Raw genomic sequence first — 138,934 nt, 5'->3', positions numbered from 1 at the left:
ATATATATTTTTTTTTTTTTAATAATTTCTAGGGGAGAGAGAGAGAGCGTGAGCAGGGGAGGGTCAGAGAGAGGAGTCACAGACTCTGAAACAGGCTCCAGGCTCTGAGCTGGCAGTCAGCACAGAGCCCGATGCGGGGCTCGAACCCACGAACCGAGAGATCATGACCTAAGCGAAAGTCGGACACTTAACCGACTAAGCCACCCAGGCGCTCCTAGTCTGCTATATTTTTAAATGTATGTTTTTTTACAAAAATTAATATTTTACATATTATTTTACAGGCTGTCTTTTAAACGTCAATGTTTTGAGCATCTTTCCATGTCAGTAAAAATGAGAATCGGTGTTTTATAATGGCTGCATAATTGTGTGGAATTAATTTTACTAGTCTCATATTTTGGACCTATAATTTCTCATTTTTTCTTATTATAAACAATGCTATACTGAATATCCATATATAACTCTTTGTATTTAAATCTACTTATTTTCTGTGGATAAATTTGTAGAATTGGAAATGCTGAATCAAAAATATTTGCTCATTTTTAAATAGGTTTTGGTACATTTGTTGTCAAATTGTCCACTAGAAAATTATACCAACTTAAACTCCCGATCATACTCAGTATGAGTGATCACTTCTCTATCACTACTAACAGAAAGCATTAGCAGTCTCTTGGCAATCTTACATTGAAATCTCATTGTTTTACTTAATTAATTAATGCTTATTTATTTTTGAAAGAGAGAGAACATGAGCAGGGGTGGGGTGAAGAGAGAGGGAGACAGAGGATTGGAAGCGGGCTACCCCGTGACAGCAGTGAGCCTGATGCAGGGCTCGAACTCATGAACAGTGAGATCATGACGGGAGCCAAAGTTGGACACTTAACCATCTGAGCCACCTGAGTGCCCCTTATTGTTTTAATTTAAATTCAATTGATTACTAATAAAATTGAAATCTTCTAATAATTTTTGATCATTTGTATTTCTTCCTTTTCAAAATTGCCTTTCCATAGACATTGCCCACTTTACTAGTGGGGTACTTATTTTTCCTTCTTAATTTTAAGAGCCCTTAATAAAGTAAAATCTTTAAATCCTTCTCCATCGTAAAGGTTCTAAATTTCCTCCATTTGTCTTTAACTTGGCCGTGCAGAAGTTTTACATTCTTCTGTAGTCATGACTGTCAATATTTTAAAAATAATTTTGAGCTCCTCTCTAAAAGTCTACTTAGCTGGACTATGAAGAGTATGTTTACAAATTCGTGTAAATATCCCAAACTTGATAACCAAACTGATTACAAAAGCTATCTAATCACAGAAATTTTCCAAGCAGCAAGTCAATGAAACAGATTCCCTTTCTTATTTAAGCAGGGAAATGGTCTGTTATATTGCAAAACTCTAATCCATTTGAATGTGACATTTTAAAACCTAGTTGTTTGTTTTAACAACTTTACTGTGTAAAACTGTGCATTGCACAGATTGAAAGCAGATAACCCAATCTCAGGTTTCGTCTGATGATTGACTCTCTCCAGGAGTATGTAGCAATCAACAGACTGACAACCAGTGTGGACTGCTCACTTCCTGTCCAGATAGTATATTTGTGAGATTGCTCTTCTAATTAACTGGAAGAAACAAAGAGCCCTCTTTCTACAATATATGGTGAAAAGGCTAAGTATTCTCTTTTCCAACCTCCCTTGCAGCAAGTGTCTGGTCATGTAATGAATGTAGAGCCACCCAATCAGACACATAACGCTGCCGCACTCCAAATTTTGTATTGAGATCAAAAAAACAAATGCTGCCAAGAATCTTTCATGGCAGCAGCAGACAGTGTCGCATTGGCACCAATACCAGTGGTACCATCTGGTGACGGGGTGGGCAGTGTAAGCTGGGCTCAGTGGTGGGAGGTATTCACCAGACCAGGTGTCTGGTGTCATTTTCACTGAGGTATTTGAGGCCTGGTTCTTAAAACCTGTCAAGTCTGTGATTTCCCAGTATCCTTTTAATAAATTTTGGTTTTTGCGTTTACTTCTTTTCCATGTACTTAAGAACCCTAACTGATATAGGATCTGAGTTAAAGAATAATTGTTCCTCTTTCAATTTAGAATTATACATACATTCTTGACTCCTCCATACACATACTTAATTTGTTTCTGGACTTTGTTTTCACCTTTAAGTACTTATGATATTCTGCTTTTTCAAGTTTATTGGCATTTACTCTTTTATTTTACCAGAAGCGGAACTCGTGTTCACCCGAAGCAGGGCTCAAGCTCACCCGAAGTGGGGCTCGAACTCATGAACTATGAAATCATGACCTGAGTCAAAGTCAGATGCTTACCACAACTAAGCCACCCAGGCACCCGGTATTTGCTTTTCTAAATGAAATTTAGAAACATTTCAGGATGTTCCTAAAAGAAAATCCCTTTTGATTGCAATTAGGAGTATATTAAATGTAGAGATTCCACTGGAAGAAAATAACACCATCAATGCTGTCTTCTTACTCAATCAAATGGTCTGGCTCTTGTATTAGTTAAGTCCCATCAAAGAAGCAGAACTACCTTGCNTAGAGATTCCACTGGAAGAAAATAACACCATCAATGCTGTCTTCTTACTCAATCAAATGGTCTGGCTTTTGTATTAGTTAAGTCCCATCAAAGCAGAACTACCTTGTCTGCTGAACAATGTGGAATTGATTTATTACAGGGGTTAGAGCTGTAGCTGTGGGGGCTGGGAGAGTGTTCTGGGCAGACTCTTGCCTCTGAGCCTATTGTTGAGCCCAAAGCTGCTGCAGATCAGCTAGACAGTCAAGAAGGAAACTGGATGTGGAGGAGAGCCAGGACAGAACGCACTCTGCACTGGCTTCCAACCAACTCCAGCCTTCATGCTGTGGGCGGACTGCAGAAAAGGGTAGCACTCTTGACCTTGATACATTTTGATGTACACATGAAACTATGAACCATGAAACTATCACCACAGTCAAGATAATGAGCTTAACTGTTCCTCCAAAGTTTCCACATGGTCCTTTTTAATCCTTCCAGTCCCTCCTTTCCCTAGGCAACCGCTCATCTGTTTTCTGTCACTTAAATTGATTTGTATTTTCTAGAATTTTATGTAAATGGAATCATTTATTCTTTTAAAAAATTCTAGGGGCACCTGGGCGGCTCGGTTAAGCGTCCGACTTTCGCTTAGGTCATGATCTCACGGTTCGTGGGTTCGAGACCCGCGTCGGGCTCTGTGCTAACTGCCAGCTCAGAGCCTGGAGCCTGCTTCAGATTCTGTGTCTCCCTCTCTCTCTGACCCTCCCCTGTTCAGGCTGTCTCTCTCTAAGAAATAAATTTTTTTTTAAATTCTAAATGAAAATTTCAAATATATAGAAAAGTAGAGAATAGAATAATGAACTACAGGTATCCATTACTGGTATTAAACAGTTATAACATTTCCCATACTTGCTTCATTTACTTAATTTTTAAAAATTAAGACTTTATTTTTTATAGCAGTTTTAGGTTTACAGAAAAATTGACAGGTAGTACAGAGTGTTCCATATGTTACCTCTCCCTCCACACACATTTCTCCCTATTAACATTTTGTGTTTGTGTGGTACACTTGTTAAAACTAATAAGCCAACATTGGTACATTGATTGAAGTCCATAGTTTACATTAGGGTTCGTTGTTTGTGTTGTATAGTTCCATGGGTTTTGACTATTACTCCATTTTCCTTCTCTTTTTGTTTGGTTTATTTCACTAAGTATTTCACTTAGTATTCACTAAGTTCATCAGTTTTCCATGTGTTACATTTTTGTTTCCTTTTCCATGTTTTGTTTATCCAGTTGGATTGTTTCCAGTTTGGAGCTAATGTAGATAAAGCTGCTCTGAACATTCATACAAGTCTGTGTGGATACATGCTTGCATCTCTCTCAGGTAAATATGTAGGAGCAGAATGACTGAATGTGTGATAGAAGTATGTTTAACTTTTGAGAAACTGAAAAGTGGTTTACCATTTTACATCTCCAGCAGCAGTGTGTGAGAGTTCTCGTTGCTCCTCAGCTTTTCAACATTGGGGATGGTAAGTCCTTAATTGTAGCCATTCTAATAAGTTTATCTGGTATCTCATTGTGGCTTTGATTTGCATTTCCCTAATAATTAATGACGTTGAGTATATTTCATGTGCTTATTGATCACCTCTATATCACCTTTGTAAAGTACCTTTTCAAATCTTTTGCCCATTTTTGTATTAGTCCAATTTTGTGTTATTGTGTTTTGAGAATTCTTTGCTCTGGATAGAAATCCTTTATCAAATACGAGATATGCAAATATTTTATCCCAAGTCTGTGGCTTGTGGTTTCATTCTCTTAACGTCTTTCAAAGACCAGAGCTTAATTTTGACAGAGTTTTAATTTATCAATTTTTAAAAACCAGACTGACTTTTTGATGTTGCTTCTAAGAATTCTTTTTATAACCCAAGGACACAAAAATATTGTATGTTTTCTTCCAGAAGCTGTACAGTTTTATATTTTACTTTTAGGTCTGTAATCCATTTTGACTTAATTTTTGTATGTGGAGTAAGGTATTTTTACGTATGGATATCCAGTTGTTCCACACCATCTGGTGAAAGGACCGTCTTTTCTCCATTTACTTGCTTTTGCATCTTTGTTAAAAATCAATTGACCGTGTACGGGTGGATCTATTTCTGATCCCACTTTCTATTCTGTTTCATCAATCTATTTGTCTATCTTTATATCAATACCACACTGTCTTAATTACTGTGGTTTTATAAAACTTGAAGTCAGATGGTGTGAGTCCTTCAACTTAGTTCATCTTTTTCCAAGTTGTTTTCCAATTCAAGGAATGTTTTCTTATAAATTCTAGAGTATGTATAATTAGCCATGTATAGTTTTTATGACAGAATGGAAGTTGAATCATTCTTAATACATCATTTAGTTATTCTTTAGTCTTAGAATTAAAACAAAACAATATAAAACAAAAACTTCAGGTATCACATAACATTGATAACTTTAACTGGATAAATGATTTCAGTATTCTATGCCAGGTAAGCACTCAGTACAGAATTATGATTGCCTTTTTATATCAATTAAAGTTCTTTGGTTAGAGGCAACAGAAAGGAAAAAGGGATTTATTGGAAGAATGCTAGGGTATCTCCTAGAAGTAAATGGTAAGCTGCAGGAACGAGATCAGCTCTGAGAAACTTAAAGACTGGACCTGAGGATTTGATGTCCCTATGATTCTTTGTTTTTAGGTGCTCCACGTAGTAAAGCCCATGGTCTGTGAGAAGAAGAGGCACTTTCCCCTACCAGCTCCACTTTGGAAAATTCTAGAAGGGAGAATTGGATTGGCCCAGCCTGGGTCACCTTAATCACTAGAGTATTCACCACTAGTCTACTCACTACTAGAAAATGATGGCTAATTAATCATTACTAATTAATTACTGCTACTAAGAGAGACGGGAATTCTAATCGGTCGGCTCCAGAGTGGGTCTCGTGATGAGCAGTTTTCCTACAGAAAGGGGAGATGCTGTTTTCAGAAGTCTGGAAAATAGATGCTGGGTACACAGACACGGATGCCCACTACCATGTAGCACACGTTGCTGAGAGATAGAACCAATGGATGACCTCAAAGTAATGGATTACAGTTGGTGGACATTCTTAAATTCACCTTGATATATACTAACATGTAAACTGTTGTTTCTGTTCTCTTTGGGCTTCCTGGCATATCGTATATAACATGTAAGAATTACAATTTTGTTACACTTGCAAGTTACTGAGAGTAATCTTAAATGTTCTCACCACACTCACCAAAAGGTAACTATGTGAAGTAATGAAGATGTTAAGTAACCACACTGTGGTAACCATTTCACGACGTATGTGGGTATGAAATCATCACATTACACACCTTAAACTTACACAGTGTTATATATCAGTTATATCTCAACAAAGCTGGGAAAAACAAAATGAAATTACTGACAACAGTTGAAAAAAGAAATACCAGGGGTGCCTGGGTGGCTCAGTCAGGTAAGCGTCTGACTTCAGCTCATATCATGATCTCACAGTTCATGGGTTCGAGCCCCACATTGGGCTCCGTGCTGACAGCTCAGAGCCTGGAGCCTGCCTCAGATTCTTTGTCTCCCTCTCTCTCTCTGCCCCTCCCCTGCTTGCATTCTGTCTCTTAAAAATAAATAACATTTTTAAAAAATTTTTTTAAATTACCAGTTTCCACAACTTGATTTTGTATTTCTGAAATTCTTGCTGATTATGTTTTGTTTAATGCTATATGGCATTAATATTTTTCTTTGCTTTCTACTTTAGGGTGACTGGGAATGTAAACAAGAATAAGCTGTTCGTGTCCTGATGGCTTTTGGTGTATGCTGACGTATTGTTTGTGATGGCCTCAGAGGCTGAGAAGACCCATGCTTTACTCCAGTCTTGTAGCACCGAGTCTCTTTTTTCCAGCCTCGGTCTGGGAGTATTTTGCCTAGTAGCCGACAGACTTCTTCAGTTTTCAGTAATTCAGCAAAGTGACTGGCTTCGAGCCCTCTCAGATAATGCAGTACATTGTGTGATTGGCATGTGGTTGTGGGCAATTGTCATTGGAGTCAAGAAGACAACTGACTTTGGGGAAATCATTTTAGCCGGATTTTTAGCCTCTGTTATTGATGTAGACCACTTTTTTCTAGCTGGATCTTTATCTTTGAAGGTAAGAAGCACGTATGTTTAATTTTTCTGATCTTTAGCACCATTATATTGATCTTCACAGCATCATTTTGGAGCTAGAGATTAGCTTTATTTTAAAATTAGAAAACTCATTCATCCACCTTTTTTGGGCACTTAGTACTTCCCTGAAGGTGAACACAGACCTGTTGCTAATCAAGTTATTTGGCATCACAAAGGGCCAAGGATGCATACAGAGCAAGGACTCACTACGTGTACCTGTGGAGTTCTGTGCCGGCTTTACAGAGGCCGGTGCTTAGCCAGGTCTTGAAGGAAATGTTAGCCAAGTGGTTTAAAGTAATAGGGGTCATTCCCAGGGCTAACCTGGTTCTTTTCTCCGTGTTCTTTCTTCAGGGCCACACTTAGGATTTTCGCCCTTACTCTTCATGTTGTACAGTTAGTATACAGCTCCTACATGCTCCATAACAGTTAAGTAGCTTTAAGATGACTCCTAGTCCTGGGGTATGGCTTCAGGAAATTCATTCCCCAGTCCCTCTGGGGGCCAAAGGTGTGCATTTCAATGGATTCCTTAGGACACAGTCCCTGGTGGAGAAATTTGAGGAACTTCATTGAGGCTTCAGGTGTTTAGCTATACAGTGACCTGTTAGCTTTGCAAATGAACTATGTTCAGACAGTATTTTCTTTTTTCTTTTTTCTTTCTTTTTAGAGAGAGAGTACACACAAGTGGGGAAGAGGGGCAGAGGGGAGAGAGAGAGAGAGAATGAGAGTCTCAGGCAGGTTCCACGCTCAGCATGGAGCCCAGACAGGATCCCATGACCCTGGGATCATGACCTAAGTCAAAATCAAGAGCCACCCAGGTGTCCCTGTTCAGATAATATTTTCTAAGTGTCAACAGATTTGCCTACCTTTTACATGTTTATGACCTGTAAACATTTCAGGAAAGAAATACAGACCCACAGAGCAAGGACTTTGCTTGTTCACCGCAGGCCTGGAATGGAGCCTGGAACACCTTAGTGGGCGTTTGGTAGATATTTGTTGAATAAACAGGAAATGATCACTTCTTCCTTTATATGTCACATACCAGTTATTTTTCAGAGGTTGTCTTACTTATGAAAACAATCAGTTAGGAATCACTAATTCCTGATGAAAGACAAATCGTAACTTTTGGCTATAAGTGGAGGCAGAATAACACTGTGTTTGAGACTGGCATCAGAGACCCAAGTTTGAATCCTGGTATGTGGTGTTAGGAGGGCACCTTCTTCTTTAAGACTCCATGTCCTTGTCTAGAAAATGTGGATTCTGTCTTTACTGATCTCTTTGGGTTGTCTTGCGTGTTAAGTGTGAGCAAGTTTACAGGATGTACTGTGGCAAATAGCTCACAATAAACGTTAGTTGAGATTTGGATAAGCTATGAAGCATCACAGAAAGTGTGGTTCATAAGTGCATTCACCTAGAATTTAATGATTGTCGTTTTTTTAAAACATTTAAGCAAATACTACGTTTATTCTTTGATTCACTTAGAAGCAGCAGCGTTAAGAATATGAGCCAAGGAGTCAGACAGACTCAGTGTCTGTACAACATGAGGCAGCTACTTGGTCCCTGTAAGCCTCAGCTCCCCGCTCTGTAAAATGGTCTCTAGCTCATGCAGCTGTTACAAGGATTAAAGGACATAGTGCACATAAAGTAAAGCATAGTGCTGGCAATGGTCCTTTTTTTAAAATGAAATCTGAACATTTTAAAAAATATATTTTTGTTTATTTTTGAGAGAGAGAGAGTGGGCGGGGGAGGGGCAGAGAGAGAGAGAGGGAGACACAGAATCTGAAGCAGGCTCCCGGCTCCAGGCTTCAGGCTGTCAGCACAGAGCCCGACGCGGGGCTCGAACTCACAGCCATGAGATCATGACCTGAGCCGAAATCAAGACTTGGACGCTTAACTGACTGAGCCACCCAGGCGCCCCCAAGGTAGTTTTTTTAATGGATGTTTTGTACTTTAATGTACTGGGAAGGTTATGCCTCATAATTTTTTTTATAGGTACCTAAGTTGTTTTTTTCACTCCTCCTTTTCCTCTTTACCATCCCCAAAGGGTTCCTCTCCTCTTTTTATCATCTTCTCCCCCAGAACCACTGCCTTTTAATGCCTTGAATCATGCACACTTTTAAGTCTTTGCTTTGTAGTCAGTGTTCTGATTTACCAGGACCCTTTCCAGTGTTTCTCTTTCTAGTGGTTATTTTACATCAATCTTAGGTGTCCTCTTCTTTCTTGGCTTTTGGTGGGAGTGTGCGAGAGAGCGCACCAGGGTGGTGTTTGTCTTAATACTTTAGAGTATTTGAAGTTGGGGGCACTAACTTCTGTCTAATGCTGAGTGGGGTTTGATATAGTTTTATTTGTCCTTGTCTGTAATGTTTTTGAGGATGTGTCGGGAGATTCAGAATCAGGCAATTTTCAATGCCCTCAGCCTCCTTTTTATTAGAAATTATCTAATTGAGGGGAGCCTGGGTCGCTCAGGCAGTTAAGCATCTAACTCTTGATTTCAGCTCAGGTCATGATCTTTCTAGCTTGCCCATGCACTCAGTCTGTCTCTCTCTCTCTCTCTCTCTCTCTCTCTCTCTTTCAAAATAAATAAACCAAACTAAAATCATATAGTCTTTCTAAATGTTATTATGAGGGCATTCTGAAAATATTCAAGGCTAATATAAAGCGGACACAACAAAAATATTGTTTTCATGCCTTTATTGATAGAAGAATATTTTATTTGGTTGTGATTTTTTTTTCAATGCTATTAGAGGCCCCAGATAATTCTCTAAAACTCCAAATCTACACAAACCGTACATTTGGGATATAAATTACGTTCATACTGTGACTTTTCTAAGCAAATGATAGAAAACTTTAAAAAATTAATGACCAGGTTCTTGAGATCTTGATTTCATTTTTAATGCAAAGAATATCCTACTCACATTTATATCTTCTTTGCTTCTACATGCCAGATTTAATACGTGTAGTCACAGGTGACATAGGAAATGTTTCCACTGCATTTCTGACAGACTCCTGGAAAATATCTTAGAATAATAGTAGGAAGCATCTACAAAATTTTGTTTGCCAAGAAGGAAATGATACCAGCTACTTCTTTCTCTGCAGGCTGCTTTGACTCTTCCCCGAAGACCTTTCCTTCACTGTTCTACTGTGATACCTGTCGCAGCTCTGACCTTGAAGTTTACTATGCACCTTTTCAAACTCAAAGACTCATGGTGCTTTCTTCCCTGGATGTTATTTATATCCTGGACCTCACATCATATCCGAGATGGAATTCGTCATGGCTTGTGGATATGTCCATTTGGAAAAACTTCTCCTTTGCCATTCTGGCTCTATGTCATAATCACATCGTCTTTACCTCATATCTGTTCATTCGTTATGTATTTAACAGGGACCAGACAAATGATGTCTGCAAAACATGGAATTCAGATTGACGTCTGAAGTAACTGTATGCCCCACTGAGAGAAGGAAATGGTTCAGACAATGATAATTAAGGGTAGCTGACATTATAAATTAAAAAATACATATTTGTTGTAATTCCTGAATCCTCTTGCTCAGGAGGCATGTACCCTTTTTTTTTTTAAATATATATTTGTTGTAATTTTATTTCTCTCTTCTATAATACTCTCGTATGATATTAGAGTTTCATTTATCCCATGATACATTTTTATTGTTTCTTCTGTTCATCTCGCTTTACCAGTAGCTCTAGTAGATTAACATCCAGTTACGTCTTCTGGAGGTATACGTTTACGGCAGTCCACTTCAGGATGAAAAACAGACCAAATTGTAGGGGGCCTAATTTGTCAGCATTCGTGTCCACATTTCCCTGAGATGTTGAAACAGTGAAAGAGCCAGAATAAACGAGATCCTGAATAAGACGTCTGGTGACCACTAAGATTTCTTTCTTTCCTATCTGTTGATCCTGACTGAAGTTTGATTTGCCAGGAACTTTAGTTGAGTTGTGATTACTGGCAGAATTGGCACCAGTGTACTTGTAAGAAATCGTCATAATATTCATAAAAGATGGCAACTAATATCACATCTAGATTATTGTTTCAGGAATCTTTAGGAAATAACTATTGTAATATGCTACCTGTAATAACATTACTCAAGTATTATTTTTTTAAGTGTATTTATTTATTTTGAGAGAGAGAGGGTACTCATGAGTGGGGGAGGGGTGGAGAGAGATGGAGAGAGAGAGAATCCCCAGCAGGCTCTGCTCTGTCAGCAAAGAGCCTGATGTGGGGCTTGAACTCACAAATCAGGAGATCATGACCTGAGCCAAAATCAAGACTGAGCCACTGACTGAACTACCCAGGCGCCCAGTATTATTTTAGTATCTTTGCCCCCAAATCTCATGTGTTAAGGTTTTAATGGTTCTGAAAAACATAATTAAATTAACAAACTATTAATACGTGGCTTATAACTATGGAATTTGAATTCACACAAAAAAGGACTTACCAGTAATGTTATTTCAGAAGGAAACTCCTGAGGTGCCAATAAAATTGTTTTAGTTCCTATCGATTTGTTTATACACTATTTTAAAATACTATACCAATTCATTTATTTTTAAAACATATACCTGATACAGAGAGACAAAACATGTGTTTCAAAATGAAGTCTTTTTAGGAAGTTTGCTTTGTCCTTTGTTCTTTCAGGTTAACCTGTCCAAAATGATTAACCCTTATTAGAGATGGAAAATTTAGTTGCGATAAAATTTTACATTTTCACAATTTAATGTCACTTTGATATAGAAGTCAGTGCCCTAAAGGCACTTGCTTTGCTTTTTTGTCTCATATGTGCCATCTGCTATCTTTAGCTTTTCTCACACATCGTGATTTGTAGTGCTAGTGATTGTGTGCCTTATTCTCTGAGAAATGCTGAAGCAATGCCTTATCCAAAGCATGTTTTTCTTATTAATTAAGTTAAACAGAGCTCTGTAAATTGTTACAAATGTTCACCTTAATTTAGTTTTTCTTTTAACAAATTGGTTGCAATCTATTGGATTTTAGAATCTATTAGATTTTACAATCTGTTATCTTTCAAAAGCAACGATTGTGTCGGTTTGGTTGGTATAATAAATATCACATAGTGGGGGGAAATTTGAATAAGGTAGAGATTTTTTTAAAGTATATGAATTCAGAAATCCATGGAAATAAAGCATATATATTATATCACTTTCTGACTAATTTATAAAACTACTTTTTCTTTCTCCATATAAAACAAAGGAATGCTATTAAAATATAGGGCCTTGTTTAAGAATGCCACATTGGCATTTTTGGGGTTGTCCTAACTTTTTGTATTAGAATAGGAATTCACTTTGACCGTGACTCCTTGCTTAACCGATAACTGCACATTTCAAATGAGGGTTTGTCTTCTTGCCTGCGTCTACCATCAGAAATGATCCTTGTCCTCTAAATGGTCTATGACAGCTGTGATTGTAACCTCTATAAATACAGCAGCCAACTTCCCATGCCACCATTTTGTTTTTTACCTTATTGAAAGAGTTTGTGTCGCTACATTATACTGAAAATTGGATTATTATCTTGTTGGCATGTATGTTTTCTCCATCCACTAAATGTCCTCCACTCACTTAGTGGAGGCTGGTCCACTGATCTAACCTTCCAGTCTACTGTTTTCTAGAGGAATGTTTAGTTATGTTGCCACTCAGAAGAACTTCCACCATTGAACTGTTCTCTACTCCTCCTCAAGCCTAGTTTCCTTTAAGTGGTAGGCTAAGTCAAAACTCCCCTGTATCCTCACTTCCTTTCTTCAGTTAAGACAATCACCATCACTCTATCCAGTCAGGCAGACACACCCTGGCTCCATTTTGTTTTCACTAGGGGAATAATTATTTAGTTTTTCCCATTTTCCCAACTGCAGAGGAGAGGAAATAGTGGATATTCTGGTCCTTGCTCGCTATTGTCATGGCTAAACCTTTTATCCACCGTAGTTCCCAGTTTCTTTCATTTGATATCTCACTATATTCCTCATTCTTAATTCTCCTCATCCTCACATGCTACTCTCTGAGACTCACTTTCACCTTCTTTGATAATATGAGCACCTGGATTTCTTTTTTTCCTTTTATTCCAATGCTTGATTTTACCCTCAGTCATCAGATGAGCCTCCTGAATATTCCCTTTTTCTTCTATACCAATGACTCATCACTACATCACACTGGCCATGCACCAGTACAACAGGCCTCTGTACCTGCTTTTTAGATGACATTGCTCATTGCTGGGATCTCCAACTTTGTTTAACTTTCTAGACCAGTGGTTCTCAAATTCTAGCATACATCAGAATCACCTGTAAGAATTGTTAGACCAGGGATTGCTTGAGACCCACCTCCAGAGTTTTGATTTGGTAGATCCCAAGAATTTTCATTTCCAACAAGTTTCCGGTTGATATTGTGAAAGGTGAAATGAAATGCGCTCACTTATGTCAAGCAGTTTTAAAATGGAGCTGGGAGGCCATTAAGGAGATGGGCCTTAGGCATGTCCTCACTAGTGGAACCATCAAATTTTGAACTGAGCCAAACCTCAACTATTACAAGCACTCAGCCTGAACACCTGCAACTTGCTACACTAAAAGACTTTGCTTAGCAACAGCCTTAGCAACCAATTTATACTCCCTCAAAAGTAACTTTTTGCCCTGAACACCAATAAAAAATTCTTTTGAACAACTATACAGACTTTCCTTTTTTGCTTTAAAAACCTCTGAGTTCGCTCCCTAGCAGACGCTATTTGAGTTACAACCCAAATCTGTGTACCCCGAATTGCAATTCTTTGATCCCAAATAAACATCCTTTCTTAATTACTGCTTCCTGGAGATTTTAGGTTGATGATATTGATGCTGCTATTCAAGAACCACACTTTAAGAACCATAACTCTAGGGATACCTGGGTGGCTCAGTGGGTTAAGCATTTGACTTCAGCTCATCTCATGATCTCATGGTTTGTGGGTTCAAGCCCTGTGTCAGGCTCTATGCTGACAGCCAGCTCAGAACCTGTATCCTGTTTTGGATTCTGTGTCTCCCTCTCACTCTGACCCTCCCATGCTCATTCTGTCTCTTCCTCTCTCAGAAATAAATAATAAAACTTAAAAAAAACTTTTTTTACAGCAGAACCACGACTCTAGACTCATCCTGTTTCTTTGACTTCATTCCCTTCCCTCCTCTTCCTTAAGCCAACTCTTTTCCTTGTCGATATCTTTAATTTTTCTCAACCTTCCTTTGTCACTAGGTCCATCAGTCCTCTGCTAGGCACATTTGACTCTGCCCTTCTCCTACCAAGGCAGTGTTCTAGGTTCCTGTTTACTATTTCAACACTCAGTGCCTAGACGCCCTCATGTACTCTCCAATCAGCCGATCCAGAGTCACACGCATGGTTGCCTTTTCCCCAGTTCTTCTCCAGAACACACATCTTTAAAGTTGTTAGGAAACCCTGTTGACTTGGCCTGCCATCTAACTTCAGCAGGGTATCTTAATAACACTTTGCTCACTACTAAACATTTTTTTTCCCAGATACTGTACCAGAAAAGCCAAGCCTCAGAATTTCTGTCCATATTAGATCCAAGCCAAGAGGCTCACAGCATTCCACTGATCTGAGAAATTTATATTAATATTCGATCTCCACAGGTACTTTGCGCTTTGCATAAACCCAAGGCATTGCCGTGTGTGTCCCCTTGGCCTTTCTTTACTTTGCAGGAATAAAGATATTAATTAAAGCGTTTCTGCAGCATTTTACCCTTTGCCTGACCGACAAGGAGTTATTTGGCTTACGTACCCAGCAGCAGTCAGTAACGTTTTGATGTCCAGCAACCGGGAGGGGAATGTCCGCTTCAAGCTCTAACACTCATCCTGAGCCTCCTCAGTACTCTGTGAGCTTTCAAACAAAGCACCCATCCGAATTCACACACCCTTTCTCATTCAGTATTCATTTGACTTAATTCAAGCAATGCCTGGGTTCCCAGGTCAGCATCCGTGGTGCCATGCACATGAACTGCAAGGCAGAGAGAAAATTCCCCTAGATATCTGGGTGATGCTCAATAAAGTATAAAACGGGCTGGTGGTTACGGAACAGACTGCATGCAGGCATAACATAGCTCAGTGACAGCGGTCAGACCTCATTACCCACAGCTATTTCACGAGTCACAGAGAAATGACTGGAGCTTTTTAAAGTCTTCATGAAAGACTCTGCTATAAGGACCTCATTGTGTGCTGTAGAGCCTTGCTTTTCTTGGAGAGCTGTGTGTAAACATACCCTTCCTCTTCCTGGACTGCCACGGCTGTTTGCCCAGAGTCTGTAACAATAGTCTCTCAGTGTTAGGCCTGCTCTCCTGGCCCGTAGGGACTCCAGTGTTTCTTTAGATTCTACACAGGTTGACCCAGGACTGGCTTCATGAAGGGTGGCATGGACCCCAGGCCATGCCTTCTGCAAAGGGCTCTTCCTTCCTCAGATGTGAGACCCAGAGCCAGTCACTAGGCAAGCTCTCTGCTCCCATAGCCACATAGCGATCCAAGTGAGATGGGCATAAATTAAACCTCAGGGGATCTTTGAAGGGGTGAAAGTACTGAAGAAGAGTGAGAAGAAGGGCTCCTGGGTGGCTCCATCAGTTAAGCATCCAACTCTTGATTTCAGCTCAGGTCATGATCTCTCGCTTGTGGGGACTTCGTGCTGAGCATGGAGACTGCTTGGGATTCTCTGTCTCCCTCTCTCTCTGCCCCTCCCCTGCTCCCTCACTTGCTCGCTCTCCCTCAAAATAAAGAAATAAACTTAAAAAAAAAAAAAAGAGTGAGAAGAAAGAATGGAAGAGAGACGGGAAGGCTGCCCACGTGGCTGCTGAGAGGTTGGAGGGGGTGTGCCTGCGTGAGTCCGGTATTACTCTTCTTTTGCTGCTCTAACAAATTACCATACGTTTGTTGGTTAAAACAAGATAAATGCATTATCGTCCAGTTCCATATGTCAGAAATCCAAAACAGGTCTCACTGGGTTAAAGTCAAGGCATCAGCAGGGACGTGGCCCATGTGAGTTTCTAGGGAAGGATCTGTTTCCTTGCCTCCTGCAGCTTCTAGATGCCACCTGCATCCCTTGGCTTGTGGTCCCCTGTGTTCTTCAAAGCCAGCAATGGGAGGTCGGATTCCTTCTTCACATGCATCTTTCTGATCTTCTTTCTTTCTTCTTCTTCTTTTTTTTAATGTTTATTTACTCGAGCAGAGGCTGGGGGGGAAGGGACAGAGAGAGAGAGAGACACACAGAATTTGAAGTAGGCTCCAGGCTCTGAGCTGTCAGCACAGAGCCTGACCTGGGGCTCGAACTCACGGACCGCAAGATCATGACCTGAGCGAAGTCAGATGCTTAACTGACTGAGCCACCCAGGCGCCCCTCTGATCCTCTTTTGATAGTCACGTCTCCCTCAGGCCACAGCTGGGAAGATTCTCTGATTTAAGGACCTTTGTGATTATATTAGACCCAGCTGCATAATCCAGGCCAAGTTCGTCAGCTCCAGGTTCTTTATCACTTTGCAAAGCCTCTTCTGCCATGTAGGGTAACATATTCCCAAATTCCAGGGATTAAGATACGGGGGCCATACTTCTGCTTACCCTGAGATATTTTTCATTGTTGTTTTGTTCCTGGTGGTCTTATTTGATATGAGCTGGTGAGATGCTTCCCGTATAACTAAGACTGCTCTCTTGAATCCTGTGCCCTGGACCAGAATTTAGCCCCGGTGTCTTTGCACAAGTCACATGTCCTTTTTAAGCCAATGAGAAATAGGCCCAAATGCTTTCAATGACTCTCTTCTGGCTCTAGCTTTCCATAATCCCACAGGATGGGGGGGGGGNGGCAGGTCCTGAAATTCTGGGGGAGATAACCTCTGACTTGTCTTGCCAGAGTTAAGTTTGTTTTGGGGAAAATAATGACCTTTTTCCCTTTGCTATTGACAGTACAGTTCTATTTGTTCTCTATTTTCTCTGTGTAGAACTATTGAATCTTAATACAAACTCTTTTTTTTTTTAATGTTTTATTTATTTCTAGGAGAGAGAGAGACAGCGTGAGCAGGGGAGGGTCAGAGAGAGAGGGAGTCACAGACTGAAACAGGCTCCAGGCTCCGAGCTGGCAGTCAGCACAGAGCCCGACGTGGGGCTCGAACCCACGAACCGCGAGATCATGACCTAAGCGAAAGTCGGACACTTAACCGACTAAGCCACCCAGGCGCCCCTACAAACTCTTTCTCCATTCTCAATGAAAAGAAAAAATAAGATTTAAATTCATAAAAGCCTTGGCCAATGAAACATCCACAGTTACTTGAGTGAAAATGTATCCAGTACTTGCCCCCACACAACACCGGTTCACTTGGTGTTTAATGTGTTCCTACTGTGTAGCAGGCCTCGTGTTAAAAGCTAATGTTCTGGGGACGTCTGGCTGGCTCAGTTGGTGGAGCATGCGGTTCAATCTCAGGGTTGTGAGTTCAAGCTCCACATTGGACATGGAGCCTACTTAAAAAAAAAATGTTCTAATGGTGAAAAACACATAGTCTCCGTCGTAAAAGAGCCTGTAGGCTGATGGCAGAGACATACAGAAGATATAGCCTGATCAGTGGGGGCAATACGAGCAAACCCAGGCCCTGTGAAGTCCCATTAGGAAAGGAGGGGAGTTCCCTGAAAACTAAAGGAAAAGCAGGGGGCTCCAGTGAAGGTGCGAGGGAGGCGATGGGAAGGGTGGGGAGACCCCCAAGGCAGAGGGAACAGCAATTGCAAAGCCCCGAAGCCCCGAGTGACAGCATAGGTGGGATGACAGGTAATTCAATTTTGCTGATTAGGCGTCTGGAGTGGGAGAGGTGAAGGCTGAAGGCAGTCAGCTGACCAGCCTGGGGCCAGACTGCCTCCTCTGCGTGTTGAGGAGTTGGGAATTTACCCTGAGGGCCATGTGGAAGCACCAAGATGGGTAAGTGATAGTAGCAGGTTTGCCTTTCTCCCCAGTGACTGTAACCCAAGAGCCCCTGTGTTTGAACTGATGTCAGGCAGTCATGTGTCGTCTTCCCAACAAGAAGGTTGAAGACTAGAGGCAGCAGCAGTAAGAGGCCTGTGAGCCCAGTGCCGATTACTTCTGAATTTAGGCTACTTACAACCTAAGAAGAAAATACTAGAAATAATATCTAAGCAAACCAGGGATGTGGTCCCTCTCCCCTTGCGTGTAGCCTTTTCAGATCAGGTTCCGCCTCCACCCCAAGCTCTGACCAATCAGGAGTACCCAGAATGGAAAGTGCTCGCCTTTGGCTTTGGGTACGTGCTATTCTCTCTGGCTGGAAGGCTTTTCCTTCCCCACTTAGGTGTCTGTGTAGCTCTTACTGCTTCAAGATCACCTCAGGTGCATCCTATCTGTAAATCACTTTATTTATTTTGAATGTTTGTATTTATTTTTGAGAGAAAGAGAGAGAAAGAGTGGGAGAGGAGCACAGAATGAGGGGGACAGAAGATCTGAAGCAGGTTCAGCGCTAACAGCTTGCACTATGAACCGTGTGATCATGACCTGAGCTGAGGTCAGCCAGCTTAACAGAATGAGTCACCCCTGTCTAGAAATCATTTTAAACCTCTCAGTCCAGCTTCCAGGGTAGAGCTAGGGTTCCGCTTTGGTCTAGTCCTCTGCATCCTTCTGTTGTGTGGTGTGGTGGCAAAGGACCAAATGCTTTCCCTGTCCCTTCTTATTCAGCTTCCTCACCTCCGCGCCACCACAAGGGCCAGAGGAGAAGCCTTGAGCTAGGACTCATTTGCGTATTTACCACTGATGATCTCCAAAATGGAATGTCAGTTGAGGCAACAGCTGTCCCGGGATTGTGGCCCCAGGATATCAGTTAATATCCCGAGCAAGAGAACTGTGCAAACATATGTTAATGACAGGGATAGGACTTTCTCATCTCACCAGGAGTTCAAATGGAAGTGAATCTTGGGGTGCTGAACCAGCTATGGCCACCAATTTACCTTTTTCTGAGTAGCAATAACTGGGCAGAGGAGGAAAGGACAGGAATACAAAATCTGCAAGTCACCAGTGAGGACTGAGGCTTGATTATCTCCATGGGGACATGCAGAGCAGAGCAGCGGGGGGAAGGAATGCTGAACAGGTGAACGCTAAGGGGAGAAGGCCACAGAAAGGGAGGCAGAAGCAGGAAGAGACTGGAAATGATGCCCATCTGAAGACCCCTCTGAAGGCCCAGGGAGAAGTCCCACCGGGTGAATCAGGCAATAAGGCCTTGTCCCAGATGAAGAGTGGCTCAAACAGTGTGTGTTCACTTGGAAGAAAAATGTGAGGAAGGAAGTATTAAGAAAATTGATAGATGAGGGACTCTAATGGTTACCAAACTTTCTTGGCTTATGTATGGTGTTCTTAATGTCAGTCATTTTTTCGCCATACCACTAGGCCAAAAGAAATATCAGGTAGCTCCTGTTATTTAGTTAGATCCAAATGACTTAATAGTAGTAGTGGGGTCCCTATCATTTCCCTCAATAATTTAAACTTTCTTTTAAGTTTATTTATTTCTTTTGAGAGAGAGAGAGAGAGAAAAGTGGGGGAAAGGCAGAGAGAGAGAGGGAGAGAATCCCAAGCAGGCTCCATGCCCAGCACAAAGCCCTACTTGGGGCTCAATCCCATGGCCGTGAGATCATGACGAGTCAAAATCAAGAGTCAGATGCTTAAACGACTGAGCCATGCAGTAATTTAGAATATCCCTCAGTAATTTAGAATATCCCATGGCACCCCTGAGAGTTCATCTAGGTACCCTGGGACGCCTGGGCACACAGTTTAGGCACTGCCTTTCTAATTTTAGTGCAACAGCAGCCTTCTTTCTGAGGACTTGGGTGCTAGGAAGCATCCATCCCAGACAAGACAAAGACCCAGCTGAAGACCTGTCAGGGTGGTTACCTTGATTTTTCACACTTAAGAGAGTAACAAAGGCATCACCCTGAGCAACAGGAAAGAATGGACCCTATCACAGGAATTAATACAGAAATTGTTGCTTGTCTTTCTCTTTTCCTCTACCAGCATGGGTTTCTCAAGGGCAGAGTCACAGTCTTCATCTCTTACTCTTTCCCTAGGGCTGTGCTCAGTGCAAGATGGAAGCTCATATATTTTGAATAAATGAATAACTGAATGAACCTATTTCCTTCATCCTTCCCTATTTTCTTAGAAGATAAGAACTGGCATGTTCTAGACAGTCCTACCTCAGGAATCTTCCCTGAAATGTCAGCCAAAAGAAAGAAAACATAATTACTCAGGTTCAAAGCCAATAGCAAAGACCTGATAGAAGCTTAAAATTTCATTTGTCCTCCACCGGAAGATAAATATAAGAGGAAAAGGTGATCTAGGAGTATAAAAATAAGAAAAAGAAAGACAATGTTTTATTATCTAAGATTGTGGGAACTTTTTCTTGAAGAAAAGAATAGCTAAGTTATTGGGATGGTTTCAGTACAGGCTAGCTCTGAGCTAGAGAAATAAATTAATCAATCTTTTGTGCAAGATTGACAGCAATATTTCAGGTCCTCATGCTTTTCTAGAACTTTGCCACTCTCCAATGAGAGGTGGTCTTTTTCCCCTCCTCTTCACCCTTGGTAGGACTTTTTGACTATCCTGATTAATCAGATGCCGTAGAAATGAAACTGTAAATTCCAAAACAGTTCATAAAGGGCAATATAGCTTCTTGAGTCACACAAAATTTTTGTTTGTTGGTTGGTTTGTTTATAAGTATGCTTCACTCCCAGCATGGAGCCCAACACAGGGCTTGAATTCACGACCCTGAGATCAAGACCTGAGCTGAGATCAAGAGTCAGATGCTTACCTAGCTGAGCCACCCAGGTGCCCCAAGGTCAATACAGCTTCTTCCTGGCTCGCTCTCTCACTCATGGGATACTTGCCCTTGATACTCAATCACCACGCTGTGAGAGAAGGCAAGTTAGTCACATGGAGAAGCTCGCATAAAGAACAACTGAGGTCCCCGGCCAACAGCCAGCCTCAACTGCAGTATGGGAGTGGGTGAGCCCCCCAGATAATCCAGCTTCCAGCCTCCAACCACTCCAGGAGATGCTGAGTGGAGCAGACGTGAGTGGAGCCTAAAAAGCAGACTCATGAGCAAAACAGCAAATGCTGTGGTGGTTGAAGCTACAAGCATTGGCATACTTGTTACACAGCCTCAATTACTGGAATATTAAATTCTTTTTTTTACCACTGTACATATTTGCAAAATGCATACATAGTGTAGCAAGAAAGACAGAACATCGACTGCCTGGGTTCCAGTGCTAGCTCCAACACTTATAAGCTCTATGACCTTGAGCACACTAAACTTGTGCCTCTGTTTCCTTATCTGTAAAAAGGAAGAAGAGTTCATACTTTATAGGATTGTCCTGACCAATAAGTAACTTAGTATATGCAAAATGTTTGAAACAGCACCTACTATGAAATGAACTCTACTTTAGAATTAGATATTCTCTGGTAGAGACGGTGGTTTTATAGTTGGTAATATTGACGTGGCACGCACGATTCCAAGAGCCTGGTGATTTGTGCTTCCGGGTATCCACGCTATTGTACAATCGCCTTGTCTTGAGTGCAGGTGGAAACTGTGATTTGCTTCTAACCAATAGAATGCGGAAACCATGAAGAAATTTTGCGGATGTAATTAAAGTTGACTTTAAGTGAATCAAAGATGCTGTTATCCTGGGTGGGCCTGACCTAATCAGGTGAGCTCTTTAAAAGAGCATCTGGAGATCAGAGGCTCTCCCGCTGACCTTGAAAAAGCCACCATGAGTTCAAAAATTGTGAGGAAATGAATGTGGATTACCACATGACTCTTAATTCAAAGGATACCTTCATTTTAAATTGCCAGGTATTGCCAGATTAATGTCCTAAGACTTTGTACCAATTTACACTCCTATTACCTACATATGAGTAAATACTTACTAATACCCTGTAATATGAAATACTTTGCTCTTTGCCAGCCTGGCCGGTAAAAAGTGTGTCTCATTTTGCTGTTTTTATTGGTGTCTAAGTAATTTTGAAGAATGCCAAACATTAAAAGGGTGTTATAAGCCTTTTTATTTCTGTGAACTATGTGTTCCTATCCGTAGCCCATTTTTCATGGAGTCATTGGCCTCTTCCTTACTGATATACAAGCAGCCCTTTGTTGTCTATTGTCTTACAAATGTCTTCTTTTCCACACATGATTTTTTAAAAGTTTTTATTTATTTATTCATTTACGTAATCTCTACACCCAACGTGAGGCCCAAAGTCTCTACGCCGAGATCAAGAGTTAAGTGCTCTTCCAATTGAGTCAGCCAGGTGGCCCTCCCACATGCAACTTTTTGCCATTTGTCTTTAATTGAGTTTCATTTCTCCACGATGGGATTTCACTTTTTTGTATGGTCAAAATTTTCATTCTTTTCTTCTTGGCTCCTGAGTCATGTTTTATGCTTACAAAATCCTTCCCCAGGGCAGAGCCTGCTTGGGAATTCTCTCTCTCCCTCTCTCTCTGTCCTTCCCCCATTCGTTCTCTCTCTCTCTCAAACAAATAAATAAACAATAAAAAAAAATTTATATATATATATATAAAGATCTCCACAATGACAAAACTTTTTAAAAACCTTCCATATTTCCTTTGTACACTTCCATATTTTAATTCTTTACATTAGATATTTAATACATCTGAAATTTAAATCTTCAACTTTATCTTTTTTCACATGGTTAGCCAGTTGTTTCAAAACCATTGAATAATCCACAGTTTTCCCTGATGTAAAATGCTAACTTTCTTACATATGAAATTCTCATGAGCATTATATCTTTTGGATTTATCCACTGGTGTCTAGAATCTACTATTTTAGTTACAGTAGATTTACAATGTATTTTAAGACCCAAAAAGGCTACTTGTCCACCATTGCTTTCCTTTTTAAGACTTCCCTGGGGGGCATTCTGTTTGTTTTTGTTAGATTGTTATACTATTCTGCTCTATAATTCCCAATTTACTGACTCATCTAGTCAAGTCACATAACTTCCGTGCCTCAGCATACTCAGTATAAAACTGATAATGATGAAACTGGGATGAATTTGGATTGTTTCCATATCCGGAAAGCATGAATCCTAAAAAAAGAAAACAGTTATACGGTTAAGTCTGAAAAGGAAACTAAAATGTTAACCAGGAATAAGAAATTCAGTTCCAGGGAAATTCCCTACTTTGGCTCTAGGTTCAAACTCTGTTCCCACTGATTAGTCCTGCATTTTTTTCTTCCCTGTTTACCTTAGCATATCTGATGCCCTACCCCATCACACATTTAATTAACTACAGAGTGTAAATCATGAAACCACAGCCTGGCCTGGCTCTCTTAGAAGCCATCTCAACTGGAAAATGTTCTATCTTATTTCTAAAGACTACAGATTTCTGAAGTATTACACACACACAGACACACACACACACACACACACACACACAGCTCTTGGTCCTAATTTCAAGCCTATAAATCCCCTGGTAAAATATATTTTTATAACTAATCATCCTCCATGCCTTAAGAAAACTCCATGTATAATTTTTTGTTTTCTATATAGTATAGAAAACAAGTCCTTCTATGAAATGAACATTTAAATATCATTACCAGGGCGCTGGTTGGCTCAGTTGGTTGGGAATCCGACTCAATTTTGATCAGGTCATGATCCCAGGGTCATGGGATTGAGCCCCACATTGGGCTCCATGATAAGTATGGAGCCTGCTTAAGAGTCTTTCTCTTTCCATCTGCACCTCTCCCCTACTAGTACTCTCTGTCTCTCTCTCTGAAATAAAAAAAATAAAGTTAAGCAATAAGGTAGAAATCTTCTTCATCCTCCTAATCCAAATTGGTCATTTTACCTAGAGCACGGATGGTATCAAGTATTTTTATGAATGTCTGAGATTTATGCTTAATTCTCTTTAAGGTGAAAATGATTTGCTTTTTCCTGGCAAAATAAAAAACTTTTTAAAAATATTTATTTATTTATTTTAAGGGGGTTAGAGTGTGTACATGCTCAAACCAGGGGGGAGGGGAGAAGGGGGGCAGAGAGAGAGGGAGAGAATCCCAAGCAGGCTCNCAGGCGCCCACCCCCTCCCCACCCCCCTGAAAAAAAATTTTTTTTAAGTTTGCCTCCTGGTATTCTTAGCCAGGGACATTTCACAATGGGGAACACAAAACCGAACATACTTTTAGGCTGTCCTCAAACTGTTTGATTCTATGGCTTTGCCCTCCAACTGTTCCCTAGGTCCTTAGGGCACACATTTCCCAGGCTCCTCCTCATTCGGCTTTGGAGAAGCTCCAGGCCCAGATATCTGAATAATCAAAGTTGTTCTTATCTCAGTCTTTCGAGGCTCCTTCACAGTTAATTCTGGTCCGCTTCTGCCTGGGGAACACCCCGTCACACGCAGACACACATACCCCATGACTGTAGCTTGCACCATGTCCTCCCCATGCAGAAATTTCGTCGTTCAGTTTGCCCTCACACCAGTCAAACCAACCTGCCCAGCACTGCTCTCATGCTCACTCCATACAACATGGCGTAGGGATTTCCAGGGGCTGCTGGCTCCTGCTCGTGGGTTCAGGTTTGCCTTTAAACACCAGGCTGACATAGCGCCTTGTCCCAGGGCTGTCATTCTAATGGTGGTAATTTCATGAGTCCCATATGTCACACCGATTGTCCTCTAGGAGCCACTACCCAACCCACCATCTCCTTGCAGTGGCCCTGGGACCAAGTGGGAAAGAGAGAGAAAATGCTAACAAGCTGAGACCACTCAAGGAAGAGCGCCTGTGTTTTCTAAGCATTTGGATTCTGCCCCTTTACCTTCTTCCTGGCAGGCCCCTGGTGACACTCCCTAGCAAAATAGCACATGGTGAAAGGGAAGCTGTCCCATTAAATAGAGAAGCAAATAAAAGCACAAGAGTAAGAACACGGGCTCTGTCTAATGCCCGTCTCATCAAAATCGAGCCCAACCTTCCTGTTGGATTAAAAATCTCTCTGGGTTCTCTAGCAGTCACCCTTCATTTCATCTGAACAGAGGCTTTATTCTACTGCAGAGAAGCAGATCACCTCCGCAGCTTCTTTGTGTTCTATAACCAAGACCTGTGGCAGGGTCCCCTTGCTTGGTGGCAGCGACCAGAATGGCTTCTCTGCATGATTGGGTCTTCGTTCAGGCCACCATCTTTGCCTACACCCATGTACTCCATAGCTCCAATTTCTTAGTTTATTATCAACCCTGGTCCTTTTTAACTTGCTTCCCTTTTAAAATTTTTAAAATTTATGTTTTAACTTGGAGTATAATTAACCTACAGCATGATATTAGTTTCAGGTGTACAGAATAATGATTCAACAATTCTATATATTTTTCGGCACTCATCTTGGAAAGTGCACTCTTCACCCCCTTCACCTGTTTCACCCATCCCCCCTCCCCCCTCCCCTCTGGCAACTGTCAGTTTGTTCTTTATATTGAAGAGTTTGGGGGGGAGGTTGTTTGTCTTTTTTCTCTGTTTGTTCGTTTTGTTTCTTAAACTCCACATATGAGTGAAATCATATGGTATCTGTCTCTCTCCGAACTGAGTTATTTCACTCAGCATTATACCCTGTAGCTCCAACCATGTTGTTGCAAATAGCAAGATTTTGTCCTTTATTGTGGCTGTTATTTTTATGTTTTATTTATTTTTGAGAGAGAGAATGTGAGTGGTGTGGGGAAGAGAGAGAGGGAGACAGAGGATCTGAAGCAGGCTCTGCACGGACAGCAGTGAGCCCGATGCAGGACTGGAACTCACGAACCTTGAGATCATGACCTGAGCCGACGTCCACACTCAACTGACTGAGCCCCCTCAGGGCTCCTATGGCTGCTTGATAGTGAAATTGGAGTTTGGTTAAGGACCACAGCTTGACAGCTAGGGGACAATTCTGGCCTCGAGCTCTTGACCTTACAAAGTAACTACCCAACACAAAGATAAGTATATGTGTAACTTAGGCTTTTCTGAGTAGTCATATGAAAAAAGTAAAAAGAAACAAGTGATTTTAATTTAAATAATGTCTTACTCAACTCAGCATATCCAAATATTATCATTTCAGCATGTAATCAATATGAAAATTATTAATGAGATATTTTATATTTTTTGTACTAAGTCTGAAATCTGGTGTGTATTTTATGCTCATAGTGCATTTGAATTTGGACGAGCACGTTTCAAATGCTCAAGGGCCACATACAGACAAGCAGCTACCACATGAGACAGAGAAACTATAAAGAGAGCATGGCGAAATTTTGGAGATCATCCAGCCTGACTCCTTATTTACAAAAAAAAGTTAAGTACATATTCTGAGGTTTTGCAACCAGTTAGTAGAAGAGGCAGGTTTAGAGTCCAGTTATTCTTGGGGTGCCTGGGTGGCTCAGTCGGTTGAGTGTCCGACTTCAGCTCAGGTCATGATCTCACAGTTCGTGGGATGGAGCCCTGCGTCAGGCTCTGTGCTGACAGCTAGCGCAAAGCCTGGAGCCTGTTTCAGATTCTGTGTCTCGCTCTCTCTCTGACCCTCCCCTGCTCATGCTGTCTCTCTCTCAGAAATAAATAAAACGTTAAAAAATTAAAAAAAATAATCCAGTTATTCTTACCCTACCATACATTCTTAGTTTCAAAGCTGATTAGCAGCAAAGCTGGACTAGAACCCCACCACCTCATTCCTGCTTACATCTCCTCTGGGCCTCTCTTTTCTACCAGGCACAGCCTAGAGGGAAGAGGCCTCTCTACCTGTCTTTTCTCCTAAATAAACGAACAGCTCCACTGAAAACAATTTGGCTATAAACCAAGGCCAGAGTGGGGTCGAATTTTTCCATATCCTTCCACCAGATAATACTGTTTTTTTATGACTTGTCACCCTTGTCCCCAGAAACTCTGAGTTTCACCAAGCTACTTAAAAACGGATTCCTTTACGTAACAGTTCTCAATGGAGGTGTCCATCAGAATCCCCTATGAAGCTTCAGAAGAATTCAAATTACTAGCCCCCCGCGCCAAATCCTGAATGCTACGTCTGTGAAGGAATCCAAGTAGATAGCTATGGTTTAATGGTTCCCAGGTGATTCTGATGCACACCCCCAGCTCGCAAGGACCCCGCCAACCGCCAAACCACCGCTGACATGGCTAGACCCCCCAGGTCCTTGAACACAGTTCTCATCTTAAGAAAGAGCCTGGTCTCAAGGAAAGAAATATGAGAAATAGGTACCCCAGCACCTCCCAGGGCGGGGCTGTCTGGCTTGCTGTTCCTCCACACTCTCTGCACCCAAGGACACCTTCAGCCTCATTTCCTGATTCTACAGCTTCACCTGTGGTACAGCCCGGGCTGCTGGGGCAGGCAGGAATGCAGCAGACAGGACTCGCTCTGGTGGCCTTGGCTGCCTGTGTGGCTCTTCCTTCCTCAGAAGGTGAGTGGGGGTGCCGGCTATCTAAGCCTCCAGTGGAAAGACGGGGTGCTGCCTCCCCAAGATGGAGCAGGAAGGAGTGAAGTGCTGGCGGCAATTTGGGGCAGGAAGTTCGATCTCCTCAGGTAGGAATTTCCAGTTATTTACAAGAGACTGGCACAGGTTTAAGTTGCTGATCTTCAAGAAGGACGGAATGTCATTTGAACAGGGATATTAGTAATTTGTCTCATGGAGGATGAGATCCTTCCACACAGCAACTTTGAGCTGTGCTTCCTTTTCCGCTGATAGTCTCTTAGAAAATCCCCAGGTAGAGGTTGGAGGAAAATCGCTATTATTCAGCCATCTCCCCTTCCCTTAACCTGCTATACTGGATCGAAGTGTGTGTGGTCCTGGAGGAAAGGCAGACATCACCTTCTGGGTTAGGGGTTTGGGAAGCAACAAAATCAGCCCTGTGGATACTGAAAGCCAAAACTCCAATCTGACCTTTAAGAAGGGAGGCGTCATCAAGGAGCCTGGACCATACAAATTAGGTCAAAGAGAACTCAAATTGTGAATTGCTAGCATATATGTGGACATTATAACTGCATTTGGACTGGAGGCAATCTTTTCTATGGTACTTAGGAAAACTAAACATAAGTACTTAATACCTGACTCATTTGACTCTTTCCCACTGTGCCTTTTCTGAAACTTTACCCTGTAAAGATTCTCTAAATCCAGAAGACAAGGGAAAAGTAAGTCGTGTCTGATCTGCTTTTTTTTTTTTTAATTTATTTCTAGGAGAGAGAGAGACAGCGTGAACAGGGGAGGGTCAGAGAGAGAGGGAGACACAGACTCCGAAACAGGCTCCAGGCTCTGAGCTGGCAGCCAGCACAGAGCCCAACGCGGGGCTCAAACCCACGAACCGTGAGATCATGACCTAAGCGAAAGTCAGACGCCCGACCGACTAAGCCACCCAGACGCCCCGTGTCTGATCTGCTTTTGAAAACATTTGCCAACCCTTAAAAACGGGCAGATTTCATATATACATTCTCACGTATACACCCAAATTGGATTTTAAAGCTTCTCTTGAAAACTCACATCTGGCAACTATGGTCCCATGTTCCCTGGCAGGAATTGGCTAGAGCACAGTAGCCCTGTCCTTCTCTGAAGCTGGCTATCGTCCTATTAACCTTGCCTGGTTCCCCTAGGCCTTTGTTTAGGGGGCCCGATATGGTGCACCAGTGTACTGGGCTTGTATTACCAAGCATGGAAAAACCTGGATAATCTCTTCTTCATTTCTGTCAATCTATCATATCAAGACAAAGACACAAGTGTATCATTTTCTATGTTCCTGTCAAAAATTTTCAGAAAAATTCACCACTGAAATTTTAGGGTTCACTTTCAGTGTTTCTCAAAGGCTTACCTTCTCATGCTTTATTTCTAGTTTTGGCAAATGCACTTTTGTTTTTCACATAAAGCTTTGAAATAAAAGTGTATGTATCTCCCTTCAGCTTCCTGATCTGTTTCCAGCTGTCCCTGCAGCAACAGCAGCAGCCCTCCTGTGGGGGAGGGCGAGAAGGGCAGGCAGAAGGGCGGGGGTGATGACCCGAGGACAGGCTGCCCACGGGACCCAGTCCTGCCAGAGGGGGTGGGACAGCACAACACAGAGGTGTTTCAAGAAGGTAAAGTTGGTGATGAAAGAACGAAAGAGAACTGAGAACCCGCAGTGGCCTCTTGGGTGATTCCCAGAGCTTTTTCTAAGGCATTTGGGGGCCACAGGAAAATCACATGATCTGGGCAGCGCCAACCCCCTGCCGTCTAAAAACAAGTGATGTCGGGTTAAAATACATGAGAGTAGGCCTGAGAGCAGTTGTGGAACTGAGAGGGGAACCCACTGCTTCCCATAAAAATCTTCATTGAGTATCTGTGTGTCCCACGTGTCCCGTGGGAGGCTCTAAGGGATGGGGGCGGGGGGAGGAGCGGGAGGCAGGGAGGTGGGGACTACTGGACAGTGGTATGAAGGAGGTATAGGTGGCTTGGGCGATTGTCACAGGCTCCAGGAGGGGACTGGGAAGTGGTCTTTGCCAGTTGGGGACTTTGAGAAATACATTTTGTTCTTCCAGGCACCGATGGTTCCATTACCTTAATGGTCCCTTCAATGGCCATTTTAATGTTACGGCTCAGTAACTGGCATTCTCAAAGCGTTTTGCATAAATCAGGAAGCAGTTGACTTACCTGTAATTAAAAGCCTTGGATTCTACCCAAAGGTAGGAGGGTATATATTCCTGCTGACGTGGCTGCTGGCTCCGAGGACTCAAAGCCAAGTCCATAAAAATGTCTATCATCCACTCCAGTGGCCCTGAGCCAGATTACTTAAAGCCACAATCTAAGGGCTTTGCGGGCCGGCTGTTATTACTATAGACATTCAGACTAAGGCTCCCCTTGTGGCTGGCAGCGGCAGGGTCAGGGATTTTGGCTCATAGTCCCAAACTGACTTAGTTCCGACAGCCTATTTTCTCACAGTAGCATGGCTCCTCCTCGCACACAGACTCGCTGGGGACTTGCCGCTTGCATCTTAAAAGGACATTTTAGGGGCACCTCGGTGGCTCAGTCGGTTAAGTGTCTGACTTTAGTTCAGGTCATGATCTCGCAGTTTATGGGTTCAAGCCCCGCATCAAGCTGGAGCCTGCTTCGGATTCTGTGTCTCCCTCTTTCTCTGCTCTTCCCCCACTCAAGTTCTCTCTCTCTCTCTCTCTCTCTCTCTCTCTCAAAAATAAACTAAAAATTAAAAAAAAAGGACATTTTATTTTCTGTTTGTCTTAATTATAGGACACTTGCTAGGGAGGGTTACCAAGAATATACGTTTATGCTTGAGGGGCGCCTGGGTGGCTCAGTCGGCTAAGCGACTTACTTCGGCCCAGGTCATGATCTCACGACTCATAGGTTTGAGCCTTGTGTTGCTCTCGGTGCTGACGGTGCAGAGCCTGGAGCCTGCTTCCAGTTCTGTGTCTCCCTCTCTCTCTGCCCCTCCTCTACTCATGCTCTGTCTCTCTTTGTCAAAAACAAACATTAAAAAAAGGGAAGAAAAGTAACAAATACTCAATGTAAACTTTTAAAATATAGAATAAAATATATAAAAGTCTCTTTTCTCTATTCCTTTCATCCCTCTACCCATCCGGAGATAATAACCCCTCTGGGTTCTGTGTACCCTTCCAGAGCCCTCTCTATGCATTTACAAATATGGACTCACACACATTTACACAGATTTTTAGAAACATATAAAGGACAACAATCTACACATTACTTAATATTTTTTCACTTAATCATAGATGACAGTATAGCTGTTTCACACACATAGTCATTTCTTAAAAGTTTGGATCATTCATCTTAGAGACAACATACAAACTTCCAGGAATAACTTGGAACATTGAAGTCTCAGTTATTCATTCATTATCAGCCAGAGTCCTATTAAGAGACAAAACCAGACATGATCTGAACAAGGGAAGTTTAATACAACAATTATTAGCTATAACAAGAAATAGGCTAGAAGAAGGGAGACAGAACTTCAGGCAGAACTCTGAAGAATACAGGGCTGGGTAGGGCTGATTCTGCTAGGGGTGAAGTGGACTTTTCGAGGGAAGAGATCCTGTACCCCTTCCCTGCCCAGCTGCGATTCCGCCCTTGTTGGGGAGGGCACAGCCATGGCTCACCGAGCGGCAGGAAAATCCCTGGTCTGCCCTCCAGTTTGCAGAAGGAAGTTCTTCACAGGGAGGTGTCTCACTAGAGACACTGCCACAAAACTGCCCCGGGTAGGGGTGCTGCGAGCTGCCCTGCGCTCCCAGAGCCTGGCGCTGCAGGGGTGGTGCCCGCACAAGCCCGCCAGCCGGGGAGCACACTGGAGCCTGGAGGGAAACCCCCTCTTGCTGGATGCCTTTCAAGTGTCCTCCACTGACAAAGGTTTACCACNAACAATTATTAGCTATAACAAGAAATAGGCTAGAAGAAGGGAGACAGAACTTCAGGCAGAACTCTGAAGAATACAGGGCTGGGTAGGGCTGATTCTGCTAGGGGTGAAGTGGACTTTTCGAGGGAAGAGATCCTGTACCCCTTCCCTGCCCAGCTGCGATTCCGCCCTTGTTGGGGAGGGCACAGCCATGGCTCACCGAGCGGCAGGAAAATCCCTGGTCTGCCCTCCAGTTTGCAGAAGGAAGTTCTTCACAGGGAGGTGTCTCACTAGAGACACTGCCACAAAACTGCCCCGGGTAGGGGTGCTGCGAGCTGCCCTGCGCTCCCAGAGCCTGGCGCTGCAGGGGTGGTGCCCGCACAAGCCCGCCAGCCGGGGAGCACACTGGAGCCTGGAGGGAAACCCCCTCTTGCTGCGATGCCTTTCCAGTGTCCTCCACTGACAAAGGTTTACCATCGTGCCGGCCTGTGAAGGAAAAGCATTTAAAGGGCTCACCTTAATTCCCTAGGGCTGGCAATTAAGGATGAATTTGAAGCTGAAAGGCAGTAGATGGACAATGGGCACACTCCACAGACACTTAATATTGACACCTGGATGCCTACCGTGGGGCAGGCGATGTGGTTTTGTTTCCAACCATTGAATGTTTACTATTTGTCAGATTGTTCTGTTTTTCTCTCTATATAAATATTTATTCATTTTTGAGAGAGAGTGCAATAGGGGGAGGGGCAGAGAGAAGGAGAGGGACAGAGAGAATCCCAAGCAGGTTCTGTGCTGCCGGCACAGAGCCTGACAGGGGGCTTGAACTCACAAACTGTGAGCCCATGACCTGAAGTCGGACGCTCAGCTAACTGAACCACCCAGGTGCCCCTGTGAGCTTCAGTGTTCTAAGCACTTAAATGTATAAACTCAAGCAATCCTCACACCACCCCTATGAGTAGGTGCTATTCCCATCCTCATATTACAGATAAAGAAACTGAGACAGAGAGAAGGAAGTAACTCATCCAACATAAGCTAGTAAGTGGTAAAGCCAGGAACTGAACCTGGTTGTTTGTCTCCATATGCTTAACCACTGTGCAGCAATGCCTTTCAGCATGTCCCTGTGGCACAAAATTATCCCAGTCCCCTTCAAGAATATTCCCCGACCGGTCTACATGTCCATGCTGGAAGCACTAGTGACCAAGTGTCTTCCTATGAAGGTAAAGAAAAAGCCTCATTCATGCTCTACATTATCCCAGGGTTCCCAAAAGTTTCTGCCAGGATATTATTGGGAAAGATATTATTTGGGCATAGCAATCTCATACCTCATTGCTTGGTGGACCTTCCTACCTCCTCGGTGTTAGCGGTGGACACCTTCATTTGTAGGCATCCACAGTGTGCTGTGGCTCGATTGAAGTGGCTCTAGTGAAGTCCACTAGAATAGGGAAACCTATCCTTAACCAAACCCATTCAAAACATGTTTGTTTATATATTGGTCTTAAATCACACTCATAAACTTGAAATACTGACAGCAAGCAAAGGAATCTTTGTTTTTATCTTTATCCTAGGAGCCCTTTCCCCAACAGTGACATAACATCTGCTTTGTTTCCATTTTACTAGTGTTCTATAAAGTGTTTTTTACACTGGTGTTTTGCAAACTGCGTTTCTAATAAGCCCCCTAGTGATGTCATTGCTGCAGTGTGGAACCACACTTTGAGTGGCAAGGGACACACGATACATCCAAGGAAGAGAGGATGCTGGTTCATCTCTCCATAATAAGAGGATCATTCCTTAAAAACCAAAATCTTAACTTTTATGTCACTGATTTGATGTGAAGTGTTTTAGCGTTTATCCTAACATATCTTGGGCAGGAAATCTTTAAAGCCTTGATCCAAAATTGGATCACAGAAAGAACCAAATCAGGGACAGACAGTTGTGGCAAACCACACACCCAGCTCTCTGACACTTAATTCTGGAAATGTTATAACAACAAAACCCCAGACCAAAAGAACCAACAGAGATAACACTTTAATAAGTCAAATAGTAATACTTTTAATGAGACACTGATATCTTTAAATTATTAAATATAATGGGGCAAAAGATTTATCATGAGTTGACCCCTGATTACTTGAGAGTGGAGGGATAATGTTTCTAAAAGCATTGTGTAATTAAAGGACATTCGGGACTTAAGACCTTGACCAAACACTGATAATCTTATTTCCTAAATTTAAAAAAAGAAAGGGAAATTAGCAGCATAAGCCTTAAAACAAGATAAAATGAATTACAGTATATACCGGGCCCTGTTCTCGTGCTATGGGTACACAGATACACTGAGGGAGCTCACAGTCAAAAGACAGAGTCCTACTAACCCTTCATTTTATATATGGTAACGACAGGAAAGGACAGGATGCTGTGGTACCACAGATGCACATAAGAAAACAGCAAGACTGGGAGAAAGGAGGCCCTTGATGACATCTTGAACTCAGGTGGTGGTAACGGGGATGAAAAGCAGGGAACAAATCTGAGAGCATTCAGTGAGACGAGGAAAGGAAAGATTTTTCACTGGTAGGAAATAATGTCTTCAGTCTGGGATTTATGGAGTTATTTATAGCCTGTGGACTATTCAGAGGTATGTTCAACAGCAGCTGATGGACACCTGGGTGTCTCAGTTGAACGTCCGACTCTTGATTTTGGCTCAGGTCATGATCCCAGGGTAGTGGGATTAAGCCCTGTATTAGGCTCTGTGCTGAGCTTGGAGCCTGCTTAAGATTCTTTCTCTCTCCCTCTGCTTCCTTCCCCCACTCATGGTCTCTCTTAAAAAAAAAAAAAGGACAAACACAGCAGTTGAATATATGTCAGGATTATTAGCATAGAGGGTAAAGTAGATAAAGATATTTTAAAGTTACTAACATAGGTAGTAATTCAAAGCATGAGAAGATGTGAATGGAAAGAAGAGTAGAAGGTCAAGGATGGAACTCTGAGGAATAACTATTGAGGAGAGGAGGAGGAGTTCAAGAGCAGAGACTGTAATTTCTCAGTAGTAGGAAAACTAGGAGAGACGAGTGTTTTGTCAATCTGGGATATGGAAAATTTCCAGGAAGGAATGGGTACCAGTATCACATGCAGAAAGGAGATCCTATAGGATAATGTTAGAAAAACACCTGCTACCTGAGGCAGGTACTATAACTCACTAATTCTTGTATATTTAGTAATTAGAACAATAAAAGACACAAGGTAGGCACTACACAAATGCTTATGGAATATTATTGACCTGACAATCACTTTCATTAGTAACACAATAAATTTATTCACATGATTCAAACTCAAAAACGTTTGAGACAGTGTTGATATTTTCCCAAGGGAGTTTCTTCTTGACCTAACCCAGGCTAAATTTTCAGTAAAAAAAGTAAGATAAATGTAGAAAACTTATCAATCCAGTGAAGGAAAGGGGGGGTGGGAGGGGAAGGATAATAAAAAGAAAATAAAAAATAAGGTGAATAAGTAAATTTAGCCAAAAGGTGTCACAATATTAATATTAGAAAAGTAGAATTTAGGCAAAAACTTGCAGTAGGACTAGAGGAATTTTACAGAAGGATAAAAATCATCAGTTCGCGGGGCGCCTGGGTGGCTCAGTCGGTTAAGCGTCTGACTTTGGCTCAAGTCATGATCTCACCGTTGATGGGTTCCAGCCCCGCGTCGGGCTCTGTGCTGACTGCCAGCTCAGAGCCTGCAGCCTGTTTCAGTCTGTGACTCCCTCTCTCTCTGACCCTCCCCTGCTCACGCTGTCTCTCTCTCTCTCTCTTAGAAATAATAATAAAAAAACAAAAGTATCAGTTCACAAGAAGGTACATCTAGGCCTGTCATGCAAGTGCAAGGTCAAACTTTGTTTTTATTTAAAATTGAAGGAAGGCTGACCCTTGAGCATTCTAGGAGTAGGGACCTCTTACCTCACCCCACCCTAGAGGAAAATCCCCACATGAATTTTGACTCTCCTGAAACTTAATAGCTTACCCTGTACCAGAAGCCTTACCAGTAACATAAACAGCTGATAAACACACATTTTGGATGTTACATGTATTATATACTGTACTCTTAAAGTAAGCTAAAGAAAATGTTAAGAATACCGTAAGGAAAATACATTTAGGGCACTCTATTTATCAAGAAGAAATCCCTTTATACGTGGACCCACAGGGTTCAAGCCTATGTTCTTCAAGGGTCAACTGTATTTTATTCATCATAGATTTTTTTGTATAAACTTTATTTTTAAAAATGTTGCCTGAAAATATTATTTATCTCAATTACTGAGTGTTTTGGGCGTCCATTTAAATTTTCCCCGAGGCTACTGCCTCACTCCAATCCCCGCTGTGGACCAGAAGGGTACTTGTGTGCATCTGAACATATAACTCCAAGTGATATATTGCAAAAGCGGACAAAATCGGAAGGGAAAAAAAAAAAACCTGACATAATCTCGACAATAGTGTGAGATTTTTAACATACCCGCATCGGAAACGGACAGATCAATAAAAAAACCGAAAAATTTCCCGCAGCTCTATGACGGGCAGCGGCCGGTAGCCCAGGCCGGTGCTGGGTGCTGCGAACGTCCGTCCACGCCGCCCAAGCGCGGCCCCGGGACGCTGGGGGCAGAGGCTCGAGGCGCCACGGGAAGTCCCAGGCGACGCGGAGCAGGCGCCCGCAGTTGCCCCAGGACGCCGCCGGAAGAGGCCGGCGCTTTGGGGGCCCGTGGCCCCTCCCCTGGGCGTGGCCCTTAGTCTCCTCGCGCCGCTTCTCCGCGAACGCTCTCTTCCTGCGCCACGCGCACCACCCACGGGCTAACAGAAAAGCCGCGGGGCCTCGCGAGGGGCACCAAGCCCGTGGCGCACGCTCAGAGGCCGGGAGGGCGACAGGATGTGGCTCCGCTTTGCCGCAACAGGCACCACCCGCTTCTCGTTGCCGCCGCTCTTCCCCTCCTCCTCCTCGTCCTTGGGCCCGGGCTCCGGTTCCAGCACCAAGTCTCCCGCTCTCACCCTCCTGCTTCGTGGCCGCCATGACCGCAGACACGTGAGCGCAACGGCCGTAAAACGCCGCGACGTCGCGCTTTTGCTCGCCGCCCCGCCGCCCTATCTTTGGTTTTGGTGTGTGATTGTGTTAGTTTACTCATTGATGTTTCTTCTCCCAAGTTATTAGTTGAACGCTTAATCGTTTTTTCGTGCATGTGTTTCAAATAAATGCACTTAGGCCAAATTTATAACCCACCCGTTACAATAAATAGTACTTACACTTCTCAGAATATTTTGTGATTTATTTTTTGTTCTTTGACCTATGAATCGAATACATTTTTTTAGTTTCAAAACAAATGGTATTTGTAAGTTTATAAATATTGTGTATATTATTTAGATTCAAGCTTTTAAACGGAGCTTCCTTTTGCACAGGAGCCTCCTCTTCTAAACGGTTACTTTGCACAGGAGCCTCCTCTTCAAACGCTATTAAGAATGAAAAAGGAGCCCTCGAGGTACTGGAGACAGTACTATACAACTTTATGATACAGGGGAGGAAAAAAAACCCTTTCATTCTACCCTTCATAGGTTGACTTTGGGTCCCTGTAACAAAAGACATTAAAAAGAAAAACGCATACACATCTATATAAGACATGGGAGCCTTCATAAGGAAATGAAAACCTAAAGGAGTTTGAGTCAACACTTACACAGTAAGTGGGGCAGAGTGGTAAACCGTGAGAAGGTGGTAAGATGAAGGTACCTGGGCTATGGCGCTTAATGACCAGGAAGATAAGAGTTCGTTTAACAGGATTTGTACGGATTTCTCTTGGCCTCAACTTCCCCTGGAGTGGAGTAATACCTTGTCGCTCCACTCAAGGGAGGGGTGAAGTGCCGCCCCCTAGTGATAAAAATGTCTTTCTTCCTCCCAAGTTAAGGGAGGTCACCTTTTGGGAGCTTTATCTCCTTTTAGGAAAGTTAGAATGCTCTTTTTGCATCGCTATTTTTAAGGGGCTTTAACTTAATATGATAGAGTGGCACTTTTGGGGGTGGGGTTTTCTGAATGCCTTTAGTGAAATTAAATTCGAAGTTGTAGATGAAGTGGACAATTTCTTAGAAAACTAAGATATTAAGATTGGAGAAGATACAGGAAACCCCCAGAAAGCAAGTAACTGTTAAATCAGAGTTGAGTATGTTACCCTCAAACAGACATCAGGCCTAGATGGTTTCAGAGGTTTTATCAAACATTGGAGGAACAGACAATCCTTGTCTTACACAAACTCTTCAAATAATAGAATAATAGAGAAAGCTACCCAATGCATTGTTGAGATTAATATAACCTTAATACCCAAAACATTGAAGGTTGATATCAGGGCATAAAAGTATGGGCTAATCTTGTTTATGAAAATAAATGCAACAATTTAAATAAGTAGCAGATCAAACTCAGAATCGTATAAAAATTAATACATTATCACCAAGTATAGTTGATCCTAGGAGGGCAAGAAAATAGATTAATCCATTATATTAATTTAAAATTTGTGTATTGATGGGCCGCCTGGGTGGCTCAGTTGGTTAAGCATCCGACTTCAGCTCAGGTCATGATATCACGGTTTGTGGGTTCGAGCCCCACGTTGGCCTCTGTGCTGACAGCTAGCTCAGAGCCTGGAGCCTGTTTCAGATTCTGTGTCTCCCTCTCTCTCTGACCCTCCCCTGTTCACGCTGTCTCTCTCTCTCTCAGAAATAAATAAAACTAAAAAAATAAATAATAAAATAAAATTTGTGTATTGAGTGGTACCTGAGTGGCTCAGTCGTTAAGCCTCTGACTTTGGCTCGTGTCATGACCTTGCAGTTCATGAGTTTGAGCCCTGTGTTGGGCTCTGTGCTGACAGAAGCCTGGATCCTGCTTCAGATTCTGTGTCTCCCTCTCACTCTGCCTCTCCTCCATTCACACCCTGTCTCTCTCTCAAAAATAAAAAGATTTTTAATTTGTGTATTGAGTTTACAGTGGGTTAAGCCCTGTTCTAGGCATTTAACAAAGTAATGGATTAAAGGAGAAAAGCCTTTTATTTCTATACAGAAATTGAGAAAGAAGAGATAATAATGTTTCTTTACCTAGAAAACCAAAGAATATCCACTCCAAACTATTACAACTAAAAAAGTTCAAAGTTGCTGGATACAAGATCACCATAAAACAACAGCATTCCTACATATCAAAAATAACTAATTAGAAAACATAATTTTTCAAAAGACCATTCACAGTAGCACAAAACCTATAAAGTACCTAGGAATAGATGTAAGATAAGATATACAACAATATTTTATTATTTTCTTCACAAAGGTTTTAAAGCACATCAAAGAAAACCTGAATGATTAGAGAGAGAATTCTATATTTATAGATGAGGAAACAATATTTTTCAGATGTTGGGTTTCCCAGAATTCAGTTCTAAATTCAGAATTCCAACCAAAACTTCAAAGATTTTTACAGAACTTAACAAGTAGATTCTGAAGTTTATAAGAAGGGTAAAGGGCCGAGAGCAGTCAAGACAATTTTGAAAGAAGAACAAGTTGGGTGCGAAGAATTAATTGTGTTAAGTATTAGGATTGATTAAAAAGTCACCTTAACAGACAGTGTGGAACTGATGCAAAGATGATAAAGAGAGCAATGAAACAAGAGAGCTCAGAAAGAGACCTCTGTGTATATGGGAACATGAAGATTTAGGGGGAGTATACGTATCAGTGAGACTGGGTGGTTCCGCTGTAGTAAGGAAGCAATCTTGCCAACAAAAGATCCCTCTGTACTAATATGGACAAGCGAACACGATATATTATTGGGTGAGCGTTAACAGAGCGACAAGCCTGAAAGGGACTATGAAGTCAGAACAGAATCATGCACATTTCATACAGGAACCAAGAAGGTTTCATGCGCAGTGCGGGGCCTGATGCAGGGCTCATTCCCGTGACCCTGGGATCATGACCTGAACTGAAATCAGGAGTCAGACATTAACCCAACTGAGCCTCTCAAGTGCCCCAGATTGACAAAATTTTAAAGTGACTTTATGAAGTATTGTTGAAAATGTGCATGAAAGGAACTTTCATGTACTGCAGGTGGGAGTGTAAATTGGTGTGATCCCTGGGAGAGCAATTTGTTAGCATCAAATACAGTAGAAGGTGCATATTTCCTCTCTGTAGCCTTCCAAGTTTAGTATATGTCCTGCCAAAGCAAGTATATCCTACAACCTAGTGATTCCATGTGTAGGTCTATTCTCAGAGCAGTGGTTCTCCAGGTGTGTTCCAGAATTCGCAGAATCAGCGTCAACTGGGAAGTTGTTAGACATGGGCATTTTTAGGCCTCATCCTTGGTATACTGAATCAGAAACCTAGGGTAGGGGAGCGATAGACAGCAATCTGGTCTAAAAAGCTTTCCAAATGATTCCGATGTGTGTTTAATTTTGAGAACCACTGCCTTAGAGGAATTCTCATACAGGGCCCAGGGAGACATAGAAGACCAAGCAAGGCTTAATTTAGTGGTTTTAAAGTGTTGGGCTCTCTGGATTCCAATCCCAGCCCCACCATGTCTTGGTGCTTTAATCTGGAGAAAATGATGTAGCTTTTCTTTTTGTTAGTAACCCGTCTATGAGATGGAGGTGAATATAGTACCTTCTGCATATAGTAGCTGTGCATGAATTAATTCACACAGGGCAGTGGCTGACACAGAGTAAGCACTCCACAAATGTAGCCTCTTATTAGGGTATTTATTGCAGCCTTGCTTGTTAACAGTAAAGTATTGGAAAAAGATTTCTTAAAAATAAGACTGAAAGCAAACATGGAAAAGGATTAAAATTGGTAAAATTTTGGATGGTGGGTATATAGGTGTTGTATCATCCCTTGTACTTTTCTGTGTTGAATATTTTGATTTTGTTTTTTTATTTATTTTTGAGAGAGAGGAGAGACAGACAGAATCCAGATCAGGCTCCAGCATAGAGCCCGATGTGGAGCTTGAACTCACGAACTCCATGTGGGGCTCGAACTCATGAACCATGAGATCATGACCTGAGCTGAAGTCATGCGCCTAACCGACTGAGCCACCCCGGCATCTCTCTACATGTTGGGTATTCTGGGAGCAAAAGAGAATAGCAGAGGGTGTCATCATTTATCTCTCCACATTTAGATTTCCACAGGAGATAGTTTAAGTAAATCATGATGTGTTCATCAAAAATATTTTCATGGGGGTGCCTGGGTGGCTCTGTCAGGTAAGCCTCTGACTGGCTCAGGTCATGATATCATGATTTGTGAATTCGAGCCTCACAACAGGCTCTGCGCTGACAGCACACAGCCTGCTTTGGGTCCTCTGTGTCTCTCTCTCTGCTCCTCCCCATCTCTCTCTCTTTCTCTCTCTCTCTCTCTCTCTGTATCTCAAAAATAAACATTAAAAAAAAAAAAGATTCCTGTAGAGGTCACTGAACTTGTGTTTTTGGCATTTCTCTTATAACTTGCGCTCCTAATATTCTATAATTCTCACCAAGTTTGAATAGCTTCTATCTTTTCCCACTTTTGTGCCTTTATACCCATTGTCTCCTCCATATCTACTGCCCTGTTCAAACTCTCCATCTTTCAAGTCCCCAGCTAAATTGCTACCTCCTTGATAAAGATGTACCTGGGTTACTGGTACATCTTTTCTGCCCCTGAATGTTCCAGACATTCATTCTATTTCTCACATAGCCCTTGCCACATTCTGCCTTATGTTAGAAGTGTTTTCCCCCTACTTTGTCTCACACTTCTTATTCAGTAGCAAATTGTCTTTTAATGGGGCAACAATTAGTATAGTCTACAAAAAATTGGAGAATGATTCAAATATTGAGTTCAGTTGACTGAGTACACACATGCTGCCCATGGAAACTGTATGGTCCAGGCTTCACTGGCTGGTGAATAGCAATTATGATGTTCTGAGTCCCCACCTTGTTGCCTAGTCAGTCATCACATGTTTTTCCCCAGGATCCCACAAACCAAATATTCTTGATAATTCTCAAATTGTGGGTCTCAGAAAAAGGTCTTTTCACTCTAGGAGTCTGGGAGAGGTGGTCTGAGAGGGTAAAGAGGCTGGCCTCTCACGTAATCAGTGCCGCTGCCTGCAGTATTGCAGTGCCTCTCCTGGGCAGCTGCTGTTGACCACCGCCTACTCACTGGTGGCACCCGCTTATCCCAGGGAGCTGACCTTAGCCCCCAGGGAAGTGCATCTACTGTTCCCGTAAATCATCTTTCCAAAGAGATTCCCAGGTGGAGCTGTTGGGGTTGATACACTCTGGAGCGTCCTTTCCAAAGCAAAAGGGCATGTCTGGCGCAGAGGAAAGGGGATGGGATGGAGCAGAAAAAGCCCCACAATAAACCTGAGGTCTTTGCTTGTTCATACCTCTGGGCCCTGCAGCTTTATTAAGCCTCCTCTGTAAGCCTTCTTTCTTATTTGCAATAATTTTCCCATATTTCCCTCAGGGAACCCCTACTCCATCAGACAGGTCTGTGTTTGTTTAAACTCCAGCTTTGGAGCAAACACAGGTTCTTTCCCACAGGATTCCGTGCTTTGTATAGTGGGGCACTAGGGTGGTCTTTCTGGGAAGACCCTTACCAGCTTGCTTCCCCAACCAAGTAACTATATCAATTGAATTAAAACTATGTAAATGTGGAAGAAACGGCACCTAAGCCCCTTCTTCAGCCTTATTGCCACCTCCAAATCTTTCCTATCTGGAAATTCTGGATCATCATTGAAATCAGCAGAAGTTGCTGACTATTCTTTGAAATGGAAGTGTTCTGACAGGACACTGATCGAGAAAACCTGTAGGGGGCGCTGTTCTCCAAAAGAACCTTGGCATTGTCCTTGTCCAAACTACCCTGTTAATAGTCTTGGCTGCCTGACTTTTTGAGCACTCTTCTGAGGATTCCATTTCTCCTGGCTTTTTATATTTCCAGCTGCCTCAGGAGGGCACCAGTCACATCTGCCACCGTGAAATAAATCTGGCCTGCCTCTTGCCTTTTAATAGTTAATCCAATTTAGATTAAATGATCTCTAGGTGAGCCCGTACTACCTTCATTTATGAGAAATGTAATTTAGTTTACTAAGTGTGTATAGGTTCTGTGTGCTTTTCTGGCTTAAAACTATTCCTTGAATTGATGTCAGCACTCAGATAACTCAAATTCTTAATCACACAGGTCTGCCAATATTTCTTAATTCCCACAATGTTTCTGAAAGTCCATGTCATATATTATAGATGCTTGGGCCACAAGTAATAGCAGTGGTCTGAGTATTAGCTCTCTGAAGCTAGTAACTTTTCATCTCTCTACTCCCAAGTCTAGCATAATGACTCACGCTATAAGAATTTATAAGTGTATATATATATATATGATCATATATATCACTCTACAAGAATTCACATAGTAATTCTTATGTAGTAAGGTGATGAATGAATGGATGGATATGTGAATAAACCCAAAACTTTGAGATTTTAAAACAGTTGACTTGGAGAATAGGCAGCATAGTGTAGCTGAAGAAAAAATTCATTTTAGGAGATAAATGCATTAATAAAGGAAAGGATAACCAATGTTAACCAAATGCTCCTATAGCACTTAAAAATGGAAACATAATTCACATAACATAAAATTTACCATTTTAAAGCATACAATTCAGTGATTTTTAGTACTATTCACAGAATCGTACAACCATCACTACTATCCAATTCCAACATGTTTCATTACCTCCAAAACAGAGACCGTGTCCCTGTTAGCAGCCCCTCCCCGCGCCCTCCAACCCCCAAGCCCTGCAACCACATCCAGTTTCTGTGGAGCTGCCCTTCCAGGACATTGCATCGGAATGGAGTCCCACAGCATGTGGCCTTTTGAGTCTGGCTTCTTTCACCTGTAATCCCATTCCACTTAACACGTCAATCTGCTAACATTTGTTTTGCTGTGTTGTGATCATTTGTTTACCTCCCTGCCTCCCATTGGACTATTAAGCATCACAAGGGGGCAGAAACTACGCCTTGTTTATTTCAGCATATCTCATGCAGGCTTCAGGACCCTGCACAGAGTGGACACTCGATAAATGTTTGCTTTTCTTACTCTAGTGAATCTGGTTGGTTGGTGCTGGGATGTGCCTCTGTGCACACTCGTTACATGCATAACAAAATGGAAAACCCTTTACTGCATCTAGATTGAGAGCAAAGAAGTAGATCCTTGTGGCATGAAAGGACTTGCACTGGGAGAAGTAGACATTTTCCTCATTTGGGCTGCTGCACACTTGCGTGACAGCTCAATTAACACAAGTGAGGCTGAGCAGGACTGATAACACTCTGTATCACTTACGTGGGTATATTTCAACTATATCTTTTAATTCAAATTAGTGGTTTAAAAGTTATTGAAGACGTTTTTGTAAATGAATTTATGTAAATATAATTAATATATATTTGGGGAGTGTGTGTGTGTGTGTATTTAATTTCCTGAAAATATATATATCTAATTCCCTGAGAATTAAAAATATACTATTGGGCTAATGCTAAGTTGTGATTGATCTATATCTCAAGCTGAGATTCTCTTCTAAATATGGCATATGGCAGCACTGGGCTATTCAGGACAGGTGGGACAGGAGAGGAAGGTGAAAGCCTTCCTTCCTAGAGGGAAAGAGCTCCTGCTAACTTGGCATGGCTCCTCCTTGAGGCTCTGAGACTAGAGTCAACGCATTTCCCCTGAAGGCAGCACAGGCTTTCTTGTATCATAGTTGACAAGAGTCTTGACAGAGCATCCTTGCCCTGGTCTAAGATACCAGCTTGCAGGAGTTTTGACTCGGACTCTGTGAGTTATGCAACCAAGAAAAGCATCCTTATTTCTCCTACACCGGGGCTCTGGCCACGTAGTTCCTTCTACTTGGGCTGCTCCACTCCTTTCTCAATCAGGTGAATTTTTACTCCTCTTTTACAATTGAGTCCAAACTTCATGTCCTCTGATGCCTGCCTTGTCTTTCCTATTCAGAATTAATTTCTCTAACTTTCTGTGTTTCTATAGGACTTGGTTCAGATTTCCATAGCATTGGAGGTTTAGAAAAAATACAAATATTGCATGCTAGTTAAAAAGTTGCCCCCTCTCTAGAAGTGGTCTTTGCTTATAAATTTGGGCATACATATTTCTATAATTTTTCCTCTGTGTATGTGTCACATTCTTTTTATAAAAATGGAGATTGTTTATAGTTCTTATACCGAAACTTGCTTTTCTCACATAGCAATAAATTATGGAGACTCATATATGTCCATATATATATGTATATATATATATACCTCATCCTTTATTCCATTTGGATGTACTATTATTTAATTATTGGTAGACATTTAGATGGTCTCTAATGTTCTATAGTGGACGGCTGTGCACCTGTCTTTATGACTTGGACAGAAGGACAGAATTCCATAAGCACAATTATAGTGGGACAATGGGGTTGTATCCTAAGCATTTAATTCCAAATGTGCCTCCTCTCCTATAGCCTCTTGAGGACACGGACATACTGTTATATTTATTTGTGTATCTCCTCCCCCCCCCATTAGCATTGTGCCTGGAACATTTTAACTGCACAATAAATGTTGAGTAATTGAATGAATGAGTGAATAAATGAATAATAATGGAAAGTTGTGATGCTCAAAAAATGAGTCACATAAACATTCTTAATTTCATATTCAGCTCCTCTACTCCATAGTTATGAGTGACCTGATGTTTTCATGTGGACACAGCATGGCTACTGAGATTTCCCCCATCCTAGGGTAGATACCACTGTTATTTAGAGCTGACACTATGGAGAGGTCAAAACACTTCTTTTAGCACTAATTTAGGGGCTAGTTTCTGTTGTTATGAGGCTGCCACCTGCACCCACCATTGGCTGTAATTTCCAAAAAATATTTTTAACATTTACTACCCACTTGGTGGAATGGGAAACATAGGAGAATACTGTGTGTGTGTGTGGCATGTAGGAATTTGCAGAGACACGTTTTAGTAGGAGGTAGGATTTCCTTTCATATTTGTGTTGCCCGCCTTACTTCTGGGTAACATAAGCTCCTCCTACCTTGACCTCCTCCTCCAGTCACTCCCCACCGTAATGCATCTTGCTTATCACTGCAAGATGGATTTTCCTAAAATTCTCCTTTCCCAAATCTTTAATGATCCCCATTTCATAAATCATTCAGGGCCTCACTGGTGTGACCTCAGTCTATCTTTTGAATTATATCTCCCATACCTCACCTTCCTAGCTACTCAATTCAAACTAAGTAATCTGTTTTTCTCTATTCCCTAAATACATCTTGGGCTGTCCTGTTTCAGAATTCTTGACCATGCACTTCCTTTAGTCTTGACAAGTCTTCATTTTTCTCCTCTCACCTNACAGAGCCCGACGCGGGGCTCGAACCCACGAACGGCGAGATCATGACCTGAGCGAAAGTCGGACGCTCAACCGACTAAGCCACCCAGGCGCCCCGCACTTCCTTTAGTCTTGACAAGTCTTCATTTTTCTCCTCTCACCCAAATTCTTAAAGATTCATCCAAGTCCTTCCCTGGTAGGAAACTTCAAACCTGTTCCGGGACTCATGTGGTCCCTCCTCTCCTCTAAACTGTGTGGGACACTCTGTCAACCTCACTTCCTTTATCTCTAATCAGGTCAGTCTTCAACCCTGCTAGCATGGTTGTCTGGAGTTATTTTTCATCTCTTCATTGTTTTGTGTCTTTGCCTGTACTTAATGTTTTATCTTCCCCAAATACAGTGTAAGTTCTGGAAGGGAGACGTCCTGTCCCAGGTCTGCATTCACAGAGGCCTTAGTACATGTTTGCCCCTTACTTGAATGGATTAGCATTCTGTTTCTCTGGAATCTATGAAGAGACCCAGGTCCAGGCTGTTGTTTGTTTGTTGTTTTTGTTTTTAAATTCCAGTAGAGTTAACATACAGTGTTGTATTAGTTTCAGGTATACAGTATAATGATTCAGCCGTTCCATACATCACTGGTTTCTCATCACAAGTGCCCTCCTTAATCCCTATCACTTATTTCACCTGTCCCCCCACTCCTACCCCTCTGGTAACCATCAGTTTGTTCTCGATAGTCAAGAGTCTGTTTCTTGGCTTCTCTCTCTCTCTCTCTCTCTCTCTCTCTCTCTCTCTCTCTCGCTCTTTTAACCTTTGCTCATTTGTTTTGTTTCTGAAATTCCACATATGAGTGAAATCATATGTCTTTCTCTGACTTATTTCACTTAGCATTATACTCTTTATCTCTATTTGTGTCATTGCAGATGGCAGGATTTCATTCCTTTTTATGGCTGAGTCATACTCCATTGTATATACATACACCACTTCTTTATCCATTCATCTGTTACTGGACACTTGGGCTGGTTTCATAATAGCCAAATTATAATTGGCTATTGTAAATAATGCTGCTATAAACATAGCAGTCCATGTATCCTTTTGAATTAGTGTCTGTATTTTTTGGGTAAAAAGTAGTAGTGTGATTGATTACTGAATCAATCGTAAGGTACTTCACTTCTATTTTTAACTTTTTGAGGAACCGCCATATTGTTTTCCATAGTGGCTGTACCAGTTTGTATTTCCACCAGCAGTGCACAAGTTTCTTTTTTCTTCACATGCTTGCCAAAACTTGTTGTTTGTTGTGTTGTTGATATTAGCCATTCTGATTGGTGTGAGCTGATACCTCATTGTATTTTTGATGTGCATTTCCCCGACGAGTGATGCTGAGCTGCTCTTCATGTGTCTGTTGGCCATGTGTATGTCTTCTTTAGAAAATGTCTGTTTCTGTTTTCTGCCCATTTTTAAATTGGATTATTTGTCTTTTGGTGTCCAGGCCATTGTTCTATGAACTATAAGATGTAACCTTTTCTTTCTTTTCTTCTTTTAGCCATACTTCCCATTGCCTCCAGCTGCTGCACTGAGGTTTCACGCCATATCTCCAGACGGCTTCTGGAGAGAGTGAATTTATGTCGAATTCAGAGAGCTGATGGGGATTGTGACTTGGCTGCTGTCATGTGAGTGCCCTGCCTCAGGGAGGTCTAAATCTGTCCAGTGACCATTTGTCGGCCAGTAAGCAATAGGTTGAGAAGGCTTTGCCTGATGTGCAACATACAGTCATTCAAACAAGGGAGGGAAGAATAAACACTCCACCTTTCTGGTGCCAGGCTCCCTGGAGAGAGCACAGTCTGTCAGTACTGGCATGTTTAGAGCCCACACTGGCCTCCGTGGCCCCCACCACAGTGCTGTTATTCAGGACAGATACCTTCTGGGCAATGTGCATGGCTGTCCTAAACACAGCTAGGGACATTCTGAAGAAAAGAACAAACCAAACAAAAAAAACCAGAAGGTGACTCTATTTTATTGTGGCTTTAACTGTAGCTTTTTCCGGGCAAGTATATGAATTGCTGTCATTTTTACCCTCTGAATTCATCAGGGGTGTATACAAGGTTCAAAGAAAAGTATAGAAAAGACCATGATGAGATACCACCTCACACCTGTCAGAATGGCTAAAATTAACAACAGAGGAAATAACAGATGTTGGTGAGGTTGTAGAGAAAGGGGAACCCTCTTGCACTGCTGGTGGGAATGCAAATTGGTGCAGCCAGTCTGCAAAACAGTGTGGAGGTTCCTCAGAAAATTAAAAATAGAGCTACCCTATGGCCCAGCAATTGCACTCCTAGGTATTTATCCAAAGATATAAAAATACAGATTTGAAGGGGCACATGCACCCCAGTATTATAGCAGCATTGTCAACAATAGCCAAACTATGGAAAGAGCCCAGATGTCCATTGACTGATGAACAGATAAAGAAGATATGGTACATATACAATGGAATATTACTTGGCCATCAAAAGGAATAAAATCTTGCCATTTGCAACAATGGGGATGGAGCTAGAATGTAGTCCGCTAAGTGAAATCAGTCGGTCAGAGAAAGACAAATATATGATGTCACTCATAAGTGGAATTTAAGAAACAAAACAGGTGAACAAAGGGGAAGGGAAAAAAAAGAGAGGGAAGCAAACCATAAGAGACTCTTAACTATAGAGAACAAACTGAGGGTTTGTGGAGGGAGTTGGGTAGGGGATGGGCTAAATGGATACGGAGAGCACTTGTGATGAGCGCTTACATACACTGGGTGATGAGTCACTAAATTCTACTCCTGAAACCAATACAGCACTGTATATTAACTAACTAGAATTTAAATAAAAACCTGAAAAAACAGGGCACCGGGGTGGCTCAGTTGGTTAAGCGTCCAACTTTAGTTCAGGTCATGAGCTCACGGTTTGCGATTTGAGCCCCGCATTGGGCTCTGTTCAGAGCCTGGAGCCTGCTTCAGATTCTGTGTTCCTCTCTCTCCCCACTCCCACACTCACACTCTGTGTGTATCTCTCTCCCCAAAATAAATAAAAATTAAAAAAAATTTTTTTTAACTTGAAAAAACGAACAGAAGTATAGAGGTGTCTGTACCTGTCACATGCAGCCAAGCGCAAATGTTCATCTCTGCTCTTGATTCTGAGCTATTGGCTCATGGTGAACCCTTTCACCCCTACCTCTGGCTCAGTTATTAAATATTTTAGATTTCTGCGTTCTTCATGTCTTCATAGAAACTTTAAAACCTGAAATGCACTGGTATTTAACAAATCTGGGTTCTGACAACAATGCTGCGAGGAAGGCTTAAATTATCTCCATGTCACGCAGGATAAAGCTGTGGCTGAGGAGAGCATCAGGTTAACCTGGGTGACATACAGCTAGAGAATGGCAGAGATGGATGTGAGCCAGGTCTTCTCATTCAGAACACCACATACCTCAAAGATCTCTCAAAAGTGATGATGGAACCAGCCATAAAATGCTCTCTCCAAACTTCATTGATTCTGCACCTTCAAGTCATAACCACAGCACATTAGGCATCTCCCTGTGTGCTGGTTTTAATGCCACTTATGGCTGTAGGGGATGCTAATGAGCCATTTGGTACCCCCTTCTTTGAGCTCCAGATAAGCCCATTGCTTATGCCTGAGTGCCTGAGTCACTGAGAAGCCTCTTTATTTATTAAATGAATTCGACAAATAGTCATTGATTAACATTTATGTACCAAGCACCATTCTTGGGGATGGTGCTTGTGCTGGGGATGCAGCAGTGACCAAATAAGACTATGCCTCCTACAGTCCCCAGTGACTCTATTCCACTGGGTCTTACAGACCATTCTCTGAGATTTAAGATCCATTTTTTCCCTTTCAGAGGAATCCATCCATTACCCAACCTTGAAAAACACTGCTCCATGACAGGATTCTTAGAAATTCAGAGGAAGAGGGGTGCCTGGGTGGTTCAGTCAGTTAAGCGTCCTACTGTTGATTTTGGCTCAGGTCTTGATCTCATGGTTCATGGGAAGGAGTCCTGCATCAGGCTCTGTACTGTCAGCACAGATTCTAGGATTCTCTCTCCCACTCTTCTCTCTGCCCGTCTCCTGCCCCCAAAAAAAAAAAAAAATTGAAAAGCACTTGATTTTAATTAAAGGGAAACTATGAAACCAGTCGCATGGATCTAAAAATACTTGGGACACCTGGGTGGCTCAGTCGGTTAAGCCTCTAACTTCAGCTCAGGTCATGATTTCACAGTTTGTGGGTTCAAGCGCTAGGTTGGGTTCTGTACTGACTCAGAGCAGTACAGGCTCAGAGCCTGGAGCCTGCTTCGGATTCTCTCTCTCTCTCTCTTTCTCTCTCTGCCCCTCCCCTGCTTGTTCTCTCTCTCTCCTCAAAAACAAACATTAAAAAAATTAATAAAAATACTTTGTTAACGTACAGGTTCATAAATTGGCCTCTCTGAGCTATAAGACAACTGAAAAATAGAGTAGTTATGACCTCATCTCAAATAAGATGAGATTTGACTAAGTCATATTTTTAAATCATAAAATTACAGATCTTCATTGTTGTTTTTCTGACATTCAACATAGATAAAAGTTCTCTTGTTTTCAAATTGTTTTAATACAGAGGATGTCTTTACTTATCTAATATGTAGTCCCTTCACTCTGAGTGTATAGGTTTGAGACAGTAGTTTAGATGCAGAAAACGTTGCAAGTGTTGGCAGTGTCACTCCCAAAAAGTATGTATTATTACCCGCAACTAACTAATATAAATTAGCTTATAGTGGACTCACTAGATTTCTTTCCTTTTCCTTTTCTGCCTAGAATAGATCCTTTATTTCACACCCTATAAATGATCATTGTAATTTTTGTTCTCTGAGAGAGGAGTTTGTTTAAATCCCTCTACAGTGATTCATTAAAGAGCCTCTGGCTTATTTCTAAACATAAATACAGTGCAAAGTTGTTTATCTTGGGCAGAGGGCTGAGGTTTTGAAGCTCCCAGATACTATCTGTTGGGAAGAAAACATGGGGTTGTTAAAGTTATCTGGGAGGCTTGCGTACTTTTTCAGAAGTGATTGTTGAGTAGTTATTGTGCTCAGGGGAAAGGGGAAAGAAAAAAGGTTTAGGGAACCATCCCAGGTTTAATCTCTGTGGCAGGGCCAACCCTGTGGTCCATTGGCCTGTCCCTAGCTACTCTCTTTTGGGCAAAAGAATCAGGGGATCAGCTTTATGGTTCCTTAGAGCCCAAACTCTCCACCCAGGAGTGCACCACGAGGCGGGGCAATGCCTATCAGAATACCGTGGAGTTGGGGGCGAATGACGGAGTGTGGAATAGGCTGCCTCCTTGTCTAGCATGATTGCCTCGTCTCTTTGTATCCTGACGGAATTCACAGGGGATAGAGTGCAGGTGAAAGCAGTCTTCACACTTTAAGGTTTGAAAACATCATAGCATCTTGAATTTGGGAGCTGTGTTCTGGTAGCCGACCTTTTCCCATTGTATTACATTGAGAGTTGAGGCTCCACTGGGAAGGCCTTTGAAAAGGGTCCTGGGGTGCCTGGGTGGCTTAGTCAGTTAAGTGGCCAACTCTTGATTTCTGCCCAGGTCACGATCTCACGGTCTGTGAGTTCAAGGCTTGCATCAGGCTCTGTGCTCATAGTGTGGAGCCTGCTTTGGATCCTCTGTCTCCCTCTGTCTGCTCCTCCCCCCACTCGCTCTCTTGCTTGCTCTCTCTCTCTCTCTCTCAAAAAAATAATAAATGTTTAAAAAAATTTTTTAAAAGAAAACGGTGCTGCACAGCAGCTACTGCTGCCTTTTTTCCTGGTGCTCTGCACCTCCCCGGGTCTCTGTCTGCGTTGCCCCGTCTGGTGCTCCCTTCAGCCCCAGGGCCTGTGCCCGTCCTGGGAGCGCCCATTCCTCACGGAGCCGGAGCCGGGGAGCCGAGTGCCACTTCCCTCCTGCATACCCTGTGGGCTAACGTGATTGTCCGTGGAGCCTTTCTCCACTGGATGTCTGCCCACGTCCTTGCCGACACTGCACGGAAGGGAGAGAGCGGTAGTCCTTTGGGAAAGATAGGAGCTTCGAGTCTTTCTAGTTCCTCCACTGCATGCTACAGCCGGGTTCTCACTCACCACAGCCAAAGGGAAAGCAGCTGGCCACAGTGAGGGGGAGCTTTCCTTTGGAAGACCTCCCATTGTAATGCACTTGGAGAATGTATTGTCTTCCTATCAAGAAGCCTCACTTCTTTCAAATTAATATTCCCACGTGCCAGCTTGATTATACTTTAGCTCATTCAGACCTTGTCCCAACTCTCCTGTCATTTCAAGAGTCCCCACATTAGCAGATGATCCTCCTAGGTCATCTGGGGAAATGGCTGCCTCCTCTCTATCCCCCGTTTTTTTCTCCCAATAACAGGGCAGGGGGTTCAGATGATCCAGACACAGAAGTGTTGTATATGTAGAGCCAGCAGGAAGTGTGACATTTAACAAGAGTTAGATGATACCTGGTGGGAAGTTAAAAGTCACAAAATGTTTTGTCACAAGAAATTCTTCCAGTTATCAGAAACTGAACGCTGCTTTAGGGTTCTCCCACCCCAAGGTCAAGATGATTATGAAAACATTTGAGATGGGGTATAGATCTATAGTATGATAAAATGTTAACAAATGGCTCGATGCTTTCTTGGAGCCCCTGACACCGTTGCTCATCTTACTGAAACCTTTCTCCTTTGGCCTCCATTGCCCTAAACTTTTCTGATTCCCCTCTTTTACTAAATGCTCTTTCTTAGCTGTTCTTAACTCCTCTTGCTCTTTCTCATCCTTAAATATAGATATGTCCCCAGTTCTTCTTTCCAAAGAGTTTTCGCTTTTTATCTTTAGTTTTCGTACCTGCTGTCATGGCTTCAAGTATTTGCTATAAGAGAACTACCCCATAACCACCCACCTCTTTATATCTGATTACTCTCCTAAAGGCAGACTTCCTTTTTTTTTTTTTTTTTNTTTTTTGCCTATGGGCCATTTTACGAGCACCTTATGCTAGCACATCCCAAAGGGGAACTTTTGATTTCCTGCCCAGAAGCTTCACCTGACCCCAACATCCATCCAGGCTTCCGGGAATGGAATTTCAAACTCACCTTCAAACCCTTTCTCTCCCTCATCTTCCAGCATTGGATGAGTTGATAAGTTGGTTTTATATGATTTTCCAGTTCTCTCATGTTTGGTATTCTTGTTCTGTTTCTACTGTCCCCACCCAGTTCAGGTCACCATTGTATTCTGCAGTAGCCCTTTCTTTCTTTTTTAATTTTTAAAAGATGTTCATTTATTTTTAAAAGAGAGACAGAGTGTGAGAAGGGGAGGGACAGAGAGAGAAACAGACACAGAATCTTAAGCAGGCTCAAGGCTCAGAGCTGTCAGCACAGAGCCTGAAGGGGGGCTTGAACTCAGCAACTACAAGATCATGACTTGAGCTGAAGTTGGACGGTTAACTGCTCAAGTGACTGAGCCACCCAGACGCCCCTGCAGTAGCCCTTTAAATGGTTTCTTTCTATTCTTTTCCTACTTTCACCTTTACTACATACTGTTCTGAGAGAGATCTGCTTTCAGTCCCTATCACCTCCTTTCTTGAACATCCTCTCTCTTCTCACTGCCTACCAGATAAAGTTTAAATTCTCTAACGTGCCCATCCACTGGCTGTAATGTATGTTTCCAGCCTTCTTTCTCATCACTTGCCATGCTTTATCCAGGCCATGTCCTGTGCCCTAAACATGCTCCCTCCTTCCTGCCTCTGCACAACATTTTAAAAATTATTATCAAAATGGTAACAAATGCCTAGAACATTTTAGTCGATTGCTTTGTTGAAAACAAAACCAGACTGTTTTGAACAATTTTCACTTCATCTCTGTAACTACTGAATTCCTCCTGTGAATGAGGTCTTTTCAAGGAAATTCCAGACTATTCCTCTTTCAAGGAGCATAACGCCATAGGACGAGGAGAAGTTTTGAAACAAAAACTCAAACAAAGAACAGCGTAAGTTAAGTGCCAGAAGAGAGGTAATGCTGAGACTCAAAGGAAAAAAGAGCATTTAGCTGAGAGAATCTAGAAAAACTCTATGGAGCTGTTTGAGATGGGCAGGGAGGTGTGAATTGGTTTCGGTGGGTGAAACTTGGGGTCAGGAAAGACCCTTGCTTTCACTACTTTCCCTCTTTCCTTCTTTCTTCCTCCTCCTCCCTGTCCCTGTTCCCCTCCTCCCTCCCCTCTCTCTCCTCCTCAGATTCCTTCTCCTCTTAATACTGATGTTCGAGGAACCCAGGCAGAGGTATAGTAAAGATTCATCCCGGTGGTACTCAACTTGACGATTCAGTCTTTAAAAATACTAAAGACTAAAAGTGGGAACTGCCTAGAAGTCACTAAAGTTTTACTGACTCGCACTTTCCATCAGTGATTTTTGTTTTCCCTTCTGGCAGCCTTCACATCCGGCGCAGGAGGCTCTGCGTCAGCCCGCACAGTCACGTCATTAAGCAGTGGATGAAAGAACAAGCGGCCAAGAAGAACGCTAAAGGCAACCTCTGCCACAGGAAGAAACAGGACGGCAAGGGGAACAGTAAAGGGGCGCGTCACGGGAAACCCGAAACCCGTGGCCATCAGACTCCTTATTAAAGCGTTTACAAGTGAATCCACGTGGACAATTCCTGAAGTGAACTTGGCCATCGGTTGCTTATAAATGTATCACGTGAATGTTCCTTATTGGGAGACAACAGGGCAGACCAAAATATGTTTTTTAAAGGAGCAATTATACAGGATACAAATGTAGCCAATAATATACTCATCTGAAAATGAAATGAAAAGATAACACTTACCTTCACATAATGTTTTAAGAGCAGCATACAGATAGAATTTCTCCAACATTTTTATTGGAAAGGTTTGCAAACCTACAGAAAAGTTGAAAGATTAGCACAATAAACACTCGTATACCTTTTGCCTAGATTAATAATCGTTAATACGTTGCCACGTTTGTTTTTTTTCCTCTCTTTGTGTGTATAAAACATTTTATATATAAATATGTAATTGTTTTGCTAAACCATTTGAAAACAACTTGCAAACATCATGATACTTCTAATTTTTTTTTAGTGTTACAACTTGACATCCCTTAAGAATAAAGACATTTTGTATATAATCACGTTATCAGGTTTGTGCTTAAAAAAATTAACAAGTGCACCTCATATATATGTATTCCACCTTTGAATTTCCCCCAACTATTTCCAGAGCATAAATTAAAAAAATTTTTTTTAATGTTTATTAATTTTTGAGAGATAGAGTGCAAGAGGGGGAGGGGCAGAAAGAGAGGAGACACAGTCTGAAGGAGGCTCCAGGCTCTGAGCTGTCAGCACAGAGCCCGACGCGGGGCCCAAACCCACAGACTGAGAGATCATGACTTGAGCCAAAGTCCGACGCTCAACCGACTGAGCCACCCAGGGGCCTCTCAGAGCATAAATTTTGTATAGGTTTCTTAATCAAGCTCACATATTACAATTAATGTTTACACTTCTTTAGTATATTTTACTAGAAGAAAATCTCTACCTTTTTTTCCTTTTCTTTCTTCCCATGGCACAGACTTGTTAAAAGAGTCTAGTGCAGAATCTGTTCCACATTCGGGGTTAGGCTGTTTCCTCACAACCACATTCAGGTTCAACATTTTCAGTAAGAAAAAATGCTTTCTATGTGAATTTGTATATTTCTTATTGCATTATTTAGAGTGTATAAACATTGGAGTTCATTTTCTACATAGAAAAGTTTTAGCTGAGTATCACTTTAATATCACATCTAGTTTGAGTAACTGCTGTTGTTTGGATTGATAAATTCTGATGCTGGAAAAAAAAGCCTGCTTTGCTCAGGAAGCCATCTGCCTCCCACGGTGAGTTCTTGGATCACTAGGGAGGGGTCCCGAGTTGGAACCCATGTGGGATGACTTTACACTCTCCTCAATAAGGAGCCTATACCTTTTAACTCCTGGCCCACGTCTCCCACACCTTGTGGGTGGGTCCCACTGTATCGCTCATCTTTTGTCCTCCTTGCCGTCCACAAAGACTTCCAGATGCAGAGTAAGACCTAGTTTTAATAAATAGCCATCAGATGGCAGGAACACAGTGTCCATTTCGCCAGGCGTCAGTTGTCCTGTGCCTCCTCGCAGGCCAGTTCCAAGCAGTGGTGTTGCCAGGCTGACTTGGAGGTGATAATGGGTCACACGGAAGCGCTGGGCCTGATGCAGGTTAAAATATCAAATGGCCGCCGACTAATTCCCCTCATGGACAGTAATATAGCAAGTGATTTATTTATTCTCACCAACAATTCTGTGAGCTTTGTATTGATATTTCTACTTTATGGACGGGGAAATTTGGAACTCATAGAGGTAAAATGACTTGCCCGAGTTCATGCGGGAAGTGGCAGAGACAAGCTTTGTGCCCAGGTCTCCAGACCCTCCTCAATTCTATCAGCCCCAGCAGTGGACCCTGAAAGGTGTGGACAAAGAGGTGGGGCAGAGGGAGAGGAATTTGGATAAAGATCTGTGCATCTGGCGCCTCATGAAGGGCTAGGAGATGCCAGATGACAATTTTACTTGGAAGTCTAGTATTAAAACATGCTGCTACTGGCGTTGCTGGTGGCGATACTAACATCAGCCACCTTGGTAGATTCAAACAGGCCCCAGCCTGATTTTACCGAGTTTCCAATTTCACACTCCTAGACAGAGTGGAGGAGATATTTGTAGCCTTTGTTTTGCCAAATCTCCCTCACCACGTTTCTCTTTTCAACTTTAAGATGGATTTTGTCAAAAAATACAGTATTCTTCCACTCAAATCCATCATGCTTTTTTTAAAAAGTTTTTTTCAACATTATTTATTATTTATTTATTTTTTGAGTGACAAAGAGTGAGCAGGGGAGGAGCAGAGAGAGAGGGAGACCTAGAATCCAAATCAGGCTGCAGGTCCTGAGCTGTCAGCACAGAGCCTGATGCGGGGCTTGAACTCACAAACCGTGAGACCATGGCCTGAGCCAAAGCTGGACGCTTAACCGACTCAGCCACCCAGGTGGCCCCCATCCTGCTTTTTAATATGTTAATATGATCCTGAGGAAAATGGTTCCTAAATGTCTTATCCTGTTTGGTCTGCTATAAGAAAATCCCAGAGACTGTTATACACAACAAATATTTATTTCTCAGCCTCTCTGGAGGCTGGGAATTCCTGGATCATGGCATTGGCAGATTTGGTATCTGGTGAAATCCCTCTTCTGGGCTGTGGACTGCTGACTTCTCCCTGTGTCCTTACAAGGAGAAAGGGACCAGGGGGCTCTCTGGAACTTCTTTTATCAGGCACGAATCCCATTCTAAAGTACCACCCCACCACACACACGACTCTCCTGCCCTGGTATACACATGTCTTCTCTCAAACACTCATATAGGTGTAGCGCTAATGTATTTTTGCAGATGTAATGAAGGTCACAAATCAGTTGATCTTAAGATAGGGAGATAGATTATCTGCGTGGGTGTGACTTCATCACAAGAGCTCTTTAAGTCTGAGCCTAGAGGTCAGAGACAGGGTAGTCAGAGAGACTCAAAACAGAAGGATTCAACATGCTACTGCTGGCTTTGAAGATGGAGGGGGCCAAGTGAAGGGGTCCAGGACAGCTCCCCATAGCCGCCCCCCCGCCAAAGTGATACATTGACATGTGGATTATTTTGACCTAGAGGCACTTGAGATCCTGCGGCCTCAAAAGAAATTTTTGCCCCTCCCTTAACTACATAGAAGAATCTAAATTGGGGGTCTTTTCCAGAATAAGTGTTATTAACAGAGATAAATTTTATCTGAGTGACCTACCTGTATGGTAGGGAAATATCTAATTCCCGAACATTTGCTCTTCTTAGTACCCTGTGAAGTACATTCCCTTCTTCTGAAATCCCAGACCCCTCGCCCCTTCTCCTCAGTTCAGAATGACATATGTACCTCATTTTGCCTGACTGTCTTTGGAATTTCCATGTCTATGTGGATTTCCCTTATGTATACTTACTAAATTTGATTTTCTCCTGCTAATCTGTTTCATGTCAATTTGATTCTTAGTCCAGCTAGAAGGACCTTTGAGGGGACAGGAATTCTTGCTGCCTGACACAAGTCAGCTGAGAGCAGCCTCTAGCCGACAGCAAGGAAACAAGGACCTCAGTCCTACCACCAACAGGAACTGAATTTAGCCAGGAACAGGAATGAGCTTGGAGCAAATTCTTTCATGGAGCCTTCAGAGGGCATGTAGCCCAGCCAATATCTTGATTTTGGCTTTCTGAGACCCTGCACAGAGAACCCAGTCATGCCATGTCTGGACTTCTGACTTACAGACTGTGAGCTAATAAATGGGTGCCATTTAAAGTGGCTAAGTATGTGGTACATTATTATGCAGCAACAGAAAATTAACACAGTCAATAAATGGCACTTGAACCATCCTAACTATGTAAGTTTTGTTTCCTGCTGAGCCAAGTAGTATGTTCGTTTAATACCCTTCTCTAACAGTGAACTGTATGTGATTCACTATTCAGGTAATTGGAATCTGATGGAGTATTTCTATATTATTCATGTGGTGTAGATATTTTACTTCCTTCTCAGGTATGGCCAGGCACCCAGATTATCTACATCTGCTTCTTGTTTTTGTCAGTCACTTACTTGAGGTATCAGGGTTCCTTCTACTAATTGCAGAGAAATCTGCATTTGTGCATTTAGAAGCTGTTCAAAATTCTAAGATTTTCAAGTAATAGTGTTCTTATCTCTTTTGCTGGAGAGAGCTGTGCTCTTCAATAATGCAAAATGTCCGCAATATATCTTTCTCCAAATACCTAAAATTTGGCAATGGCCTTCTAACAGCATAGCCCCCCGGCTTTTCCTTTCTGAGATAAAAGGCTGCCTCTGTGTTCTGGTTGCCCTGAGGTGGTGGGTGAGTTTTATATTTACCCCTTTTGATGGGGGAAAGTCTACTGTAGCTTTCAGTCTGAGTTGAAAAGGATCTTCCATTTTGTAGAAATATGGACTGTGTTTAGCACCATTAAACATCCACTAACTATTCCAGTCCAAATTGGGTTGGCTAGAAGATGATCTAGAATACTTCCACTCATCACCAGAAAGCTTGACTAGCAAGTGTGGGAAGGTGGGCAAAGATGACCCGTGACTGGTAGTAGCACACCACCTTCTAAGATCCGGATTTCTTTATGATCACAGAACAAATAGATCTATGGCATATGCTTCACAATCTGTATAACCCATTTGATGCTCTTTTGACAATTGTAGTACTCTTTACAAAGATTTTTAAAATAATTTTTTAGATAAATTTTTGTATGTTCATTTATTTTTGAGAGACAGAAAGAGAATATGAGCAGAGAAGGCGCAGAGAGAGAGGGAGACAGAGTCTGAAGCAGGCTCCAGGCTCTGAGCTGTCAGCACAGAGTCCAATGCGGGGCTTGAACTCACAAACCGTGAGATCATGACCTGAGCCCAAGTCAGATGCTTCACCGACTGAGCCACCCAGGCGCCCCCAAAAATATTTTATTTAATTTTAAGTAATCTCTACACCCAACGTGGGGCTTGAACTTACAACCCTGAGATCAAGAGTTGCATGTTCTACTAACTGAGCCAGCCAGGTGCCCCGTTATAGCACATCAAAAAAAAAGTTATAAAAATCACGTTTTCCCTCTGGTAAACTTAAGAGAACTCCAAGTTCATCCCATCCTACCCCAAATGCTGTGAGTATACTCTTTCTCATAAATCACTGACAAATAATTGGCATAATTGGCATAATGTAGCTATTCCATCTTGTTGTCTATTCTGCCTCTGCATAAATATCTCCTTCCTTCATCCAGGGTTTGGCACTTAGTATGCACTCAGTAAATATTTACTGATTAAATCTAGTAGAGAGACTACTCCTTTGGCCAGTTGCAGTGAAAACTAAACACCACAGAGCAGTCATGCCCTCCAAATAACAACCAACCACTACTGAAGAGTGAGAAGGTTCCTAAGGGTTAAATTCTGCCAAGACCTGGGCTGGGGGAGTATATTTAATAAGCCAGTGGGACTGGGCTCCAGTGTTCTCAAGCTTTTCTTAATCTCAGAATTTTTATGTTCTTTACCTCTTCCCTACAGCTCTGATATAAGCCTATCCATAAAATGGACTTTATGTCCATTTGTGTTCATCTTTCTCCCAGGACATAATAATCTGTATCAGTGAGTTAAAGAACCTTCTTTGCAGAGGAGGTAAAGCAAGAGAAGTGGTTTCTGTTAGGTTGATTTTGCTAAACCCAGACCACAGTGCAGGCAAATTGTACAATCTGCAAGAAAATCTAGGTTTGGGAAGAAAATGGGATCTTGGAAGCCTTAGGAATTATAAGGGGGGAAGAAAACAGAGGAGAGTCCCTGTTTGAGTCTCAGAGTGGCCCTGGACATACCAGAGTGAGTTAAATTAAAAAGACGAAAATACCAAGTGTTGACAAGGATGTGGAGCAACTAGAACGCTTCTGCGTGCTGAAGGGAGGGTAAATTAATAAAATCACTTTGGAAAACTGTCTAGGAGTATCTACTAAGACTATATACCTATGCTATGTGCCCAAAATCCTACACTTAAGTAATATCCAGTTAAGTGAATATATTCACCAAAACACATGTATAAGAATGTTCACAACAGGGGGCGCCTGGGTGGCTCAGCCGGTTAAGCATCTGACTTCGGCTCGGGTCATGATCTCATGGTTCGTGGGTTTGGGCCCCGCGTCGGGCTCTGTGCTGACAGCTAGTTCAGAGCTTGGAGCCTGTTTCAGATTCTGTGTCTCCCTCTCCCTCTGACCCTCCCCTGCTCACGTTCTCTCTCTCTCTCTCTCTCTGTCTCTCAGAAATAAATAAAAACATTTAACAAAATGTAATAAAAAAAAAGAATGTTCACAACGGCCCAAAAATGGGAAACTACCTAAGTGCCCATCAACAGTAGGATGGATAGATTTAGAATTATACATTCATAAGATGAAATAGTATCTGACAATGAGGAAGGACAATTTATAATTGATGCATTAACGTGGATGTATCTCACAAGTATACGGACAAGGGAACAAGATTCAATGCAAAGGAATCAGGATCAAGAGCGCTGGTGAGGAGAGATCTGGCAGACTTAGCTTTTTGCTTCAATTCACTTTATTGTCAGTTCTGGTTACTGGCTTGAGGATTTGTATGGGAGACATCAAAACTGTCCGTTTCTAGACTTCATGGGCTAGCAGATAGGCAAACAAAATTTCATAAGTAAAACATGCAACGGCATAAAGATATAAAGTATTTTGTATTTATATATAACAACCTATGCAAGACACACACACATTTTGCTTTTGTGGAAAATTACTGTCCTTTCTTTCTCCCCTCCTAAACCCACCCCCAAGGCATCACTTTGTTCTGTGTTGCTCTAATTTAACAAGAATCACCTATGGGGTGCCTGGGTCTCGCAGTCGGTTAAACAACTGACTCTTGGGTTTGGCTCAGCTCATGATCTCATGATTCTTGGAATTGAGCCCTGTGTTGGGCTCTGTGCTGACAGCATGGAGCCTGCTTTGGATTCTCTCTCTCTCTCTCTCTCTCTCTCTCTCAGCTACTCACTCTCTCTCACCTTCTCTCTCTCTCTCAAAATAAATAAACTTTTGAAAAAAAAATCACCTATGATCTTAACTTGTATGTGGAATTTAAAAATCCCTGAACTCATAGATTCAGATAATAGACTGGTGGTTGTCAGAGGCAGGGGGCGGGAGGGTGAGTGAAATGGGTGAAGGGGTTCAAAAGGTACAAAATTCCAGTTATGAAATAAATAAGTCATGGTGATATAATGTACAGCATGGTGACTATAGTGAATATTGTGCATTTGAAAGTTGATAAGATAGTAGATCTTAAAGGTTCTCATCCTAGGGGAAACAATTAACTATGTGGTGGTGGATGTTAACTAAATGCATTGTGGTAATCATTTTGCAGTATATGCATCTATCTAATTATTCTGTTGTACACCCAACACTAATACAATGCTATATGTCCCTTATATCTCAGTAAAAAATCTTAATGTTTATTGGCAAATAAAGACTATAAATAAGAATTTTCTGGAGAATGCAGTGCTGTTATTATTTCAATGATCTCAGCCTCTTTTTTTCTAGGCAGAAACAGGAAGTCATCTTGCAATGGTGATTCACTAGTCTCCATTGTTCTGTGAAGGGTTTCTTGAGGGGCTTCATTTGCCACAGAACCGAAAGGTCAGTGGTGAAGGCAAAAGTCACGGTAAGATCTCCCTCTCCCGCTTTCTGGCTTAATAGCTGTTTCTTCCACTGATGTATGCAGTGTTTTGGGAAAGAAGTATACATCTGGGGAAAGGGATCAACACTCTAACCGGAACTGCTGAAATGGGAGTTTAGGGTAATCTGCCCAAACCCACTGGCAGGCAAGGAACCAACTGCTGCTAAGAGAAACTAACCTGAAGGGCAGGATTTTTCTCAGCTGGTGACTCAGTCTCGATAAACAGAGGCTCGGTGTCTGAGCATGGAAGTGGATACTTTCTACCTCAGTGTATGGTTGAGAGGCAAAGCTCTCCAGACAGTGCCTCTCCAGTTTTAGGGTATGAGCCTGTGTGTGACCCCGGAGAGCCATGAGTGTGGAAAAAGCAAAGTGTGGAGCATTTCCATACGCTGCCCTGTGCCTCTGGGCCAGTAATCCTTTGGGCTCCATAGTACTGGGAGGACAGAAGCCATGTCTAGTGTGTTCCCAGCTAAGTTCTTGGCGCGTAGCCCAGCGTCTGGTACACAGATGGTGCTCCGTGAATATTTGAGCACAAAGTTGAGCATAATAAAGGATACAGGATCCGGAATACAGTAATAATACCTTATGGTAGCAAGCCCAGCAGCTAGGCTGGGAGACTCCAATCTCTCTTTACCTGGTGTTTGGAAAGGAGAAGTGTTCTCCTTTGCACTGAATTCTTAGACTATTCAGGTGGAAGAGATAGAGAGGCCTTGAGAAGGAAATACTCTAAATGTGAATAAAGGTAAATCGATTTGCAATCAGTTGATTGCAAAAATAAAGAAATCTAACTGTATTTGCATCCCACACGGGTGGAACAAGTCTTACTGGTTCCATAAGGTATTGTTTCAGATATTTGAATCCTGTAGATCACAGGTGACAATTCCCGGAGAGGATGTGCCCGAACAAGGCTTATTTCAACTGGGCTTGCCCTTACCACAATCACATTAATTTTTTTACGTTAGAAATAGCGCCTCATTCCACAATGGGCTCAAGTTACTTTTCAAGGGTAAAAGGAACAACCCAGCATTTTTAGTTCCCCAAACCGAATCCCCAAATCAGGCCAACTTTCCCCTATTTCAGGCTGAGAAATCAGAGGCAGTGAAGACAACAGCAAAAATACTATCTGGCACTAATATGCTCCCAGTAATCATTGTGTAAATAATTCCAATAAAATTTTAACTTTAATAGCCTTGCATGAGCTTTTATGGAGTTCAAAACTGCTATTTAAAACCCACACATGCAACTTAGAAACTTTATGTGAATCTGTTTTTTATAAGCTAAACGTTCCTGAAATACTCTGAAATACTTAGAAACTATGTTTATTACTGTAAGTTAAATTAAACTTTAAATGAGGTAAGGGAGTCTCTTAAAGAAATGTTTCCAAATATATCATTTTGTTAAAATGAGTAGTATTTTTTTTTTAAGACCTAATGTTGATACTTGATTTTTCGTTTGTGCAGCATTATGTGGTGGGAGAAAAGGATTGGATTGTTTTGATCAGACCTCGCTTGCAATCCTCGTAGAGAACGTGGGATTGTTTATCTGTAAATGGCGATAAGAAAACCTAGCTCAAAAGATTGTTGTGCAGTAGAGAAGTAGATGCAACCCCTGAAGAATAGCCTGTCTCTGAGAAGAACGGTGATGTGCTGTGAGAACAATTTGACCGACTCTTGCTGGCTTAGAGGCTGGAAGGGAGAGGGGTGTGAGCCCACGGATGCCGGCAGCGGCTAGCAGCTGGGAAAGGCAAGGACACGGGTCCTCCCCTAGGGTCTCCGGAGGGAATGGAGCCCCCCAGATACCTTGATTTTAGCCCAGTGAGACTCATTTCAGATCTCCTGTCCTCTAGAACTTTAAAGTAATAAGTTTGTGTTTTAAGTCATTAAAAAAATCATGATGAAGATTCACTGTAAAACACAGTGCTTGATATCCAAGAAGCGTCCAGTAATTGTTAGTTCTGTCCTGAGGAAAACTGTATTCTGTTTGTTTAGCGTGAGAAAAACTTCTGAGATGAAGGTGTTCTCCCCAGCTTGACTCCCTCTGATTCCTAACACTTGAACACCATGAGACATTACCACCTGGCCTCAGTTCTGCTGTGCAGAGCTGGGAAGCGTCTACCTCGTGCCTCAGAGAGAACAGCTGAAGGGAGAGCTGTGTCCTCACAAAGGCTGAGTGGTGACACTGGGGGCCGTCACCAATAGAACAGAGGACGTCTGTGCCCCTCAGGGCAGCACCTTCATGTAGGTCATTGGTAGTGGAGGCAGCAAAGGGCAGCAGGAATAAGGCCAGAGCAAAAGTACACAAATTGCCTGTTCCTGAGCGCAGTTGGGGTCACACCCTTGGACCCTGGGGGGTCACACTGAAGAAAAACAACGTCTGATCATGAGGTTGGTGGATTACACGGTATCTCAATCGAGCCTCAAGATAATGTGTCCCTAACTTTTAGTCACATGTGCTATTTGTTCCCCAGCAGGAAAATAGCTTCTGTTTCATTGATTTGCATTGGGCAGGGAAGAAGTTTGAGAATATATCACAGTCTACCCTCTCCCTGCCCTTTCTTTACCAAGAAGACCTGGATGGGGAGAGTTAGAGAGGAAGAGAACACAAAGAGTAAAGTACAGCAACAGCTCTTTGTGATAAGGGAGCTTGTAACATTTTTGTTGTTTATTTTCCCCTCTGCTTCCATGTGTCACCAAGCCTGCTTCCCCAGAGCCATAGCTGAAGATCAGTGGCAAATAACTGTTTGGGGCTCTCCAGGGTTATCAGGAGTGGCGTCCAACCACTGAAATTGAAGCGTAGGCTGATCATCCGTGGTATACTGAATTACTGGCCCCAATTCTTTGTCCTTCCCTGTATCCACACATGACTTTGTAGTTCTGGCCGCAAAAGCAGAGTGTATGTCCCCTCCCTTTGACTTTGGACTTGACCCCATGATTTACTTTGGCAAGTTAGCAGATGTGAGGCAAATAGGAGCTTAAAAAGTGCTTCTGTCATGAGGCTGAGCCTCCTGCACTGTCACTGGAGAAGAATCCTCCCCTCTGTGCAGCTGCTCCCTCAAGTCTGGGTCCCAGAATGAAAACACACAGAGAAGAGATCTGAGCTGACCAGACCCACAACTTGAATGGAAGCTCTCTGCTGAACCTCACCTGAATCACCTGGCTAACCTGTGGACATGTGAACAAATAAGTGATTGTTGTTTTAAATCACCGAGTCTTGGGATGATTTGTTATACAGTGGTAACTGACTAATACTCCACATTTCTGGTGGAAGAGAGGTAGAGAGAAAAGAATACTTCTTCATGTGGATTCATCTACCACAGGGGAAATGCTGCTACATCAAGGGCTGAAGGAGAAGAAAATAAGTAATTGGGCCCTGGTGACAAGGAGGCTACACGGAAAACAAGATGGGGCATCTGGGTGGCTCAGTTGGTTAAGCATTGACTTCGACTCAGGTCATAATCTTACGGTTTGTGAGTTAGAGCCCCACGTTGCTCTCTGTGCTGACAGCTCAGAGCCTGGAGCCTGCTTCGGATTCTGTGTCTCCCTCTTTCTCTGACCCTCCCCCACTCATGCTCGCTCTCCCTCTCCCTCTCTCTCTCTCTCAAAGATAAATAAACATTAAAAAGATTTTTTTAAAGAAAAACAAGATAAATCTGGAGGATGAAAGAAAATAAAAGAAGAGGAATGTCACCCCTAAGATTGGGTTGTGCAAAGTGACTTCCTTTCAAAGAGTATAGTATGGGGAGGGAGAAAAGAGTAACTTGGAAGTGGAGAACTCTGACAAACATGACCTCAGCCAGGTGGCCAATCAACATTACCACTGGTAAGTCAGGCTGATCGCGCATACCCTGGGTATGATATGATGATAGTGGCATCTTTACCTCTGGTCTTTTTCCAAAAACCCACAACGCCAGTCTAACCATGGCAAAAACACCAAACTCCAACTGAGGGACATTCTATAAAATAGCTGACCAGCATTTCTCAAAACTGTCAGGGTCATCGAAAATAGGGAAAGTCTGAGAGGAGGAGAATTGGATGAAGATGGTCCAAAGATACAAACTTCCAGTCATGAGCTAAAGAAGTACTGAGGCTGGAAAGCATAGCATGGTGATTCTAGTTAACACGGCTCTGTGGTTTGAAAGTTGCTGAGAGAAGGGCACCTGGGTGGCTCAGTAGGGTAAGCGTCCAACTTCGGCTCATGTCATGATCTCACAGTTCATGAGTGTGAGCTCCATGTCAGGCTCTCTGCTATCAGCACGGAGCCTGCTTCAGATCCTCTGTCTCCCTCTCTCTCTGCCCCTCCCCTGCTTGCATGCACACACATGCTCTCTCTTTCCTTCAAAAATAAAATGATACATTAAAGGAGCACCTGGGTGGCTCAGTCAGTCAAGCAGCTGACTCTGGGTTTCAGCTCAGGTCATGATCTCACCATTCAAGGGATCGAGCCTGCACTGGTGGCATGGAGCCTGCTTAGGATTCTGTCTCTCCTTCTCTCTCTGCCCCTCCCCCTGCACTCTCTGTCTCAAAATAAATAAATACGCATTAAAAATAAACATTTAAAAAAGTTCCTGAGAGTAGAACCTGAAGGTTCTCATCAAAAGGAAAAAAAACTATTTTTCTCTTCCTTCCTTCCTTCCTTCCTTCCTTCCTTCCTTCTTTTGGGATCTATATGATATATGATATAATAATATTAACTGAACTTATTGTGATCATTTCATAATATATGTAAGTCAAGTGAACATTATGTTGAATACCTTAAACTTATACAGTGCTATATGTCAATTATATCTCAAACTGGAAAAAATATTTAAAAGCAAAGCAAAACAATACAGGGAAAGTCTGAGAAACTGTTACAGCTTAAGACAACATAATAATGTAATGTGGTTTCATGGATGGGAAGCTGAACAGAAAAAGAACATTAGGTAAAAGCTGAGGAAATCTAAATTAGTTCATAATAATGTATCAATATGGATGTATTACTCATGACAAATGTACATTTGTAGGACATCAGCAGTAGGGGAATCTGGGTGTGGGGTATAGGAGAACTCTGTACAATATTTGCATTTTTCTGTAAAGCTAAAACTCATCTATATTAAAAGGATTTTTTTTAACAATCAGAAAAGTAGATTTTCTTAACCAAATTCTCACTTTCCCCCTCAAAGACTTTTTTCGCTTCGATTTCACTCATTGACATCTCTTTCTTCTCTTTCCTCAAGGCTTGGAGATTCTAGCTCACTCACCTCTCTTTGAGAGTGTGTTCAATTTCTCTTCTTGCTCTTCATTTGCTCCCATGTCACTTGCTGTTATCCTAGTACATCTGGCCAGTTTTCCAGCTCCTTGATTTGTGGGTGTTGGTAGCATGCTGCCCTGGGCAGGGCAAGACAGAGCAGGTCGGGACGGCCAACCTACTATCAATCATCTCAGCAACTCCAACTTTGTCACCTGTCACATGTCTCCTTTGAGCAGTTTATTTCTTTGAGGAACTGACACCCTAGCATTCTCATTTTAGGCACTAAAAAACCTTAGAAACTAAGAACACCATGGCAGGAGCTCTGAAAATCATTTGGCCTAAACTCTCATTTTAAAGACAAGGGCCAGGGCGCCTGGGTGGCTCAGTCGGTTGAGCGTCCGACTCCGGCTCAGGTCATGATCTCACTGTTCGTGGGTTCGAGCCCCGCGTCGGGCTCTGTGCTGACAGCCAGCTCAGAGCCTGGAGCCTGTTTCAGAGTCTGTGACTCCCTCTCTCTCTGACCCTCCCCTGCTCACGCTGTCTCTCTCTGTCTCTCAGAAATAAATAAAACATTAAAAAAATATAAAAAAGTAAAGACGAGGGCCAGAAAAAATAAAGTGAACAGGGTTAAGTTCAAAACCAGGTTTCCTAATTCAGAGATTACCATGTGCAGTTAGTTACACAACATTTTTAGAGAAATAATGACCCAGACCAACTAGACTTATATCAGAAACGAAGGATCTACTTTGGGCAAAGCATTGTACTCGATGCTCGAAGCCATAGAAACATAAGCCAGAACTGTCTCTGCCCCAGGGAGCTTCCAATCTAGGGATGGGTGGGAAATAACACCAATAATGGAATAAATATAATATAAACAAGTACTTTCCCTGGCTTGGTGTTTATCATTTCAGAATAGTAAGGTCAGAGCCCTACTTTACCCCGAATGTGGGACACAGCATAAGAGACCTGGAGGAAGGCATGTCCCACCATGAGGTGGGAACAACTGAGGAACCGAGAGTCTTCTCGGAGGACAGGAGGCTTAAGTGGAACAAACTAAGTACAGCCAGTTAAATGTGTGAGCAGTGAGTTACGCAACAAGATGAGGGTGAGGCTGGGAGGTTCAGGAAACTACAAACGAGGGGCTCATTTGTCTGGAATATTCTCTTATGCTGAGCATCAACAGGGTACTTAAGGAAATAAAATTGGCACAATAGGAACAAAATTCCCAAGTGAGTGCTGGAATAAGTTGCAGGTTTTCAAAGGAAATGCCCAAACACTAGTTTCATAATTCTAAAAGTACCCGCCCCATAATAAGGGTGTCACCAGTCACCTGTGACAGTTTAGCCGGGTCACAGACCCCAGCCACTCAATCAAACATGAATCTACGTGTTGTAGCGAAGGTATTTTGTAGGTGTAATGAAAATCCAAAGTCAGTTGATTTTAGTGTCATTCTCTAGATAATCTGGGTGGGCCTGGTTCAGTCAACTGAAGTTGAAAAGCCTTAAAAGCAGAGCTGAGGTTTCCCTGAAGAAAAAGAAGCTTCACCTGTGGGACGCAGTTTTGGCTCCTGCCAGAGAGTTCCAGCCTGCCCCTCCTGACGGCCTGCCCTACGGATTTGCCTCCACGATCACGTAAGTCAATGCTTTATAATAGATTTCTTAACATATGTCTCCTATTGGTTGTTTCTCTGGTTGAACCCTGACTGACAGAACGAGTTGAAGGAGGAATGCCCGAGAGACAATTTACTAAAGAGAATGTCCTTGGGCAGAGGTGTTGGCCTCTGTTCCCTGAAGTGGGGGGGGGGGGGCGGCATGGACAGATTGCAGCCGCCGAGGCTGAGTGGTGGGCTTGCTCCTTTAGCAGAGGAGCCCCGAAGCCAGGACAGAGGCTTCCAGGTAAAGATGTGAATGAAACACACACTGACATGTGCTTCCTAGTGAAAGAATGATCATACGTGAATTTTCTAAATCGGGCGGTGCCTGGGTGGCTCAGTCGGTTAAGCTTCCAACTCTTGGTTTCAGCTCAGGTCATGATCTCGTGGTTTCATGAGTTCGAGCCCCTGAATCAAGCTCTGTGCTGAAACCATGGAGCCTGCTTGGGATTCTCTCTCTCTCTTTCTCTCTCTCTCTCTCTCTCTCTTTCCCCCTCCCCCACTCACGCTGTCTCTTTCTCTCTCAAAAATAAACTTTAAAAAAATAAATAGATGAAAAATAAAAAGACAGAAATCCCTAAAGATAGGAAGCTTAGAAAAAGGGACAACAGGAAGAACATCTTGTCAGCAAGGGGATAAATGTGGTAAAGTCCTAGCGGAGCCTGTGGTGGACAAGGCCAGGTCTTTCTCTGAAGGGCCGGCCTGATACTGCAAGTTACTGCATGGTGGAGAACAGGGGGGCACCCCGTTTCTGCAGGCTGCCTGCTCTCAGCAGGAAGGGAGAATCTATCCCTGGCGTCTTCTTCCAGAGCGTCTAGTTAAGTAAGTTCCCCCTTCCTGCCAGGGGAAGGGAGGGTAAGCAGAAGGAGAGGCCAGCAGAATTATACAGTCATGTCCTCCACATGCCATCCCCTGCCCACCCAACAAGGTCTATGCCATTTTTTAAAAGTGTTTATTTTTGAGAGAGAGAGAGAGAGAGAGTCCAAAGTGGGCTCTGCACTGACAGCAGATAGCCCCACATGGGGCTCGAACTGACAAACCATGAGATCATGACCTGAGCCAAAGTCAAGAGTAGGATGCTTAACCGACTGAGCCACCCAGGTGCCCCAAGATCTATGCCACTTTTATGTTTTTTCTGGGTTTCACAAGGACTGACTTTTAAAAAAGACACCGGCACAGTTGGATTATAACACATATCAGTTAAAACTCCACAGGGGCACCTGGGTGGCTCAGTCGGTAGAGGGTCCGACATTGGCTCAGGTCATGATCTCCCGGTCTGTGAGTTTGAGCCCTGCATCAGGCTCTGTGCTGACAGCTCAGAGCCTGGAGTCTGCTTCAAATTCTGTCTCTCTCTCTCTCTGCCCCTACCCCACTCACATTCTGTCTCTCAAAAAAAATAATAAACTTGAAAAATAAATAAATAAAAATAAAATCCCACATTCATAATCTCCCAATAACAAAAAAGAGAATGAAATAACTTCAGGGGATTTTTTAAAACATAAAATTAAGTACAATAAATTCAGCAAAGTACAACCATAGAAAGTTAGCCATTGTATTGGGCACCAATTCTGGCTGGTTTCAATAGAAAAGGGATTCATTGCAATGATGTTAGGCATTTTGGAGAGTTTTGGGGAAGGCTTAAAAAGCAGCATTGGAAAATGGGCAGGAACGAAAGAAGGCTAGCCAGCCAGGAAGGGCCTGCCTCCCCGGCTGAACTCTGTATGTGGGCTGTCGCTTGCATCACTGATCTTGAACACACTTTTGGCCTTTGGTCACCATTGTCCTCCACCCCCGCCCCTCCCCTAAATGAAAGTGGATGGTGCAGCCACTGCCAGAAAGAATTCTCCACTTGCTTTGCTTCTTTGCAACACTAACTTCACGTTCAAAGACGCAGGTGGATGCCTCTGACACGCTAAATTCAGGTCACATGCCCTCTCCCTTGTTAGGTGCTGTGAGAAAGTAAATATCTGCTGTTCTCACCTGATTGTGGGAGGAAGACCATTCATAGGGAGTTTCCTAAATATGGGAAACAGGTCCACGGGCTCAGAAATGAAGATAAAAAATGACAAATGTGCACTATAACAATTTTTGGCAGTGGTGCAAATAACCAAATGTTTTTGTGTATTAAGACAAATCATACCTGGGGCGCCTGGGTGACTCAGTTGGTTAAGCTTCCGACTTCAGCTCAGGTCATGATCTCGCAGTTTGTGAGTTCAAGCCCCGCGTCAGGCTGTGTGCTGACAGCTCAGAGCCTGGAGCCTGCGTCACATTCTGTGTCTCCCTCTCTCTCTGCCCATCCCCCACTCATGTTCTATCTCTCTTGTGCTCTCTCTCTCTCAAAAATAAATAAAGCATTAAAGAAATAAACTCTTGGGGCACCTGGGTGGCTCAGTCAGTTAAGCGGCCGACTTCAGCTCAGGTCATGATCTCGCAGTTTGTGAGTTCAAGCCCCGCGTCAGGCTGTGTGCTGACAGCTCAGAGCCTGGAGCCTGCGTCACATTCTGTGTCTCCCTCTCTCTCTGCCCATCCCCCACTCATGTTCTATCTCTCTTGTGCTCTCTCTCTCTCAAAAATAAATAAACATTAAAAAAAAAACCTCTATCATTAAAAAAAAAAGACAAATCATACTTAACTCCACCATTTTGTAGTCTTATAGTGGTTTTATTATCACCAGACAGATCAAATACAAAGTTCAACTTATCAAGTATTAAAGTCCACAAAACAAAAAGTTAGCACAACAATAAATCTTGGTTCCAAGGAGGAGAATCAAGTAAGAAAATACCTAAGACAAGAAATATTGAAGTTCTCACGTTCACTATATCACACGTGTTCACTACTTTTTAAACTCGAAGCATTCAGTATGTGGGTACAGTGATTTAACATTGTCTTCTCAGTTCAGAAATGGAGCCTCAAGCCAATATTTTAAAATGGCAACCAAACTTGTTTTACTTCTTCCTGTCTTTTTCTTAAGTATTCAGCATCAGTAACGATGTTAATAAGTGTTCTGGGCAGATTGCCTCTTAATTATTCTTTAACACTTGCTACAATTCAGGACTCTCATCTTGAGAGTAAGGTTATGCTGGAATATAAACAGTTACTATTTTAAAACAACTTTTGCATGATGGCATTTCCTCTGCTTGGATGCAAGTCGTGAGATGGAGCTCGCTGCTCCTTTTCCCACATCAACTCATCATTCCAAGGCCGGACATACCTGCCTGCATCAAAGAGAGTTTCAAAAATATATTTTTAAATATATTTGTGAATTGGCATTCCTTATTCTTGATTACATATTTTATTTGCCTGCACTTTTTTTTCCAGGCAACCATATTGGAAACTGGCATTCTGAATATGTCATAGTAAGCATCATAAACTTGGTTGATGTGAGTGTACTTCTGGTTAAAGTTATGATTCCCACACTGCTACTGTTCTCTTTACCTAAAATATTACGATCATTCCCCCTGTCTCCCCCCTCACCCCGCCCCATCTCCAAGTCTGGCTAATGCCTATTAGTTCTTTAAATTCAGCTCAGTCACGCTTGTCTTTTTGTCCGTTCATCAGACACGGGTAATTTATTTCTATCTCAGAACCTTTGTACTTGCTGTTCTTCTTGCAACATCCAGAGCTTCCTAGGACTGGCTCCTTCTAATCATTCATTTCTCAGCTCAACTTTCACAAGAAATGACTGTTTTCCTAACCCTTCATGTGTCACCATCCACCTCTCAGCCAATCATGTTCTATCTTACTCTCCTGCTTTGTTTTCTTAGTATTCTCTCTGGAAACATTTCAGCTTATTTATTAACTTATTTATAGATTTGCTTACATATTTCACTGGCTCCTCTCCATGTTTAACACTGTGATTTATAATTAGAAATGTATTTTTGGTCAGTGTCCCATTTCTGGCATGGAGCTGCTAAAACCCTTGGCACATCCTAAGTGGTCAGAGCAATAAAGATGTCACTATTCATAACAAACCCCTTTCAAGCCCACCTGAGTTTATGTTCATGAGGTGACTTTTGGAAAGCACCTAAAGATGCTGGCTGGTTCGCAGGGAACCAACCCTGTGTTTAGAGTATTGGAACTCTCAGTCCCTCTACCCGTCCCCCCCATTCCCCACCCCTCGGGAGGGGAGAGAGGCTGGAGATTGAATTCAATCAACCATGCCTAAGAAATGAAGCCTCCACAAAACCCCAAAAGAACAGAGTTTGAAGGGCTTCTGGGTTGGTGAACGAGAACCTACCCAATGCTGGGAAGACGACACACTCCAAATTCCATGGGGACAGAAGCTCTTGTACTTGACACATTTCTGGATCTTTCCCTATGTTATCTTCATCTGGCTATTCGTTTACATCCTTAAAATCCTTTGTAATAAGCCAGTAATTACTCTTGTCTAGTAAGTAAACTGGTTTCCTCAGTGCTATGAGTTGCTCTAGAAAATTAATTAAACCTAAGAGGGGAGGGTACCATGGGAATCTTTGATTTATAAGTGGTGGGAGAGAAGCACAGGTAGTAACCAGGACTTGTGACTGTGTCTGAAGTGGTTTGAGAGGGAGGCAGTCTTGTGAGACTGGGCCTTTAAACTGTAAGATTGGATGCTTTCTCCAGGTAGATAGCGTCAGAATCGAGTTACATTGCAGGACATCCAGCTGGTGTCGAAGAACTGCTTAATGTGTGGGAACCCACATGTCTGGTGTCAGAAGTGAAGTCGTGATAGAGAGAATGGAGGAAGCATATAGCAGTGTGTTTTTCCTTAGACCACCCTGCTAGAAAGAAAGCTCTGTGGGCACAAGGATGTTGCTTGTTTTGTTTCAAACTGTTAGCCTGTGGGACGGGACTCTTGAGCAAAGAAGGTGCCTTTCTGAGAAAAATGCCAACACCAAGGAAATCAGTCTCCATGGGCGGAGAGTGCTATAGTAGTAAAGACATCGACTGACCTCTTGAATCCAATTATCCTTGAAATAAAACCAACCTCCTGGATTTTTCATTATACAAACACATCGATTAAGCTAGTTTATGTTCGTTTCTGTTCTTTGCAACCCAAAGAGTATTGACTAATACACCAGTGAATGGAATCTCCAAATTAAATCAACCGGCAACCAATTTGGGTTTGAAGGGAATATTTTGCCATAAAATCCCATGTCTGGCAGGAAGAGTCCTGGGATTACTCAGCCTCCATGCAGCCCCCAGACACCTCCACCCACACATCGGATGGTGGCTGCTCAAGTATAACAGCTCCCAGCTGGGGACCCCTCCATCGGGCAGATCCAAGTCCTGCCTACCCTTTAGTCTTTTGCCCCATATTCCTTTTATTTTATTTTATTTTTTAAATATTTTTATTCATTTCTAGGANTCCCCCCACCCCATGCATTCTGTCAAAAATGAATAAACATTTTTAAAAATTTAGAGAAGGCTGAAGATAATAATAATAATGGTATTCCCCCATAATGATTGATTTAGGAATGGGCACGTGATGCCATTCTGCCCAATGAAATATGAGAGGATCCAGAGAGGCTTTTAGAAAAGTGGTCTTTGCTCTTCCAAGGGGATTTAGGGAAGGAAGCCCTTTCCCCTCTTCTACCCTTTGAGTATTGTTAGGCGAAGACATAAATCTTAGACCCGTTGCAACCATCTTGTGATGTGACTAAATAAGCCTGAAGACAAAAGCCAAACAAAGCCACGGGGGTAGTGGAGCAGAACCGTGGCAAGATCTTCCTGCAGCAACCACACAGCCCTCACCCCTTGTGTACGAGGAGAGCCTTCACATGCAGCCGTGGGAAGCTCTGAGGTTCTCTTTCATACTCTCTTAGTGTCGTGGCATCATACGACAGGGTTTCCTGTCTCCTTCGCAGGCAATTCCTCAAGCGACTATTCCAACACATTTTCTTTAAAAAAATCTACAGACCAAAGCAGGCACTAATCTTTACATTTAATGTTCTCCCTCCCTTCCCCTGGGGGATATATGTAAATTTTTTCCAAGAATTCTTCCTCCACCCCCCAAAGTGCTCCTAAGGCAGCAGTGGGACAGGACTTTAGGCTGTGCAGCTCAGCAATCGGGTGGTCAGTCGAGGAGGGAAATGTCAGTCTTCTCTTCCTGTCAATAACCCCAAAGTTTGATTTAACCTGGGAGCAATGGAGAAATAACCACCCTTCCTCCAGAGGGCAAGAAGTGGCCCTCTCCCTAGAATCCCAAACTTCTCTCTGGGCTGACGTCTCTTGACCTCCCTCTCTTCCTACCCTCACCACTCAATTTTCTTTTATGTTGTGGAGGTAGGGCAGGTGGTGGTTGATTGTAGAAAGGTTTTCCTTTCACCAATTCAAAATTCCTTTGTAGGAATGAAACTGGCTCCAGTATTGCTCTTTACAGAGTGTAAGGTATTTAGTGCCTCTTTACTTCTCAGCTTTGGGCCTCAGGGCTCAGTGCCTGCCTGGGCGCTCCAAATCTAAGGTGACTCACTAGGAACCACACCGCATTACTCAGGCTGTTTTGTGGGCTGGACACTATCTTAACATATTCCTTGCATACGCTACTGTGAGGGAGACTGACACCAGTATGTGTTTTCAGGGGGTGCTGTCTTCTGTGAGGTACCCCCAAGGACCGGGAAACTGTCATCTGCTGAAGAATAACCTTTAACAAGTTGACACATACTGAAGCAGAGATAGAAAAAGTCACTTTGAAGAAATCAAATATTACTCAGGCAGTAAGACTAGACTTTAACCTGACTGTACTGACTTGTTTAGAGAACAGAATGGGAAGTAGAGATGGTCAGTCACGGATTCATAAAAAAGAAGTCATAGATACAAATGCAAACCATGTCTAATTAAGAATGAGTCACAGAAGAAGCGATTAGGAGTGGATTATGTATCAAGTATTCTTGAGCCATTGGCAAAGCCAATCTTAAAGTGGCCGTGGGTAAAGTTCATTGGTAGTTTCATGGCCTTGGCTTATCTTCACTCCTCCTGGGAAGACCAGCCTATTGAAAAACAGATACATGATGTTACCTTAACCTGAGGAGAAGAAGAGCTTGAAAGAGCTGTGTTTCTAATTTTCTTCCCAATTCCATGTTTGCCAATTAGTGTTCTGAGGATGACATGACTTTCTGTGTTGGTTAACCTAGAGGGTGAGTCATGTAGACTTTGAGGGTTGTGGTCTGTTTTGTACTATCAGTAGTAAACCGGCATTCTGATTTTATGCATCATAAACTTGTTATGCAGTGCACCCCTCACAGATGGACTTGCTCTTACTAAGCTGGTAGAAGTCTGCTGAGCCCATAAACCAGGCACCAACTGTTATATGGTAAGAGTCCCCAGGGTACTAAGTGCTGTCCTCTGAGGCCACTTGGGAGAAGTTACCTACCTTCCCTTACCTGACATCTACCACCCCACCCCAGTCCACCCTCTTTGAACACAACTGTGTTTCTGTGTATAGAATAGTAGAAGGAACATGGGTTTTGACATCACAAGATCTAGATTTGAATTCTATTTTTGCTACTTTTTAATTGAGTAAGTTGAAACAAGTTACCTAACTTCTCTGCACCTCGGTTTCCTCATTTGTAAATTGGGTTTTACACAGTGGTAAATTGGAGAGATTGTGTATACAATATACATATTATAATCTCAGAAAAACACTATATACTCAGTAAACTCTTACTACAAATGTTGACAAGTGAGAAGTAGATTAACCTCAAGATCACACTGTGGGAAGAACATTCCATTGAACTCACTCCTTTTCTTCCCAACTGAATGGAAAAAATACCATACTCTGCTCTGTTAACACCCATTTTAAATGAAAAACCCAGCACAAGGGAGATTTTACTGGAACTCACCACCACTTGAACTTACGCTATCATTCTTGACTGAAGTTGCAGTTCCCACATTATACAGTTGATGGATCTCTTTCCCTGAAATGACGCACCCTCCCTTGTTCATGGCCTAGGTCCACGACCCAGATATCTCCTGTCACTCCTTCCAAACTCAGCTCAGACACATGGGCCTTTTGTTTTCTATTCTTCACCAGGCAAGCCTTTGCCCCTGCTGGCCCCTCCACTTGGCATCCCTCTGACCCCAGAGCTTCATAGACTGGGTCCTTCTCAACCTTCACATGGCATTATTTCAGAGAGGTTTTTCCTATCCACCTCACGGACCTGTCCACCCCACAGGCATTTTCTGTCTCATTGCTACACCGCATTCTATTCTTCACAGTATTCTCACTGCCTGAAGAGACATCAACTTATTGTTTTTCCTACATAATGTTCAGTTTTCCTTCACTGAAGGAAACACAATCAGAAATTGTGTCTGTCTTCCTTGCCACAATGAATCCCTGAGCCTAGAACAGTGCCTGGCACACTGTAGTGCTCCATAAAGACCTCTGAACATGATAAATGAACAAATATCACTTGCTCTGGAAAACCTTCGTTTGACACCAGGAGGAGTTCGATGCTTCTCCTTTGAACTTCTAGCGTCCTTTGGGCATGCTTCTTTGTATAGCACTTGAACTATGTTGTGATTACTAATTGTGCTACTTAAGAAATATCTGTCATGCATCCTCACACAGTAATAACCCTTTCAGGGATGAAGTGGGAAAGAGGAAGTGCAAGAGATAAATCCGTGAAGAGAAGTCGTGTTGGAAACACTACCGGATTGTTGGGGTAAACGTGCTAAATCAGTAGGGTTTTCAATCAAGTTCCCATTAAGAAATCTTTGAGGAGGGGGTGGATGATGGTTCTGGAGAAAGGAAACTATATCCCTGGGTACCACAGCCTACTTTGGAGTGCAGCAGTGGAGGTGAACTAGTGTCACTGTGCTGTCAGGTAGGGACAGGTCCCGAGTTGTGTGGAAGAACTACAGAAACTCCTCACGTCACACAGAGCACAGGAGAGAGCTGAAACTGGCCACGCTGAGGGGTCATGCTGCAAAAGGGGGTGAGGGAGCCTCAAGTCAAGGTCTGCGGTAGGGCTGCTGAGGGTGGACTGCTGGTAAGGCATCCAGTGAAAGCCATGATGAGCCTTAAGATTTTGCAGAGCCGAGCCCGGGTTCCTGTGAGCACCAGGAGGCCAGCAGGAGGGCCCAGGAGCAGGGCTGAGCACCCTGCCCTCCTCCGATGTACAACAACCCAGTGAGCTCCTCCAGAATCCATCTTGCCCAGTCGAGGGGCCTGTGGAGAAATAGCCCTAATAGGGAATTAAACGTTGAATCTATGGAATATTTAGGCAAAATAAAGCTGTTAAACCTGAAGAGATGGAATTGGCAAATTTGAAAATTCCTCCTAGCCCACCCTCTCCTACTCTTTACCTAGTGAGATGGAAACCCAGCCTTTTGCCATATTTACTTTTCTCCATTTGTTAGACTATGAACTCTTTGAGGAAAGAGTCTTTTGTTGGGTCTTCCTACTGTCTAGCACAAGTGGGAGCCCAGATAAAGTTTTACATTTTCCAGCAGTTACACTAAAACTAAAAAGAAACAGGTGAAATTAATTTTAATAACATATATTACTTAACCCCATAGAATCAAAATATTATTGTAACATGTACCAATATAAAGATAATTAAGGTGCTAGTTCCTATTTTTGTACTGTCTTTAAAATCGGGGTTGTATTTTACACTGATCTCATCTCACTTTGTGCTAGCCACTTTTCAAGTACTCAAGAGCCACATGCAGCTAATGCTTGCTTTATTGGACAGCATAGGCCTGGCACAATCCCTGCTACAAAGCAAGTAAACAAGTGTTTGTCCAATGGATGAATTTATAATACTAAAGGCTATCATTAGATGTTCCTGCCTCTAATAAATATTTGTTCCTTTCAAAGCAGGGCAGAACAATAAACCATATTTTGACTTTGATGTGTAGCATCTATAGTGCATGACCAATATGACTTAGCATTCAACTTAGAAACTATAAGAAAACATAGATCTTACTATGTCTTAAAAATGCACATTCAAGTACGGCATTGACTTGACTATGCTTGTATAAAATTGTAATGCAGAGAAACTTGCAGCCCCTTCCAAAATAAATATATGTCTATTTTGTCCTCAACTGCATGGGCCATAGCTGATATTTGTGTAGCTTCGTATTATCTATTATCTTTCACAGAGTCTCTGAGGCTTGTTCTTAAAGATTCAATTAAGATGCTCTATATCTAATTATTAACCCATTTTATTGCTTATTGCTTAGCTTCCCAGTATCCATAACTGTGCTCACTTTGCTTAATTGAAGATTAACTCGATCAAAAAGACAATCTGTGCCTTGTGGGAATTTCCTATTGTACAAGATGATCATCCTCACAGTTATCTGCTAATCATTTCTTACTGTGAGCTCCTGGAGTTGGAACTATTTACTCTCCTTTCTAAGGATAAAGCTGTATCTTCTTCCTTTGGTTGTCCTTCCTGTCTTTCAATGCATTCTAATATGCCAAGAATGTTTAATTCCCCCCTCAAAAGTGCTGTTGATCACAACCAGGCAATTTTTCTCTCTTTTAACATCTACTTTTTGGGTGTATGAATCAGGCAATACTATGGGGCGATGATAGTCATTGAGTGGCCTGTTTCCCTGAGTAACTTACGCCACCACTTCACAATAGTTCCATTGCCAGTATATTTTGCCACTTTGCTGGTGACAATGTCTCTTACTAGGTTAATATCTATAGCAGATAATAAATCTCATATAAAAGTAGTTGTGCGATGCACAGAATCATCAATGAGCTCTTGTTAGCAGCATTCCTGGGTCTCAGTGAAACAGAGGGGGAGAGATAGGAACGACCCTCAGGGTCCCCCACCAAATCTAAGTTTTATGAATTCTCAATCTAAGGAGGCGATGAGGCAGAGTCTAATTTAAGGCCATAATTGTCCTCCCTTGGATTCTCCCAAATGGTGTTCCCAGTGATTTCCTCTGGCTGCCTCTCTTGCTCCTTATTCTTTTCTAGGGAAGCTAGACAGTTCATACCCCATGGATTCGCTAAACAGGCAATTATGGGGCCCTTCCTTCTTTCAACAACTTTTTATTTGGCACCTACCCTATATCAAGCTCAGAAGATAACAGTGAGGCCAGATTGGAGCCCCTTTCCTCAGAGTGCGCGGGCTACCCAAACCCCTACAATTGGGATCAATTTCCCTGCTCAGGCAAGGCCCCTTACGTCCTCACTGGTTTCTAACCCCAAACCGTCTTGTTTCCAGTTTACTTAGGAAGAATCGTACCAATAGCAGTCTCTTAAAATTAGTCAAGTTAGTTTTGAATAGAGGTATTAAGTACTTACAAATAGGGTGTTTAGAATATTTACACATTTACAAATTCTGAGTGACATCCTGCTTCAACTTGTAAGGTAGGCGCGCTTGGCTTCTCTGGAAACTAGAAAACGTTAAGATTGAATTCAAAGAAGGTATTTCAAAAATCTTACAGAAGCCCAGCTCGGTTGCTAGGCAACCGGACAGAGTCCCAAGTGGGGACCAACTTGCCTCCCACACTTGACCATCTCGCCCCAGCGGTGGGACGCGGAGACCTCATTGGCTCCCGTCTCCTCTCCCTAGACTCCCATTGGTCGGAGAACCTCTCACTCCGTTCCTGTTGGCTCTGGCTGTCTCTCGCCGCTCTGTAATTGGCAGGCCGGCTCTCGGGCCACCCCACGTCACTCTCTCACCCCACTTCCTCGGTCTCCAACTTTGTTCCCGCCCCTTCCCCCGCCCTTCCAGCCACGAGGGAAAACCCTAGCAAGATCCCGCCTCTAGTTTTCTTCGGATTGGTAGAAGCCGGACTGGGGGGCGGGCGCTGCCCGGCTACTCTGCGGGCCACGATTGGCTGCTGGAACCACTGTCCAGCCTCCCACCGACTGCCGGCCTTGCCGGAGTCGGGTGGGTCGGTGGCTATAAAGCTGGTGGTGGAGGGGAGGCCCCGCGTACTGCCCTTTCGTGGCTCGCTCCCTTTCCACGGCCACCACCCGGAGGTCACGTTTGGGTGAGTGCCCCGCGCGGAAGGGAGCTAGGTTTGCTTCTGGCGGGCGGGGTGAGGGCTGGGCCGAGGCGATGTCCTTGACTAGGCCCGTAGGAGGTCCTGCTTCGGCCGGGTGGGGGGAGGTGTGGACCTGTCCCGGCCCGAGGAAGGGGCGCCGCGATCGGGGCCGTGCGGGGCCTCCCCTGGCAGGGGCCTGGGGCCGACTGCGGTAGGTCTCACAAGGGGCCAGATTGTCGAGGAGGGGAGGAGGCGAAAGGGCGTTGAGGGCTAGGGTTTTAAATGACATAGTCAGCCAGGTGCTGAAGGTGCCGGGGACGTGGCTGTGATCGCCAGGAGGGGACTGGGGGGCAGGGAGGCGCATCTGGAGCGGACGAGGAGTGAGCTGGGCTGCCAGGGTCTTCCCAGAGCTTTGGGTTTAGGGTGGACGCCAAAGGATGGGGAAGATCACAGTTAGACGGAGGCTTGTAGGTTGGCAGTGGGTGTGTCCCCCTGCAGCCACATACAGAGTTGCTGGGAAGTGGGCAAGCATCACTTTTGTTACCTAGCTCTGGTGCAAGAAAGCGTCACACTGCTTCAGTCAGCTTGCTTCAGATGTCACAGATTCCTGCCTCCCACGTTCCTGCCTCCATATTTTTTATGACCATATGTAAAAAATAAAAGTTTCCTTGGTATTCTGAAATCCCATACCTCCCTCCCGCTAATAGCTTTAGGGCCAGCCCGACCTGATATGATGATGTAATGGGCAGGCACCCACAGGGCCTTAACACACAGTGGGTTTTGGATTCAGCCGGGGACATTTCAAAGCCAAGTGTATGGTGTCTTTGAAAAACGTGTGTCCTGCTTTGACCAGTGGTCGAGAAAAAGATTACTCTGACCTACTCAGGAGGAGAGATTTGGACAACAGGTAATGAGATTGTCTCTGCTTGTCACTTTTGTCCTGTGGCCTTGGCCATCACAGGCTTTCTTTCGCTGCTCACCTCTGCTGCATCTCTTCCCTGCTGCTGATGCTCTTGTCATCTGGCAGCAGTGGGATGAAATGTTCTGGTGGCTGCTGAGTAACATTGGCTCCATTACACGGATGAACTATGAAAAACAATGGCAGGATAAATGACAAAATTAAGACAAATTGAAGTGCTCATATAGTTAACAGGTTTTTCCTTCTGAGACGGAGCTTGGACTTTCATTGCACAGATTCTGTTAGAAGGCAGAGTGGAAGTCCTTAACATGGATCGGTTCCAAAAGGTTCTTTGCATCTTGAGACGTCTAAGCAGTTTTGTGTTCTTTCTCTGATCAAAACTTTATTTTTAAAATTTCAGTTATTTTTGTGGGGGGTGAAGAGGGCAGGGAAGCATATTTTATGGGAGAGGAGAAAGACTCTCTTTTCTTGGGGTTTAACCTTTGTAGGTCTCTTTCTCCTAAATTTGTAGGTTTGTTCTTCATTCAATTCTAGCTTAGTCAGGAACCCCAGTTTTCAGGAAGGTGTTTCCAGTGGGGAGAAATTATGGGATATTATGTTTGGGGCCATACAAGGCCACGTCATCTGCTGGCAATTTCTGGGCCTTGCTTTTCATTTTGTTTCCTTAAGTATTTCTCTAGAGTGCTTTTATACCTTGTCATTCTTTTTGTTTATTTTTAATTTACATCCAAGTTAGTTAGCATATAGTGCAATAATGATTTCGGGAGTAGATTCCAGTGATTCATCCCCTGTGTATAACACCCAGTGGTCATCCCAACAATTGCCCTCCTTACTGCCCCTTGCCCATTTGGCCCATCCCCCACCTACAACCCCTCCGGCAACCTTCAGTTTGTTCTCTGTGTTTAAGAGTCTCTTATGTTTTGTCCTCCTCCTTGTTTCTATATTATTTTTGCTTCCTTTCCCTTACGTTCATCTGTTTTGCATCTTCAATTCCTCATATGAGTGAAGTTATATAATACTTGTCTTTCTCTGACTAATTTCGCTTAGCATAACACCCTCTAGTTCCAGCCACGTAGTTGCAAATGGAATACTTTGTTATTCTAACCGTGGGGTTGACTTCAAGATTTTTTGATTGAATTGAGATTTTAGATAGCTTTCCTGGAAGGAAGTGCAAAACCCCGGTATTGATGTAATGTGTATTTCCTGGGTACCCTAGCATTATTTAAAACCATAAAGCAGTGGAACCGAATGAAGGGATATGTAGTTGAGGTTCTGGTTTGAGGAATTTGATGCACTATCTATCAGAATCTATATTTAGTTTCATGTGGAAAGGAACAGAGTCTTAAAATTTTATGTTGGGTTACTAACAAACCAAATAGAAGGGTGTGATATTTTAATGTTTCTCAAGATGGTGATATAGATTCAGAAAGCTTGAAAACATGTTACCCAATCTAATGGGAAGGTGGTAGGGCTCAACTCTTAATAATCCATTCCTTCTGACACTTCTTGGCATGTGATGATGTTCAGTTGCTGTCTGTCAGCCGAGTATAGTTAGAGTGGTAGAGGAGAAGCCGATCTTTCCAGGCTCACAGTCTTCATCTTGGCGGGGTGTGTGACGGGGGATGTATCACATGGGAATGTTTGTAAGACCAACAGATGTTCTCTTATTCCGTTTGGACTCCTTACATTTTTCTGTAGAAAGCCACTTTTCTTAAATACCTTCTGGACACTCTTTGGTGCTGCAGCTCATTTACAAAGTGATAGCAAAAGGAACTTAATAAGGGCTGCTGTATGTACTTGAAACTAAAAGATTTGTCCTCTCCTTGTGCTAACTCCAAATTTAGCTCCTCAAAAACTGGCAGTTGAATGCCCTTTTCTCCAGGGTTTCAAGGGGATTTCAAGGGAATCAAAATACAGCCCGTCTCCCAGCAGGAGCCTAGGACTCTAGTATGGATAAGAAGACTGCCAATAACTAGTTTTTTCCCTGGAGAGTAGAACATAAAGACTATGTGTGAGTCACATTCTTGCTGTAGAAGTGCGGGACCCTGATTAGAAAGCTCTAGGAAACCTTCCTGGAAGAGGTAGCTTAGAACAGGGCCTTCAAATAGGAGTAGAATTTATGAGCAGTCCAGTAACTCTGGGGAGAGGCAGCAACGTCTGTTTTTTACTTAGAGAACTAGACCAGAGTATACAGGCGATGCCAGAGCCTTCGCAGTAGTTTTGCTTGCTTGCTCCTAAGGAGGAAAGGTTGCCAGCTCTTTCTCTCATGAGAAAGGATGTCCTGGATTCTTCTCCTTTTATAGTGAAAAAGATCAGCAGGTAACTGCTTATCGTTGATCACAGACCAAAATGTGTGCTGGACCAACTTTTCCGATGACTTGTTTGAATCCAGGCTGTAGAGGGGTGCCCAAGATGGAATTCAGAACTTGGAATAAAGCCCCGGAGAAGGCATCCCTGCCTGAACCTCGCTGGCCCCAGCAGTCTCAGCAGTTTTCAGTTTTAATCTTTGCCAAACTACAAGTGCCTATATTGGGCCTCTGGAGGCTCCAGACATGCTCTGTGGTAACATTAGTCTAGCCCAGCCGCTTGTGATTTATTAACTACTTTTTTTTTTTAATGTTTTATTTATTTCTAGGAGAGAGAGAGAGACAGCGTGAGCAGGGGAGGGTCAGAGAGAGAGGGAGTCACAGACTGAAACAGGCTCCAGGCTCTGAGCTGGCAGTCAGCACAGAGCCCGACGCGGGGCTCGAACCCACGAACCGCGAGATCATGACCTAAGCGAAAGTCGGACGCTTAACCGACTAAGCCACCCCAGGCGCCCCTTATTAACTACTTATTATCCTGACCCATGCTGCTCCCCCATTTGCCCTGAAAGGCCCTTCTGTTAGAAATAAGCTCATGATCAGCTGGAGGCTTTGGCGGTGCTGTCTCAGTGAGGATAGAGAACCCTGCAAGCAACTGCAGAAGAGAAAGGAAATCTCTTTCTAATGGGTTATTCCCTAAAGTGGCATTTACACCCTCTATTTCCTTTCCTGGTCTCCCGGCCTCTCTTTCTCCTGAGGGCTGAAGTAGCACAGCAGCCGACTGTGACTCTTCTTTTTTCTTCTGTTTCTTTCTTCTTTGCTCTAATGCCCTCTTCTCTGTCTCCTTTTCTTTCCCCTCTTCTCTTCCACCTCCTCTCTTTTTCCTCCCCTCCTCTTCTCTCTGGGTGACTCTCCCCAATTTAAATAATCAAAATTGAAAGAGGGAATATTGGCAATTCAGGAGAAATTTCTTTGGGAAAAAAGTGTCAAATACATATGTCTACATGGTTTCAAGAAGAAATATTACTAAGTTATTTAAATAGTCTCAACATGGAAGGGGAATCACTAGTGAGGACCAGTCCCTGCAGTCTGCTTAATTTGCAGGTTACAGAAGCATAATTGAAATAGTAAAGGACAAAATACAGGTTATTTCCCAAAGTGTATATATAATTTTGTAATCAAAGAGATCTTTTTTTTTAATGTTTTATTTATTTCTGAGAGAGAGAGAGAGAGAGGCAGCATGAGCAGGGGAGGGTCAGAGAGAGAGGGAGAGAGAATCCGAAGCTCCAGGCTCTGAGCTGGCTCCCACGAACCATGAGATCATGACCTGAGCCGAAGTCGGACGCTTAACTGATGGAGCCACCCAGGCGCCCCAAAGAGTTTTTTGGAATTTAGTAGTCTTATCTTTTCCTACAAAACTCAGGGTTTGTTTATTTGGGGGCAGAGGGGAGTTAAACGTAATGAAGTAAAAGGAAGTAAATCTGTGAGGAGCTCTTAAATGTAATCCTGTAAAAGGAATAATAAAGCTTTACTAAATTTTTTACGATAAATAATTCAGACTACTGAATGTGGTCTCTGGTTAATCAGTCAAGGACAGATGTAAAATTTGCCAATAATTACATAGAGAGCAAAGGTAATTGTGTTTTTGTTATTAATATAGGAACTGTTGTCTCAAGTAATACTCCTTCAGAACAGATGGACTGAAGAAAATGTGCCAGTGTCACAATCCCTTTGTATTTCCACATAATTTAAATGATGATAAAGCTTGATGCTCTTTTGTCTCGATATTGCATGCTTATCTTTTTAACGCAAGCACTATAGGGAAAATTACTTATTAAAAAGTTGGGGAGAGTGAAGGTGGATCTGTTGAAAACTAGGGGCTTAAGATTAAATAAAGGAAGGTAATTAGGTCTTGCTGGAAGTATACGTATTTCGTTTGAAAAATTCTAAGAACTAAGATAACGATGTGTTGGTGCTTTATATTACAAAGCATTATTTACATGATTTATCTTCTCAACAAACTCTTCAAGATGATCTGGGAGGATGGGTATCAAATCCATTAAAATTTTGTTTTAGGCTTATTTATTAATTTTGAGAGAGAGAGAGAGCACAAGAGAATGAGTGTGAGCAGGGGAGGGGCAGAGAAAGGGAGAGAGAATCCCAAGTAGGCTCCACACTGTCTGCGCTGAGCTCTATATGGGGTCCAATCTGACAAACCCGTGCAATTAGGACCTGAGCCAAAATCGAGTCGATCACTTAACCGACTGAGCCACCCTGAGTCCCTTCACTCCATTTTATAGAGGAGGAAATTAAAGCTCAAAGAGGCACAAGTCACTAAAGCCACCAACTCTTCTAAGTGTAGAGCAAGCTCTTGATTGTATAAATCAGTTTATTCCAGAGTTTGCCAGTCCTGTACAACTTACTGATAATCCTTTCCTTCAATTCTTAATAATTTCAAATTAGTGAAGACAACTAACAACTCTCCCAGCATCACACTTGGTTTAAAGCCTGAATCAGTGGTACGAACTTCAATATGTCAGTTCATTAGCAGGACTGAACCTACCAGTAGAAGCACTAATGAAATAAGCGGAAACGTTTAATAAGCTTTAAGTACCATTTTTCCAAGCAAAGTCAAATTTTGTTCTATGTTATGTAATTGGACAAGGAAATGTTTATTTTAACACACTTGGAATTGGAGTCATTATTGGAATTCGTGTGGTGATTTATGACTTTAAAAGAAGTTCTTATTTGAAATTCCTAGCGCCTGAAGGAGGAAACAGAGTGACAGACCTGGAGACTGCAGTCCTTTATCCCTCACACAGGTATGGCATCCTGTCATGCTGCTGAAGGAAGGCATTCCTCTCTAACGGAAGGGGGAAATTTAGTTTTAATCCTAGGGCCAATAGCCATTTGTGTGCCCCACACATTCTTAAAATCCATTACAGAGTTATACCTCGTCTTTAAACCTCAGTTAATGCCGTAATGTTTTGGGAGACCATCCAATTTTGTGATGATTAGACTAATGTTTAATATCTAGAAACTCATTTTTTTTAAACGTATGCCTTTCCTCTCCTTTTTAAAGGAAAATTTTAAAAGAGATTTTTCTATATTATAAACACAGAATAGAATCCCCATTATCCCACTGCTATATTTTTCTAATTGTGCATACAGTGCTCTGAAAAGTAATGAAGTACCTTTTTACCAGCAAAAGGCTAAAAATATATGAAGGTAATTTTTTAACTGTCAGATTTTGTATTTTAAGTTTATTTATTTTGAGACAGGGTGCGAGTGAAGGAGGGGCTGAGAGGAGAGAGAATCCCAAGCAGACTCCGCACTCAGTGCGGACCCTACGGAGCCCAATGTGGGGTTCAAGTCCTCAGCTGTGAGACCATGACCCAAGCCAACATCAAGTGTCAGACGGTTAACCGACTGAGCTACGCAGGCGTCCCTAAACTATCAGATTTTTAAACTATGTTCTAGTTAGATTTTTTATTGTGATATTTAGAATAGTGAATTAACCAAAGTACCCCAGTCTGAATGGAGTTAACACCATAATATGAAAATCTGGGATCTTTAGCTGGCTTTTTTCTTTTTCTTTTTATAATTTATTTCCGGCCCACTTCAGAGAGCATTGAGAGGACAACAGAGAGCACATGCTTAGTATGATAGTTAAAAGTAAAGATTACAGATCGGAAACTATATCATATTTTTTGTGGTTTGAAATGCCATGGAAGCAGTTACTTCCCTGTATTAATTTTCCATTCTTTTCCTACTTTTTACTCCCCCTTAATTTTCAACCAAAAGCTACGCATTTCTAATTAGATGGTTTTTTTATTGGGAATATAATAAACATGTTGGCATCAAAACCCCTCAGAGAATGAGAATATTGGCTGAGTAAGATATTATAAAATTTTTTCCATACCAAGATTAGGGTCATGGTTGACTTTCACCTTGATGTGAGTGGGTTAGTTAAGCTACATTTTCTACCCCAAATGAAACAAGGCACTTAATTTAACCTCTTGGAGGTTTAAGAATGACAGAGTTATACCTTATTTCTTAAGAACCATAATATAAGAACTGATCAGAGCTAGTCAGATTATGGTAAATATGGATTAATTCTGGAATCACAGCCTTGCATTATGGCTTTTTATAAACTGGTGTATACCTTCAGAAGATTGTATATATTTGTTTATTTTATTTCTAAAAGCATGGCAAGCTGTTGGGCCAGGCAGGGGAAATCACACTGTGCTCAGGATGTTTAGAGCAGTTTGGAGAGTTGGAAAGAACCTAAAGTGTCAGCTTGTGGGAAAGGCTGGGAAGGTGGGTGATCGTCCTGCCTCTGGTTTGGGGACTTCGAGGGTAGCATGTAGGAGGGACTCCTCTTCTAAGGATATGGATGTGTTTCAACACTAATTGTAGAGCTTTTTCCTGCGGATTATCCAGAGGACTTCATCTTATTTTTCTGTGAACTGAGAATCTCCCTAGTGACATTGTAGTCCCTTTACGTCTTTATTTCAGCTTCAGTGTAGCACAGTTTAGATGATCATAGACTGCTAGGTTTTCGTGGAAGAGGGGAAAGAATAGTAAAAGGAAAGAGGTGCTTCTCTGTTCACTCAGCCAATTTGACAGAACGTCTGTCAGGTCATAACGGTTGAGGACAGAAATCTGGAACCATCCTAAACACTTCCTTCTTTTCCTAACTTCTTGTCCATTGCAATTTCTGCCAGTGTTTTGCTTCCGTATTTTTTTGACGCTTTTCCTTCTTCCCCCCCGTGTCATGTAGTCATGGCTCTGCTTCATGACCTGTCTTATCTGGGCTGCTGGACCTGCTCCCTAACTCACATCTGTTCTCTGCACAGCACCAGCAATTGTGCAAAACGTTGACTCTCAAATCGTTTTGACTGTGACCCTCAGTAAGAAATATACTTTATATTGCAACACAGGGTATGTGTGAATGATTGAAAAGGAATTTTCATGAAAAAATTCTTAAATGTACTGTGTGCCGAACAATCTGATATTTTCTGTTTTTTTCTATTACATTTTTAAAAATGTTGTTTGCCATTCACTAAACTGATTCCAGAGTTGGAAAAACACTGATCTGAATGCTACTATGACCCATGTCATTCCTCTTTAAAACCTTCGATGGCTCCTTAATGTCTTCATGATGAAGTTGAAGCTCCTTAACATTAGCATACCAGAACCTTCTGACCTGACTCTGACCTAGTTCTCCTGACCTACTACATGCCTGATCTACTCCCTGAGCCTCACATTTCCCCAAGTAAATTAGTAAAATTTTTCACAGTTCTTAGGCCTGTGCCTTTATGTATGCTGTCCACCCTGTTGAAAATCTTCTACCACCGTTTGCTTCTGTAGAGCTTTACTGATTACTCCTTACTCATTCCTAAGACTCAAGTCAGTGCCAGTAACCAAGAAACCTCTCTCCCCACTCTTTTCCCCCGCCACCAGGCCGGGTCAGGTAGTTCTCCATAACATAATCTGACTGTCTCTGCTGTTTCACTTGTTTAGTATTAGGTGTTTGTATCTTACGCACAAGGTGGGGAATATTTATTTGAAAGGGTGAGGATTATCTCCTACGAAATGGATCCCAAATGTTCGGCATATAACATGTTGTCATTGTTTGGATGACTGAGAAAACATATACATAAGAATCTTGTATTCAGAAGGAAGATTCAATGATATCCCTTAAGACTTTTTTTTAAATGTTTATTTATTTTTAGAGAGAGTGAGCATGAGCAGGGGAGGGGCAGAGAGACGGCGAGGGAGAGAGAGAATCCCAAATAGGCTCTGTGCTGTTAGTGCACAGCCCGACGTGGGGAGCTTGATCCCACAACCATGTGATCGTGACCTGAGCCAAATCAAGAGTTGGACACTTAGCTGATCGAGCCACCCAGGCTCCCCACCCTTACTTAAGACCTTTAGCTTAGATTTTGTGATTATATATAAGTTTAGGGGCTTATTTTTTAGGTTTTGATATGCTCATAACTTGATGACTTATGGGCTCAGAGTAGATTATTACATGATTTAAGGATAACCTCTCTGTTTTAGATACTCTCTCAAGATTTCAATAATTAACAACTCATTATTGTAGTAGTTTGTAACTCGTTATACCTAATATTATACCAGAGTTTGCAGAGTGGCAGGGGACAAATGACATAAATATAGGATCTTACTTTTCACTTTTAGGAGTCAAAGTAGTGAGTTGGTCAGTGCTACAGAAGGTTGGTGAACCAGTAGGACCCAGGTAACGCTCACAAGCTAAGACCTTTAGGTCAATGAAGACCTGAAATTCTGTCACCTAAATAGCACCTTACAATTATGTGATGCCTACAAAGGAAATTGAGTTGTAGAAGTTTGTCTTTTTTAAGTTTATTTATTTTGAGACAGAGGGAGGGTCTCAAGAATCCCAAGCAGGCTCGATGCTGTCAGCGCAGAGCCTGATGTGGGGCTCGAACCCACCAACCACGAGATCATGACCTGAGCTGAAATCAAGAGTCGGGCACACAACCAACTGAGCCACCCAGGTGCCCCAAGTTGTAGAAGTTTAAATAAGGAAAAACTTCTTTTTCTAAAACTAATAGGCTGTGCCATTCTTCAAAGCCTGACGACTAGATTTCTCTGACTCCTATGCCAGCTGGGTTTGGGTCGACTGCCCATGGAAGTACTCAAGAGAGATTGGAAGGTGGGAAGCAGGGGCGGTCTTGTTGTCGGTGGCAGACGCAGGAAGGGTTGGGACAAGAGGGGCATCTTGGCTCTAGCTCAGTAGCAGAGGTGCCCCAGCAGCTTCAGTAGGAGTGTGAGCTCTTGGGATCTGAATAACCGCCCAGCCAACAAATTTGTAACCATTCCCTATATTAGATTCTCCTGTGTTAGAAATAATCTAGAATACCTTTTCTTGACTAATACAGTTTCTAAAAGAATTGAGACTCTAGTAGGTCATGTGACTTGCCTGTAGGCACAAAGCAATGGTGTTGAGTGGCTAGTACATTTATTTTTACTGTTAGTAAATAAATCTAGACGCTACTGAAAGTTTGTATAGTGTGGCAACAGTTTTCTGTAGTGACCTTTAAAAAAGAGAGGAGTAGTTTTAAGGGGTGTTATTTAGATGCCACACAAATAATATATGGATTACCAGTTTTCAAATTTGAATCAGAGTTTGTTTTTTCCCCCCTGATTTAGAAGCTAAGTGATACCTTGTGACCATTTATTGCCTATATACTAGCTGTAGAAAGTATAGGATATTGGCATGTCACCCTCTGATGGGTCCTGGAACTTATTTTTGCTTAAAATTAAATCATATGGGTTCTGGGTGAGGGAGTGGAGTTCTTTATAATAACAGGGACGTCGTACAGATTGACTTGATAGACTTCTATAGTTGACTTTTCTTTAATTTTGTTTGTTTGTTTGTTAGAGACAGGGAGGTGCAGAGAGAGAGAATCCCAGGCAGGCTCCATACTGGCAGCTCAGAGTCCAGTGCAGAGCTTGAACTCATGAACCATTAAACCGTGACCTGAGCTGAAATCAAGAGTCAGAGGCTTAGCTGACTGAGCCACCCACGTGCCCCTGATTTAACAATTTTTAAAGTCTCTTAAAGTCAATAGCTGTGAATAATCCATATATCTATGATGAGTGACTGACTGACTTATTTATTTAAACTTTCTTGGGTGTCCAGGAATAGATCAGGTACTTGAATTCTGATTTGAGGACTATATTACTAAATTGTCATTATATTTTATCTTATAGTTCTTTACAATAGAAGAATCTTATTTGAGTTTTCTTTACCTTTCATAATCATTTCTTAAATCTAAAGAGGTCTAGGGTTTTTCTGTTTGTTTGTTTTTGCTTTTTTTAAAGATTTTATTTTAAGTAATCTTTATGCCCAGCATGGGGCTCAAATTCCTGACTCCGAGATCAAGAGTCACCCATTCCATCAACAGAGCCAGCTAGGCACCCCCGAAGAGATCTAGTTTTAAATAAAGTGCAGATCTTTCTAAAAGACAGAAATTTTAAATAATAGTATTCCATTCATACTATAATTGCTACTTTCACACATTAAAATTGCCCCTAATATAGTCAGTGGTATTGTAATAGCATTGTATGGTGATGGATGGTAGCTACACTTGTGGCGAGCACAGCATATTGCATGGAGTTGTCGAATCACTATGTCGTACACCTGAAACTAATGTAACGTTGTGTGTCAGCTATACTTCAATTAAAATAATAATAAAATAAACTTTGCCCTAAATAAAATATACTAAACTTAGAAAGTGAATTAACATTTTGGGTGAGAATTGAACTTTTAATGTTGATTTCTTAAGTTTGAACTTGACAATCTGCAATTTATAGCCTAAAACAACATTTTTTTTTCTGTTTTTCTTTCTAAAGCTCTTTCACCATGCCTGGGTCACTTCCTTTGAATGCAGAAGCCTGCTGGCCAAAAGATGTGGGAATTGTTGCCCTTGAGATCTATTTTCCTTCTCAATACGTTGACCAAGCAGAGTTGGAAAAATATGATGGTGTAGATGCTGGAAAGTATACTATTGGCTTGGGCCAGGCCAGAATGGGCTTCTGCACAGATAGAGAAGATATCAACTCTCTTTGCATGACTGTGGTTCAGAATCTTATGGAGAGAAATAGCCTTTCGTATGATTGCATTGGGCGTTTAGAAGTTGGAACAGAGACGATCATCGACAAATCCAAGTCCGTGAAGACTAATTTGATGCAGCTGTTTGAGGAGTCTGGGAACACAGACGTAGAAGGAATCGACACGACTAATGCGTGCTATGGAGGCACAGCTGCTGTCTTTAATGCTGTTAACTGGATCGAATCCAGCTCTTGGGATGGTATGTTACGTGTTTTCCAAAGGGACCCTCCTTGAGGATACACAGGCCCAAACACTTGTTTGAATAGGTTCACAAATCTAGCTCTTTCAACTTATCTGAACTACAAACTTGTTATCTTCAGCATGTAGGACAAAGTTATAAAACTTTGGAAATATTTTTTCTTTGCCAAAGATGAGGAAAGCATATTCTAGAAAAATAGAAGACTTCAATTTATACCTGTGTTATTTATACTGGTGATCGCCTTCTGATACACTAACAAAAATACTTTTCAGGACGGTATGCCCTGGTGGTTGCAGGAGATATCGCTGTATACGCCACAGGAAATGCTAGACCCACGGGGGGAGTTGGAGCTGTCGCTCTGCTCATTGGGCCAAACGCTCCTTTAATTTTTGACCGAGGTGAGTGTTTAAGAGAACATTTCTTTTTTTTATTAGCAAAGTGTGCTGAGAAAGTTGAAAATAGAATCAGAAGCCAGTAATTACTGAGTGTTCATTAACTGCGGGTACTACCTGCTCAGTGCTTTATGTGTTTAGTCTTTACAGCAATTTTATGAAGTGAGTAATGTCATTCTCATTTAAAGAGAAGTAAGATGGGTTTAAGTAATAACTGAAAAGAGCAGCTGGCCCATTGTCACTCATTAGTGACAAGTTTAATTTGTTTGCAGTTCAGAAGCGCAATTGTGATGTACCTTTAAGACGTATGAAGTTTGTGTAAAATGTTGTGTATCAAAGAAGTCTCAGGCCTCTCTGTGGATGCTGTTACATTCCATTTCAATTACATACTAGTTTCACCTTGTGATTTCTATACTGCAAGTGGCAAGAGTGGACTAGATAATTAAGGAAAGTCCCCATGTAACGGGATATGCTTACTAACATACAAACATCACACATCAGAAATACATATCATCTTCCTTTTTTGTTCCAATAGGACTTCGTGGGACACATATGCAACATGCCTATGACTTTTACAAGCCTGACATGCTTTCTGAATATCCTATAGTAGATGGAAAACTCTCCATACAGTGCTACCTCAGTGCGTTAGACCGCTGCTATGCTGTCTACCGCAAAAAGATCCGTGCCCAGTGGCAGAAAGGTGGGTTTCATCCATTTTTCTTGGTTTTGGTGTCTGTTGAGGGCAGTGTGATGTACTAAGTGTCTTTAATGAGATGTTGCTTTGTAGGTGTCCTTTATTTGTGTCCTTTAACCATTTCTTCCTTACCTACCAGATTGCATATTCCCATAGTTTCTGGGAATGTGTAATTTAGGAAAAGAGGTAAGCTTTGGAAATGAGGTATATCTATGCAAAAATACTTAGATTTATCCTCAGTTAAAAAATTAAAACTAGGGTAATAGAAAGTGACTTGGGGACACCTGGGTGGCCCAGTCAGTTAAGTGTCCGACTCTTGGTTTTGGCTGAGGTCACTATCTGACGGTTCATGAGTTCAAGTCCCATGTGAGGGTCTGAGCTGACAGCACAGAGCCTGCCTGGGATTCTCTCTGCCCCTCCCCCACTTGTGCTGTCTTTCTCTCTCTCTTTCAAAATAAATGAACTTTAAAAAAAGAAAAGAGAGTAACTTGAATTTTGTTCATCTTTTGAGGGAGGTTCTTTTATAAGGCTTTAGTTTGCAGCTAAACTCTAATGAAAATAAATTACCGAAGTGACTCCCTCCCCCCATAGGCCATTTGCATGTGATCTGTGAATTCATACTGCTTTTTCAGTGTCCTCATTAATCTCTATCTTTAACCCTAAAAAAGTTATTGAGATATACTGAAAAGTACAGTATTTGAATTAGTGCAATTAAAACATGCAGTATCATATAAATCAGGCTTTTTCCATAAAGGAACTTTGCTTTATAGAGGTTGTGAGAGAGGGTTAAAAATAATATTGAATAACATCATAAGATTTATAGTGGTCCTGGAGAAGAAGTGTTCTTGCATTGTGTAAAATGTCATACTGTTCAACAGTATTTAACAGTACAGTGATTTTCTAACTTTTTATTAGGATCCATAGTGAGAAGTACATTCTACATTGTGCTTGCTAAACTGAAATAAAAATATCATAAAATTACTTATCCCTGCCACAAGTTATGTAGTTTGCTATTTTCTACTGTATTGTCTTTCATTAAAAAAATACTCTAAGGTTAAAAAAAACAAAAGCTGGCCCCCAACCCACTAAATTAATTACAGTCTTAAGACTCTTAAGTATGAAAACAGTGCTGTGGTCGTGGATGTTGTTCTGTTTCTGGATGTCTTTTTGATCTGCATTTTAAGTCATTAGAGATATTTTGTTATACAGTATATTTTTGGTTGCTGTTTAAAGATATAAAAACATCCTAGCCTTGTTCTAAAATCACACTTCAAAAGTTAGTGGTTTAAATGAATTTCATAATTTCTTTGGGTTTCTCTTTCAGAGGGAAATGATAAAGATTTTACCTTGAATGATTTTGGTTTCATGATCTTCCACTCACCCTACTGTAAGCTGGTTCAGAAATCTCTAGCTCGGATGTTGCTGAATGACTTCCTTAATGACCAGAACAGAGATAAAAACAGTATCTACAGTGGCCTGGAAGCCTTTGGGTAAGAGTTGTTACGATTTTTTTCCCTTCTATATGAGAGTATTTTATTATATGTTTGTTAAACCATTATTTTTATAGACATGAAAATTTTATTTTATTTATTTATTTTAATTTTATTTCTGAGAGAGAGACAGTGTGAGCAGGGGAGGGTCAGAGAGAGAGGGAGAGACAGAATCTGAAGCAGGCTCCAGGATCTGAGCTAGCTGTCAGCACAGAGCCCAATGCGGGGCTTGAACCCACGAACCGTGAGATCATGACGTGAGCCGAAGTCAGACACTTAACCGATTGAGCCACCCAGGCGCCCCTGGAATTAAGTTGTCTTACCACGATTATAAAAAAGTTTGACAAAAAAGGACCATATGTGTACAACGGTTACATCTTCCATAACAATTAGCATGTTGCTACTTGGCTTTTAATATATAGGGAAAGTGATTCATACACACAGATTAGAATATTAGTTATGTCCACTAGTATAATAAAAATGTAGTCTTGGAGTATTGTAAGATGGTCTTCTTTCTAAATCTTTCAGGGATGTTAAATTAGAAGATACCTACTTTGATAGAGATGTGGAAAAGGCATTTATGAAGGCTAGTTCTGAACTCTTTAATCAGAAAACAAAGGCTTCTTTGCTTGTGTCAAATCAAAATGGAAATATGTACACCTCATCCGTGTACGGCTCCCTTGCATCTGTTCTAGCACAGTAAGTACACTTTTCAGCTGCTTTGGGGACATTTGATCTCGAAGACCGAAGCTGGTGTCGGGCATGTTGTTGGCAGGTCACAGGATGACATTTTATTGCTAGGCTCTCTACCTACTGTCCATTGACCTATGGGATAAATGGGACGAGGCTACAGTTACTCCTGAGCACTTCATTTCCATTTCATACTGGCTTTTCCTGGCTGCTGTTCTCGTGGTCTTCTTACCCTTGACCTGCAGTTGAACTGTGAATCCCTGATTGACAGAGTAACTTACTTTATGGCATACTAACTTTCATAAGGCCCCATCATTCCCAAAGAGACGAATACTTCTGTTTCCTCTGTGCTTATTGTAAAGTGCTAGGCTTCCCGAGGCTACAGGATGAATTTTAACTCCCAGCTTAGTCTTCCCACACCCTGTAGTTTTGGATCAGTGGGACTTTTTCATGACGCTTCTTCCCCCTGCGCAGGTACACCCCTCAGCAGCTGGCGGGAAAGAGGATTGGCGTGTTCTCCTACGGCTCTGGTCTGGCCGCCACCATGTATTCCCTCAGAGTTACGCAAGATGCCACACCAGGTAAATGCCAGCTCTCCTGACAAGTAGGTATTGAGCAGCTGCCGTACCAAGGTCGATTAAGCGGGCTTCCCAAGTGAGCGCTTGAATCTGTCCCACAGATAATTACATTGGAATCTTCATCACTTCTTTCAACGTGGCCAGCTTTTTACTCTTGAAGAATCTGCCTTAACTGGGTAAATGGCAGGATTATGTCTCAGTTGGGAGATCTTCCCTCTCATCCAAGTCAGAAAATATATATAATGAGCTTTAGAAAATCGTATTACGGCAGGGCACCTGTGTGGCTCAGTCAGTTGAGTGACCAACTCTTGATTTCAGCTCAGGTCATGATCTCACGGTTCATGAGATCAAGCCCCATGTTGGGCTCTGCACTGAGTGCTGAGCGTGTAGCCTGCTTAGGATTCTGTCTCTCTCCCTCTGCCCTCCTCCCCTGCTTGCGAGCATTCTCTCTCTCTCTCTCTTGAAAAAGAAAGAACGAACACAGCACTGCACTATACTTCCTCCTCCCCAAATGTTTACAGAAATGTTTCTTTTAAAGGTTTTATTTATTTTTTGAGAGTGAGCAAGCTCAAGCAGGGGAGGTGCAGAGAGAGGAGGGGATTAGAGGGTCAGAAGCAGGCTCTGTGGGTTATGTGGGGCTTGAACTCACGAACCTCAAGATCATGACCTGAGATGAAGTTGGATGCTTAACTTACTGAGCCACATAAAAAAAATCTTATGGCATAGTCTTTGACTTTTCCTTTTTCAACGAGTAACTATTTTTATCTTTTGTCTCATTTTTAAAGCATTTATAACCAGGAGATATAGGTATGGAAAGTGATGCTTATCTATTTACTGTAGGCGGCTTTTGAGTCTGCTCAGATGAGGACTAGCAAACCTTTCCTCGTTGGTTTGGTTTTATACTAAGATATCTGATTTTTATAGGCTTATGGTTTCACCTTATATTTTAAGAAACCTTTGTGCCTTCCCTGAGCAGGAAGGAGCAAAAGCATGGAGGAAAACTGATGGAAGACTTGGCATCACTCTAAAACTGTGGATTGACCATAGACAAGTTATTTATAGTTTCAAAGCCCACTGATTTCCTAACTTGTCTGTTGGCTGATACCAAACAAATGTCATAGGAAGCTGCGCTTAACAGACACCATCTTCTCTTGTTGTTTAACTTCTGGTAGTTCTACAAGGAACAAAAAGTTGTTTTTCCATTTGGTAGCATTTTGTTCAGGCTTTGGGGCATGCAACTTTTTGTCTTTTAATCTTGGTGTTTACTATTTTAGGGTCTGCTCTTGATAAAATAACAGCAAGTTTATGTGATCTTAAATCAAGACTTGACTCAAGAACTTGCGTGGCACCAGATGTCTTTGCTGAAAACATGAAGCTCAGAGAAGACACTCATCACTTGGGTAAAAATACCAAATTGTGTTTAAACGTTTAGGTATACACCGAAAAGCCTATTGGAGGGCTCTAATGATATGAAACCTGTTACGTATAAGATAAGGATATCTAGGCTTTATTCAGTGCTAGTACGGTGTCAGTGAAAATTGTCAGGAAATACACAACTTTTTATCTCTAGTTTTATTAGCAGGTGAATTGTATGTCATAACTAACGTTTCATATTCTGTTCCTTTTCTTTAGTCAACTATATTCCCCAGAGTTCAGTAGATTCACTCTTCGAAGGAACGTGGTACCTGGTGCGAGTGGATGAGAAGCACAGGAGGACCTACGCCCGGCGCCCCTCTCCCAGTGACGACACCCCGGGCGAAGGAGGGGGACTTGTGCGTTCGAGTACGGCCACTGAGGTGGGTAAAGCTCTTCATGCTTGCTCTCTGCCTATGACAGCATAAGAAATTTCCAGCCCCAGATCTCTGAGGGACTTGAGACCGAACCACCTAAAGGAATGTGAGTAAAGCAGCGTAAATCAGAGCTAGGGCTTGGGTGTTAGATTCCAGCTGTATAAAGTGCTCTGCACTCAGATTATCAGCATTTTGAAAATGAGTAGTAAATACTAGGTTTTATTAATAATACCAACATTTAAAGGAAAACTGATGTAGAGAGAAGGCCCATTTGTGGTAATGAGGGGTCTGGAGCCCCCCTCATCTCTTCTCTCAGGCCATTGTCAAATCTCTACACATCGTCAAACAGGAGCAATAAAAGCAATGATTTGAACTCCTATTATATGCTAGGAACTTCATTTACATTTTTTTTTTTTTAATGTTTATTTATTTTTAAGAGAGAGAGATTAGGGAGGTACAGATTGAAAGAGGGAGACAGAGAACCCAAGCTGTGTGTTGATAACACAGAGCCCCATGTCGGGGCTCAAACTCACAAACTGTGATATCGCGACTGGAGATGAAATCAAGAGTCGGATGCTTAACCGACTAAGCCATCCAGGTGCCCCTATTTATCTTTTCTAACTTAATCCTTACAAAATCCATCTTGACTAAATGATACTGTCCCATTTTACAGATGAAACTGCAAAAAGTTAGATGACTTGCCAAGGATCATGGCTACACTTTAAACTAAGGACTTTATAACCTTGAAGTTGTATATTTTATCTGCTCATCACAAATTTGATGAATGCATAGTCTGTCTTCTTGCTCTTACACAAATTAGGTAGCAAGTCGTGGCACTAGACTCGGAGTTGGGAACGCAAGAGTAGCAAGTAGAATACTGTATATGGAAGGTCTCTGTAGGCTTCTCTCCCTTGCTCTATGAGTATTTGCGTAGTACTTCACCTTAAGGTAAAGAATAGCTATTTAGTTCCTTCCATGAAAGGTTCTATAGGATATATGTTTAGCATAAACCTCTCCAAAGTTGTCCTCTCTCGGGTTTTTTTAATTAGAATTTTAATTAGCATTCTCTTTAAAAAAAAAAACCAGAAGACTCAACAACTCTTTTTCCTTTGACTTTAGCATATTCCAAGTCCTGCTAAGAAAGTGCCAAGACTCCCCGCAACAGCAGCAGAACCTGAAGCAGCTGTCATTAGTAACGGGGAGCATTAAGATACTTGTGTGAGGTGGAAGACTTCAGTGTGGGTTCGGGGGGCGGGTATGTATGGGAACAGTTCTGGGAAGGGGATGTCTGTGTCTGGGGACAATTTTAAAGGATTACATGTTACGTAACTTTTTATGTGACTGACATGGAGCCTGGAAAACTATCGTGTTCTTGGGAAAGTCTCTTTGCTCAATTTGCTAACATGCTTCCTATCGTGGTCTAGCCAATGCTTAATGTACCGGAATGACGTCTAAGGGCTCTGTAAACTTCATACCTCCCTGGCCATTTGTATGCATGAAGCCTAGTTTTTAAATGTGGTATGACGAGTTGTGTGCTTTGGGCGAAGAAAGCAGAGGTACTAGTCTCCGATTTTAATGTTTTTAAACACGTGAGAATTTTGTACTTTGAACAAACAAGCTTACCGAAAGTACCTGTGGTTTTTGAAAAAAGTTTCTAGTTTAGGGCGTATGGTCTTAAAATGTGATATGCACAAACCCTGTTTAAAAGTGGCAAGACAAACATGCTCTTTTTCTATAATTTATAAGTCCTGAGGAGGGAGAGGAGTTGAGACGATAGCACTGGTTCTGGAAACTGGAACGTTGCTTTAAATCCAGGCCAGCGGTGACGAGTTATTGTAATGACCTCTGTAAACAGAGAGATGCTAGCATTGAGCGGCCGGCTGGTATAGACAGCGTGCTGCACCAGGGAGCCATGGAGGTAGCTCTGGGTCTGCTTCTGGATCATTGGCTCAAGGTGGATTATGCTCAACAACACTGAGATGTCGGTGAAGCAGTGTATGAGGAAGTGTTGGGATCCTTCCTTGCACCTTGTTTTGGAGAATAAATAAAATGTCTTTCTGGCTGCCTTTTCAATTTTTAAAACAAAATGGAAGGATGAGGCCGGGCATTATTAGCTTACTTCTGATGCTTCAGTGTTATAAATTCAACTTAAAGACTGACAGCCTAAATTCATTGTGTAAGTATTCCTTTATTTTTTCTTCCTTTTTTGGGTCTCTTTTCAATGAAAATTAAAAAAAACTGCAACCCACGTTTTATATAGTGTGACCAGCCAAAAAGAGTATTCCATTTCAAGTTCTGGAAGTAGGATTTATAAAGCATTTTTTTAGACTTTCACCTTAAAAAAACAACAAAAACTATCACATAGGATGAATATGACAACTGGTTAGATCGTTTTGTAGATCTTCTTGGTGCTGAACTATGACATGAGCCTTATAGATTGTAACATAGAGATAGTTGGAACTAATGTACAGAACTCAATTTTTTAAACTTTATTTGCTCTTAAATTCTGTGAAGTTTCAGTTATCTCAGATAAACTTACACAAATATGAACTGTAATGTTTCAGATTGCAAGGTAATATGTAATGTAGTGTTTGTAAAATACTCTTGTCTAATATTAACTAGTGGTGTTTTGATTTGTACAGTCATAATTTGTTAAAATGACTTCATTTTAACATCCACTGATGTAGATTAATAATGTAAGTTCACATTTAAAGATTAATGGGAAAATGGTGCATGTAATGCTTTCACAAGTGTTGGGAGTTTGGTATGTTTTGAAAAGAGTAATTTAACTTTTGGGTGTCAGGAAATGGGTTTCTCCAAGTCCATTGCCGGCAATGGGCAAGCCTAGTGATATTGGCACAGAGCATCAACTGTACACTTTATTAGCAGTGAGGTGAATAACTTTGAATAAAGTTTTAGAGAAATATTTCAGATATTTGAGTATTCTTTTTTTCCCCTCCTCAACTAAGAGTTTAGGCAAGAAATCAACTACTATGCTATTTTTAAATGCGGGCATTTGTTTCATTTCAGTCATACATTCACTAGTTTATTCATTCATCACTCAGAAAACAGTTGAAAACCGGATATAAGCAAGGCACTCTGCTTAAGTCAGAATTAAAGAGTTACAAGGCATATGGTCTTGCCTTCAAGGAGCTAGTCAAGAATCTGTACGGATAATTTATTATTCTTACATTTCAAACAAAGACATTAACTCCCAAAGAGGATGGTGAGAATGTATAAACTTGGCTGTAAATATTTATGAAGAGAGTTACTATGTTTCCCTAAAAAACAACCTAAGATTAAGAGTTGCCAATTAAGGATCAAACTTTAGAGCCAATGAACTGCTTTTAACCAGCAAGAGTCTCCAGCTTAAGAGTCACATGCTGCTGGTACTCCCTGGAGTTTTATAGAGAGAATCTGTGCATTGGCGGTAACTCTGGACCAGATCATTGCTAAGAGCTGTATCAACTCTGAGGATTGTATGAATTAGGAATTAACCTAGATTATTTTCTATTCCCGATCAGCTCATATCATCATGTCATGTCTCGATTCAATACTTATTGATCATTTATTTTCTGGGCCAGTCTATCCCTCTGGGTCATTTAGAAAATGGGCTAGTGTTCTCTAAGGTTACTTCTGCAAATTCTTGGATCCTGATTAATAGGCTTCCCTTTCTCCTTTTTGGAATTTGTGCTTTTCTATTTGTGCACTTAACTTAAAAAAAATTTTTTTTAATGTTTATTTATTTTTGAGAGAGACAGAGTGTGAGCAGGGGAGGGGCAGAGAGAGGGAGGCACAGAATCCAAAGCAAGCTCCAGGCTCTGAGCTGTCAGCACAGAGCCCATTGTGGGGCTCAAACTCACAGACCACAAGATCATGACCTGAGTCAATGTCGGTCACTTAACCGAGCCACCCAGGCGCCCCTTAACTTTTTTTTTTTTAAACCTTCTGGGTTTTCGTTTGTTTTTATGAGCACTAATGAATAAGTTTAGCACTAGATCAAACTCAAACAGATGCAAACAGCTACTTTTGATCCTCCTGTGACTCAGTTGAAACACTTCTCTCATCTGCTGTTTGAAATGTCCTGAAAGAAACACTAAGGAAGTCAACAGAGTGAGGAATGTAACCAGATCTTGAAATCATTTCAAGCTAGGGAATCTTGACATCAAAACAAATACTTTTCTTTAAAGTTTTGAGCAACTACTTTTAATTAAATCCGGGGTTCCTTGTTTTTTTTTCCAAATTGTGGTCAAAGAAAAGAGTCATCTTGTGATTCCTCCCCCTCCAAAATTATTATAATGGTAGTAATTTGGTACTGAGGATTATGAATACATTATGAATACCAATCCTCAAGAAGTTTATAGATCATCATAGTTCTGGCTTCTAATAATAACACATTTTTACTTTAAATATTTAGAAGTAAAAAGAAATTCATCCTTTACTTTTTTTTGCCCTGTGTCATCATTGTGCAAGCCTCTATAGTAAAAAAGAAAGAAAGAAAGAAAGAAAGAAAGAAAGAAAGAAAGAAAGAAAGAAAGAAGAAAGAAAAATGAAAGTTTTGTTAGACTCGTTTTACAAAAGCATCCTCGGGCCTCCATGTCTTTCAGATGCTATTAAACAAGTGCTTCCAACCCACCTTAGCAAAACCTTGTTGATCTTTGGGGCCTCATCTCAAGAGTTGCTTCCTCCCTGAAGGCTGCCTAGACTGCCTTCCTCTGCGGTAAGCACATTTCACTCCATGTACTGAATTCCTTATTCAGGCTTGAAAACTCCTAGGGGATGTGTCCTCTGCCTACTTACCACACTCATCACGATTTACAATGCTTTCATCTAAACATTCTTTAGAGATGCAACATTGCTGGCCTTGCAGATGGAAGACTGGGACCACAAACCAAGGAATGTGGACAAGGAATATGACAATTCTTTATCAGAGTCCAAGCCTTGATAAGAAGAGATTAGGATACTGGGGCCTGAGTTAGTAACCACAGGGTAGATGAACCTAAAAATGTTGGCAACAATTTCATTCTCCCTCAAAATGTGCCAGGTTTCTTCTTCCAGCCTTAGGGCCTTTGGTTGATGCATCAGAACCCTTGGCCCCATTTCAGATGCTCTCTGCCTTGCCTTTACCTCCAGCCACAAGGGTGGCAACTCTCTCCATTCGGTCTTTGACCAGGATCTTGGAGAACATGATAGCACTTCCCTTTGGATTCCCGCTATAGACCTTTTGCTTTAGCCTCGCTGTGATACGGGGTCCCCGCAGAACTCACTTGGCACTATTTCAACAGCCTGCAAGTGCAGAGGAGTTAAGTTCCCATGGGGCCACCCTTGAGCAACAGTGGACCTTTGGCTGGCAGATAAATGCTTCCTCCTTTCGTCCCTTGGGCAGACAGTTCTGAGAAGCATTCCAGAAATTTCCTCAGAAGATCCTGCAGAATCAACTAGTAGTTGGCCCATGGCCAATTTGACAGTGCATCCTTACATGGCTTTCCTCTACTCTGTTTTATTCCTTTGCATCTCCTGCATCCTGGGGTCATTTTGCAAATATGTGACTTGCATGTAAGCTTTTGTGTCTGGGTGGTTGTTGTTAGAATCCAGGCTAAGATGATTAGCACCCAGAATGGCCCTATAATGCAGACCCTCAGGATAAGAGTTGAGGGCTGGTTTACTGACCAGTCATGGCAATCACCCATTGCTGTTTGTAGTAGGCATATGACTCCCCCCAACCCCAAAGATGACCATCTCTGGAACTTGTGAATATATTTACTTTACTTGGCAGAAGCAAATGTCATTAAGGACCTTGAGATGGGAAGATTATGCTAGGTTGTCTGGATAGGCCCACCCTACTCATGTAGGCCCTTAAAAGCAGAGAACTTTTCTGGGCTATGATCAGAGAGGAATGTGAGTACAGAAAGATGGTCAGAGAGATGTAACATTGCTGGCTTTGCAAATGGAAGACTGGGACCACAAACCAAGGAGTGTGGACAAGGAATTTGACAATTCTTTATCAGAGTCCAAGCCTTGATAAGAAGAGACTGGGATACCGGGACCTGAGTTCGTAACCACAGTGTAGATGAACCTGGGAACGAGATTCTGTTTACATGGGACTGGCAGGAGCAGCTGTTCTTCATTGCCTGGAGCCCTGGCCAAGGTCTCTGGTGAGGTGGATGCCTGCAAGATGATGCATGACCTCCTTGAGATCATTTTCCAATACCCTTATTATTCTCCAAACTCAGAACCAGGTCAGGCCTCAACACAGCCTGAGAGAAATATACAGCGTCTGTGTGAGAGGAAATAGCTTGGGCATGGGAAGGACTGTGGAATCAGGCTAATATGTATTCTCAGAAACCAGGGCAAAATGTGTTCAAGCAGATCTTGAAGACGTTGGGCCGGGGTAGAGTTCGAGGGAAGACTATCAGGTGGGATAAGGGAGAGCTAATCATCATGGGAGCATTCACCCATGACTTGGAGTGAAGGACACCATAAGCTGGTCCTAATATGCAGCTGGGATGGCTGTAGAGGCTTGGACATGAGTGTGGCCTGCAGTAAATGAGACAGAGATGGCACAGTGTTAAGGAAAAGGTAAGAAAGTTCTGGGAGGTACAAATATTAGACTGGATTCATTGAGACTAAAGAACCACCTACGTATATTCCCCAGGAGGACATTACCTTCACTGAAACCATAAAGAATGTTCTGGGGGCATACCAGCATCTATGTAAAGGTCAGTGATGGCTACATACTGCCGGCAGGCCTTGGCAGTGGGAAATGCTGCCATGGAACCAGGCATGCTATGATCAGTGGGGACGATGGGATTCCAGAATGGCAGAGGCCATGGACTATTACTTAAATGTCAGAAGTGAGGTGGACATAATAGAATGGACAGTGTGGATGGTGTGGAAATCAAGGAGCCTTGATCTGCAGGGCTTTGTGACAAAGGCTTATAGTTCACAGAGTTCTGAGTGACAGCTGGCAAGAGTGTTAACTGACTTGTATAACCAAAGAAAGAAAGAAAGAAAGAAAGAAAGAAAGAAAGAAAGAAAGAAAGAAAGAAAGAAAGAAAAGAGGAAAGGCTGATGTAGCCTGTCACGAGAAAATCATGGTCCCAGAGCTAACTTAATTTACCAGGGAATCCTAAACACTATTATGACCCTATGTGTGGAGGGAGGTCTTTGGAAACCAGGTGATGAGTGGAGTTCTGGCCAGTCTGTCTCACAGTGGGTCCCACCTTGGGGTTCCTTCCCAAATTTCCAACTATCTATTTGGGATAGATACCTTTAGACCACGGACGTGTGTGGAGGAAGAGCCACATGGAAACCTCAGGGGCCGTACCCTCTCCCAGGCCATGCTAGTAAACCACGAGCAATCGCACAAGGAAAGGCAGCCATCAGTATTACCATCCAAACTCAGTTTCACTATTAAAAATTTTTAGACACAAAGGTAATGGGCTCCACCAAAGCCTCCTTTAACTCATCCATCAGTCTTCCGAAAAGAGCAGGCAGGTAAGAGAGGATGAACGACTATTCTCCGTTGCAGCCTCCACGCAGGACGCTGTGTCCTCACTGGCAGCCTCTGGCCCTGACAGGCAGCTGTTAGTTTGGAAAGTGCATTCCTTTCACTTTCCATCAGAAAGGAGGATCAAAACAGCGCATGGGATGGGCGGCTGGCCTCATTTACTCTAGAAAATTGTCACTCTCCGGCTCTATGTCACATATCGTCTAAAGGACCTTAGTTATCTTGACAGTCTGCAGAACATGATGCTAGCCCACTGCATTGTGACAGTGCGCTAGGTGAGCTTAACGTCAGAAAGTGGCAAGAACTCAGATGCCCTAGTGAGACTTATGTGTGCCAGAGTGGGGGTGATAAACGCCCTGATGAATCAGGGGCCTGTTATGCTGACAAAGTATTTACAGGACCGATGACCTGGGGCACACCTACACATTCCTTCTATGGTGAACGACAGTTTGTTGCATCTTTTACTCCTTAGTGCTGAGACAGAGGCGCATGGTTTAGTAGGACTCTCTGGGTTTTGAAGTACATATATTACACTTAGTATATGCTTCCAATTCTACCCATTTGTCATGGCTGTTAGTTTCCAGTAGATCACACACATACACACACACACACACACACACACACACACACATACACACAGTCCAGTTTCAGGCTATGACGGTGAGGAATACTCTGTGGGGTCTCCAGCAATCCCAGTAGCAGCTACAGCACAGCCCCATAGGGTCCCGGAGTGAGGCCACACTTTCCACAAAAGAGAACTGCTCGGGCTCCTGGTGTGCTACGGGGCCCTCGTAGAGACTGAGCACCTGATTATGGGACACAAAGAGACAAAGCAGATGGAGCCATCTCGTCATGCGCTGAGTGACTGACTATCAGATCCATGGAGTTGTGAATTCAGATGGCACAGCAGGGATTCACCTTACTGGAATTGACATCTACTTGGGATATGGGTTTGCCTTTCCTGCCCGCGGCGCACCCTCTAACACAATCGTGCTATGACGTAGAGAATATCTGATCCGTTTTCATGGTATCTTTCATGGCATTTCCTCAAAGACTTTCGTGGCAAAGGCAATGGGTACTTGACCATGGGACCAACTCCTCTCACTACATACCTCCACAGCTGAAGCAGCCAGCATAAACAGGACAATGAAGTGGTCCAGCCAAGGCACTGGGCTCTATAGGACAGTATCCTGCAGGGTTGAGGTTGGATCCTGACAGTCTCCAGGATTCAGTACTAGCACTTGAAAGATGGCTGATGGATATGTGTCCCCTGTTGTTAAAATACACAAGCCTGGTGGGGTGCCTGGCTGGCTCAGTGGACATGAGACTCTTGATCTCAGGGTTAGAAGTTCGAGACCCACATTAGGGGGTAGAGATTACTTAAAAAGAAAATCTTAAAAAAAAAATAGGCCTAGGAATCAACGGCTAGAAGTGGGATAGCGTTCTCTCACCTCACAATCAGTGACCCACTTGCAGAATTTGTACTTCTCTTTCCCTACAACCCAGGCTCAGCTAGATTTGGGGTCTGGGTTCCCAGGGGCAGGGGATGCATTCACCAGGGGACCCAGTAAAGGTCCAGTGAACTGGAGTCTATGACTGCTACATGGTCACTTTGAGGTCTCTGTGCCAGTTGACAAGCAGGCAAAGAGAGGAGCTATTATACTGGTGGAGATTATTGATCCTGATTACCGTAAGGGGATACAGAGAACGTCTGGAACCCAGGAGGTTCACTGGAGCGTAACTTTGGGGCCTCGTGATACCAGTGAACAGGCAGTTGCAGTAATCATGGCCTGACAAGGGCAAGGGGGTAACTAAAGGCTCAAATCCTTTTTTTTCTTTTTTGAAGATTTTTAAACAGTAATCTTTACACTAAATGTGGGGCTCAAACCCACAACCCCAAGATCAAGAGTCACATGCTCCACCAACTTAGCCAGCCAGGGGCCCCTAGAGGCTCAAATCTTTGATGATAAAGATCTACACCATACTACCCAATCTAGACCAGCCGAAATGCTGGCCAAAGGTGAGGGAAATTTAGAATGGGTGACAGAGGAGGGAGGGATGAGTCTAATCACAACCTCGGGACCAGCTGCAGTAATGACTGTGGCTCCAAAGTCTGCAAGCATGGTCCCTAATGCCATCAGCATCACCTAAGAACTTGTCAGAAATGCAGGTTCCTGGGCTCCGCTCCAGATGCACTGAATCAGAACTCTGGGGGTGGGTTCTCACGGCCTGTTTTAACAAGGCCTCCAGGAGATTCTATTGCACTGGAACCAAGAACCACTTGTTGTAACTTGTCCTACTAATCCTCCTGCATGGAGCAGGGGATGCCAGCAGTGACTTGGATTTGACAAAGGGTGGGTTGGAGCAGAGCCTGGGGTGGGTTGTGTCAGACGGCAGCTATACGTCAGATCCTTCCAGCCACACTTCTCCCTCCAGCAACTGAGGCAAGGACTGTTTCCATGCAAATCTGAACAGCCTCACGCAGGTCGTCCTACCTGACTGCATCTTGTCTCAGGCCACCTCCAGGGCTTCTCTGACACTAAGGCGTGGGAAGCACCGAGAACCCATCTGGCACTCAGACATCATAGCCTGCAAATGTTCTTCCAAAGCACGCTCCAGGGGTACTTATACACAGCATAATCGGGGTGCAGGGCAGGTGACACCTGGGACCACTCTTGACCAGTGGTGAACAGGAGGCGAGGGGTAAATGATTTCCCCATTTGTGCCCGAGGCAGCACCTGAGATGTGTTCCCCAAGGCTCCTCAGAGCGTCCCGCAGGGTTGAGTGCTGACCACCCATAGCGCTGGCCAATCTGTGTTGGCTTTTCTTGTTTCTCTCCCCTGCCTCTCACTCCTCTCCAGGATCATTTCCCAAAGAAACTATTGTTTGGAGCCTCTGTCCTAGGCTCTGTTTGGGAGGAACCCAGCCTGGAACTCCTAGCTGCCTGGAATGCTCTCTGCCTGCTTTCCAAGGGTCACTGCAGCTTCCTATTCAGATCTCAGACTGTCTACTCTGAATGGCCTTTCCTAATGGTCCCATCCATGATAGTAGCAAACCTCTCATATCACATCACCCTCTTTGAATTCTCTTTGTCAGTGCCTTTGTCGGGCACTAGAACATCGTGCACAGGAGGAGAAGGGCTGGGCCTATGTCATTGCTCTTTCCTCAGCACCTTCAACAGTCCCTGGTATGTGACACCGCAGAAATAGTTCTCGATTACATAAATGAATGAATGTCAGAGTTTAAGAAGGAGAGAGCAAATCTAGACTTTGCTGCGGGGGAGGGGAAATGCAGATCTTAAGTTTAAATTTATTTAAAAATTACAAAAATGTCTCCACCCAAGTTCTCCATGAAAAAATTTAAAAGCAGCAACAGTGCTCTTGGTTAATTATCAGCAGTTCATCGCAATTTATAAAATTGAACAAAACTTAGATGTGTGTCTTATGCCTCTATAGACACGGGACCCTTTCTTTAGGTCCCTTTCTTTAGGGTCTGGGAGTATCATTATCGGGACACTTTCCAAAGCCTTTTTTCGTTGGACTCTATGTAAAATGATCCGATAGACCCCTGTAATGGCGCTTCGGGCGTCTCTCCCTTGGTTGTTTCGAATGTGCTCTTCTGTAATACCCAAGTGTTCTAAAGTGCTTTTGACCTCGTTTTCTTCTTCCTTGAGGGTGCTGGTTTCAGACAAATGTTTGGGATCCAGTTGGAAAGGTTCCAAAGGGGTGGGGTACGGCACCCCTTGCATCCACTCGTTGCTCATGATGGAGTCGATGCCATGCCTGTCGGTGGGCACGGGCTGAAGGACGCCGCGGATGAGGCGGAGGCAGGGCTCAGACACGTGCGGGGGCACGCTGTACGCCCCCTCCAGGATGCTCTTCTTCAGCTTGGCCACGGTCTCTGCCCGAAACGGCATGGTGCCAGTCACCATGAAGTACAGAAGCACCCCTAAGGCCCAGATGTCCACATAAATGCCCACGTAATGTTCATCTCGGAAGAGCTCAGGTGCGGCGTAGGGAGGAGACCCACAGAATGTGTTGAGCATTTCGCCTTTTTTACTTACTGTGCTGAATCCAAAATCACCCACCTTCACACAGGTGTTACTGGTATAAAATACGTTTTCTGCTTTCAGGTCTCTGTGAATAATTTGGTTCTCATGCTGTGGAGGAAGACATAGGGAAAAGCTATCATTTTCAAGGAATACTACTACCATAAGAAAATGTCAGTTGCTCTGAAACGGTGAGGTGGTTGATGGTGGAGTAATAACCAGTTCAATGGATGCCAATTTAACTCAGATCTGCAAGCCTTGAGGGCTGCCCTGCCTTAGCCTTTAGCCAACATAACACCCACACCCCGCCCCCCCCCCAGACCAAAGGTTCTATTTTGTGGGGCAAGGGTTGGAGTCTGTCCCACACATGTGACTCAGGAATTAGTGCCAGAACTGAAACCTCGGTCCTAGGAATTGCACGCTCCAAAACACAGTGAAACATTAATCCTTCATGTCTGAGGCCATGAATGGGTTTTTTGGGGGGAGTGGCTCCTAACTAGAGCAAACACCAAGAAGGCTTAGAGCCCTCCCCAACTTTTCAACCATGCTCCTTTGTGGGGGCTCCTTTACAGAATTCAGTAGAAGGAAGGAGACTACAGTCAGCAAGGTTCTAGCAGCAGGTCCCATTGTGGGTGGCAAGCGTGTGCCCTACCCCAACTCTTGCATTCTGGATCCATACAGGCAACCTTGAAGACCCCTGACCTACTTGGTCCGAAGGGCTCTTGGGAGATGGTTTAATGTGACTTTGCTGGGCTTCCTGGGGTGAGAATCTTGGGCTTTGGAGTCTGATGCCTTGGTTAATTTTAGGTTCAACGATACCAGCTGTGTAATATGAGTGTTTCCCTTGCTTGTAAAATGAGATCCCGAAAGCCACCTCATGAGATTGTTGCGAAGGTGCCACATGGTGCCATAGCTGCAGTGCTCAGCAAGGTCCCGCCACAGAGTGGACACACTCAGTGGAATCCGGATCTGTGTCTGTGACTCACCGCCGGACAACTGGGAAAATGTCACGGCATAGAGCTGAAGAGGCCTCAGTCTGAGTTCCCTTCTGCTCTCCCACCCAATTTATTTCCCAAGTAGGATGTGGAAGACTCTTTTCCCCTCTGTTCCATGGCTCAGTGTGGGTCTGGCTTACTGCTTGGCCCTGGGAGAGTTCACCACAGCATGGGGCCACTTAAATGACAGCTGGTGGAACCACAGGTCTGAAACACCCACCGCCATTACAGTTGGGCTCTTCGCTCTCACTCACTTCTTCTTCCCCCTCTTCTCCCTCCCAATGCCTATCTCCGGTCGCTAGGTCACTAACTTCCCTGCTAGTAATTTGTCCAGGAGGTCACGGAGGCCAGCCTCGCCTCCACAGCTTCCAGTCAGAGGAATGAACTAGAAATAGCCTCTCAACTCACACAGACCCCGACAAGTGTCTCTTTTCTGCCAACCGTACTGAGACTAATGGAGCTGTAAAGATGGTGGTCAGGCCCACACATCAAGCTCCTCCATGTGCGGGTGCAAAACCGCCAACAGAGGGGAGGGCACAGCAGAGCCAGTTCCGGGAGGAGGTAGGGGGTGTGTGTGCTTTAGGAGTCCAGATTTACCTAAAGAAATTATTGGAGGACTGAAGTAAGAATGACGTAAGTGTTAATGTGCTGAGCACAGAAGAGCTGGAGGGATTCACTAAAGGCAAGAAGGATCTGTATGAGCTGATGTGACATTGAAGAAAATTCCAGAGAGAGACAAAACTGAGCGGAATCATGAAGGGCGGGTAGGCGGAATGTGAGACACGGTACGAGGGGAGAGAGACACAGAGGCAGGCAGACAGGGTCACGAAGGAGCGCAGAGCCAGCTGTCTGGCAGTGCGAGGTAGGGGCAGAGAGTGTAATCTCATCCAGACTCACAGAAAGGACTGCTGTCTGCCGTTGCAGGACTAAAGCCTCCCGGGGCGCTTGGATGGTGGTAAAGCGGAGCCCACGCTCCCACGGTGGGCAGCGTGAGAGCAAGACTCCTTCCCTCACCCCACTCACCATGTGCTTCACCGCAGACACAATCTGGGAGAAGACGAGCTTGCTTTCTGGCTCTGAGAGTTTCCCTTCAGTGCTAATTTTCCCAAAGAGCTCCCCACCCCCTGCATACTCCATCACCAAGTGGAGCTTGGACAGGGTCTCCACCACTTCATACAGACGGATGATGTTGGGGTGGTGCAGTTTTTCCATGCTGGAAATTTCACGGGATAGTAGCCTTTGGGTTTTCTGGTCCAACTTGGTCTTGTCCAGGATCTTAATGGCCACCTTTTCTGGGGAAAAAAAAAAAAAGTCAAACGATGTGCAATGTTCATGGGCACATAGAATTTAGAACTGTGAGAGACCTAGATGGGCCCCTTTGTTTTATGGGACTCAGAGGTTAAATGACTGTTCCCAAGCTCGCAGGGCTTGTCAGCAGTGATGACAGACATACACAGGAGATCCCTGAGTTCACAACAGTGCTCGTCCCCGGAATCAGTGTGGGTCTTCCACGCACAGGTTTTGATGACAACTCCTGCCTTCCAAGGAAGTTTCAGTTTCATGATCTTGATCTAGTTTTCTGGGTAAAGTTACAACTTCTTTGCTTAGCCCAGAAAGCCCCTCCTCATCAAATCCAACCCACCTCTTCTGCCTCACCCTGCATGGCTCCTGTCCACAGCCCCCACAGCCCCACGCACAACTTTAGTCCAGCTGTTACACAACTGCTTGTTGTTCTCTGAAAAGGGACTGAACATCCATGCCTGGGACCTTTCCTCCGTCTGGATCATTTCCTCTACTTGGCTCATCACCGCTTCCCTTTTCTGTACTCAGGTAACTCCTGATTACCCTTCAAGGCTAGGCTCAGAACCAGCCTCTCCCTGGATGTCGGTTCCATGTATTCTCTGTACGATAATCTCAGCACACCGGCCTATAGATGCTGATTCCTAGTCTGTCTCCCCCTCCACCCCTTTCCCGTGTGGCTACGTTTTATCTGACTTGGGCAGCACCAGGCACGTGATATAATAGTACAGGCCACACTGGCACTCTGTGTGCAGAGGGTCAGGGGGTGCACGAGACGGACTGGCAGGGTGACGTGCGGCTGGCGGGAGGGTTCGCTGGTATGATGGTTCTGGACCGCAGTTTGCTATTACGTATTGAGAGCCTTAAGAATGGCTGCACGTTTTGAGCCAGCCATTTTACTTTTGGCGATTAACCTTAAAGAAATAACCGGACACGTGCACCAGATGCCATGTGTGAGAAGACTTCTGTGATGCTGGGAACAGCACCCAGCAAGAGAGATGGTTAACATGAAGTGTGGTCCATCCATCACTAAAATGGTACACCATGCAGTTGTCAAATTAATGACGCTGATCTTTATTAATCGACAGGAAGTGATGTTCAACATAGAACAAGTGACAAAAAAATACAAATACATGCATAGAAAAAAGTCTGGCAAGTTATTCGCCAAAATGTTTAGAATGGTTATTTTATTAATAGGGTGATCACGGGTGGTTTTCCTTTAAATTTTTTTTAACTTATCTGTATTCTCTAATTTTCCTACAATTAACTATACAATTAACATAAATTGCATAATAAAAATGGTTAATGTTTGAAGATGATGAATCTACTCCAAAGTAAAACAATTAATTTTTTTGTTTGAATTGGATCATACTTTCTATTAGGTAAGAAAGAATTTTCCAGGGGTGCCTGGGTGGCTCAGTCCATTAAGCATCTGACTCTTGATCTCGGCTCAGGTCATGATCTCAAGGTTCATGGGATCGAGCCTTACACTGGGCTTTGTGCTAACAGCAAGAAGCCTGCTTGGGATACTCTCTCTCTCTCTCTCTCTCTCTGCCCCTTCCCAGCTTGCACTGTCTCAAAAAAGAAAGAAAGAAAGAAAGAAAGAAAGAAAGAAAGAAAGAAAGAAAGAAAGAAAGAAAGAAAGGAAGGAAGGAAGGAAGGAAGGAAGGAAGGAAGGAAGGAAGGAAGGAAGGAAGGAAGGAAAAAGTTTCCAGGCAAGTAAATGGGAAAACAAGATTGCAGGACCCCTGAAGACCCACAACTACTTTGAAGAACTTTGGCACAGGGGCTGTGGGCACAAGAATAGTTGCTGCTTGTTAAAAATAGGAGTGTTGTTTGTATATTAAAGTCAGCCCATCAGGGCTTCTGGAATGGAAAGGGGCAGGTTCTCTGGTGTCTAATGTAATGTTTGCTCTAGTGGAGGTAATAATACCGGGGAAGAAGGAGGCGAGCACAGCAGGGCAGAACCTTGGGATTTTGCGTTCCCTCGGCGGGCAATCAGCGCCAGGGATGCACCGCCACTACCAGCCCTCTGGCCTTCTGCCTCCTCCGTCACGTCTTTCCTACTGTTCAGTCTTTAGGAGGAAGATTTGCTTCACCTGCTTACCGGAAGCAGAAACTTTTGGCTTTGGGTAGCCTGTTGGGTGAGCTGCTATTTTAATGGCTGGAATAATGAGCCCCAACCCCACCTCCGCTCTTCCCTGATCCTTACCCTGATCCTGACCCGGACTCCTATTAGGGTGCATGTCCTCTTTGCTGCTTGGCTGGAAGCGTCCGCTGTCACCCCTGTTGGGGGCACCCAAAATTCAGGTCAGGGGGAGGTCAGGCTGCTGTCGCAAACCTCCTTTGAGCACAGTCCTAGTCTTATTATTATTTTCTTATTTTATTTTTTAAAGTTCATTTATTTATTTTAAGAGAGAGCAAGTAACATAGGGGTAGAGAGGGAGAGAGAGAGAGGAGAGAGAGAATCCTAAGCAGACTCTACAAGGTCAGCGCAAAGCCCGACGCGGGGCTCAATCCATGAACTGAGAGCTCATGACCTGAGCCGAAATCAGGAGTTGGACGCTTAACTGACTGAGCCATCCAGGCGCCCCATTTTTTATTTTATTTTATATTTGAATGATTCTTGGCAAAGGCTGCCCTCCCAGGGCCTGAACCAGAGTAAGGCAGGAGAGGAGCCGCAAGGCAGAGGCCTTTCTTAACCTCTGCACCCCGGGTCCCCAGGGCCTCACTCCTCTCCACCTGTTTCCTCCATTCGGTGTTAAATCAGACTATCGCCATACCTCCTAACATCAATGGATGATCACAGAGAACATGAAAAGGTCTCTGGTATTCTGGACTGTCGCTAAGTGGTAGAAACTGCTCTTCCACAAAGAGCGGGGTCTCCAAATCCACTCTTTCAACACGTGTTCAGTGAGCACAGACACGACGTGCCAGGCATGAGGAAGACGCTGTTCCCGCGGCCCAGCAAGGGACAGAGACTTTTAAAAGGCCCATGTTACAAGTGCAGCTCATGTGAGGAGGGGGTGCAGGTAGGAGCCAGGAAAGGACACCTTCCCACTCCCTGGGAAAGGACACTTGAGCTGTGACCTGGAGGTGAGGAGGGAGGCCCGGCACATGGCCGTGGGAACAGCATGTGTGTCGGGCCCGGGCAGGGACAGAGGGACACCGGATGTGCCCGAGGACTTGAGTGGAGCCCACTGTGCAGGCACAGAGAATGAGGGGAGCCCAGTGGGGTACACAGGACCAGAAAATCCAGGGCTTTGGAGGCTGCCTTAAGAAACGCAGCCTTTACCTGTAGGACGGTGGGGAGACCGTCCACAGTTTTAGGGAGAATGACAATCTGACTTTCCTGTCTGAGTGAGCACATGGGTGGCACTGAGAGAGAGAGGACACTCCTGGTTCTGGCAGGAGAGTGAGAGAGAGAGTGAGAGAGCGAGAGAGAGAGAGAGAGAGAGAGACTAGACACATTTGAGTAACCCTCCCCTTTCTCCAACTTGAATCGAGTCTGACATAGGTCCCATGTAGTGGGCGACACATTCCTGAAACTAGGACTTGCAGACTCGAATATCTCGAGAGACCAGGGTGGTAATAGGGGGTGAGCTTACGTAAAGCAATCGGGGCCAGCGGGGACCACGGTGTCCTGAGGAGGACATGCCCCAGTGCAAACTCAACTCCAGACAGTTGTCACTGTTTGCAACATAGACTCGGTGTTGTCACATGAAAGTTTTTCAAGAGAAGCCAGACATCTGAATTTTTATACAAAGATTCCAATCACTAAGTGTCAGCAACTAATTCACATTTTTAAACCTAGACTGAACCAGGCAGACCAAAGGGACAAGGGGGAGACAATGGATGTCAGAATGCAGAGTGTTCTGTAGAAAATCTGCCAGGAGAGGATCTAAGGTCTTCTTTACAGACACACAGCCAGGGCCTGGGAGAACAGGTATCAGGCCTCCCTCTGCTTCCTTTGATCTCTTACAAGAGACCAAAGCCAACTGGGACCCAGAGAAGTAAGGAGACATGGCATAGTCTGGGACAGAGAGCAGAATGGGGGGCGGAGAGTGGATCTGGAGAAGCAGGTGGAAGATATTGGGCACAGCAGGCTTGCAGGGTAAGGGTGTGGGAGGTGATGTGGGCATAAAGCAAGGGGCTGTGCCCCTAATCTGGGGGTCAGAAAAGATCTGTAATGCTTTCTCTGGAATCTAAGTGTTAGCTAGAGGAAGGTAGTGGAGAGGCAATGAGGGAAGGTTCTAGTGGTAGGGATGTGTAGGAAAGAAGATCTTGAAGGAAGAAAGGCCTTGATGCCTTAAGGTATTGGTCTATACAACTTCTGATTGGCTTTCTTTATCCATGAAATGGTTTTGAACGCTATTCTGGTTTCACTCAGAGGAAAAGCCAGAGTCCTTCCTATGACATAATGACCCCACACGATCTGGTCGCTGCCATCCCCGGCCTCATCCCTCCGGCCATTCCTGGAGTACACAGACACACTCCCTCGTTAGGCTTGCTATGCCTCCACATGACCGCTCCTCTCCCACCACTGTGGGCAGCGACCTCATTTCTTTCAGGTCAGTGATCACCCCCTCGGTAAGGCTGCCCCTGCCAACTCATTTAAAATGTGGCCTCCTCGGGGCACCTGGGTGGCTCAGTCGGTTAAGCGTCCGACTTCGGCTCAGGTCATGATCTTGCGGTTTGTGGGTTCGAGCCCCGCGTCAGGCTCTGTGCCGACAGCCAGCTCAGAGCCTGGAGCCTGCTTCGGATTCTGTGTCTCCCTTGCTCTCTGCCCCTTCCCTGCTCTCACTGTCTCTCTCTCTCTCTCAGAAATAAATAAAACATTAAAAATAAATAAATAAATAAAATGTGGCCTTCTCTGTTCCACATATATATACGATACATATGTTCCATATATATATGATAATATATATATTAGTAATATACACATTTTAAATGTATATATAATCATGGAAATTAAAAAGATATCATGACAAATAAATATAAATGGGAATTCTTTTTTTAAGTTTGCTTATTTGAGAGAGAGAGGGAGAGCAGGGGAAGAGCAGAGAGAGAGAGGGAAAGAGAGAATCCCAAGTAGGATCCACTCTGTCAACGCAGAGCTCGATGTGGACCTTAAACCCATGAACCGCGAGGCCATGACCTGAGCCAAAATGAAGAGTCACTTAACCGACTGAGCCACCCGGGCTCCCCTGGAAATTCTAATATTGCCTTCCCTTATCCAGTGAATCATCTCGGGCATCCCCTGGGGAATGTGCACTTACTTTGGAGGCCTCTCGGGGTCAGCAATGACCCCCAATTTGCTAAGACCAATGGTTATTTCTTAAGCTTTATCCCTTCTCCTTGAAACACCTTTATCACTTGGTTTCTAGGGCAGTTCCTCTCTTTTGTTTTGTTTATTACTGGAGCATAGCTGACATACAATGTCCTACATTTCATTTCTGGTGTACCACATAGTGATCCGAGGTGCACACACAATGCACACCTCAGTAAGCACTGCCCATCTGTCACCACACAGCGATACTGCACTATTATCGACTATCTTGCCTGTGCTCTGCTTTTCATCTCCAGGACTTATTTATTTTATAACTGGAAGCTTGTACCTCTTAATCCCCTTTGTCTATTTTACCCATCCCCCACCCTCCTTGCCTCTGGCAACCACCTGTTTATTCTCTATATTTCAGAGTCTGCCTGTTGGTTTTGTTTTTTAGATTCCACAAATAAATGGAATCACAGGCTATCTGTCTTTTCTCCTGCCTTTTCTATGTCTAAGCCTCCTTCCCTGTGTCCTTTCATCTCGGTAGCCTCTGAATGTTGGCTACCTGGAGGCGTCATCCTTGGACTCTCTCCCTGCAGTAACTTCCTTAGGGATTCCAGATGCAGAAGCACGTCTGCTTGCATGACCTCTCAACTTAGTTGTCTTAGTTTGGGTTCTGCCTGAAGCAGAGCCTGAGGCAGCGATGTGAGTGCAAGTAGTTTATGAAGGCGATCACCCCAGGAGACACAGGTAGAAGAATGAGGAACTGAGATGAGAAAGGAAAGATGGCCAGTAAATGGTGTGTCACTAAGCAAGTTACCGACTGGTCCCGCTGAGTTACTGTGCCTTGATGTCAGAAGAGCCGGGGTGTTGATATATCAACGACTGCCAGTAATTGGTTGTTTGGCTACTCCTGGGGGATGTAAATTCCCCTCTATTTCTGGCCTCCCAGGCATGCAGGAAGAGCAGGCTCCAGCAGCTAGAGAAAGTCCAGAGGCAGAGAGAGACTGGCCTGTGAAGGTTAGGCTTGCGTGCCCTGAAGTGGTAAGGTGCTGGGAGACGCGGGTGCGTCTGCGTAATAGATGTGTAACAAGTATGTGCGACGTAACATGCTCAGTGCCCTGCTCTGGACCTTTCCCATCCCAGACGCCCCCCCCACCCCCTACAGTCTTCCCAGTTTCATTAGGAAACTCTGTTCTTAATGCTTGTCAGGACCAAACCCTTTGAGCATTACGCTCTTCTCTTACACTCTACTTTGAATCTGTCAGCAGATCCCTGCCAGGTAGAGCCAGAATCCAGCCGCTCGCAGCACCCCACGGTGACCGTCCTGTTCCACACCACCACTAAGCTCTTGCCTGGATAACTGCAGTAGGCGCCTAACTGATCTCTCTCTTTCTGCCTTTGACCCCTTGCAGTCTATTTTCAACGGAGCAGCCAGGGTGATCCTATTAAAGCATAAGCCAGATCGTGTCACTTCTCTGCTCTCTCAAAGGACTCCAGTTTCACTCAGAGGAAAAGCCTGAGTCCTTCCTATGACATAATGACCCCACATGATCTGGTCGCTGCCATCCCCGGCCTCATCCCTCCGGCCATTCCTGGAGTACACAGACACACTCCCTCGTTAGGCTTGCTATGCCTCCACATGACCGCTCCTCTCCCACCACTGTGGGCAGCGACCTCATNACATGATCTGGTGGCTTCCCCCCCCCCCCGGCCCCCTCATCCCTCTGGACGTTCCTGGGGTACTACAGACACACTCCCTCCTTAGTCTTGCTACCCCCTCCACAGGACCACCCCTCCCCCACAGCTGTGGGCAGCGACCTCATTTCTTTCAGGTCAGTGATCACCCCCTCAGGAAGGCTGCTCCTGCCAACTCATTTAAAATGTGGTCTTCTCTGCTCCCTCTCCCCCTTGCTTGATGCCCTTCCTATCACTTACCACTATGTAACATAATGAGTATTTTCCTGACATATTTTTGTCTGTCTCTCCCCGGTAGAATAGAAGCTCCATAGCACAGAGATTGTTGTCTATTTTGTTCACTGCCATATTCCCAGTCCCTAGAAGCACCCCTGTGACACAGTAGGTGCTCAACAAATATCTGTGGAGTGAATGCTCTGATCTAACCTCGCAAGAACCCAGGGTGAAGAATATCATCGCAGAGTAAACTCAGTTTGGCACTTTCCTTTTTCATTGACTATTCTATTCCATGCACCTTCCACGTTACCATAGACTTTTCATTAATCCTGATTTATAATGGCCGTGTAACCTTCTATCCAGTGTATATGCTCTCATTTACCTGACCATTCTTTTTTTTTTTTTTTAACTTTTTTAAATGTTTATTAATTTTTGAGAGACAGAGAGAGACAGAGCATGAGTAGGGGAGGAACAGAGAGAGGGGGAAGACACAGAATCTAAAGCAGGCTCCAGGCTGAGCCATCAGCACAGAGCCTGACATGGGGCTTGAACCCACAAACTGTGAGATCATGACCCGAGCTGAAGCTGGACGCTCAACCAACTGAGCCACCCAGGCACCCTCTACCTGACCATTCTTATGTCGTTGGATCACATGAGGGATTTCTAGTCTTTTGCAGTATAAGTAACACCCACAATGAGCATTTTTTGGTTATAATATTTCTAATATTGGACCTATTTAGGATGGATTCACCAAAGCCACTTTTAACCATTTTTAAAATAAGAAAACAAGCTTTAATTGCTGTTTAATGAATGTGTTCAAGAGGAGATAATCACTTCTTTAAGATCTGTGAGCCTTCTCTATGAAGCTTTACTCTAGACTGAGTTAGTCCCCAGTCCTGTCTGCCAGGAGGTGACAGCAGAGAGGATCTACCAGACAGTACTGCCATGCATCGTTCTGAAATCTCTTCCCTGCCACCACTGGGTTTTCATGAGAAGTTTTATACTAACTTATTTTACCAAATATATGTTTACTATTTATAACCCATGCAGGGAAACTCTAAGGATCAAAATAATACAATGACTTCATGGAGCTTGTAACCAGAACACCCAAGATTCTCACTACTCCCTGGATTTGGTAAGCCCTAAATCTTTTCTACTTTCCCTCGGGCTCCAAGGTGGCTGTTAGACTCCATGACCCTCATGTTCCTCCAAAGCACTGCTTCCAAATCTTTCCTCTCAAATCTGCTTCTTTTTCTACAGCCACTAGCCACTTCTAAGTCGTTAAAGCTGAGGGCCTCAGGATCACCTTGAGCACCTCTTCTCCCTTCCTGCTCTCACCCGTGCAGCTGACCACACTCTTTTCCAATATTCTGAAATATTTCCCAAAGGCATCCCCTTCTCTCCATCCTTTCTGTCACTTCTTTAGTTGAGATGGACATCATCATTCCATCCGGACCCTCGGACTAATATTTTTTCTGACTTCCCTGACTCTTGTCATGCCCCAATTTCAACTCGTTTTCCTCTCCAAAAGCTGATCATATTAATCACTTATATTAATTGCTCGCTTAAAGCTCTTCGGTGGCTCCCCAATACCTAAATGACAAAACCCAAATGCACAAGAAGACTCTCTATGATCTAGTCCCTGCCTGCGTCACCCCCTGTACCGCCCTTGCTGAATTCCTTTTAAATCTCCAAAGACTCCCCTCCCTGGCTCATCCCCCCATGCGCTTCATAAACCTCAGACCTACCCCAGGCCTGTCCCACTCAGGACTCTGTCCTGCTGCCCTCCGCACAGCTGAACACACCCATCTGCCTCAGTCTGCGGCAGCACCATCCAGTCGTACCCTGTGTCTGTTACCTACTGTGAGTTCCTAACAGCTACCACTGTATCTTACTCATCTCTGTAAGGCCCAGAACAAAATACAGCCACAGGAGAGTTTATTGTATTTTTAAAAAGAAAAAGTGGGGGGGGGGCATGAATGAACAGATGAATAAGTAGATTGAGAGAGAAAAGAAGAAAGGGATCTAGAAACATGAGACTAGAGTCATACACAGGAAGCCCAGGGAAGACGAGGTCAGGAGGGGCAGCAACAGAGAGAGGGACAAGCACCCGTGACCTCGTTTACTTTTGTTTGTGACAACAGATGGAACATAAAATATTCAGAAGCTGAGTGCAACATCTCTTTTGAGAAATTTCTAATCAGCTTAAAAGGGGGCTCCTAGCTCTGTCCTATCCGCTTGCAAGACCCAAGAGAATCTGAGCTGTTAGCTATAAAAATAAACTCCAGCCAACAGGGACCCCTTGCTGGAGCCTTCCTTCTAGAGATCCGAAGGGCTGGTGTCCTTTGAAAATGACTGTCCTAGGAGCCGCCCCCCGCACTGAAACCCTCTGCTTTCCTGGGAATGGCCTCTGCTGTCTTATCTCGGCTGTCCCCACTTCCCAGGAAACCCGATGACGATTCCGGGCCAGCGCGCTTTGATGGGGACCATACTGCTACAACCACCGTCCACCTTGCACCATCCGATGGGGCCGGCCAGCGGGGCAGCTGTCTGATATTCCCAGCGAGGCTTTCGAAGCCACTCGCTGATAAATCTCCTTCCTCTCTTGGAGATAAAGATTTCGGAGGCACGTTGCTTCTCTCTTTCCTTTCCAGTCAGCTCGGGGTGCCCAAATGTCCCTCCTCCTTTCCTCAGGCCAGGTCTTCCGGTCCCTGAGACTCCACTTCCCAGTACCTGAACCACCCTCCTCTTTTGCATCTGGGGGNACCCGGCCAAGCTCTCAGCTCCCTTCATTCTCACTTTCCTGCTCCTTCCTGACTTGGGGGCTCACTGAAGGCAGAACCGCCCGAGAGAGGTGGCGCACTGAGCCAGGACGAGCCCATCACAGGATGGGCCGACCGTGAGGCCGAGGGTTTTCTTTTCTGTTGCTCAGTTACCTGCCATTACGTTTTCTGTTGTTCAAACTTGCTTGTTGAACGGATTTTCCCACTGCCTGTGCTTTTGGCCTTTGTCGCCTCTTTTGCACATACATCCCATCGCCAGTGGGGGACACTGAACCTTTGACCATAGGGCTGCTCTGTGGCGGGTCAGCACTGAAGAAAGCAGGTCAGTGAGGCCAGTGAGGCACCCGCTTGCACAGCAGAAAAATGCCATGTTCTCTGAAACTCAAGAAACTAGAATTCAGTTAATTTTATAATACAACAGACAAGAAGCCTTCCGCATTCGAGCAGAAGCTCACCATATAAATACCAGTTGTTGTTACTTGTCTTTTCTTCGGCCCTCCTCACTTCACAGCCTGTCTGCAGGCTTAGATGCTTGCTTCCTCCTGGCCTGTGCTGATTTCTCTGCTTAGCTGCTTATCGGCTCTATGGTGGATGTGTCCGTCGATTTGCTGTGCTCTCTACTCTCCCCTCTCAGAGACACTACTTTGGACCTGAGGCTCCACTGAGAGAGCCGTGGGACCCGTGGTCCTAGAGGCTGCGGCTGACCTTAAACTCAGCGGTCATCGGTCAGCCAGTGAACAAGCACATTCTTTCTCTTCAAAATTTGAGCTGTCACAGAATGAAACTAGTGGTATGGAGATGGGTAATAAAGCTGGGACATTATGTAGACATGGAACTGGCCACCACCATTCGTGGCCGTGAGTCTTCTGATAATCACACAGAGAAAGCCACTCTGCAGAAAGAAGTATGAAGATGCAACACTTTCATCAAGGGAGGTAGAAATGAGCAAGTATGAGCCCCAGAGAAAGAAGAGAGGGAGAGGGTACTCTCTTGAGACCCAGCTCTGCTTCCCCGCTGTGGGCCCACAGAACCCCCGCCCCCCTGCCCTGTATGTAATCCACCCCTCTCCACATGAGCTCATCTGACTAGGCTTCTGCTCCATGATGTGCGATTAGGCAGGCCTAGGGAATCTAGACTTTTTGAAGTCAGACTAATAGTAGCATTTGATGAATAGTTAGTGTGGCTCTGTCTAGCCCATGGTAGATATTCAATGTATTATATTTTTAAACTTTATTCATGAAGAAATTGAGGCCCAGGGGCACCCAGGTAGCTCAGTCGGTTACGTGTCCAGCTCGACTTTGGTTCAGGTCATGATCTCACGGTTTGTGAGATTGAGCCCCACATCGGGCTCTACACTGACAGCAAGGAGCCTACTCTGGATTCTCTCTCTCCCTCTCTCTCTGCTGTTCCCCTGCTCATGCTCTCCCCACCCCCAAATAAATAAATAAATAAATAAATAAACATTAAACAAAGTGAGGCACAGAATGATAAAGTAACTTGTTCTGGGTCACATAGAGGTAAAAAGAATAGCAATTCCACCCAGGTCTCATGGAGTCCAAAGCTAGTGTCTTTCCACCATATTTACTGCACGCCCTTCTGCTGTTTAACGACCCAGCTCTCACTTAGCGTCTGAACAGGGAGAAGGGCCGGCAGAAAGCAGGCTGTGACGTTCGGCAGGGGTGCATGAGGCCAGTGTTTCCCAAAGTGGAGCCTATAACACTCATGGGGCACGAAACGATTTTCGTGCATGGAAGCCGCCTTAAATGGCACTGATGCACAGCATAAAAACGCTATTCTTGCTTCAGTTATTCTTGAATTCTCCTAATTAAGGCAAAGAGAAAGTCTCAGACTGGCTTTGGGAGTGTTTTACTTTTTTGTTACTTGGCGGTTTTCCTTTAAAACTTTTTGAAAGTTCCTAAGACTAAATCTTAAAAGTTCTCACCATACACACAAAAATCCTAACTATGTGAGGTGACGGTTGTTTTAAATAACCTTACTGCAGTAATCATTTCGCAATATATACATATATAATAAAATCACTGTGATGTGTATCTTAAACCCACCCAAAGTTATATGTCAATTATGTCTCAATAAAGCTCAATATAAAGAATAAATCTTTTAAATTTGTTTGTGTTATACCTGTTTTTGCCATTACCTTTTATTCATAGTAAGTGACACTGGTTTTTTGTTACTTAAATAATATTACATTTCCTTTTGAAGTAAGTTCAAGTAAAAAATTGAGTTGTACCAATGATAGCTACCTTTTATTGAGTGGCTACCATGTGCCATATACTTTGTATATGTTATTTCTAATTTTCCCAACCATTCTAAGGTAAGAATCATTACCTCTATTTTACGGCTGAGCTACTAGGGACCAAAGAGTAAGTGCCTGGCAAGGGACAGAACCAGGACCTGAAACAAATTTGCCTGATTCTGAATCCCTGTTCTTCCCACTGCCTCACCCTGGCTCCTTGCCCCTGGAATCTAACACCTGAACCCACCCTCGGGAAAAAGCTCCAAGTTGGCCCCATCCGGTAGCCTTTGCTCAGACTTTTGCCCCGTGGCCTTTCTGCTGCACTGGACATGCTCTTCTTTCTGAGTTCCTCCCCCGTTTTGTCTTTACCCAGCTTCTCTTCTCCCCTTCTAACCATGTCTTCTCTCTCAGTTTCTGGCCCCTCGTCTCCCTGTGTCTTTGTCTTTCATTCTTGCTCCAGACCACTGTAAAGCAACATGTGTCCCAATTAGATTTGAGTTACAGCACTAGACCTACTTCTGGGGATAAAGTCAGCACTGTCACTGGCTGCTTTCTGTAAGACAGGAAGATGAGGCTCACAGAAGTACTGTCATTTACCCAGGTAAGCAGGGCCAGTAGCCGAGACGTGAGCGTGTGAACCCAGCTGCGTGGGCTCTGAGCGAGATGACTCTGGCTCAGTGACTTGGGGCTGTGCATGTGTGCACATGTGTGTATATGTGTTGGGGGTGGGGGTGCCTTTTATACAGGTGCCAAATATAGGGATAAGATTGAAGGTTGGAGAAGAAAAGAAGGTAAGAGTCAACTCTAATATAAGAAAAGAGAGACACTGGAGATAAAGTAGCAGGCTGGGCCTGTGGTGAGAAAATGTCAGTCCAGTACTCTCAGGAACAGGCTAGGGTCCATAGGTAAAGAAGTTGGTAAATTATACCAAGTGACAAGCGTTCTTTTCTTGCCTTACAACTCCCTTATGATCATCTCTAGGCTTCAGCTAAGTTACCTGTGACCTGGGGAAGAGTCCACACTGGGCGGGGCCAGGAAAGGGCTGCTGGGCTCTCTGCATAGCTCTTCCCCGAAGCCAGAGTGGTGGCACAGCTGGTCTGGGGCCCAGTATGTCTGGAGCCAAGGAAACAGGGGTCTTTGGCAGAGGGCGAGGAACCAGGCAACAGTGAGAACTAGCAGAGTAGACTAAAGCCGAGAAGGTCCTGCGATGAAAAGCCTTTTCCCCAAATATAACAGAAGTAGCAGCCTCAGGTGAGGAGGGGAGACTGAACCCTGCTAGCTTCCGACAGTGGTTACCTGGGAGGCCTCCTGGGCCATTTGCACTGACACACAAACAAACGGAAGTGAGAAGTAAGGCCTTGGAATATGAGTTGCCTGGAAACCAGCCCCCCCCCCCTTCTCCAAGGCCTGACTGGACACAGTCCCCTCCACTGGAGTGAGCTCATCCACATGGTACAGTGGGAGAGATTTTAGAGTCCAAATCTTCTGAGCCTGAACTGCCAAAAACCACATTAAACTCCTTTGGATCTCAGTTTCCCTCTCTCCAAGTGGAAATAGAAATCCTGACCTCACACCGTTACTGTGGAAATTAACTGAGGTAACAATGGAAGGTGTGCGGCACAGGGCTCGCACCCAGCGGGGCCGCAGTAATGGCGCTTCACTTGCTTCCCGGGCCCTGGCCTCCTACTAACCCTGTCCCCAGACTAGGTCCTGATAGCACGGGAGATGATTCTGGAAGGTCAGATCCTACCTTTAGTTAGGGAGTGAATCCCAAGCTTGACTTGGGAAAAGTTCCCGCTTCCAATTTCCCCTCGGATCCTGTAGAAGCCAATGCGTTTCCCCAGCGTGATCTCCCTCACCACCTTCTCATCCTGGGACATGTCCTGGGTCAGCTTCTCGAAGGGCGTCAGCTGGCGGCGCTGCCCCTCCTCGTCCTCCTTGCTGCACTCCGTCTGACCGCCACTCTCCACGCTATCCCGCCGCTCCCACCTGGCATAGTGGGGGTTCACCAGGCCGCCTCCATTCGCGCACACTGCGGTCATCGTCCACCACGGGCTCACATCTCCGCCTCGGCCAAGGGCACCGATCGATCGAAGGCAGGCTTGAGGAGCAGTGCCAGGGGCCCAGGGGGTTGGAGAGGGGAGTTAGGGCCTGCCAGAGCCCCGTGTCTGTGTCCGTGACAGCTGGCCTGCAGAGCCGGGCGGGCTCCTTGAAGAGCAGACCCCTTCCTGGCTGTAGTCAGAGGAGGGCAGACGCAAACGGGCCAGGAGAGTCTGCCCAGCCGGGCCGGGAGCTGCCCACCTCACTCAAGACATCTCCCACCTTCCCTCACGTTGCACTTCCCAGCTCTCGTTGTAGGGCACGCGCACACACATCCAGTTACCATAACCACTTCCCTGCTCAGGCTCCAGGAACTTTCCAGCCCACCAGGCGGTCTGGTGCTCTGTGGTAGGTGGCTGTCCTAGGACAAAGCCTCCAGTTTGCTATTTCCTTTGATGGCCAGAGAATCTTACACTGTGGTGTCTAAGAGCCCCGTGGAGGCCCCCGGGTCCCTTCTGCTGGCCTTCCCCTCTGACCTCCTTCATTTTGCACTTGTGCTCGCCAGCCTCAGGGCCCCGGAGACCCAGTGATCAGGACCCCAGGAGAAATGCAACTTGCAAATCAGCCTTCTGGCACACGGGCTGCCAGAGAAGGATTAAATCCCTGCAATGTCACTTTAGCCGGCCTTTATTTAGATGAGCCTTCCTCTAAGCCGTGAGCTGTCTCAAAAATTTGGCAGGTGCTGATTCACCCTAAGAACAGAGAATAAGAAAATTAAGTATTAGTCTATGCTAATGTACCGTACAGGATTTATAATGAACATGAGACTGCTTTGTAAGCACTGATCTTAAAAAAAAGCACTACACAAATTTCAGTTATGACTGTCAGTAGTAAATGCTTGATTACAGATGATTTAGTAAGACGAAAACGTACACACACACTCCTCAGTCTACATTTTAGAAAAGCCCTCAGAGCCTATAAATAGTTTTAGCAAAACTATTTGTCTGTTTCTTTTTGTTCAGGAAAATATGCATGTTGCTTTGAATTGCTTTAAAGCCAGACTTTTAAAATAATGGTACAGTATTAATGATGATAAAGATTTCCTATTAATATCAGCTTTCAAAAATTCTTACATTGATTCAAATAACAATGTGCTCTATGTTCTTATATAATGTTTCTTATATTGGTTGTTACCACTCTTTTTTTCTGTGCCACTTGATGACAAAGGCTAATTTTTCTCCAAGCTTATTTTCTGGGTATTTCTGATCAGGTATTAGCCTCGGGCCCAACAGCTCATTCTCAAGGTGCAGAAACAGAGGATAACGTTACTGGAGGGTAAACCTCTATGGCATTCTCAGTGATAAGAAATACCGTCCAGCATGAATGTCTTCACCGCTTTTTCTCCCATATCCTCCAGTAAGAAATAATTACTTTCTGAATCCCTACTGTGCTTTGTGCTTTTTTCCAAAATGTCTTATCACCATGAAAGTGGGCACTGGGTTTCATTCATCTGTATTTCCTGCTCCCCACCTTTCTCCCTCAGTGTGGAGCACAATGTCTTATGTAAAGAGTCTTTGCTAAATGTGTGTTGAACTTGACTTTTGAACTTGAGCATTCTTTTTTCTTTTAATTTTTTTAATGTTTTATTTATTTCTAGGAGAGAGAGAGAGAGACAGCGTGAACAGGGGAGGGTCAGAGAGAGAGGGAGTCACAGACTCTGAAACAGGCTCCAGGCTCTGAGCTGGCAGTCAGCACAGAGCCCGACGCGGGGCTTGAACCCATGAACCGCGAGATCATGACCTAAGCGAAAGTCGGACGCTTAACCGACTAAACCACCCAGGCGCCCCTGAACTTGAGCATTCTGAACCAAAAGCCTGAGTGAACATAAGAGACTGCCTTGGAAATGTGATTCCCAATTCTGTTTGATAATATCACGTTATTACTATTAAATACAGAATTGCTTATATTATTATTGTGGTTAAGTATGGGGTTGCCAAATGAGATAAATAAAGACAGGAAAAGAGCAAAGTGCCACCCAGCTCTGTTCCTCTTTTTGGACAGGGAGAGAGGAAGCTGGGAGAAGGATAAGGGATAGAGGTTTTTTAAAAGGAGCCAGGTATTAGGAACCACACACATCTCTAGGTTAGAGTCTCATTAGGATGGTTTTAAAATGTTCTTAAGATAAAAGATCCTTAATTAGATTTAGAAAAATCTAGCCACGGTTTTCTTTGCTTTGCTTTTTCTTCTTTTCCTTCCTTCCTTTCTTTCTTTCCTTCGTTCTTTCTTTCCTACTTTCCTTCTTTCTTTCTTCCCTTCTCCCTCCCTCCCTCCTTTCTTTCTTTCTTTCTTTCTTTCTTTCTTTCTTTCTTTCTTTCTTTCTTTCTTCCTTCCTTCCTTCCTTCCTTCCTTCCTTTCTTCCTCTCTTTCTTTCTCTCTCTTCCTTCCTTCCTTCCTTCTTTCCCTCCCTCTTTCCCTCCTTCCTTCTTTTTTTAGAGACAGAGAGTGGGAGCACGAGCAGGGTAGAGAGGCAGAGAGTAGGAAGAAAGAGAATCCCAAACATACTCCACACTCAGCATGGAACCCAATCCCAGGGGCTCAATCCTATGACCCTGGGATCACGACCTGAGCTGAAACCAGGAATCAGACACCTAACCAAATGAGCCACCCAGGTGCCCCTAGTCACTGGTTCTTAGGCTTTCTGGGATCACATTCTCTTTTGAGAGTCTCATGAAATCTATGGCCCTGTCCCCAGAAATAAAAAGCATGCACACGTCATTTGCAACCAATTTTAAGAGGTTAACAGACCCTCTGAAACCCATCCTCAGATTAAGAACCTCTGTGCAGGGCGCCTGGGTGGCTCAGTCGTTGAGTGGCCGACTTCGGCTCAGGTCATGATCTCACGGTTGTGGGTTCGAGCCCCGTGTCGGGCTCTGTGCTCTGTGCTGACAGCTCAGAGCCTGGAGCCTGCTTCTGATCCTGTGTCTCCCTCTCTCTGCCCCTTCCTCGCTTGTGCTCTGCCTCTCTCTGTCTCTCAAAAAATAAATGTAAAAAAAATTTTTAAAAAAAAGAATCTCTGTGCAGATGAAGTGGCACTAAATCTCCGATCCCTGGCAGAAAGTTACCACACACATGATAAGTGGAGTAACATTAATTATAATTCTGAAACTATAGTTCCTAAGCTTTACCCACATAAAGAGAGTAGGGATTTTAGACAGGAAGCAGTGCCTGGTCACCTCATGTCCCAGCAGACTCTGTGAAGACCTTCTTGGCTCTGTGTCCTTCCCGGGACTTTCTTGTGACTCCAGGCATGCCCCTGTCCGAGCGCCTCACTGCTCTGCTGTCTTTGCCGCCGACCTACCTGTACCCGGACTAGGTAAGCACCTCAGTGGCAAGGACCTTATTCTACCTCCCAGAGCTCAGCACATCGCCTGGCACTTTTCTTTTAAATGTTTGATGAAGAAGGAATGAATCAATTTACCAATTTATCAACCCTTACATTTGGGTATGATTTAGTAGCGGTAAAGATTTTTATTTATAAACTAATAACGCTATCCCAAGATGTACTTGAATTATTTCAGAAAGCTTATTTCGGTCAATACTTCCAAGGCCAGAGCTAACCTCTACCGGCCGGTAGGATTCCCGGCCTTAACTTCTAGTGTAGGTGAGAGCTTAATCGGAATTCCACCAGCCCACGGAGGATTGCCACAGGGTGCCTCCCTCATTCCTGCTCCTGCCAAAGGATCGGCTCAGGCACCCACGCCTCGCCCAGGCCTCCTGGGACCTGCTCTCTGACTCCCCCAGCTCGGCCAGGCCTTTTCTGCTTTCCTGGTTCCGCCATTCTCCTGATTTGAGCTCAATATCTTGAACTCTGTTCAGGCCTGAGATTTACAACTGGGCTTTAAACTGGCTCCACCCCGCCCCCATTAACTTCAGGTGCCCCCAGGAATTCCTCCCCTTTCTCTTCCTAATTTGACCCTAGGTCAGACACAATTGTCAGGTGTCAGGCTTTATCTTGCGAAAATACCCTCTACCTGCTAATTAAATTTCTTGCACAATGACCTTGAGACCAATTGTCTTGCCATAATGGCTAGGGAGAGAGTCTTCTGTTTATATCAGATAAAGAAGTTTTGCAATTTTGGAAATGTTGCCATGCGTTTGTATTGAGGATGAATTGCAACTTGTTGAAATAAGTCGCAAGCCAATGGGGAAAAAACTGAACCCCTACCTCATCCTACTCTAAAAGAAATTCCAAACAGACCACCTGAGTAAGAGTAAAACAAATGAAACCATAAAATACTAGAAAAAACTTTAAAAAAAATTTTTTATGATCTCAGAGAAGGTCATGAAAGAAAACATTAAATTTGACTACATCAAATGCTCACTTTCTGTTTGCCAAAAGGTAACATAAACCAATAAGGCAAATTAAATGATAAACTGGTAGGAAAAGCTTTCCAACATGCATGATGGACAAAAGGCTACTTTTTAGATACAGAATTTTTACAAATTGATTAGAAAAATGCCGATATCCCAAAAGAAAAGAAAATGATAAAGTGAGGAGCCTGAAATTAAGGCCTCCATTAAGAGCAACCTCGGGCTGCACGTAGCCCCAGTTCCAGAAAAAGCTTCAGCTGAAGCCACCCTGGGACCGCCCTCGGATCAGCCAATCAAAAGAACTGTGAAACATTCCTGTGAAACATTCCTGTGATCAGGGCTGGAAACTGTAGATAGTTACTTTGTACAAACTAGCCGATCACTCACCGCTTGCCTAAACCCCAGTAGGCCCCTTGAGCTCACCTCATAATTGGTCATTTTCAAAGGATTCTCAAAGGTCATGATTGGGTCCCGCCAAAAGTAACGGACACCTCACAGACACTGAATGGTCAAAACTGTTACCATGGGGGCTGTACAATTAGGATTGGTGCTTATGTGATGATGCTGTATGTACAACGTGTGCACTGTAACACCCCCGCCCCTTACCCCGTAAAAACCCTGCTCGCTATTATTCGGGGCTTCACCCTGCTGCCGCTGTGCCAGTAGACGGGTGAGCCCCTGCTTGAGCTTATAATAAAGACCCTTATGTACTTGCATCGGTATTGGCTCCTTGGAGGCCTCTGGGGACTCGCGATTCGGGCACAACAAAAGAACAGGAGCAGACATTTCATAGAAAATACAAATGGTTCTAAAATTTAGAAGACAATGTTCAACCTCACTTACAACCAAAGAAACATAAAGCTACACGGAAATTAGATTTTTTTAACAAAGAAATTTGGAAGCTACAAAAACATTTTTGGTAATGTCCTGGTGAGTTACAGTTTGGGGAGACAGGGACTCTCCTTCATGACATTCATTACTACTTCAAGTCCAAGTGTTTGCAGGGCGATTTGGCTCTAGCTCTGAAAGCGCAGGGGCACATTCCCTTTGCCTTGGGGACTCCCCTTCTGGAGTTCATCTTATTCATGCTACACAAAAATATACCTATTTTTTAAAAATGTTTTTATTTATTTCTGAAAGAGAGAGAGACAGCTTGAGCAGGGGAGAGTCAGAGAGAGAGAGGGAGACACAGAATCCAAAGCAGGCTCCAGGCTCTGAGCTAGCTGTCAGCACAGAGCCTGACACAGGGCTTGAACCCACAAACAGTGAGATCATGACCTGAGCCAAAGTCAGACGGTTGACCGACTGAGCCACCCAGGCGCCCCAAACTATACCTATTTCTGATATGAGGACTGAGAGACAGATACGCACTACCACATTGTTTTGCAGCAAAAACTGGAAATTGTTTATGCGGCCACGGACATGGAACTGGTTAAATAGATGATAATACGTATATAATGGATTGCTATTCACCTGTGAAGAAGAATGTGTTGCAATCTCCAAGATGTCCTGTTAAGAGGACAGAAGATTGTAAATGTGATAGCAAGCATGCAAGACGGCGGGGAAGGTATCTAAGGAACTGGCAATAATTACTGCATCTGGGGCAAAGATTTGGAAGGGCAAAGATTTGGAAAAGGTGTACTTTTCACTATTTACTCTTTTATATGATTTACATTTTTTCCATGTGCATGTATTTACGCTTAAAAAAAGGAAATAGTAAAAATGCGATGTGTTGCCACATCACACAGTAAGTTTGCTTTCTTTTGGTTATGGAGGGAAATCACTGTTCCTAATTCTCTTAGTATCTAATGGATTGCTTTTAAAATCAAAACATAATTAGGAATTCTGATTAAAGACACAAAATTTTTACACTTTCATTTATTTCTACTTCCTTGCAAACACCCACAATGGGAATAGGAGGAAAAAGGATATAAACTCACAAGGACAAAGAGAGCAAGAGAGAGGAGAGCAGCCAATGTGAGATACAACATGATTTGCGGGCTGGGAAAGCAAACTGAGGAGGGTGAGTAGTTTGGCAAAGAGGGTGACAAAAGCCTGGACCCCCACCTCGCTGGCATGCCAGAGAGGTTTGAGATTCACCTTTCTGAACGCTCGGAAGACTTCAGGCTATGAGGGACCAAGTCCTTCCATGCTGGGACGAACAAAGCAGACGAGACCATGACGGGAACTATTTGAAACGTGGCACAATGAGAGCCCAGCCCTTTCCCTTTCTAAGCCGGGTTGTTACTTTCTCCTTCCACCCCGAGCCTGGCTCAGGAAGGCAAGGCCCAGGACAGAGGGTTCAGTCAGACTCTGGGCTGTGGGGTCCCCCGGCCCCTTCTCTCTGCACCCCTGCACTCCAAGTTCCCAGAATGGAGGGAAACAAGCATATAATCTTCCAGGCAGGGGAGTCCTCTTTTTTGTTCCCCTTGTTGTTGTTTATTTGTTGATTACATAAACTCTACCCCCAGTGTGGGGCTCGAATTCAGGACTCTGAGATCAAGAGTCACTATTCTATTGATGGAGCCAGCCAGGTGCCCTGTATTCCCCTTTCGGAAAAACTAAATAGCTCAAGAGAAAAGACCTGCTGAAACCAATATATGCAGGTTCTTCAACTCAAACGGTGCCTGACCAACCTGCCATGCAATTTTCCAGGTGCCTGGTTCCCTGACAGGCGGGGAGCTTCCGATCAGATTTCTGTGCTTTCTGCTGACAATGAATGTCCAGCCAAGAAGGACCAGACACCCGAGGAAAGGCTCCAAAATGAAAGGAAGAAACCAATATGACAACTAAAAGGAGCTTGAAGGAAACAGCAATGCAGGAAGCAGAAGACCAAAGATAAGATATTGCATCCGTAACACCAGGACGAAATGCTAAAACAGACAAAGAAACACAGGCCCTCAGAGAACAAGAAAGCTCTTTTGGAAAGTGAAATGAAATAATACAATTGAAGATTTTTTTTAAAATCTAAAGCGATGAACAATAGAGAAAAAAAGAAAATTCAGTAATCCACCGAGAAAGTCCAACATCTATTTATTTAGAGTTCCTAGAGTCACACTCTCGTGTCCCCAGTACAGTAAGACATATGCTTCCTATTGTACTTGAATTGCCAACAAATTTCAAAAATAATAAATGAGGGAAAACTCGAGATTCTCCAATGTTCCAATAAAAAAGTAGAACGAAAAAATCTAATGGAAAGATAAATCCCCACTTGGGTATGTGTATAATCCCCACTCATTTTTATTTTGCAGAATGCTTTTTTTTTCCCCTAAAGATTTTTCTTAGATGTTTGGAAATAGAAATCTTGATTGCAGGTCGTGGGGTTGCTATAAATAGCTTATATTTAAATTACTTTCTAGTTGTGGCCCAAAACATCAAGTGACATCATGCCAAAAATACTCAAATGATGGAAATGATGACATATCTATCTGCAGATGAAATCCTCCTTTTCTCAGATGTATTTGTTGGAGGTTTTCCCTTTTGCCCTTTTGATTTTGGCCAATTTTTATGAAAGCTTAGAAGCCCAACCGGCCAAAAACATGGAGTCACATCACCATAGATCAAAGCTTCTGGAGGAGGGAGATCGGTCCTTAATTATTAGCTTACTGTTGTTGCATAGCAATGCATTAAATAAGATGAAAGAAAACTGAACTTAGTAATTCATGCTCTTGACTTGCAACCCACTGCGAAGAGTAAATCAAAGAAAACCATCTGGTCTTTGTTCTCTTTGTCTGAGTTTCAATTACAAAACTTTCTGGGCAAGGCTTTCAGACCTTTTCCCTGGCTGGGAAGGGCAGCCACTGGTTTGCTTGGAAGAAAAGCTGGGTTTTTCTCTGTGTGGCAACTGAATGCAATGATAGCCAAATCCCATCTAATCCTTCTCAGGCATGGTGCACTTCAGGGAGAATCTTTAGCAAATAGTTTGCTTCATTTATTATTATCATTTTTAATGTTTATTTATTTTTTATAGAGAGAGCGTGAGCAGAGAAAGGCAGGAGAGAGGGAAATATAGAATCCGAAGCAGGCTCCAGGCTCTAAGCTGCCAGCACAGAGCTTGATGGGGCTCGAACCCATGAACCATGAGACCATGAACTGAGCTGAAGTCAGACGCTCAGATGCTCAATCAACTGAGCCACCCAGGTGTCCCAAATAGGCTTCATTTAAAAAAATATATTTTACCACTTAAAAATCATTTGCACCGTCTTAGCTTTTGCTCTTAGCTCTTTATTTCTCAACAACATGTCAAGATCTCCATGGGGAGCAGCTGGGAAATTTTGAAGCAAATGGAAAATCAGTATGAACTGGGTGTGCCCTAGTGATGAATAGCAGTGCGCTGTTCTTAATACCACCCCTCACCCTGCCTGACTTCACAGGCCACTTTGCCAGCCATTCAGCCTAGGTCTCCTCCCTTCCACTGACACCCACCATCCGTGGCCAATCCACCCAGTCTAATGAGATTACATCAGCTCTCCCTCCACAGAATTCGACCATACTTGAGGTCCCCTCAGCCTTCAAGGTCAACCTCGTCACAGACTCAAATACCTAGAGGGCCACGCAGGTGTTCTGTGTGGCTAGTGTAATGTTCATGCCTTGCATAGTGCCCACCCCAAGCATGATGAGGAAGCCCATGCTCAGCTTCAGCTGGAGAGGCCATGCTGGAATGCAGGCTTCCTTTTGCTTGGCTTTTTGTTTAAAAGCAGCTGGAAATCGAGAAATCTTTGGTGAACTCTTTCAATATTTAAATGGTAGATTAAATGTGCGTGTGTGTGTGTGTGTGTGAGAATGTGTGTGTGTGTGTGTGTGTATATAATTTTAAATATTTTTAAAATAGTGTGTGGCCAAGTGAAACTGAACCATCAGGCCAGGTTTGGCATTCAGGTTTCCAATTTGCAGTCTGCTCTAGGTTTTTTAGGAAGGTCACCAGAAGAAAAAGGGAGGGTCATCCAGAGGTCCACAGTCAAGATCACCTGGGAGTGGCACAGATAATCTGACTTAGTACCTTAAAGTATTGTGGTATTTAACACACACACACACACACACACACACAAAATCAGTGTTTTATTCATTTGCTTGTTTAATGCAGTGTCCTTGAAGTTCATTTAGCCGTCTAATTTGTTCTCCCAGAATATCTTTTTGTCATTGGCATTCTTCTTATAACTCTGACCTCAGAGTTAGACAAAGCTATAAAATACTCAACTGTCCATTAAAATATCTGTAGGAATTTGGGTCCCAAGAAGATTAGTAAAACTATTCAGCTAGAATGAAACAGAAAGCAGATTTGTTGAGTGTCATCCCCATAGCAGACTGCCTGGGAAATGCCCATCTCTGTGACATCTAGAATCACGTAGTAGTTCCTTCGTGATCAAGTATCTTTTAACCTTGGGAAGACTTATCATTAAAAACAGAAATGTTTAAAAGATTCAAATCCCATGGTATTAATACTTTTGTTTTGATGATGTATGAAATTGGTATTTTATGCATTTGTAATGTGAAGAAAATTTAGCAGAATAAAGTAAAAAAAGTTTTGTGATTCTAATTTTAAATGGAGAATTGAATAATTGGTTTAGATTTGTGGTTTTGATTTGAAATTTTATTGTTTATTAATAGCATTGTAATGTAGTTAAGAAAACAAAAGGTTTTATCCTGTTTAGACATGTAATTTATACTAAAAAATTGTTAGTATTTTGGAAGTTTTTTATTAATCAAGTAAAAATTACCTTATTTAAAAGGAAAAGAAACAAATTATAAATGCAGTTTAAAATGTTTAAAAAGGTTTAAAGTTTTAAATGGGCTCAAATATTAATTTTTAAAAATAATTGTTAGATGAGAACTGGACCACTTTCTTACCCCTTGCACAAAAATAAACTCAAAATGGATTAATGGCCCAAATGTGAGACCTGAAACCATAAAACTCCTAAAACAAAATATAAGGAGTAATTTCTTTGACATTGGCCTTAGCAACACTTTTCTAAACATGGCTCCTGAGGCAAAGGAAACAAAAGCAGAAATAAACTGTTGGGGCTACACGAAAAGAAAAAGCTTTTGCACAGCGAAGGAAACCATCGACAACACAAAAGGCCAACCTACTAAATGGGAGAAAGTACTCACAAATGATATAAATGAAAAGGGGTTAAGATCCAAAATATATAAAGAACATATACAATTCAACACCAATAAAAACACAAATAATCTCATTAAAAATGGGCAGAGGACCTAAACAGACACTTTTCCAAAGAAGACATACAGATGGCAAGCCCAACACTGTTAATCATCAGGGAAATGCAAATGAAAACCACAATGAGATATCACCTCACACCTGTCAGAATGGCTAAAATCAAAAACACAAGAAACAACAAATGTTGGCGAGGATGTGGGGAAAAAGGAACCCTTGTGCACTGTTGGTGGGAATGTAAAGTGGTGCAGCCAGTGTGGAAAACAGTGTGGAGCTTCCTCAGAAAGTTAAAAATAGAACTTCCCTACAATTCAGGAATCGCACTACTGAATATTTATCCAAAAAATACAAAAACACTAATTCAAAGGGATACACGTACCTGTATGCTTATTATAGCATTATTTACAATAGCCAAATTATGGAAGCAGCCCAAGTCCATCAATAGATGAATGGATAAGGAAGAAGATATGGTATATAAATACAATGGAACATTATTCAGCCACAAAAAGGTATGAAATCTTGCCATTTTCAATGAAATGGATAGAACTGGAGAGTATAATGCTAAGTGAAATAAATCAGAGAAAGACAAATATCATATAATTTCACTCCTGTGTAGAATTTAAGAAATAAAACAAACAAATGGAAAAAAGAGAGAAACAAAAAAAGAAACAGACTGTTAACCATAAAGAGCAAACTCATGGTTACCAGAGGGAGGGAATAAGGGAAATAGGGAAAGGGGATTAAAGAGTACTCTCATCGTGATGAAAAAAATAAAATGATAAAAAAATGGAAATATGCATTTAAGTAAAAAAAAAGAGAGAGAGAGAAAGAAAGCCTTTGATATCCTGATTACTAGCTTTATAAGAGTGGAGACTGTAAGTAAACCTTGTAAAACATGGAACCAGGAATTTCAAACACATAGGGAAGAGAATATTTTCATGCTCCAATCAGGACATAGCAGAAACCCAGGACCTTCCCCATAAAGGCTTTAATCTCATACGTAATTCATTTCCAAAACACAAATCTTCCCATCTCCTCTGAGCGAGTATGCCAGCCTCTAAAGAAATAAGGAAGGACATTAAGGCACAGGGTGGACTACAGAATAGCATTAAGGTACAGAATGGAACATGGATTGAATCACAAGCAGAAAAACAAAATGTATTCTTCATTTCCTCAGAAATAATGAATTTAGGAAACACAGTATGGGAACATTCATGCCTATTTGCAGCTTATCGTTTATTTTTAGGGGTCTAAAAATATTTGCAAGTCAAAGCAGACATTGCTCTTCTGCTGCCTTACAACTTCCTTCAACTCTGATTTAGCATGTTCACTGAGAAGCAGGGAATAACATTTGAGGGATAGCCTTAGGAGATGATAGGAAAACATTGTCCTTTCCTATCTGAGCAGAACTCAAGAAGGTCTATCATGACAGGAGGCTAAAGGGCTATGGTCAGGGAGGGAGAAGAACAGAGAGAACAGTGTTCCAGAACAAAAGCTCTTACTTTTACCATATAAAAGTTCAGGTGGATTTGAGATCTTTATCACAATCCTCCCATACTTCATAAGTGATCCCTTCACATAGTATAAACAACAAATCTATGAATCCTTAAATAAACTCTTAAATATTTAATACATAAATAAATTCTCAAATATTCTTAAATATACCCTAGTAGTGGAGGTAAGTGAGGGGTAGTGATAACAGTAAACAAGAGAGAAGCTATTGAATATAAAAAAGTGAACTGGGGACGTTTGTGCTCGGCCGGTTAAGTGTCAGATTTTTTATTTAGGCTCAGGTCACGATGTCAGCAAAAGTGATAAATGCAATTCCAGGTTGTGCCTTTAAATTTCTTTCTATCTATCTATCTATCATCTATCATTATCTATCTATCATCTGTCTATCTATCTCTATTTATTGAGAGAGCACAAACAGGGAAGAGGCTAAGGGAGAGGGAAGGCCTCCAAGCAGGCCCAGCATGGAGCCCAACATTCATGACC

At 43.2% G+C, this 138,934-nt stretch overlaps 4 protein-coding genes and 1 long non-coding RNA gene across 12 annotated transcripts in view; 3 read left to right on the top strand and 2 right to left on the bottom strand.

The window, feature by feature from the left end:
• The window catches only part of TMEM267 (transmembrane protein 267), a 15,129-nt gene extending 3,255 nt beyond the window's left edge, over positions 1–11,874 (top strand). For 2 of the 6 annotated variants that reach the window (XM_077775010.1, XM_077775015.1), the window contains exons 2-4: positions 3,812–3,902; positions 6,305–6,692; positions 9,803–11,874. In XM_077775010.1, coding sequence (XP_077631136.1) covers positions 6,381–6,692; positions 9,803–10,138 — 648 coding nt within the window. In that variant the 5' untranslated portion in view covers positions 3,812–3,902; positions 6,305–6,380 and the 3' untranslated portion in view covers positions 10,139–11,874. Of the gene's footprint in view, positions 1–2,246; positions 2,348–3,811; positions 3,903–3,995; positions 4,048–5,238; positions 5,364–6,304; positions 6,693–9,802 lie in introns of those variants that run through there. The other 4 variants (XM_077775012.1, XM_077775011.1, XM_077775013.1 and 1 more) reach the window with 4 other exon arrangements.
• Positions 11,875–35,816: 23,942 nt separating this feature from the next.
• Positions 35,817–54,597, top strand: CCL28 (C-C motif chemokine ligand 28). The gene is made up of 2 exons (XM_077775017.1): positions 35,817–36,183; positions 53,888–54,597. Exons 1-2 carry the CDS (start codon positions 35,957–35,959, stop codon positions 54,078–54,080), a joined length of 420 nt encoding a protein of 139 aa, XP_077631143.1. The 5' UTR covers positions 35,817–35,956; the 3' UTR covers positions 54,081–54,597.
• A 20,762-nt stretch (positions 54,598–75,359) lies between these two features.
• LOC144240646 (uncharacterized) lies at positions 75,360–80,213 on the bottom strand. Its single transcript, XR_013337784.1, has 3 exons — positions 80,075–80,213; positions 79,876–79,967; positions 75,360–75,601 (listed from the first exon to the last, which is right to left on the bottom strand). It is a non-coding gene; the product is annotated as an uncharacterized LOC144240646 (long non-coding RNA).
• A 218-nt stretch (positions 80,214–80,431) lies between these two features.
• Positions 80,432–101,207, top strand: HMGCS1 (3-hydroxy-3-methylglutaryl-CoA synthase 1). Of its 3 annotated transcripts, none has more exons than XM_077774998.1 (11): positions 80,432–80,570; positions 86,548–86,608; positions 92,190–92,647; positions 92,920–93,045; positions 93,575–93,739; positions 95,058–95,223; positions 95,752–95,922; positions 96,388–96,494; positions 97,766–97,891; positions 98,124–98,287; positions 99,401–101,207. In XM_077774998.1, the coding sequence occupies exons 3-11, from the start codon at positions 92,200–92,202 to the stop codon at positions 99,488–99,490; spliced, it is 1,563 nt and encodes a 520-aa protein (XP_077631124.1). In that variant the 5' UTR covers positions 80,432–80,570; positions 86,548–86,608; positions 92,190–92,199; the 3' UTR covers positions 99,491–101,207. The 3 variants fall into 3 exon arrangements, with proteins under 3 accessions (XP_077631124.1, XP_077631125.1, XP_077631126.1); XM_077775000.1 differs by lacking the exon at positions 80,432–80,570 and adding an exon at positions 81,355–81,471; XM_077774999.1 differs by lacking the exon at positions 86,548–86,608.
• A 7,852-nt stretch (positions 101,208–109,059) lies between these two features.
• On the bottom strand, positions 109,060–127,141 carry NIM1K (NIM1 serine/threonine protein kinase). Its single transcript, XM_077775001.1, has 3 exons — positions 126,107–127,141; positions 111,858–112,126; positions 109,060–109,950 (listed from the first exon to the last, which is right to left on the bottom strand). The coding sequence occupies exons 1-3, from the start codon at positions 126,396–126,398 to the stop codon at positions 109,201–109,203; spliced, it is 1,311 nt and encodes a 436-aa protein (XP_077631127.1). The 5' UTR covers positions 126,399–127,141; the 3' UTR covers positions 109,060–109,200.
• Positions 127,142–138,934: the final 11,793 nt, after the last annotated feature.

The sequence above is a fragment of the Crocuta crocuta genome, unplaced genomic scaffold, assembly GCF_008692635.1.
Source record: "Crocuta crocuta isolate KB4526 unplaced genomic scaffold, BGI_CrCroc_1.0 scaffold1758, whole genome shotgun sequence".
NCBI classification, from domain to species: Eukaryota; Metazoa; Chordata; class Mammalia; order Carnivora; family Hyaenidae; genus Crocuta; species Crocuta crocuta.
This window is presented reverse-complemented; position numbering and strand designations above follow the sequence as displayed.

What these genes read in the sequence shown, in the direction of transcription:
- CCL28 (XM_077775017.1), top strand. Translation starts at nt 35,957, where the DNA reads ATGTGGCTCCGCTTTGCCGCAACAGGCACCACCCGCTTCTCGTTGCCG. An exon ending in CCGCCCTATCTTTGGTTTTG is followed by an intron (nt 36,184 to 53,887) that starts GTGTGTGATTGT and finishes CCCTTCTGGCAG; the next exon opens with CCTTCACATCCGGCGCAGGA.
- HMGCS1 (XM_077774999.1), top strand. Translation starts at nt 92,200, where the DNA reads ATGCCTGGGTCACTTCCTTTGAATGCAGAAGCCTGCTGGCCAAAAGAT. An exon ending in CGAATCCAGCTCTTGGGATG is followed by an intron (nt 92,648 to 92,919) that starts GTATGTTACGTG and finishes AATACTTTTCAG; the next exon opens with GACGGTATGCCCTGGTGGTT. An exon ending in GTTCGAGTACGGCCACTGAG is followed by an intron (nt 98,288 to 99,400) that starts GTGGGTAAAGCT and finishes CTTTGACTTTAG; the next exon opens with CATATTCCAAGTCCTGCTAA.
- NIM1K (XM_077775001.1), bottom strand. Translation starts at nt 126,398, where the DNA reads ATGACCGCAGTGTGCGCGAATGGAGGCGGCCTGGTGAACCCCCACTAT. An exon ending in GATTCACTCCCTAACTAAAG is followed by an intron (nt 112,127 to 126,106) that starts GTAGGATCTGAC and finishes TTTTTTCCCCAG; the next exon opens with AAAAGGTGGCCATTAAGATC. An exon ending in TGTCTGCGGTGAAGCACATG is followed by an intron (nt 109,951 to 111,857) that starts GTGAGTGGGGTG and finishes CTTCCTCCACAG; the next exon opens with CATGAGAACCAAATTATTCA.